At 36.8% G+C, this 122,569-nt stretch overlaps 5 protein-coding genes across 13 annotated transcripts; 3 read left to right on the top strand and 2 right to left on the bottom strand.

Annotated features, from left to right (window-relative positions):
* Positions 1-47,280: 47,280 nt before the first annotated feature.
* Positions 47,281-90,895, top strand: LOC120782583 (serine-rich adhesin for platelets). Its single transcript, XM_040114931.1, has 4 exons — positions 47,281-47,584; positions 83,561-86,035; positions 86,099-90,510; positions 90,583-90,895. Exons 1-4 carry the CDS (start codon positions 47,281-47,283, stop codon positions 90,871-90,873), a joined length of 7,482 nt encoding a protein of 2,493 aa, XP_039970865.1. The 3' UTR covers positions 90,874-90,895.
* A 2,068-nt stretch (positions 90,896-92,963) lies between these two features.
* On the top strand, positions 92,964-99,083 carry LOC120771643 (protein TRC8 homolog). 5 transcript variants are annotated; one of them, XM_040099766.1, is made up of 8 exons: positions 92,964-93,467; positions 93,548-94,018; positions 95,295-95,865; positions 95,929-96,472; positions 96,540-96,714; positions 97,117-97,313; positions 97,383-97,571; positions 97,819-99,083. In XM_040099766.1, exons 2-8 carry the CDS (start codon positions 93,589-93,591, stop codon positions 97,999-98,001), a joined length of 2,289 nt encoding a protein of 762 aa, XP_039955700.1. In that variant the 5' UTR covers positions 92,964-93,467; positions 93,548-93,588; the 3' UTR covers positions 98,002-99,083. The 5 variants fall into 5 exon arrangements, with proteins under 5 accessions (XP_039955700.1, XP_039955707.1, XP_039955693.1 ...); XM_040099773.1 differs by having other exon boundaries at positions 92,964-93,435; XM_040099759.1 differs by having other exon boundaries at positions 92,964-94,018.
* A 1,309-nt stretch (positions 99,084-100,392) lies between these two features.
* LOC120766514 (F-box/LRR-repeat protein 7) lies at positions 100,393-110,485 on the bottom strand. 2 transcript variants are annotated; one of them, XM_040092077.1, is made up of 8 exons: positions 110,344-110,485; positions 105,402-105,513; positions 104,096-104,420; positions 103,419-104,037; positions 101,250-101,417; positions 101,081-101,188; positions 100,920-101,015; positions 100,393-100,825 (listed from the first exon to the last, which is right to left on the bottom strand). In XM_040092077.1, exons 2-8 carry the CDS (start codon positions 105,486-105,488, stop codon positions 100,690-100,692), a joined length of 1,539 nt encoding a protein of 512 aa, XP_039948011.1. In that variant the 5' UTR covers positions 105,489-105,513; positions 110,344-110,485; the 3' UTR covers positions 100,393-100,689. The 2 variants fall into 2 exon arrangements, with proteins under 2 accessions (XP_039948011.1, XP_039948010.1); XM_040092076.1 differs by lacking the exons at positions 105,402-105,513; positions 110,344-110,485 and adding an exon at positions 104,743-105,024.
* Positions 110,486-114,755: 4,270 nt separating this feature from the next.
* LOC120766717 lies at positions 114,756-119,104 on the top strand. Of its 3 annotated transcripts, none has more exons than XM_040092363.1 (3): positions 114,756-114,890; positions 115,558-116,000; positions 118,353-119,104. In XM_040092363.1, exons 2-3 carry the CDS (start codon positions 115,675-115,677, stop codon positions 118,780-118,782), a joined length of 756 nt encoding a protein of 251 aa, XP_039948297.1. In that variant the 5' UTR covers positions 114,756-114,890; positions 115,558-115,674; the 3' UTR covers positions 118,783-119,104. The 3 variants fall into 3 exon arrangements, with proteins under 3 accessions (XP_039948297.1, XP_039948298.1, XP_039948296.1); XM_040092364.1 differs by having other exon boundaries at positions 115,574-116,000; XM_040092362.1 differs by lacking the exon at positions 114,756-114,890 and having other exon boundaries at positions 115,278-116,000.
* An 846-nt stretch (positions 119,105-119,950) lies between these two features.
* Positions 119,951-121,362, bottom strand: LOC120766428 (histone RNA hairpin-binding protein). Of its 2 annotated transcripts, XM_040091931.1 has the most exons (3): positions 121,275-121,362; positions 121,091-121,211; positions 119,951-121,023 (listed from the first exon to the last, which is right to left on the bottom strand). In XM_040091931.1, exons 2-3 carry the CDS (start codon positions 121,205-121,207, stop codon positions 120,379-120,381), a joined length of 762 nt encoding a protein of 253 aa, XP_039947865.1. In that variant the 5' UTR covers positions 121,208-121,211; positions 121,275-121,362; the 3' UTR covers positions 119,951-120,378. The 2 variants fall into 2 exon arrangements, with proteins under 2 accessions (XP_039947865.1, XP_039947864.1); XM_040091930.1 differs by having other exon boundaries at positions 121,091-121,361.
* Between the last annotated feature and the right edge of the window lie 1,207 nt (positions 121,363-122,569).

Genomic DNA, 122,569 nt, shown 5'->3' on the forward strand with positions numbered 1-122,569 from the left:
TTTATTGATAGATTCGAAACCCTGCTTATCTATAAAGATATATTTCTATATTTTCTCTTTTGCGCTCTTTAAATAATTATATTAATTTATTTTATCTTAACAGTATGCTAATGTAATAAATACAAAAAATCGTTGCCTACATTTAGGATAAAGTTTAAAAATATTACAAGTAAGTCGATCAGGTACCAGTACAATGAAAATGGTCTCCTTTTGTATGTAAATATCTTCTGTTAACTTTCTTTTTCATTTAAATGAGACTAATTTGAATCGGTTCGGAACAGGGGTAAATAAAACTGTTTATTGACTACCTTAAGCGGGGAGAAATCAATGCAACAATGAGCCTGAGGATATGCTAGACATATTTTTCTGGGTGTCGAAACAAGTTTTTAACAGATATGAGTATGTACATATTATATTGAATTTCTTAAAACACTGTGCTTCCGTGAACACAGCATTATGAAATATATGGCATTTTACACCTACAAGTGCATACTTTTGATATCTATTGGTTTATTAGATACAAGCTCATTAAAAAATCGTGAAAACTATTTACTTTTCGGTATTTGGTCGGCCGGTCGAGGAATTGTGAAAAGTTAGCTACTTCTTAATATATACTCTTTTACTCAAGCCATTAGTGACAAGCTCACTACGAGCAGCAACTCTTTTTGAAATAGGTATATGTCTCTAAGACTAATCATCTTTCAGAGAACTATTTGAAGAACTCGTACATGTACTCAGTGATTGAAAATAAATACAGGTACTCAACAAAAAATCAATGCACAACATGAACGATCCTATTTATAAATAAAAAACTATTAACTAGTTTCCTAATCTTCACGAAATCTCTTTATAAAATCGCTGTGAAGAATCATTGTTTTCATGAACTCACTTTGTTTTAAGCTTCATACGGCTCTGACCAACGTTTTTTTGTCCTTACAGCAACAGCTACCTGTAGCCTCTGTAGAAATATAAACTGCAACTATAACACAAAACACCACTTGAACCTGAAACTACGTGTTTTTAAAGCGGATATCCTTACTATTTCCGTAAAGTTTTATAAGATAATATTGCACCCGCGGTTCCGGCGAAACAATGGCTTAACCACTTGCTACATAAATAATTTTATTGTTGTATTATATTTTTAAGTTCTGCTGTCAGCTAAAACAAAATATTGTTTTCCGAACATAGCGAAGGAGATAAAAAAAATCGCTAAAGACTACCGTTGATGAGGTAGTAAACAACAGCAAAAACAACAACAAGAACAACACAATTTCAAAATAATAATCACCGCAGTAAAACAACTCAAATACAAACTGTCGCGGTAGAGACAATAACAACAATTGTTGCAACTCCCAAGTAGTACAATAGAAAATTCACTTCCACCAACGCTTAACAACTTGCAACAAAACATTTGTGATACCAAGCGATAGCAATTGTTGGTACGAGGGGGGAGCGCAAACTACAAAAGCTACAGCAAAACAGTTGAATGCATATTTTATTGGCCTCTTCAGTTGCCTGGCGGGCGCGCGTCACTTTTTCTCTCTTACTGACACCATCTCTTTCTCTCTCTCTTTCAGTCTCTTTAGTCTTTCGGTCTTACTTTGAATACACAAATCCAGCAACAAATTAGAAGAACTCATTGTTGCAAACTAAGAAATTCAACAAGGCTGCTTAAGGCCCCTAAGCGGGAGAACTGAGACTGAGAAGCAGTTGTGGCGCAAAGATCTGCCGAGTCTGACAGACAAGCAGATAAATGAACAGTTGAACGAGATAGACAGTTAGCCTGTTTGGTTGGGGGTGTGAGGTGTGTGTTGTTGCAAAAGACAAATAAGCGCATAGTTTGAAGTTAGACAAAGGAGTTTACAAAAAACCTATGGACAAAAGGTGACAGCGTTCACAAGGTGAGACAAATGAGTAGACAAAACGTTGAAGACAGCCGTTAGCTGGCGGCAAAGGAGTTGCAGAGCAAGCAAAACAAAAATATAGCAATAAAAACTGACGAAAACAAGACAAAAATAATTCCTTCTGAACCACAATGGTGAGTGTGGGTGGTTGGATAAATTTAAACAGGTAACTGTACTTCCGGAGTGGCAACTTTCTCGAAGTAATTTGTGTTGAAATTTGCAGCATTCACGCAAGTGCCACACAATTTGAATGGATAATCTGTGGATGTTGAAACTATATGTGTGTATGTATAATGGATGTATTTACCCTCATGCTTATATTTATTCGGATACAGTTAAAGATGCAATGGGCTATTATATGTATACTCAGGGAGAGTACTCAAAGTTCAGATATTTTTCCAGTTTTTACACCCTGATGCTGTGCTCAAGGAGGGTATAACCATACTCTTTATGGACGATAAAATGATCTTTTGACCTCTCTTTTTCTGGGATGGAATTTATCTAGGTTTTGAGCCAAAATGTAGGCAATTTATTTGGGGGCTTGAAGAAATAAATTAAGTATTGCCTGCATTTAGGCAGAATTTAGTTTAGTTTAGTTTTTTTAATGAAATATCAGTTTTACAGATCAAACAATAATGTTTTGAAACAAGTTTATTACAACATTATACTATATTCTCAAATCCACATGCATGAGTGACTCGTTTCTAACCAAATTGTGCTCCTCCTTACTCACTCATTGCTCTCTTTGCTAAGCCAAAAAAAGTTTTGAATTTGCGGCGAAATTTTGCAAACCGAAAAAACCACATTGCCAAAACTGGCAGTGCATTTTAATGTTGCAACTGCCAATGAGTAAAAAACGATCATATAAAGAGTAATGGAAAACGAATAGCAATTGCACTCAAACCACTAACGGTATTGCATGAAATTGGCATAAATTGTGTCTGTTGCAACCACAGTCATGAATGATCGAACCCATACCTCCGCGCTGGTGCAAGGGTTAAGGGACTCAAATCATTTGCTAACTGGCTGGTTGAAAACACTTCGACCACAATTCCTGTACTTCACTTATTGGTGGTGGTGCTGGCCATGGTGGCACCAAAGACACAAAAAGTATTGTTTTTGAGTTGTTAGAAAAGTTGTTGAGCCATTTGTGCCTGTGAAGGTGTTCGGTGACCAACACTTATTTTCAAACACATTTTCGATTTGGCAACGCTGACATTTCACTGTTCACAAACTGGTGTATACTTGATGTTTGTGGTTGCTACTGAGAGAGGACAGAGAGTGCAACTGAAAGCAGCTCGAGGTATTAGAGAAGTGGGAAAATGTATTTATTTATTCGAGAGCGATTAATTAATTTTGGAACTATTATTTTAGTTCCGCAAAGATACTATTTTTCGACTTAGTTTAGGTAAAAATTATGGAATATGCCAATCTTTATTGCTAAAATTAGTTTTTTTATAAATATGTCTTACCATATTTTCTTTTTTGTGCTCTTTCATTTTCGCTGTGTTAATTTAATGCATCTTAAAAGTATGCCATGGCTTTGGGATTATAGCAAAGTAAGTAAAGTCATTGCCTACATTAAGGATGAACTTAAAAAAAATTACAAGTAAGATGGTAAGGTACTAATAGAATCTAAGCGGCTTCAATGGAAGAAAACATATTGGCTTGGAGCTCATATACCCGGAAAAATTGGTATTTTGAGTCTTCTTAACTAATCTTTTGAACATGTTATAGTTAGGTCAACACCTAATTGCATCTAACTCTCGTTCGCACTTTATAAGACTCCTTCTTTTCTACTGGTATGAAATGTACCCGGCTTTCAACCGTTGCAAAAATTATATAGAAAATCTTTTATAGAAAACTTAAGTTGAAAGCGTCTTTGTATTAATTAAGCATACGTTTAGTAAAGAATTCACTTTCCTAACAAACTATAATAGAACTCTCTACCCGCTCGTACTTACTTCGTGCCTTAGAAAATAGAAAGAAATAAGATTTATATGAATTAGAATTAGAAGCAAGATAAGTGGAGCGGAGCTCAACCAATCTAATAAATAGAAATATCAACATGTCATGCAAATTGCCAATGAAAGACCGACAGAAGCAAGCAAAGTTAAACAAGAAATGCTAAAAAAAAAGATTGAAGATAAAAGGCGTCTAGTAGGAAAAAAAAGTTGCGCAAACGAAAGAAAAAAATTATAGATCTTAAATTTAACGCGTACAAAATACGGCTTGTCCAAGACTGAAGCCGCACGCCCAAGCGACATCGCTTCGTTCTGCGGGATCTTGAAAAGTTCCAAGAAGATCCGACGTTTTCAAGTCACAATATGTTCAGCGATTAGGTCCATTTCTGGCTCAGTCGGTACGTACACAAGGGAAATTGCCGCATTTCTAACAAAAACCAACCTAAGAGATTAAAGAGCTGTCATTTTATCGTGAAGAAACAACGGTTTGGCGTGGTTTGTGGGTCGGTTGAATTATCTATTCATATCTCTTCAAAAATTATGCCGGTGAGAACGTAACCGTAAATGGCGACCGTTATTGCGCTATGATAAGCGACTATTTGATGCCTGAAATTGAAGCTCGTGAACTCGGCGACACTTGGTTTCAACAAGACGGCGCCACTTCCCATAAATTGCATCAATTAATGGATTTATTGAGAGAATACTTTGATGAGCAGATAATTTTACGTTTTGGGCCGGTCGATTGGCCGCCAAGATCGTGTGATATCACACCGTTAGACTTTTTCCTCTGGAGATATCTAAAGTCCCAAAGTCTATGGGGACAACCGCGCTTCGATTCAGGTTTTGGAGCAAAACATCACGCTCGTAGTTCGCTAGTTGTCAGTCGAAATGCTCGATCGGGTATCGACAATTGGACTCAACGGATGAACCATCTGAGACGTGGCCATGGCCAACAATTGAAAGGAATAATCTTAATTAAATAAGTGCCAAAGAATATTATTTCGAATGATAATAAACATTCCCCATTAAATTTGAAGTTTCTGTGTTTTTTCTTTGAAAAAGTGGATTACATCGAAATGAATTGCTTTCTATTTCCAAAAAAGTTTTCGTATTAGTCATTCAGATAGACCCAAGCGTAAAAAGGCCTTTAAAGCAGCTATACTTCAAAACACATAGTTTTTGTTTGGCAAAGCGACAGAAAGGTATACCAACTCGCAACAAAACTTCTCCTGTAAAAACCTTTATGAAAGTGAAAAAATTATTACAGACCGAGCTAAGCATGAACCCAAAATTCACATGAATTCAAACGCGAGGATTTCCATGCAGGCAACACGAAATATATATTAGAGAGCGTTGCATAAGTTTGTGCAACCAACTCAAAGCTGTGTTGCTCATAGCTTATTGTCATCGCTTCAGCTACTCTTGTGGTTGTTTTTACTATTTGTTGTCATTGCTTCTAGCCCTGCTGCTGCTACGTCTTTCTTCTGCCCCAGTAGCATATGTACGTCACCGCTGTTCTGCTGCTGATGTGCAACATTTGTGGCAACTTTGTTAAATGAGCTCGAGTGCGGTGCATGCAACTTATTAAGATGTCGACAAGGCAGCAATTGTGGTTACGAGCAGCAACAAGCAACATGTAACTGTGTACGCATAACGATGTACCTCGGGTGAAACGAGCGAACTCTAATGAAGACGAAAAGGATCGGGGAAGTAAGCCAACACAAATAGCAAAGGGGGTGCACAGTTACAAAATATGTGTGCTTATGTAGTGGTGCGTATGAAAAAAACGCCATGTTTATGGCTTCCGCACACACAGGCATACACATACACGCATAGTTCTACGCACATAATGTGATCATTGCACTGCTGTCGGCGGAAAAATGTTGCAAATAACAACAATAACGGAACATGTGCTTAAGTAGCAGCAAGCGGCTGACATTAAGAAGAGCATGCAGCTTAAGAAATTGAATTGTCAGTTGCTTCGTCGGTGGCTCGTTCAGTTGACATAGGAAGACTCGATATTTAATAAAACTGACAATCCAAAGTGCCCTGGCAATGCAAGCTGAGGTGTGTCGCCGCGCAGTGTGAGTATGTTGGTGGGGTTGTTGAGACAGCAGCGTAGTAAGCGAGTGGAAATATGGCATTTTCTCATATATTAGATTTCTTCAAGTATTTTTCCTTATTTCATTTCTGAGCTGGCAATTTGTCTGTTTTAGTTTTCCCTCTCTCCCTCTCTCTTTCAAGCAAATACTTATACTATGTTTACATTAACTGATGCAGTCACCTGTTCGTACACAGTTATAAAATTCCTGAAGAAATTAAATCCGGAAGGAGTACAATTTATTTTAAATGGGAATCTTGTTGCGTTTTCTCTTTGTTTTCATTTTTTAAAGCAGCTGTATGAGTGTATAGTCTCTGATTTAAATGGAGGCAAAACCGGGTTTGTTTCTGATAGCATTTGTCTTCTCCTTTTTAAAGCTTTTTCGATTAACTATCTCGTAGATACTTTTCAATAACTTTTCTCATGTAAATATCTTAAGTGGAGTATGAAACGCTATGATGTGAGAAAAGTAGAAAAGAATAATATTCCTCTGAGATTTATTATTAATTTAATTGTAAAAAAAAACTGTAAACCGAGCGCTTATTTATTCAGTAATACTTCTTTATGACGTCATAAGTTTTTATCTTTCTATCTTTGTTGAGAACAGAAATCTATCAACTTTCTACTCTCACTATTTTTAATATTCGTGAGGTTCCATATCGAATAACTAATATTATTGATAACCTGAATGAAAATGAATGTTTGTATTAAAAATAAAATACTCTACTCCATAAAAGAAAATAAGAAACTTAATAATTGGAATGTGCTTGCACACCTTTGAGGTTACATTTCGATTGACCAATTTCAACAGCTTTCAAGATCACTATACAAATATATTAAATATAGAAAATTGTCTAGTTGCAATCAGGTTAAATAATCAGCTTGTTTGTATTCCTGGTCACAGAAAAGTTGCCAGAAACTGCAATGCCAATTACATCGCTACTTCGTTCTCTTCTTTTGCTCTAATATTTAATATATGATATAGTGGAGAGGTTTACTGTCAAGAGCCCTCTATCAATTCCAGCCTCAGACTTCTTGACTATTACAGTGTTTTGCAGGTCGAGGTTGCAGCCATTAAGGTAGCAGTGTGTTTATTGCTCCGGCGTGTAGCCTTCTTCAGAGAAGTGACCACCCATTCAGATAGCAGAGCGGCGATACTTGATGCTTTGAACTCATTAACAGTGCTGCCCTGAAGGCTGGTCAAGAAGTGCCTAACATCACTATCAATAACACCGAGTGGCTTTGTGATAATACTGGTATGGCTGCCAGTCCACAGCGAAGTCGCAAGAAATTGTAAAGCTGACAATTAGTAAGAAAAGGCACCCTACAACCGCTATCGGTAGAATTGGAGCGGTTCAATGCTCCCATATACTCTTGTGTTTTACTACTAGATAGCTGGGCTTCGCCGAATCATGGCAAGCTTTGAACCATCATCGGTACATGCGCTGTCACAAAAGCCTTTTGGCCCAAGCTCGATGGCACGAGATCTAGTGATCCCTTTGCCTTCAGTATGGCTAGCCTTTCTATAGTTGGGGGACTTTTAGCAGATCTTTGCCCTATTGACGCCAGCTGTAGAAGATGTATGGAAGAAGACGTAGTGGAAACAACTCAACACTTCCTTCTTGACTGTCCGGCGTTTGGGAGGTCAAGACTTAAATACTTGGGAGCACAGACATTCCACTGAAGTGGCGGCAATGGAAATTAAAAGCCTGTTCGAATTTGTGTTGGCTACTAATCGTTTTGCTATATTATAAGTTGGAACACAAGAGTTCTTCTTTTCTACAGCTTCAAAAAGGACTACATACAGCAGTCCACGTGAGATCTGTGATCAGCCATCTAACCTAACTTAACATAATAAGATACTGCCCAATAGGCTTACATACGGCGGGGCTCTATGTCTTGTCGGAGTCATCTGACAAACGCTGTATAGAGGAACATGAGGAAGGATCATCTCAGCATTTCCTTCTCTACTACCTAGCTTTTTTCAAACTAAACTACATTTTTGCAGACAACCCTGCTACAAACCTAAGGAAGTATATCATGACACTCTATCATTCTTTGAAAGTTTTATGATCTATAATCAGGTGTTTTGACAATCGAAAAGGTTCAGCGATTAGCTGTCTAAGTGGGTTCCTACGTTACTTTTAGTACGAGAATGAACCTTGCGACGTGATCTAACTTTGCTTAGCCTTACTTAAGGTTTGATCGAAATATATATATCCATAACTGTTCTAATTCTTGGAAAAGAGTGGTTTTCTTTTTTAACCCTTAATTGACCAAGCCCAGAAAAAATATAATAGTATTTCAATATTCTCATTCAAATTTAAAAATCAAAATTATAAATTTCAAAGTTACCGCATTGTGCATAAGGACATGGTACATAGAAGAACTGTCGGGTTTGAGGAGCTTAAAAATTTGTATTTATAAATGCCATGAAATTCGGCGAAATAGTTTTTTTTTTATTGCATCATAAAAATATACCGCAATGTTGGCGTTTCGAATGCGATTTGGACTGAATCTCTTTTATGCTGCACAACTCACATCTTCCTCGGCTTTCAACATACTATATATTGGCCAATGTACTCCCAAGTTAACTAACCGAACCTCAGTTGCAACCGACGCATCCTTACCAAAACGTTTTTTACTTGACTGTGTTGGCGTCTGACCCAAGCTTAGTTATTATTTTGCGTCATTTGGCCAATATTATTTTGCGTCATTTGGCCTTGAGCAACGAAACGTCTAAATCGTCATGTGTAGTGTACGAATGATACTTGTGCATTTGAAAATTTGTTGTCTTTACAAAATTTTCCCAAAGCTTCTTTTTTATCAATATTATATTACCCCAACTCATTTAAATGCTCATGAATTATGTATGGGTATTATACAAACACGCTTCTTGGTATTTCAGAAGAAGGGGAAGAAAGCAGGTGTCATACACCGTAAGTCAACAAATCAAATAACTGTAATGATGCAGGAATGATAACAATAAAGCACACCAAATTGTTTTCTATATAAAAAAGTGACAAAACTAGTAGAAGAGACCGAGAGAAGAACTGAATTAAGGACACCACAAATTATTTATTTTGGGCACACAAGCAATCAATCGAAACTGAGAAACCTTAGCGATTGCATAACTATTAGCACAGTTATGTAACAAACACTTCCTAAAAGGCAAGACAAATTATTTTCTCAACGCACTATGAACAGTGTAGAAAGCAAAGTGATTTACACACATGAGCGCGACAGACAAGTGGCAAACCATACAAATGTGCTGTGATTAGATGGAATGAGATTGCGGTGGCATCAATAATATTGACAAGAGCGAAGTGTGAAAGTTATTGATGACTTCACTTAATATTTCACTACTGCCTTGCTATGGACGTTGCGGGCTGCCCAACCTGTACGCGCTGTGTTGAATTGTCGTTCGTGTTTGCTCGTTTATTTCCTGTACAACACTTGCTCGATTTGTGGCGCCGTTATGACTGTTAACGCTTAAAGGATATTCCATTCAAAAAGGCTTTGAGCAAGTGCGAACACATGTAGCGTTACATTTTCTTCATAAATACATATTATATACACCTTTCCCTTATGTCTGTTGGTTTTTGCTTTTCCTGCCAATCAAATTATCACTTAGGTGACAAAACCAGCAGCGATTTATCTATTAGTGAAGCCGGAAAAGTGGTCAGTTGAGATGAATGCTTTGTAGTGTAATAAGTGGATTGATTGTTGTAGTTGTCAGCTTTGATTGCTGATACCGTAACTGATAGTTACCTTATTTTACGGTAGTATGTGGGGATATTAGTAAGCATCTGCCTTTGATACGTACTATATACATATAAATATAAAGAAGCCCTATACCAAAATGAAAGAAATTTTTGATAAGTTCTATGATAAATAACCGATATGTTATCGATATTTTATCGATTCTTATATATTATCGATAATAATCGTTTTTTTTTAATACTGGAACATGCCGAAACAAATTTAAAAATTTCATTTTCGTATCTAAAATCAAATTTGGTGGTCACCATTTTAAAATTAAACATAAAAGATTAGATGACCTTAATGAAATGAGAAAAAAATGTTCACTCTCAAATTCAGCGGGGGTTGTCATATTTGACACAATTATTAAAAAACCGAAAATCATTCAAAATAACGTTATATATAACATTATATAATTATTTTAAATTCATTTAATACAAAAAATATTCATAATGTGTTGTTCCATTTCATTATTTACCTACTCTTATAAAAAGCGCATTCCAGGTCCGTGACGTCCGTGTCCACATGACGTATGAGTCACATTTTCACTTTAACCAATTGCGCATAAAATTGATTTAAACAATGAAATTTATTGACGAGGCAAATGAACCGGCGAAAAAAATATTGAAATCACTTTACAGCATTTCAATAAATCAAGTGAAAATAACTGCATAGATAGGTTTCAAGTTACAGCAACAACAACCTGAATATGAAAGGGGCATTTAATGATTTCGCAAATTCAAGCAAATATAAATGCAAAATATTTACGTTAATTGACTGTAATTAAATCGAATTTGTATGACATTTAACGGACATGAATTGAGTGGTCAAATGGTTGGCGAAATGCGCAGCGGAGCAACCGACCTGTGGTGGTTGACTGTATCAAGCAAATTATTTACTGCATAATAATAGAAATCATGGCGGGTCATTTGATTTGTGTTTTGGGAAGACAGAAAAAATATTTTTAAAGTAATAAATGAAAGCAGTTAATACTTAATTGAATAGTGGTAACATAACTGCATGCATTTTTTTATCTAAAAAAATATATTTAAATTTTTCCCTTAATTGGGTATCAGAAGTGGCACATTATTATTAATACTATTATTATAATTATTTATAATAAAAATACCGTACATTATAAAAAAACTATAACTTAAACTTAAACTTAAACTTAAAATTTAACTTAAACTTAAACTTAAACTTAAACTTAAACTTTAACTTAAACTTTAACTAAAACTTAACCTTAAACTTAAACTTAAACTTAAACCAAAACGTAAACTTAAACTTAAACTTAAACTTAAACTTAAACCTAAACCTAAACTAAAACTAAAACTTAAACTTAAACTTAAACTTAAACACAAAATTAAAATTAAGATTGAAATTAAAAAGTAAATTATAACTGAAATTAAAATGAAAAAAACACACAAAATTTTTTTAAATTGACTCAATTAGCACATAATTATTAATCTATTAAGCTTAAAAGGTATTTTGTATGTAATAAATAGATATACACATAAACATATACTACATATGTATAAATATACGTTTCTAAACAGATTCTTATACCTATGAAAAATTAGTAGTAATTTACTAGTTATGTATATAACTAAACTGTACCAATTTCTTTAGCAAAAACGCATACAAGCTAATTTCGAAATTTTTCTGCACCCAACTTTAGTTTTATTTCATTAGCGAAAACTTTGGCATTAGCTGGTCTCTATTATTCACCGAGTTTTTTTTTCCCTCAAACTACAACGTTTAAGAACTCCTGCTACCATTGCCCGTCTCAACGTTGGCAACGCCACCGACGTTTACAAGACTAATTTCAGTCAATTAATAAAGTTTTTACTTAAAAGGCACCAAAGGCGCATTGGGCAACAGTTTCGCTACACAAGCGACCAAACCAAACCAAATTTGCTGGCAATTCGGTTGCATGCAACACACCATACGCACGTACAATACGTGCTTGCCACCGCGAACAACACAACCCAAGACGCAACAAAACTCATAAAAGCAAAATGAAACAACAGCTAAACAACATTCTATTACGGCCGTTTTCTGCAAATTGCGTCTTAAAAGGTTTCTACGGCAACCTTTGCCAGCAAATAGTCCGTCTAAGCAACTGGCAGCATCAAGCATACAAAACAAAAACAAATCGAAAACAGTACGCACGAAAGCGACAGCAACCATTAAAGTAGCAAGCGACATTTGTCAGCATTTTTTTTGGCCTTTTTGCTGATTTGTTTTTGTTTTTGGCTTTCCTACTCTTCCACTGCTTTGTTTAAGCACTCGCTGAGGCCTCATAATTGGCAACAGCGACGAAATTTTGCCATGTAAGACACTTCTTGGTGGCAGCAAATGCTGCAGCAGGGAAAAATTAAAGGCTTAGTCTAAAAGCACAAAAGTTTTCAACTCAAAAGTTTGTTTCAGATTTGACGCATAAGACTCTATTTCTATGTGTCTTCCCTATTTCACTTACACATACTGGCCATAAATTATTTTATACCATGCGAGTTAAAATATAACAGTACTTTGTTAAGAAGCTCCAAAAAAAAGTAATAAAAATTGTCATGACACAGACTGCAGAATTTTTTGAGATATTAATACTTATGCGATTAAAACTACGCAGCTCTGAAAGTCACTTGTGAGTGTTGTCATAATTTTATTTAAGCATGATACTTACGTATTTGATTTAGTAACAATGCAGCGATGGTATTAATAGCGTTAAATATAGAATACAACATGTGAAAGTGTGTAGAGATAGGAAATTAAGTAAATATTTGAAGTAGGTCATCATTAAAAAATTTTGAACACCCTAAATGTTATATAAGTATTTCTAGATAAATTATGGAAATATGCAGGAAATATGCAACAGCAAAAAAATATTTTTTTTTTCAAATTTTCCCACTAAATATCTTGATGAACACTGATATTAAATACATTTTTCGATACCAACTATTTATTCATTTTTCGATAATTTTTAATCGACTTCATATATCGATATTTTTCGATTAATAGACACATATCGGTATTTTTTATATACACATGTAAATAATACGAAAATTACACTTTTACGCTTTAGTAATTACCAAGATCTTTTATAATGTATGTATATTAGGGTAGGTCAAACAAACTCAATATTTTTTTTTCGCTTAGTACTCTGAAAAATGAGTTCTTAGACTCCTCTAACAAAGTCTCTCCAAGTATGAGCTATTAACTTTAACGGTATAGTCCTCGCCTTGCAATTTTTTAGTTTTTTCTTATTACCAGATAGAAAAATTATAATCTCGCATAATTCGATATCAAAAGTACTGGTGTTCACAGCACGACAAGTTTCAACCTTTGCCTCCTGTGAGAGCGATTTAATTAGTTCATACTTTCAGCTTCTGAATCTAAGAAGATTGCCACGCCTCTATATATAGATAGCTCCCATAGCCGAACAAAACCACTCGATTCGGTATTGAAAAATTGCACTGCATATAAATTAAAAGGCCTTTAATTTAATATTAATCGCCAATATATGGTATTGTAGTCAAAACCTGCAATAATGAGTCTTATACGAAATGTTTTTAATGACAAGGAAAAACCGTATTTTCAGATGGAATCCATTTCAGGCTTAATGGTTTCGCCAACAAACAAAATTGTCACTATTGGGGTAAGTCAAATATTCATGCGGTTCATGAAATATACATAATTGCATCCCCAAAAATTGACAATTTGGTGCGAATTGTGGTATGACAGCATTATCAAGCCTTATTTCTTTCGAAATGAGACTTTCCTGTCTACCATTACCATGAACAGCGAGCGTTATAAAACGATGCTGACCGACTCTTTTTCGCGGAATTTCTTTAAATCGAAGTGGTCGACCTCTGTTGCAAAATGTTTCACATAACCATAGCAAATGGGGCGGATAATGAACGAGGGCAAGACGAAATATCTCCTGTCATCAATGGAACGGTCTCGTTGAAAGTCATAGCTTCGAAGTCGTAGGTAATTTCGCTTATCTTGAATTACACAGCATTAATACCAACAACAATGTCAGCCTTGGAATCCCAAGACAGAATAACTCTTACAAACAGGTGCTGCTTTGGACTGAGTAGACAATTGAGAAGCAAAGTCCTCTCTTGACGAACAAAACCCAATTTCTATAAGTCATATTCAACGCAGTACCCGCCGTGGTAATCAGAAGCAGAGACCTGCACTCCGTTGGAAAGACCTGGTAGAGAAGTACCTGGCTACACTTGGAATATCCGATTGGCAGCAAATGGTGAAAAAGAAGGACGGCTGGCGCACTGTTGTAAGCTAAGCTATAACCACGTAAGCGCTTTCTACGCCAATAAAGAAGAAGAAAAAAATGCTTCACATAATTCTAACTTCAATGCTTTAAAGCGCACGCGCCACATCTTATAGCTACATAGCGGGGACATATCATTTCTGTAAATACTTCTTTAAGGCAACACTGATACTGCCGTCACTCAACCGACAAACGTCGTATGTCAGCGCACAACACAGCGGATACGAATATAAATAAAAGTAGAAGAAGCAGCGCCGGCGATTCGGGAAGAAATAAAGCCTACGCAAAACTTGCCACGTTTTCGTTATCAAAAAGTAAGACAATGCGATTCCAAGAGTGTCTCCAGCGCCAGAATTACTGCAAAGCAGGAAGCAACAAAAACAACAACGAAAATAGAAAGAGACCAATAGCAACAGAAGCGCAGTGCACTTTAAGCGCCGGCTACGAACAGGCGACTGTCTCCGGTGCCTAGGCTCTACGCAGATCTATCGTGACACAAAGCAAATGAATTTACGCTAAAGTTGCTTATATTTACGCTGCAAATTTATTGTGCCGCACACAGGCACACACACACACACAGCGGTGACAGACTGGAAGAGCCAACGGAAGACGACTGCTTTGGGACGAGGATGGGAACCGAAGTTAAGCTCGCTGTTAGAGCGTTTAAGTAGCAAAATAGCGAATGCGTGCGCTTGTTGGAGCAGCAGCGACGGCAGCGTTGCGTAAGGTTGGGATTTAGCTGCCACTTGTCTTTGCATTAACTTCGTGCGGAGGATCTAACGGTTGCTTTGTTTCTTCTAGTTTCTTGTTTTATTGCAAATCTGCTGCCGCTGCGAATCTTAGGCCGGTTTATGTTTAGCATTTATTGTTGCAGTTGTTGTTTTTTTGTTTTTGTTTTTCGGCTGTTCACTTTATTACGACGGCCAGCGGCTGCTGCCAAGGCAGTTTAGTCTTAACTAAAAGCAGTTAATCTTTGTTTGGCTTATCTCCTGCCGAGCGCGCTTCAAATGAAGGCACACGCATACATACATACATTCATTATAATATGTATACAAAAATTGTGCTTACTTAGAATTGTTTGTTGGTGTTTTTGTGCCAAATGTGACGCATATATCTTGTTGTGCTACAAATGTCATTGCAAGGAAATAAATTCCGAAATTGTTGAACATTTCCGTGCGTTTGTCAAAGAATAAAACTTAATTTTCAAAAATTTTGCGTAACAAGTAGAAATACACACCGCTTACGGTTATAGCCGAGTTTACAACAGAGCGCTAGCCGCCCTTCCTTTTCACTGTTTGGTGCCAATCGGAGATTCCAAGTGTAGCCAGGTCCTTTTCCACTTGGTCTTTCTAACGGAGTGGTGGTATACCTCTGTTTCCTCGGCGGCTACTGCGTCGAATACTCTTAGAACTGGAGTGTTTTCATCCAATTGGACGACATGACTTATCCAACATAGCCGCTGTCTCTTAATTCGTTGAACTATGTCAATATCCTCGTATATCTGGTACAGCTCATCGTACTCTCGAATGCGATACTCGCCGTAGCAAACGCGCAAAAGACCATAAATCTTCTGAAAAACCTTTCTCTCGAAAACTCGTAACGCCGATTCATCAGATGTTGTCATCGTCCATGCCTCTGCACCATATAGCAGGACGGGTATAATGACTGACTCATAAAACTCAGTATTTGTTCGTCGAGAAAGAATTTTACTTCTCAATTGCTTTTACAGTCCGAAGAGGGCAAAATTTGTTCCACGCTGTATTTCAAAGCTAACGTCGTTGTTGGTGTTAATGCTGGTTCCAAGATAGACGAAATTATTAACGATTCCAAGTGTCAACAGTGACGTGGGTGCCAAGTCGCGATTGCGACGACTGTTTGTTTGATGACATGAGATATTTCGTTTTACTCTCGTTCGTTACTAGACACGTTTGCTTCGTTTTTTGGTTCAATCTGAGAAAAGCAGAACTAACGGCGTGATTGGACGATTGTAGTTTCCCAATTCTGCTCAAATTGCTCAACCTCAGCTTACAAAGCCGTATTAGCTTCGCGAGATCCCAAATTCAGAAAAGCCGCCTAAAGGCAGCTCTTTTCGTGTTGTCAAAAGCGGCTTTGAAAACGTCGAAGAGCTTGTGTGTGTCAATCTTCTTTCACGAATTGTTGATTTTCCAGGCTTGAAGCCACACTGATAAGGTGCGACCAATTTATTGCCGGCGATGTCAAAGAGGCTTGTCCCACGGTAGTTGGCGCAAATTGTGGAGTCTCCTTTTTGTGGATTGGGCAGAGCACACTTAAATTCTAATCGTTGGGCATGCTGTCGTCCGACCATATTTTACAATGAAGCTGCTGCATGCTTCTCATCAGTTCTTCACCGCCATGTTTGAATAGCTCGACTGGCAATCCATCGGCCCCCGCCGCTAAGATGTTCTTCAGACAGCTAATTGCTATTTGAACTTCTTAAAGTTCGGGAAATTGAACTTCTTCTTAATCGCCATCGGTTGGGGAATTGGGTTCACCATGTTCTGGTGTTATGCTTTCACTATCATTTAGTGGGCGGGAGAAGTGTTTCCTCCATAATTGGTATGATCCGGGCATCAGCAAGGGCGGATCCAGAGTAGAATTTTGATGGGGGGAACTATATAATTTTGTATTGAAACTCAAAGTCCTTTTCTTCGCGAAATACCACTTATGACGGAAATAATGTATAACTTTTAACTGCGGTGATCTCTCAACATCATCCACTAGAAGATATTTTTCGCACAATGACCTACGGTCAAAAATATACTGCAATTGACACAATAGTGGCGTTAAAAAATTTGGTCGTTTTTGGCAAAATTCGGTTTTTGATCAAATAACAAACTGGTAGGTCATTGTATGTAGAATTACATACAGAATAGGCAGAAAAAAATTTCGTGACTTACGGAACATTTGTCAAGTTAACACTGCGAAAATTTAAAAATGCTATTTCGAGGAAAGCGCTTTGAAAAATGAACTCATGGCTTCATCATACTTGTGTGAACTCAAACTATTTTATACTATGTTCGGACCGACAACGAAAACATGTTTTCGTCGGAAATACTGGTTTTCGCACGAAAACTTGTGTTTTCGTTCATTTAAACCTGTCAAACGAAAACATAGTTTTCGCTGAAAACTACTTGAAAACTTACATTCCAGTTATTTTAATCGGTGCCTGCTCTAGTTTAATCGATGTTTTTGGAAGACATATTTTGCCGGCCCGAAATTGTCACTTGCTATTTCTTTACATTCCACATACAAAAATAGCTGTAGCTTGATATTCTCATATTAGGGGGATTCTCTTGCTCTTGTAAAACCTTGCCCTGTGCTGAAATTGCAGAATTTTCCTGCAACGGCACTACAACAAACACACGCAGAAAATTATTTGCAATGGCTGTAAATATGTCAGACCAAAACCCACGTTTATTTTCGTGCCGTAATATATCACTAGATTCTGTAATGGGTGCTCTCTTGTCCTTGCATATTTCAGTATAGGATTTTCGCAATTTTTGTCATGGTGCAATCTTGCAAGAGCAAGAGAATGCCGCTTTGATAGTTGTCAGTGAAAACTCATCGAAAACACACATTGTCGGTCCGAACGACTTAGATTCCACAACATACAAATGTGTTTTCAAAATGTTTTCAATGTCGGTCCGAACATAGTATTAGATTGAATTGAATTTAATTTGAAATTGAAATATGTTATTTTTGAAGATATAATCAATCGAAACGTGAGAAAACAAAAAAGTCGTTTTTTGTTTAATTCCACATTAGTCGTGCCTGTTAAAAATGTATTTGTTGAACCTGACTGAACCAACGATTCGCCATTATACAAGATTGGATGAGAAAAAGCATTTCTTTCACTACTTCAATGAATAAAATAGAGAAAAAAATATGTTTAATGTATTCATGAGCTTAAAGTGTACCTTGTGCCTAAAATAATAATTTTTTTTAACCTTTAACTGTCATAATCAGCAATGCAGATATGACTATAAAAAATTTAAAATATTTTAATTTTAAATATCTTACAATTTTGGAATCCTCTTTTCAACACTTGCCTTTAAACAGTTTATTATTGTTGTTATTGGTTTGCTATTTTAAATCAATATTGTGTTCAAAGGAACACTTTTTGTGGGTAGTTTGGATTTTTTTACCCAATCAAAACTTTGAAACCTTTTTAAATGCACAATACAAGCTGAGCAAAGTCTGTTAAATTTTAAAGTCCATAAAGCCCATATATTTATGTCTTCGATTTTTTCAATGCGGGAAAAAATATTTTCCGTCAAATATTCACAGCCTAGCATATAAAAGTTAAACAAATTGGGTTACGAAGATGTTCGATTGTATTGAATATCTTCTTACAATCGGAAAGAGGCGATTTCAGCAATCATTTTAAAAATTAAAAAAAATCTGAAACTTTGACTTGCCATTTTTTGTTTGAAGAGTAAGGTTTTTTCTCCTCAAAACTCGTATTAACGCAATATAAAAAGAAAAAATAAATATTTCAAGTTAAAAAAGATACAGTGTGTTTGAGAGTTAAAAAAGTATGTTGACACCAAATTTTGTTACAGAAAAAAATTGTTTTCAAGATAAAAATAAGAAACCCAAAAACAGGGTTATGTGAATTTTTCATATAAATTTTGAAGTTTCGTAAAAAAATTCGGTATGCAAAAGTTATGCATATATATTTTCTTTATCTAAAATATTACCATATAGTAACTTTTTTCTTTAGTACACGTAACTTCGATAGAAATCGATATAAACGATTCCTGACCTTTAAATTCAACCACGCTCCTACTCTTCCTTTCGGCGACCTCAGATCACCCATGAATTATTTTTACTAATTGAATTATTATATTTATTAATATCTATTGTATGATCTTTCGTTTCTAATGGGTTAAAACATATTATGATTTTTTTTCCTTTTTTTATCATCTTCAAATGCATGTTCACTAGTCTACTACATATAAAATACTTCCAATACAAAAAATTAAAAAATGTTGCGCATACGCCATAGCCAACTTGCTAGCTTTCTTTGATATTTTGTACTTATATGAACATTTCATGGTACCGTTATCTTCAACGTGACATTTTTTACAAATTAAGAAAGTATGTGACACATACACATTTACAAATACATACATACACTTGTAATTATATGTAATTGTATGCAATTCAGCTAATTAATTGGCTTGCGCTTGCACATCAGTTGCTCATTAACTTAATTATGAACTCATAAAAATGTTGGCTGTAAATTGAAATTTAATTTAAAATTTTTGCAAACAACAACAACAGTAAAAAGTGAAGTAGGGGCATGATGTTGCAGTGCGAAATTAATTTGTTGGTTGTCAATGCCAACCAAAAAATGCCAGACAAACAATTGGCCAAGAGAAAAGCATTAATGAGCATTGTGATGAAGGAACAGTTGACACGCATACACAAACACTAACCTACAAATACACGCACGGAGCAATTACATATTATTTGACAGGCGTACAAATTATAGAAACTATGTGTATGTGTGTATGAGCGCAGTAAACTGAAAATAATTACAAAAGATGTAAGGTTATGAAAGTAAATTTTTTAAATTAATATTATGAACATATTTTGCAGCAATCAGAGGTGCACAGAGCACTAATACTTACAAAATAAAAAAAAAATAACATAAAATTACAAAATTATTGCTCGAAACAAAGCTTAACGTTTTAAGGAAAATATATTTCATAACAATAACAACGAAAACACTTACTGAATTTCCATTTTAAGCTGAAACCTAATATTAATTAAAATATTTTCAACCTACACGCTGTCTGTACACAAAATGAACTACTTTACTTTATTGTTTTTGTTGCTTTAAACTACGCACGCACCAATATTAATTAGGCCTGTTGCATATCGAGCGCTGATTATTGCCTGAGGGCAGCGCAAAAGCCCAAAGGCGCTGAAATTCGCTGGCATTCTTCGAATAAATACATTCCTGGTCATGTGTGTGTGCGTGTTTTGGGTTATGTGTGTGAGCTTTAAAACATTTCTTTGAATTTCACAGGCGATAGTTTCATTTTCATTTAATTACAAGTACACTTTCTGCATTTAATTAAAATATCATATATTGCGGTTAATTATTCAAATGGCTTGATTACTTCGGCTAATTCGTGGAATTTTATTGAGACGGTTAATTTAAATATTTTGAGCGCAACAAAAAGCATATCTAGGGAATGATGTTTAGCAAAAAGCAAGAATTTATTTGAAATTCCATGTGTTCATAAGTGCAAAATGAGAATTTTGTGTGATCAGTGTTAAACAATTGTTTAAGCTAATGTATCCACTTTCAAGTAAGAAAACACTCGTTTTTTATGATTTTTTATTTTTCGGAAATGCATTTTATTAATAAATTGACACAAAAAATACGATTTTACAGGAATTATTTTAATTTTTTATTCCTTTGATTACGCAGCCGATCTGCAGGAGAACTTATGAAAAACGGCGATAAAGACGTGTTTTCTGCTTAAAATTATCTCAAATTCAAAACCCAAAAAAAAATGTTACTATAGTTGATTACAAGTTAGAAATTTATAGCTCAGAATATTATTTATGTTTTCTTCAATCTATGCGTGAAAAATACATCTAAGAAGGGTATGTCAGAATTTCAAGTCGATTGAAGAAATTTTCGAAAAAAACGCGTTCAAAATTTTGCCGATTACATTGAACTAACATTTTTTTCAATTATTATATATTCAAAAAACCTCAATTTTTGAAATTCAAAAGTGGATACAGTAACCTCTTACGCAGAGGTTGAGTCAATCATATTATGACACATCTTAGTGAATATGTTCATACTTCAAAGATTTGTTTCAATCTAAAAGCCTTGACAACAGAGCCATCAACACAGCATAAAAAAAGTGTCGAAAGAGGTTGTTCTGCTGATAAACGAAGGTAAGGCAAAGAAACTGAAGTTCATACACAAAAATGCCTCGCATCATGAAAACTACATAACTGTCCGTGGCAATCAACTTGAAAAATTAAGAATCTCTCCCGAAACCAGCATAAATATCACCAGCAATCGAAACCTAGAAATCAAGCCCAGAATAACTCTTGCCAGCAGGCACTACTTAGGGATCGGTAGGAAATTGAGAGAGAAGTAGATCGCCTTGTCGACGCACCATAAGTGGTTTCTCATTCCCTTTTTATTATACGACGAAGAACATAGACTACATAACAAACCGAGGTGGGACAACATTTGGAGTATTCAAGATCCGTACACCGTTAGGCCTTTGAAACAATTCGCGTGAAAGATGAGTATCGAAGAAAATGGAGCCAATAACTGTATGAGGTCTATAGCAACATGAATATACATATAGTTTGTTAACAGCCAACGAAGGTCTCAAGGTCATACCAAAACAAGGAAAACGTTAACTTCGGCAGCACCGAAGCTAATAGACCCTTCACATTGCTTTCAGTAACTATGTGTTTACATAAGTAAATCTATGAAATATATATGCTATGGTTAACCGATCTGAACAATTTCTTCGGAGGTTACATTATTTCTATGAACAATAACTCATACCAAATTTCGTGAAGATATATTGTTAAATGAGGAAGCCTTCCATGCAAGCATTTGATTCCGGTCATTCAGCTTGTATGGTAGCTATATGTTATAGTTAACCGATCTGAATAATTTCTTCGGAAAATACTTTGTTGCCTTAGAAAATAACCTGTGCCAACTTTTGTGAAGATACATTGTCAAATGTGAAAGTTTTGATTCCGATCGTTCAGTTTGTACGGCAACTATATATTATAGTGGTCCGATATCGGCAGTTCCGACATATGAGAAGCTTCTTGAAGAATATTTTTTATTCAATGTGAAGTACAATCGATACAATAATGTTCTGAATATAAAATCATTCCAATGGCCTCCCCGACTTCTTTTGCAGGAACGAATTCAATGAAACCATTTTTCGAATACTGTTTCCAATGACTTTACCAACTTCTTGGAGGCCATTCAATGTCACAATTTCTTGAAATAATCAAATCTCTAAACTTTTCGCTCAATAAATCGGTTTTTGCACGTGCTGTGTGGTCCCGTCTTGTTGAAAACAAATGTTGTCAATATCAACTTCTTCCAATTGTGGTCATAAAAAGTTGGTTGTCGTCGATCCATTCCGCTCTCCATTGTTATTGTGTCAACCTTCATTTCGAAAGAAGTACCGACTGATGTTTCAATTAGGATAAAAACTACACCAAACTGTCAATTTCGGTGAATGTAATGATTGCTCATGAATAATTGGTAGATTTTCTTCGCAGCAGAATTGACAGTTTTGTTTATTTACCGCACCAATCAGATGCAAGTGAGCCTCATCGGGGAAGATGATTTCAAGTTGTTTCAAGTCAAAATCAGCAAATTCATGATATTTACAGTGGTTCAATGGCTTCAATTGTTAAACGAGGGCAATTTTATACGGTTGCAGGCCAAAATTCTTTCTCAAAAACCAGGTTTTGGCTTGAGACAGTCCCAATTTTTGAGTAAGCTTTGAAACCGACAAATTACGATCTTCTGTAACACATGCTTCAACGGCAGCAATATTTTGTAAACGAATGTAAAAAGTTTTAAAAATTATATTTTGTCATTTAAGGACAAACTTTTATCTGCAATATTTTTTGGACAAACAAGCAAGAAATCATTATGGAGCTTTTTGGTATATTCCCAAATTCTCTGCAATAATAATCTGTTCATTTTAACTAAACAATGTTTTGCTGAAATACATTAGAAACCAAATAAAACAAGAAAATTTCCTGTATCTTTTTTATGGGGGTAGTAAGGTATTTTTTTTTTTTTGCATTTTTATTTTTTTTTAAAAATTTTCAAAGTGCCATTTGTTAATATTAAAACTAAGGGTTCGAACTTAACCAGAATTTTTCTTCAAAATTTCGGACGAAGAGTTCACGGACTAATAGCACAGCCAGTGAAAAACGTAGAATCGTGGCTCGTGTCAGCTGCCACGACCTATCTTATGGGCGCGCAATGTAACTGAACAGTGAAAAACGCTACTACCTTCTTTCTTTGACGTGGGATGGCTTGAGAATTCACGACATTTGGATTTTTGCCGTGGAAACGTGTCAGCTGATTGCTCTCTCACAACGCAGGGTTGCCAATATCGATACACTGTAGTAATTATCAACTTTTATAATTCAGTCTGTTCAATATGTTTCAATATGTTTGCAATTTTCATAAAATAACTCAAAATCAGAGTTGAATGCTATTATTAATAAATATGTAAACAATTTTTAATAGTTTGTTTTCAGTTTTGATATTTTATATTGTAAAAAATTGTAATTAAAAACAAAGATGTGCTCAAAACTATATATGCGTATTGGGCAATGGCCACATTGTTCAAATATAAACAAACAAAGATGGCTGATTTCTGCGTTTTTACCACGTTTTTCACTGTGCACACATTTTGCCGATGAGGAAGGAAAAGGAAGGAAGGCAGTAGCGTTTTTCACTGGCTGTGCTATAGTGCTTATACACACTAGAGCGGGTTTATTTTTTCCTATAAAATCTTGTACATATACGGGAAATGTTCTATGGATCATTCTGAACAACTTTGCTAAGAGACTATGGTCTAAAACCAGTTTCGAGCCAGCGATTTTTAAGAAGAAGTTTAAAAAGTCTGTATAATCGCTTGTATGGGAGATCTGACTGATTCCAACAATTGATCAATAGAATATCAAAATGCACCTGCGTACTAAATTTCATACGGATATCTCAAAAACTGACAAACCAATTTTTATGACGCCTTGAAAGTCGTTAGCTATAAACCGATATTAGACCCATAGTACAGAATGATATGTAGAACATTGCGGGCATACGCGTTTTTTCCTTTTGTTTTTTGACTCCCTAATAATCAACTCACTCTAATACACACACTCGGGCATGACGGTATAAATATATACATATTTATTCACCACTTCTTTCCCTCCTAACTGGAGCACATAAATTTATGTGATAACCGAAATAAGTGCGCCGTCATGCGACACATTCATCAAATGAATACGAAAGAATATGCTTATTGTTGTTGTTATTGTTATAAACTACTTAATACAAACCTGAGGACGCAACAGCCAAGACGCTTATGAAGAATGGCAAACAGCAATTTACTACCCAAACACATCAAGTTTAGCCACTACACACACACAAAAATACACAAGCAACATACAATTACAAATACACTAACATACTATATGTGAATGTGTATGTATGTGTGTATATTTATGAAGCGCACGCCCCTTCGATAAGGCACTGTGCGCCGTTGAAGCACGATAACAATGTGTTGTGGCTGATAATAATATTTATATTATTATCGTCATCAGCAGCGAAAACAAAACCAACAAAAACAACGACAGCAGCGCAGTGTAGGCGGCATAATGATGACAACAACAATGCCAGTGGCAGCATTTTTGTTGCTGCGCATAAACAACGGTGGAATTGGCGAAAGCGTTGAAATGATCAGTGGCATCATCGGGCTCATTAGCATCAACGCATCAGCAGCTGTTTGGCATCAGAGCAACAACAACAACAACTATAACAACATGTAGCGGCGGAAGCATGCAGCAGTGGCAGGAGCCATATAAAAGAGCAACAGTAAACACGGCGAAGCAATAATAGCGTAATATTGCGCTTACAACAATAACAATGCTAAAAACAACAGCAACAACTACAACTTATGTACAACATTAATAATAATAACCGTAATAACGGTAACAGTGATAATATGGCTTGAAACAAGCAGCTAACAATTGTGCGCGCGGCAGCGACACACACACGCACACTGAAACAAGCGATACACATACACACACATACAATTGAATATTCTAGATACATGCGCCTCGCTGTCCTTGCGCATTTACATTTTCTTATCATTTGTGCTCTGCACCTTTTGAAACGGTATCGCCCAACTGGAAGTTGTCACATTATTTATGAGGTGTTGTTGTTGTTGTTGTGCTTCTATTTTTCCTGTGCTGACATGCACCAAGCCATACATTTGCATGCCTATGCCACCGAAAAAACCAATAGTAATTTGCATTCATATACAATTTGCACACTTTCCAGCTCGAATTTGCATACAAATATATACATATATGTATGTGTGCGTTTGTAGCTATTTATTTGCTCGCGTGTTTACACCTGCCTTTGAGTGAGTTTTTTTGCTTGGCGCGCAGCTCATTTGTAAACACAAAGTTGTTAGTATTTATTTGTCATCGCGCACACACACGCACGCATGTATGTGTGGCTGTGCGCCTACGGCATCAAGTGACACAAGCCATTATGCAAAACTTTCACAACAACAAAATTTATTTCATTCATATCGCCCAGCATCGTTTATCATTTCATAAATTTATTTATTTGTTATGAATTTTCCACCCAAAGTGGAGGCATGGAAATGCCGTTATAAGGGCCTTTGCAAAGTGCTACAGCTTCGTGCATGCAAATATGGCAATCTAAGCATATACACACACGCTCACCTGTACTTTTCTTGGTTGTTCAGTCAAGTTCACGCCAAGTTCAATTTGGTTTATTTAAAAATTTGCAACAACAACAAAAATGGTGCCATATAATGTAATGTTGATTAAAATTTTGTTTTTTATGTTTTCGTATTGATAATTTTTGACATTAAATTAAAAAACAAAAGTTGGTTAAATAAAGTTTAAAAGCAAAAATTAAAACTAAAATTTACAAAAAACCTATAAATTAAAATTAATGAAAATTAAAACTAAAATTAAATATAGCAAACAAAATAATATATTTTATTAAATTTAAATTAAAATTAGCAACCAAATAAAAATTAAAATAAAAATGAAAATCAAATATGGCAAGTAAGTAAATTAAAAGTAAATTTAAATTAAAACTAAAATTAAAAAAAGACATTAAAATTAATTTAAATTTTAAATTAAAAAAATTTAATTTAAATTTAATTATCAATAAAAATTTAATTTAACCTTAGAATCAAATAATTAAAATTAAATACTAAAATCGAGTGTAGCAAATTAAAGAAAAATTAGATTTCAATTTAAATTAAAATTAACATCAAAATCACATTTAAAAATAAAATAAAGTTTAAATTAACTTCCTAGAACTAAAATTGAAACGAAATTTAAAAGTAAAATTAAAATTAACATGAGAAGTAAAACTAAGATTAAAATTGAAAGTAAAATTAAGGTTAAACTTAAAATTAAAACTGAAATGAAAATTAACCTTAAAATTAAAATTCAAAATTGAAATTCAAATTAAATTTAAAATTAAAATTAAAACTAAAATTAAAATTAAAAACTAAACTAAAATTAAAATTTACATTAAATTATAATTTAGATCAATTAAGATTATAATTAAGATTAATTAAGAAAGACAAATTTAAACAAGAACAAGCAAGGAAGGGCTAAGTTCGGGTGTCACCGAACATTTTATACTCTCGCATGGTAAAGTGATAATCGAGATTTCATAATACGTCATTTACATATTTTTCAAATACCGTATTTTTGTAAAGTTTTATTCCGCTATCATCATTGGTTCCTAATGTTTATACTCGTATTATACAGAGAAGGCATCAGATGGAATTCAAAATAGCGCTATGTTGGAAGAAGGCGTGGTTGTGAACCGATTTCACCTATATTTCGTACCTGTCATCAGGGTGTTAAGAAAATATTATATACCGAATTCATTCATTCATTCATTGAAATCGGTAGAGTAGTTCCTGAGATATGGTTTTTGGTCCATAAGTGCGCGAGATCACGCCCATTTTCAATTTTTAAAAAAAGCCTGGGTGCAGCTTCCTTCTGCCTTTTTTTCCATAAAATTTAGAGTTTCTGACGTTTTTTGTTAGTCGGTTAACGCACTTTTAGTGATTTTCAACATAACCTTTGTATGGGAGGTGGGCGTGGTTATTATCCGATTTCTTCCATTTTTGAACTGTATATGGAAATACCTGAAGAAAACGACTCTGTAGACTTTGGTTGACATAGCTATAGTAGTTTCCGAGATATGTACAAAAAACTTAGTAGGGGGCGGGCCCACGCCCACTTTTCCAAAACAATAGCGTCCAAATATGCCCCTTCCTAAGGCGATCCTTTGTGCCAAATTTCACTTTAATATCTTTTTTTATGGCTTAGTTATGACACTTTATAGGTTTTCGGTTTCCGCCATTTTGTGGGCGTGGCCGTGGGCCGATTTTGCCCATCTTCGAACTTAACCTTCTTATGGAGCCCAGGAATACGTGTACCAAGTTTCATCATGATATCTCAATTTTTACTCAAGTTACAGCTTTCACGGACGGACGGACAGACGGACGGACAGACGGACGGACGGACAGACAGACATCCGGATTTCGACTCTACTCGTCACCCTGATCACTTTGGTATATATAACCCTATATCTGACTCTTTTAGTTTTAGGACTTACAAACAACCGTTATGTGAACAAAACTATAATACTCTCGTTAGCAACATTGTTGCGAGAGTATAAAAAGACAAATTTGGAATAACTGATTGTCAGGGGAAATGGTTAACCGACGTCTCTCACTTCTTGATATCAGATTAACTTGTAACATGAACAGCATACCCAGTTAGTTACCTTAAAGTATATCTATGTTTCGTATACGAAGTACTTATCATATTCAAAATCCATATATTCGTTATAAGTTGAATAGAGACAGGTATGAACAAATTATTTATTAAATATTTGACCGCAACTCCAATTACTATTTGTAATATTTCCTTCAAACTTTATTAAATTATTTCACAAATTATTCGAAATAAACGACATAAAGTCAAAACAATGGCTTGTAAAGGATCCAGACCCTCAAATTCGCAATATAGATTATTATTGAATTCTAATTTGTAATTCTGAACCTCACCGCAAAGGGATTGAACTTTTTAATTAAGCCATGGTCTGGTGTATGCGAAGAGAAAAAAGTCGAGGAACAAATCCGGAGAATACCGTGGATCTGAAAGCAGTTCGGAGCTCAGATTTCCTTTTTCGGCTTGGAAGTATCAAATCTGTATACCAGTTTAATTTTACGGTCATCAAAAAACAATTTGATGTTTGAGTTTTTGATATTTTTGCCCCCAATAAACGCTCTTGATATTCACTGAGCACAGTGCCGATGATATTTATGAGGCATATGGTCTTTTTCAAAAAGAAGTTTTTTAGTTTGCAGAAGTAGGTGGAAGGCGGCTAACTAACTTAAAAGATTGGAATTTTTAACCTAATGAGCTCAATTTTACTCACCTTATTTTTAACGGAACTTAGCAGAGAGTTATATTACAAAAAAGCAATAATATAAAATAATTTTCTTTTTGTCTTATTTCAGAAAACCCATCACTTTCAATATAGAACTCGTTTTAGGAACTGAATTGTAGCCAACCCAACTATTAAGTTTATTGGCACTTATAAAGGTGAGTTTTGCAAGTAATCTAAACATGAATCATAATATTTGCGCAAAGGTGGCAACCTTATATAGATATAATTGTACCTTAAAACGGTAAATTACTCTTTTATGAAAAGTTAGTAATTTTACTTTTGAAACGAAGTATATAAAAATAAACTAAATAATTTTATATGAATTTAAACATTTTCCCAATTTTAACATCTGGCAACCCTGTCTTTAACTCCCAGTCACTTCAAAAACGCATTTCATATAAACCGAAAGTACTGTCTCTCAGTTTTAAATTAATCAAACACTTGCTTTGTCTTCTATTGCATACTTTAAGGCTTTCAAGCGCGCACTTAATAGGCACTTCAAGCATTAAAACGCCATCGTTGTGGCTATTTAAAACGCAAAAGTTAATTTAATTTCGCTTAGCGTTAATGTGAGTCCAACACAACAACAACAACACGAAAACACGCCAAAGCTGGCAAGCGCCCGAAACATTTAGAAATTTTATTATCCACTGTGGTTGTTGCTTTAACGTCAAACGCGCTGAATGACTTGACACTAACCATTTTGGCGGCAATATTTGCTGGATTGCAGTCATTTTCGCTGTCATTACAGTTAACACAAGCACCGAAGCAACTTGTATACATACACAATTGTTTGTCTGTGTGTGTGTGTTTTGCATAAATAAATATATATGCATGTTGGGTTTAAGTAGCGTGCTAACCCCACCACCAACCAGCTAATCGCCGAAATGTCAGTCATCATAATCGGCATGCAAATTCAGTTGATGTTTACCCGCGTAATTGATGTGAATTTACGATTCATTTAGCCAAGCGCCACCACACGCTTCGACACTCTCCACACACCGCCGACTATTTGCCGCGAGCGTGCACGCCCCGTTGTCTCCTACTCAGCCAAGTTGGCTGGCTATCAGTTTGCTTGCACTGCCTTGCATGTTAGCTTTGCCGAAGCTCATGAATAAGCCTCCGTCACTAAGCCGCCACCACCGACACGCCACGCCGCGACGCGCCGTCTCCAGCCGCCACTTAACGGACCAACTCAGCCACTCACTCAAAGTGAAACTTCTCCATCCAAAAGTCATTTATTCATTTATTTACTAATTCAGCTTCGCAATTGGTTGTTCGGTTTGTTTTCCTTTTTATGTTTCCTTTTGAAACCTCTTTTTAGTCCTTTGGTCATTTGGAGCGCGATTTTGGGACCCACTCACACCAGGCCTGGAAGTCAATAAGGCAGCGTCGAAGGCGGGTGGTGTGGTTTCGTTGCTGAGTTAAAATTAAAGTGTGACCAGCAAACAAATATGAATGCTTATTATTGGGCATTTTGGAAGTGGTCTTGGTTTTGAACCAAAAATATATTAATAGGAATCGGAGAGGTTATGTTTCTTATTTACACAGATAATTCAGAACTAGATTTCGTGTAATATTTGTGCTGCATTTCCTCTTGGAGGCTGTTTTGGTATTTTCACTCGGAGTGTTTTTTACGTGACGGGTCACAAAACCAAGGCACAACCCTGGAGAGGTATGTTCCGCCTTATCACTTTAGCTCGCCTTCAACCTAATGTTTTTTGGCTACCCAGTGGATGTTTGGTCTAAGGCCGGAAGTCGTGAGCTGCTTCAAACATATGTAAAAGAATCGTTTCTGACCACTCCCAAGTGAATGCCAATCAGAGAACTTTCCGCATTTACATGAACTTCTAAGCATGACTCCATCCTCTTCAGACTGGATTAAGAAGCGAAGCATATGGATCTGGTAGTGAACAAGGACAAGACGAAATATCTCCTGTCATCAAACAAACCGTCGTGGCACTCGTGACTAGGCTCCCATGTCACTATTGACAAACTTCGAAGTCGTAATAATTTTGTCTATCTTGGAACCAGTATCAACACCAACAACAACGTAAGACTAAAAATCCAACGCAGAATAATTGTTGCTAACAGGTGCTACTTCGGACTGAGAAGGCAATTGGCAAGTAAAGTCCTCTCTCGACGAACAAAAACCAAACTCTATAAGTCACTCACTATTCCCGTCCTCATACATATGTCGCGCCAGTAAAGAAGAAGAATATATAACCAATGCGTCTTAAAGAGCACTGGGTATAATTAGCCCAACGATAACACTTGAAAAAGCCAACACTAAAGCAATGACGAGGTCGAAATGCTCATGCCGACTGCGCCTAAAAATTAACTTCATTATTTTGTTGTTGAGATTTAAGAGCGGAAAAACGCGAGTAGCTCATAAATGAAGATAAACGGCAAAGTGAACGTGGAGAGGAGATCGGAGAGTAGGTTGGCAAAGGATGATGATATTATTGAAGGCTGTGAGGGCATTACAGAGCCTAAACCACTACAAACTTGGGCGCCTGATGACACTGCTTGACCCTTGCGAACATTTTAATTTTACACTTTTGCCCCAACGCGAACCGCATGGACCCGCACCGCCACCGCGCGCAAATAAACACAACGACTAAGCGGCTTTTATATCCCTTTGCTTTGAAGGGCTCACCCGAAGTGACCGTTAAAATGCGCGCTTTGAGCAACAATAACAAAGTAACACAATTTTGGTGTGTGGTTAAAACAAAACAAGTGTAAAACGAATGCTGGTCTGGGCCTTGTAGCGGGTTAAAGAAAATCCGCCGGAGTGAGTGAGCGAATAAAGGGAGTATAAGTGAAATAACGGATATTTGGGGGAGTGTCGACGAATTTGTGTGCTGAAAATTGCACTTTAATCGCTTGCAAAGCATTTCAGTAAAAAAAACACGACACTCGTTTAATGAGCACGCTGGCCGTCGGGGTTCGGCTCGTAAGCCGTGCAAAGGCAATATATCCTCAGCATATTGTAAAAACTTTACAATGCCGACACGTACTGGCTGAGGGGGTTTCAAGGAATTTATTTTCACTCCCACTTCTCTTTTATGAGCGCAAGTCTATTTTCTAGTGTCTTTTTTGAGAGCTTTTTTAGCGCGCTGTCCGTGCTGCCCAGCTTGTCGTTACCTTTTCATTATAACCGTTTGCTCTTCGTATTTTTATTTGTTGTTTTTAATTGTTGCGCTTGTTGTTGTTAATGTTATTGTGTTTTACTGAAAGTCATTGACTTGTGGAGTGATTGAGTGTGTGGCCCCCTGCAGGAGGAGTGTGTGTTGTTGTGTGTTGGCGCAAATGACTTGCAATTTTTTTTTATTTTTGCCTTTCTTACGCCTCGTTTCTTGCTTATTCATCCCTTCCACGTACTGCAGTTTTTAACTGGCCTTTTGTGCTGAAAAAAGGTTTTTAAAGCGGAATTTATCATTCGCCCGTCCTCGACGAGCTCTTGCTTTGCGCTAAAGGCATGAAAAAGTTTGAGCGTGGCAAAAAATTTCAAAACACAACAACAATTACACGCGCTTGAATAGCTAAGAGACCAGCCGGTAAAAACAAACCCCAAACCCACCATGTTTTCGAGTGTACTTTTAATTTTTTTTTTTTTGCCCTTTTCCGTTTTCTTCGCTTTTGTACTATTTTTATTTTCCTTTTATACTCTTCTACTTTTTTCTCCCATGTGTACCGAAAAAATGATTCGTAAGATTTTAAATGCTTTTTAAATGCCCAACACGCCTACGAAATTTTGTTTAGCTTTACTCTTTGAGAGATTATGTGCTTAGTAAGAAAAAAGAATAAGAAAAAACGAAAAACAAAAAACAAAAAAAATGTTTCTTCTCAATAAATCAAGAAAACGTGTAGGTCTAGGAAACTCGTTGGTTTGTAAGTAGGCAGAAGCAGTTAGGATTTCAAATTGTTTAAAATGGTAGGAAAAAGGAAATATAAAATGCGGTTATAGTTACATGGAGTACAGTTACAAGGAATTTGAGGAAAGTGTCGGAGCAATGAAAAAACAGAAAAAGCTTCACTTCGACTTCAATAATTTTTTCGAAGATTGTATTGCTGCCTAGAACAATAATTAATGCAAGATTTTTTCATAAAAGAATTCGATTTTGATAGTACAGTTTGTACGGCAGCTATATCCAATAGTGGTCCGACATCAGCGGTTCCGACAATTGAGGAATTCTTGAAGGTAAAAATTACGTGACCGATATTTCTGTTCAATATCTCAAAAAATTAAGGGGCTATTCGGTTGCATACAGACAGACGCACTCAGCACATAATTCTGATAAAGGGTAATTCATTTCAAGGTTGACTACTTTTTCAAAGAAAAACACACAGAAACTTCAATTTTGATGGGGAATGTTTATTATCATTTGCAAGAACATTCTTTGAGTTTTATTTTTCCAAATTTAGGCTGCGGCTACGTCGCAGTTGGTCCCTCCATTGAGTCCGATTTTCGATGACTTGTTCGAGCATTTTGACTGGTAACTGGTGAATGACACGCTTGATGTTTGCCCCAGGACTGAATCGATGCGAGATTGTCCGCATAGACTTTAGACTTTACATATTCCCCAAGGAAAAAGTCTAACGGTGTGATATCACATGATCTTGGTGACCAATTGACCGGCCCGAAGTGTGAAATTATCTACTCATCGAAGTGTTCTCTCAATAAATTCGTTGACTGATGCAAAGGTTGGGAAGTGGCGACGTCTTGTTGAAACCAAATGTCGCCGAGATCACGAGCTTCAATTTTAGGCACCAAATGACAGTCGCCATTGACGCTTACGTTCTCACCGGCATCATTTTTGAAGAAATATGGACCGATGATTCTACCAGCTCATAAAACATACCAAACCTTCTTGAATCTTTTTAGGTTTCTCTTCGTCCCAATGCGACAAGATCGCTGAACAAAATTCGGCTCGAAAACGTCAGATTGCCTTGGAACTTTCAGCCCGGATCAGCTCTATTATCAATCCTAACATCAGAAAAGGTTGAAAATTGTTCTATGTAATTCTCATATTGAAACTAAGATCTAAATAGGTTTTGAGTAACATGTTGGTTAATAACCCTGTCACTATCGGGTTAATAACCGGTATCGTAAAAGATATTGGAACTTTTGGTGTTCCCTTCAATATCAATAACTTCAACACAAAAGGAACCTTAAAATGTCATGAAAGGAAAAATAGCAATATTTTGTGCTGCATATAACTTTTTTCTGCTTCCGGAAATCGTTCTGACTCAACTGCAACCAATATTCAGGCTATAGTTCAGTGAATGCTAAGCTGAGATACATACTTCTCTGTATATTTACTATGACCATTAATTGAATTACTAACAGCAGAAGATCATATGAATTCTAAGTTTAAAATACCAAGAGAGGAAGCAACACTTAGTGTTTCTGTTAAGCGTCTACTTATAGGAAAAAGGGAACAGCTTGAGGAAGATTGTATAGTATTAGGAGTCAAGGGATTCTGCGCACGCTACAAATCCACAAGATCGGTATGATATCCGTTATAGATTAAATGGGAAAATCCAATCTAAAAATACACTTCCTTCAGAATTCTTTATGGATCTCAAATATATATATATCTAAGTATCAGGCTCAAAAAATGTGCACTAACCACAGCAGAGCCGTAATTGAAGCTTCGAAGGTCTGCCGAATCTATAGCATTCGACCCCTTCTAAGGACAACTACTCTACTCCCAATCAACCAACAGAATTTAAATAACTATTTCTGTTGGCTTCACTCATGTGCTGGAAGAGAAATAATAAAACACAAAAAATACCCTTAACCGCCAATTCTGAAAGTACCACCAACTTAAGCATTAAATATTTATATTAATAACCCTTGCGATTACCACATTCTCACATTTTTTGCACTTTTTATGGCGTTCCATGAGAAATATTCATGGCGTTAAAATTCACATTAAAGTGTTGTTATCTCGCGCGGTGTAAAAGTTAAGTAAATGTGTTAAATGGCTATATAAAAAACCGGTTGCCGTTGTATGAGCAGCATTTCATAGTGTTGGTTGGTGCTGCCATTGGCGCAGGGTTTTGTGTGCACTTAACGGTATCGCCGAGTAATGCGCTCGCAGTACTGCAACGCCCGGTCAGAGGCAAGCTAAAGCGTCGTGGCATAGTTGGTAGCAAAGAAACAACCACGTCTGCATATACATATATGTACATACATCCTTATATACCATAATAATATATAGGAGGAAATGTATGTGTGTATGTATATGACTTACTGCTTATTGCAGCGCGCACCTGTTCACTTAATTTCATTATGCGTTTTGGGTAAAATTTCGAACGCGTGATGTGCATTTTCCCGGGTGTGGTTGTAGTTGTAGTTGTTGCACAAACACAATATTCTTGCCAAGCGTGGGAAAATGAATGTATGGGTAAAATATAAGTAACTATTAGCATGCAAATCGCTCTTGATATAAGTATGTATTTGCATCTGACTATGAAATTTACGGTAAAAAGTACTCGAATTATTTCTTATATAGCAAAGCATGGAGCACAGGCAAATAAGATTTAGATTTTATTTTTTGTATAAGTTTTGTTATTTTAAACAGCCAGTATAATATGAGAACCTTTGTCACATTAACTCCATAAAATACGAGGTAAAAAAATTCCATGAGCTTAAAGCTAACTCCAAAAAGCTTTAAGCTTTATCCAAGTTTTGCTAGAAATATAATCCTTGTTGCTTCACTCTGTCCTTTTCAATTTTCCAATTTCAGCTAAGTAGGCAGGTAGGTAGGTCAATAGATTGATTACTCGTGAGACTACAAATAATTTCATTTGGACGGCTATAGACTCTTGTCCGTTGGGATGCCCAGAGAACTCTTAGATATGGATCAAAACGATCGTCGCATATCGACAAAACGCCTAGAACCCACCACAAATTTATTGAGGCAAATTTCTCCGTGTACATACGTAAAAAGTATAGCAATGGATATGCTTGAAGCTGCATAGTGAAGGAGGACGTTTATTGATGCTTCCACCTCATCTCATTGCAACTTTGACAAATTTCGTCCTCCTGCCTTACCGGATGAAATCTAATGCGACAGTATCCAGTTAGGACGCCCCTTTATTGCTCGCCGCAAGTAAGATTTGCTAAGAGATAGCAGCTGCACTGATATTAATAATTCTTTAATGATTCACTCTGTGCCATAAGGTTTTCGCAACCCTACAAGTTGTGATCGCTGGCCAATGTTTGCCAAGCTCAGGCGAAGCCCAGTGATTCAGCACCCGAAAGCACGAAGACAGAAGAGCCCCTGCTCGTTCCAGTTCTGATGGAATTTGGGTATGAGTGCCTTTTTGGCCAGCTCATTGGACTCACAATTTCCGACCCAGACAAATTTAATATGAAAGTAGCAGTAACGCTAGTTGCGTCATTCACATGCTACTACCCTGATCTCTGGCATTTCTGCTTGACCGATGCAAGCGAAAATCGTCTGATCCGTTCCCATGTCAGTCGGGTCTAGGTAACCGGAACGGACCCGCGTTTCTATCCGGCCAAGGTCTGTCAACCCGTCACCTCCAAATTTCTGCAGGAATTTTTTCTGACGCTGCAACAACAACATCGACAAAATCGTCTGATTTCCAATAAGAAACCGCGAATCCATATCAAGCTCAACTAGTATATAATACTCGTATAGGTTTTGAAAATCCAGATTTCCGTCTGCAATATCAAGTCTGGTCCATTCTTATGAGTTCATGAATAATTATACAAATCTATTTTTTATAATTTCTACGTAAAATATAAAAAACACTTGTCATGTTTGGTGTTTAATAAGTTCGGAATATATAATTATAAATTATTTATAATTAATGATAATTATCAATGTGATGAGCTAAGTCAATTTCGCCATGACCGTTTGTCCGTATGTTTGTAAATAGGCGAAGAAAGCCGTCAGTTTTTGAGATCTCAAATTTTCATATTTCGCTTTCAAATTTCGCACACGTCTTTTACGCCCCAAGAAAATTCTCATTTGACAGAACCGCCAATATCGAACAACTATATCATATAGCTGTCATACAAACTGAACGATCAGAATCAACTGCTTGTATGGAAAAATTTTTAATTTGACGTGATATCTTCACGAAATTCGGTATGAGTATTATCTATGGCAATGGAGCAATCTCCGAAGGAATTGTCTACATGGGATCACTGTAGCTCATAGCTTATAACATATGCTGCTGTAATGGGTATTATAGCTTCCGACCAGAAAAGGGGTCTTCAAGGTAAAAGATAAAAGACACTTGCCATTTTGATAAATATAAAATTCTGGGTTCTATTCCGATGATTGTTGACTCGTTTGCATGTCAAACTCATAAACCCATGTCTCATCGGCAATTATAATGCTCGCCATGAATGTGAGATAAGAATTCGCACCATTAAGCATGTCCACAGAGACCCCTTTAACGTACTATTTTTGAAAAAATTCTGCTTTATCAGGACTAGTCGAGCATGATCACGTTTCACACCCAAAATCAATCGAACGGACTCGCGAGGGATGTCGAGCTTTCTTGCCACCTCTCTAACACTTGGCTGATGATTTTCTATGATCCTTCACTTTTTTAATATTTTCATCAGTTGAAGAGCTCCAACCAGTATTAGTCAGTGGCAAAGGTCTAAATGAAATCCAAGAGAAGCTCCTCCAGCTTTGGACAGAACCTTAAAGTCGCAACTGTTAATATCATAAACATTAAATTCGTCAAACTTAAGTGAAACATTGATTACTATTATATTATTATTATACCCCGCGATTGTTTGACCACAGTGCACAGTACAGAAAAGTGTTGTCAAACTGAAGCTCCAGCATTACCAATTATCAAATGAATTTTTCATCAGCTCAAACTTTAATTAAAGCATTTTATGCAAATTAACATTGCCATCTGTTAGCATGATTAATATTTCATAGTATATTTTAAAATGTTCTTCCTGGCATAATCATCAATTTTTGTTGTTATTGGCTGTGGATAAGTGACATTTTAGTAGCCGCCAACAACTTGTGTCTTTCAACCTTTTATCACCAACAAGCCTGACTTGAAAATTGCAATAATTTTTTGGCCACACACATATGTAAGTGTGTGTGTGTGTGCAGGTGTATGTGTTTGTGTCTGCGCAAGGTATTACAGCCTGCTGCATGGCGGCGCTGTATCTCTGCAGTTTTAAAAATTTCAACGCTGATTGAAAGTTACACGTACTTAATTGACGTCATGTAATGAAAATCAATTTGTAGTGGTTTACATGGACTTACACACACACCTATGTGCATCCTATAGCTTACACTCATATATACATATGTACCATCACATAAAAGGAATGAATGAATGTCCGTCGTTGGCCGCCATGCACTTTATTAACTATAATGCATTTATGGCTGCTTGTGTATGTGTGCGTACGCATAAAGCTTAAGGCCACAAAATGCTCTGACAGCCAACCAGAACGGGTATTACACATTGGATTACGCAGCCTTATATACATATTTATAAATATACATATGTATGTATATGTACAAGTCTGAAAGAGGCGAATTTGTCGCGTGAAATTGAAAATGGTTTTTGGCAAAAGCGCGTTAACCTGTAGATTGAACATTATAACGGTAATCGTTTTTGCGCATAAAACGGATTAAGCGAGAGCGAAGATTGGAAAGGGCAATGGAAATGAAATTTTATGTTATTATGCGAAAATATAAATTATTTTAACAGTAAATATATATAATTTATAAATATTTCATTTATATAATTTGTAAAACAATGATTTTGTAATAACCCCCTAGAAATTGCCAGCACTGAAAAAGGAAGTGACTTGGCACAATTAAAGCTTCTGATTCTTCAAACTTTGTTATTTTTATTGTAGTCATTTTAGAAACAAAAAGTATACAAACAATAAGTACACATTAGCCGAGACAAATATAAATTTGGTTCTATCTCTATTACATCCGTCCAAATATCTCCGGGGTTCTTTCAAAGTCCTTTCTAAATTATTAACACATAAGGTTTTCTAACAATGACTACCGGATCTCAAGATGGGTGATGGTGTTCAGAATAGTACGTTCAATAGGCCGATTACGTTGACCATAAGTTGAGAGAACCGCGCGAAAAACATTCTTTACAGAAGCTGAATTTTCCTATTAAAGTTAAACAAATTGTAAACCGAAACTCTCACAAGATAAAATAGTCCAAATTCATCCATTACTTTGGAAAGTCTAAAACGATCTCACCAATGCGGACAAAACTTATAACGGAAAGGTAGAGTACTGAACTAAACCAACCCAATACTTTCACCGACAATTTTTAATGTTGTTATTCCAAATATGTGGTTTTTGTTATACTAGCCGAGTCAAATGGAGTGACGACAATGTGAGCCAAAGAGAACCAGCCGTTCTTCGCCGCCGTATTTGAATAGCTCCGCAGGCAATTCATCGAACTTTTCATGGTCGAGCAATGGAATATCCGCTCCATCCAATCGGGTTCACCATCTCCTGGTGTTATGCTTTCAATGCTATTCAGCATGCTACAGAAGTGTTCCCTGCATAATTTTAATATGCTTTGAGCATTAGTCACTAGACAACCTCCGGGAATTCTACAAGAGTGTTCTCCGGTCTTGAAACCTTCTGATAATCACCGCATCTTTTCATAAAATTTTCAAGCTTTCTCACTGTCGGCCAGCTTATCAAGCTCTTCGTACTCACGCATTTCGGCCTTTACCTTTTTTTGTCTGCCAATGCGTCTGTCTACCCTCTTCAACTCTAGGTATCTATCCCATCCCGCACGTATTGTGGTTGATTGCAACGTTATGAGGTAGGCGGTCTGCATTCTCTCCGCTGCGACACGACACCCCTCATAGTACCAGCTGTTCTCTTGCATTTTCTGAAAACCAATGGTTGCGGTTGCAGCTGTTCGTAAGGAGCTTGAAATGCCCTCCCATAGTCCCGTTATACCGAGTTGCTGATGAGTGCTCTCAGAGAGCAGGAGTGCAGGTCGATCAGAAAATGGGTCGACGGTCTGTTGTGATTGAAGCTTCTCGACGTCAAACCTTCTTTGTGTTTATCGACGTGCGTTTCTCACAAGTCGGTAGGTAGATAATTGCTCGTCAAATATAAATACACAACTCTTACGGTAACTTGGTAATGGAAAGTAAGGCTTTCATAACTTTTATTTATTAAATTAGAAATCATTTGAATAACTTTTTCTTATTAACTGTTAGAGAAAACAATCCATGTAGAACGCCAAAACAGATAGAGACAAAATTGGAGTGTGCTGACAAGAAATGTCAAGCTTTCTGAGCCTTTCTCTTCTTTGAGAAACCAATGCAATATTGAGTCAAGCGCTCTCCAAAGAAAGAACAGGCCGAAACCAGCGAAATATTTATTTATATAATTCATTGATAATACCACAAATTCTTACAATTTGAGATACATAGATTTAAAATAGTTTTGCTTTTTGAACGAACAAAAAATTTAATACGACTATATAAATAAATAATACAAATTTATGTATATAAAAATAAATAAAATATAAAACTGTCAAGCGTATATACATATATGCAAAAGAGAATACAAGAAAAATTCATTTTAACACTTTTTTTATAATCAAAATTAATTATCACCAAATAGATACAGGTGCAAATGAGCCGCCAAACAAATCGCATTAATATGTAAGTATGTTAATCAGATGTGAATTATATGCTTAAGCGCCGTCATAAAGAGCTCATAAATAAGCAAAAACTATAATACCGGTTTAATGCTGCTAACCAACTACCAAAAAATAAGCGAGACGTGTGCCGCTTAGCATTTAAACAGCTGGAATGGATTGGAACGAATGAATAGTGAATGAGCGTGTGAATGGCGCCACGAAGCGCCAACACTTGAGTGTGTTTGTGTGTTCGTGCAAATATAAATTTATGTGAGTACAAGTGTGTGCTTTAGCTTTTTTGTTTCTTTTTTCTTTGAAAGCAGAAGACCGGCTTATTTCTGGTTTTCTGTGCTTTATTACTTTCCAAGTCACGTGCCGCTTATTAGCTGATGTCCAAGCAAGTTCAAAAGCATATCAGGTGTAATATGTGTGCATATAGTATGTATGTTTGCGAATGATGAATGAAAAGCAACGGTATAAAATATGATTTAAGTGCCACTTAGTAGGTGTTTACTACATTTATATAAAAGGATACTTGCACCCATATCTGAGAAACTCTTGCCAGTTGAAAATGAAAAGTGACAATTTCTCTTAAAAACAAGGCAAAATTTTCGAAAAATTTACCATTAAGATTTCTTAAAGCTTTTCAGCTTGATGTCTATCATTAATTTAAACAAGTTTTTTGATTGTCAGACCGATGTCAACCCCTTCGAATGAATAAAAATTCAAATATCAAGATAAACAATTTGTACAGTTTAATATATGTATATCAAGGAGAATAGGATTTGAACGAAACTATATACTAGTACATGTGTGTGAATTGTCTTTCCCCAATTCCGACCTTTTTAGGCGGATAGCGTTACGCAATAGACGCATATCGTTCAAATAATATTCCTTGTTGACTGTTTGACCGGTGGGAAGGAATTCATAATGCACAACACCACGATAATCGAAGAAAACAGTCAACATGACCTTTATTTTTGAGCGACTTTGGCGCGATTTTTTTTGGTCTCGGCTCTCTTTTGGCACGATATTCGCTCGATTGATCGGTTGTTTCGGGGTCGTAAGCATATATCCAAGTCTCATCGCCAGTTATAATGCATTTCATGACACCCTGGTAGTCGGAAAGCATCGTTTCACACACTTCAACGCGACGCCTCTTTTCCAAAAAATTTAATGTTTTCGGTACCAGTCAAGATTTGACGCGCTTGAGGCCCAAAACATCCTTCAAAATGGTATTGGCTGAGCCTTTCGATATACCAACTTCATCAGAAAGGTCTCTAATTGTTAATCGACGGTTTTTCAACACCAAATCTTTGATTTGTTGAACGTGAGCTTCGTCGGTTGAGATTGATGGTCGCCCTGAACGCTCTTCGTCTTCGACACGTTCACGGCCGGCTTGGAACTCACTATACCACTTGTAAATATTTTTTTTAGGCATGGCCTCATCACCAAAGGCTTTCTGCACCACCCTCAACGTATCCGCAGCAGAAAATTGCTTCCGTAAACAAAATTTAATGCAAATTCTTTCCTCAACAAATTTCGACATCGCAAAAAACGAAAAACTCACTTTTAGCAGCACACAAAACAGCACGTATCTGAAAACTAATGAATATTTTGACATGAAATTTGACATAAATGTGACTGACAGTACTACCTACCTAAAAAAAATAATTCTCCAAATCCTTCGACGCGCGCAGTTTAAATTTAAATGACACCTTATGTTTTGGGCACAGTAGTATTTAAATTCCAGAGAATGAAAGGACTGTGATGGACTGAAAACAGGAAATTTACCGGTCTTTTGTTGCTAGTTGGTTTAAAGTATAAGGGCGTTTTGTAGATTTGTATACCAGCGTAGATGAGATAAGATAAATAGATGAGGATTGCACCGCGATATAAGGTCTACTTAGCCCCAGCACATTGATAAGTTCCAATGCAGTAATAAGTATTAATGAAGTAATCTGATCTCTATTTGGAAACATGGGTCCAAGAGCCTTAACCCTGCGCCTACAGACTGCAATGCAGTCAAATAGCACGTGTTCTGGAGTTACGGGCTCCCTATTCCAGAACCGGCAATTTGCACAAAAAGCTAAGCCCACGTTATATAAGTACTTCTTCAGCTTACAGTGGCCTTGGGAAGTTGATTGCATAATGAAAAGTGCTAAGGTTGTAGCTTACCATAGCGCAAGCCTGAGAGTTGTTATCTCTCCTTGCCTACTTCTTCTTCCTTGCGGAGCAGCACATTTATGGTTTGAGGATCCACCGCGATGAATGGCCGTACCATGTTAGTGGATGCTGCGGGACGAAGTCACTTCATTCCCAGCTATACCTTTGTGGCCGGGCACTTGTGTAAGGTTCATTTGATTACGTTCCAATAGACTGTTCAGCCGTTCTCTACACTCCTACACCAGTAGTGATTTGATCTCGAAGATAGAGACTGCTTTAAGTGCCACTTGACTGTCGCTAAATATGGTTATGCGTTCGATGCGATAGTTACGCTCTTCGCAGTCACTTATGGCAAAGTCTTCTGTTTAAATATGCTCCGGAAACTTGGAGAGTTTGGTGCGTGGTTCTGCGACTCCTGCATGGATTCCCTCTGACGTTTTCGAGAGTGGAAACATTACATTCAGCCTTACTGCTAAGGGTTACCTTGAACTTCTTAGTGAAGTTTGCTCTTTAAGTAATCCTGTGTCTTAGGAAAAGAGCCAATGGTATTTCATCACTTAAGGCCATCATACGCTAGAATGAGATTACCTAATATCTGTCAAACTGTTTTGATGCCATTTGAAGCAGTGTGTTTTTGACAACCTGACCAATTAGTTAATGCTTTACTGAAGTCTACGACGCTTTGAGGCGCAACCTATCATCCTATACGTGATAATCGGGCGCACCATCATTCTGTACAACCACCGGGCAATCCTTGGCTTGCAGCCCCAAGCCTAATCGATTGCACACCAATTGTGTTTTAGTAGCTGAATAATACCAGCAAAATACTTTGGGTCATTCACTAAGCAATTTAATTTAATGACTAAAGCTGTTTATACAATTTTTTCGTAGCTAACTTCACGCTTAACCACTTTACAGTTATATATAGGAATAGTAAAGGTTGTTTGTACAAAATTTTCGGAATAAAACCATATTTTTCAAACTTGGAACCTTCGGACTATTACTTGTTCCATTCCGTGAAAACTTTTTTTGACAGAACAATTTTATGAGTGTGGAAACAAACTTTTGCCCGATTTTGGATCAAATATCAGAATATAGAATTTTATAAAATGTTTTCCAAAAAAGGAATCCCGTTTGGATTGGACGAAAAAAGAAGACATTTCTCAGTGAACGACCCAATATAGTGATTAACGAATTTCACCTGGCTGGCCCGGCGCTTTTCATACTGAGTGGGAGATACGGATAGTCCTGTAAAAGCGTTTCCACAATTTTATGAGCGTGTAGATGTTTCTCGTTGCAGTTCAACTACTCTAACCTTTTCCTCTACACTGCTAACAATTACGTCTCACATCCTTTCCACGCAATCACGCACACATTGATTTGTTTATTTCTTTGCCTTCCTTCCACCAACGTTCCGTACTTTTTCGTCTCCTTTCTATTTGCTATTTTATTTTATTTTAATACTCTCGCAACAAAGTTGCTAAGAAGAGTATTATAGTTTTGTTCACATAACGGTTGTTTGTAAGTCCTAAAACTAAAAGAGTCAGATATAGGGTTATGTATACCAAAGTGATCAGGGCGACGAGTAGAGTCGAAATCCGGATGTCTGTCTGTCCGTCCGTCCGTGCAAGCTGTAACTTGAGTAAAAATTGAGATATCATGATAAAACTTGGTACACGTATTCCTTGGCTCCATAAGAAGGTTAAGTTCGAAGATGGGCAAAATCGGCCCACTGCCACGCCCACAAAATGGCGGAAACCGAAAACCTATAAAGTGTCATATCTAAGCCATAAATAAAGATATTAAAGTGAAATTTGACACAAAGGATTGCATTAGAGAGGGGCATATTTGGACGTAATTTTTTTGGAAAAGTGGGAGTGGCCCCGTCCCCTACTAAGTTTTTTCTACATATTTCGGAAACTACGATAGCTATGTCGACCAAACTCTATAGAGTCATTTCCTTCAGGTATTTCCATATACAGTTGAAAAATGGAAGAAATCGGATAATAACCACGCCCACCTCCCATACAAAGGTTATGTTGAAAATCACTAAAAGTGCATTAACCGACTGACAAAGAACGTCGAAAACACTAAATTTTACGGCAGAAATGACAGAAGGAAGCTGCACACAGGCTTCTTTTAAATATTTAAAATGGATGTGGCGTCGCCCACTTATGGACCAAAAACCATATCTCAGGAACTACTCCACCGATTTCAATGAAATTCGGTATATAATATTTTCTTAACACTCTGATGACATGTACGAAATATGAGTGAAATCGGTTCGCAACCACGCCTTCTTCCAATATAACGCTATTTTGAATTCCATCTGATGCCTTCTTCGTATAATATATACATTAGGAACCAATGATGTTAGCGGAATGAAACTTTACACAAATACGCTATTTGAAAAATATGTAAATGACGGATAATGAAATCTCGATTATCACTTTATGATGCGAGAGTATAAAATGTTCGGTGACACCCGAACTTAGCCCTTCCTTACTTGTTTTCTCTTCTTAAGTGATAGAAATCTTTTCTGCAGATTTTCTCAAATTCAACTCTATTTGTGTTGTCTTACTCCTAGTGTAATTTGACTTTTTAGTTTTTAATTCCGTGTGACTTAATGACTTCTTGTTATAAGTTTTCATTTCTCTTGTAATTTCATAAGTTAATAGAATTTCTCAGTTCCTGCTACTGCGTTACGCTCTGTGCGGATCGCATTTTAGTGCTTTTGATGTGTTTAAACGTCTTGCACAGTGGGTTTGGAAACGTATATAGTGTTAATAACAAAAAATAATTAAATATAATTTAGAGATTTCCAAGTTGATCAGCTACCTTTGTTATTTCGAAAAAGATAATATTCAAAAAAATTACTTTGCCGAACATATTATGGGATCATGGGAGTTTGAAGAAACTTTATCTTTTGCTATACGACCTTGTAGTCCGCATAGACTTTATACTTTACATATCCCCACAGGAAAAAGTCAAGCGAAGTGATTATCACACAAGCTTGGTTGCAAATCGACCGGGCCAAAACGTAAAATTATCTGGTTACCGAAGAGTTCTCTTAATAAATCCATTGATTCATACGATGTGAGGAATGTGGCTCCGTCTTGTTGATACCAAATGTCACCGAGATCACGAGCTTTATTTTCAGGAATCAAATAGGCGGTTATCATGACGCAATAACGGTCGACATTGACGGTTACGTTCCTACCCACATTATTTTCGAATAAATATGGACCAATGATTCCACCGACCCTGGAAATGGCAGCTCCTGAATATTTTCAGGTTGCTCTGCGCCCCAAATGTGACAACTCTGCTTATTTACATGCACCTCGTCACTGAACAACACTTGGCTCGAAAACGTCGAATCTTCTTGGAACTTTTCAAGAGCACACAGAACGTAGCGATGTCGCTCGGGAAAGTCGAGCGGTTTCAGTTCTTGCAGTCAATTCACTTTGTATGCTCTCGAATTAAGATATCGATGTAAAATGCGCCAATTCGTTCCCTTTATCAGTCCGAGTTGGTGCGAACGCCGCCGAATTATCACTCCCCGGTCTTCGTGTACGCTCTCAGCTACGGCTGCTTTATTTTCTTCAGTGGATGCTGTACGTGGCATATTTCGTGCTCTCAAAGAGAGGACAACCATCGAAAGCCGTAACTCTTAAGAGACGCTCACTTTCTTGTCCCAGAACTAGCTTCCTCACCAAAGTGCCAATTAAACGAACCACTCATTCACCTAAGCGACACCACAGTGCGACCGGCGTCTGGAATTGCAACGCATAGCGAAACATTCGCAAGAACTCTGTAATTAAAATGTTGACGCATGGAAAGTAAAGTGAAATCAGAGACATTGGCACTGGCAGTCGTGGTACAGTGTAGGCGAGTTGAGTTGAGTGAATGGCGACAGTCCATAAAGCACAGCGGGCAACTGGCGTAAAATGCTGTCACTGCGCCGCTTGCCATTGCAGTTGAAATGCGGCAACTTTTCCCATTTGCAACTCAAGAAATCCAAAGGACATGAAGAAACGGCAGCGATAAGAAATGAGCCCGAGGCGCAGAGCGAGAGGCAGGGAGATAGATAGTTAGAGAAGTAATGAGAGTGAGCGAGCGAGTAACGGTAGTGTCATAACTGGCGACATTGTTACAACAATAAAATAGTAACGCTGGTTGGCGGAGCAGCGGTTAAATGGTGCTTAGCGCAATTCAATGCCGGATCAACGGCAGTGGACTCAGCGCTAAAGCTGCTTGCGGAAAACCGACCACTGAACGCCACGCTATGCCAGGCCGCGTCACACAGCGTGTTAAGCAGTTTAAGTTTAGCATTAGCATTTAAGTTATTGAAAGCGTTGTTAAAAATTCGCACAATACAGCGGCACCAACGGAATGGGATAGTGAAACAAAGCCGTGCAAAGGAGGCGGCGCGGATGTCAATGAGGAAGCCGGGTAGTTGGATAGCTGGAATTTAGTGCTGCTGAGTGGCTTTGCAAAGCGCTTGCTAAACCAATTATTTCATAATTCATTTATGCGGGTCAGCGAGAGAGAGGGCGAGAGAGAAAGTGAGAAAAGCGGCATGCATTAGTCGACGAGGCGGAGGACAAAGTGCGACGCTGTCAGAGCGCTGATTGAGAATGCTGCGAAAACAAATGCCGGCAATGAAGTGACGCTAAATTGCTGTGTGTGTGTGTATGAGTACGCGCGTGTGTGTGTGTCCGACATTCAATTTTGCGCACTTCAATTTCGTCTCGTGCCAGTTTTTTTCACTACTCCGCTTCGTGCACTTTGTGTTTGCCCATCTGCTGTCGCATTGCCTGCCGTTGTGCAAAGTGGCAACTTTTTAATTAGTAAAATTGATGGAAAATTTATTGTGCGCAAAATTGTTACGCAATATAGTCTTTGCGTGCTCTTTTTGTTGTAGTTGTAGCACACGCGTCGCGCGCCGTATACGAAATTCTCGCAAAAATATGCGCTTATTGGAATTTTTGGCAAGATTCACTTACTTACAACAACAACAACAACAAGCACTTGCTTCATATCATAACGGCTCTTTTTTAATTACTTTTTTGTTTCTACTTTTTGCAGGCAGCTAACATTTGTATTGCATTTTGCGCACCATTATGGCGTCAACAACACAAATGGCGCCATTTCCGCATCCGCTGCACAGCGTCAGCAGCAACAGCAACAACAAAAACTGCAGCAAAGCCGACAAGCGGCAGCAACAGACAAAAATCTCACCACAAGCGCACCTGAGGCGTCGTCTCCACTGCAGTAACAACAACAAAAGCAACAACAACAACGAGGATAACAACAAAACCACCAGCAACACCATTAGAGCCACACTGTCATTGTTTTGTCAGTTTCTCACGGTATACTGCATACTTCTAACGGCAAGCGGAAGCGTGCGAATGGCACAAGCACAAGGTAAGTTCGTGCACAAACGATAACGGTATGACAGGGTTGCGCTATGAAATCACTGCAAAGCGAAGCGCTGCAATGCCAACGAGCGCAGGAAATCCTTGCTTTGCCACGGGCAAAACACTAACACACGCACACACTTATGCATATGTATGCACTTCTACACAGCACAATGTTTATATGTATGTACTAGGGTGGATCAAAAAAAATATTTTATTTTTTTTCCTTAGTTGCCGTTAATAAAAACCGTCGAAAATGACGAAAAAAAATTATAGTAAAATTTTTAATAGTTGAATTTTCAATTCGAGTGCATTATACAGAGTCCAGCACTCGAAGTGTAACCAATTAAAAAAGCCATACATTCGGTTTGGAAAATTATTATTTTTTTATTTTAAAGTACAAAATGTGTAAAAATAATCATAAATTCAGGACCAATTTACTTTTACTCGATATGACCACCTTTTGCCTTAACTATGGCCTTGAGACGGTCAAAAAACAAATCGCAAGCTGTCCGAATGTAACTTGGCGTTATTTTGGGCCACGAGACTGGTGTATTTTTTACTTCGGACCTTGCTCTCCAAAATGGCCCAGAGAGAATAATCCATTGGATTCGCATCCATGGTTTGCGACCGAAATGTTTGTTTGCCTAAGCTGTGGTGACAGCGGCCCAAACCATTATTTGTGGAGGGTGCTGCCTCCTGGTGACCAACCGATGACTTAGATTTTCGTATGAACTGTGAGTCAAGTAAACCATATCGTTTTGAGAGTTTACGAATTGTTCAATTGGAAAAATTTTTTCGTCAGAAAACACAACGTTCAGATTTTGACAGCTTTCGGCCAAGCGAAGCAACTGCTTCGCTCTCTCATGTCTTACTTATTGCTGCTTTGGTGTGAGATTATGGGCCTTTTGGAACTTGTAAGGCTTGACCTTAAGCTCATTTTTCAGTATGCGTCGGATGCAGTTCTTTAGCCATTTGATTGGCACTTCGTCGTGGATTTCGCTCATCTCACGTGACGTTGCTGCCACCTCCACGGCGTTTTGCGATGCTACCAGTATCATTAAAACGAGTGATGGTGCGATAAACAAAAACTTTATTCACATTAAGGTGGTTGAGCTCACGCTGGCTGTGATTTTAAAGCTGAAATAAAGCAATCACACTATTACGTTTGAATTCCATGGCTGTTCACTTTTTTTTTGCGTTCACTTTTGGCAAACACTTGTGAACAATACTCGGAACTGTCATTCAACAAAATTATAAACAGCTGATTCCAGTGCAACAGCTGCGCTAACGGCCTGAAGTTGGTCACAGTTCGAGTGCCGCATCCTGTACATCCAAATGAAATAAGACACATTTGTACTTTATTTATGTGGAAAATCAAAAATCACAATTATAGTATTATTGTCTTTGTCATCACACTCTTTTATTTTATCATTTCTCATTTCATTTTTCACAGTTTCTAAGAAAAAATTTTAATTTATTTTTTACCCACCCTAATATGTAGGTTTGTATACTTGTATGTTTTTGTATGCATATAAGTATGTAAGTATATATATATGTGTGTGTGCAGTGCGAAGGCGCTTTTTGTCTCACATTTTAATTATACTGTTTGTTATATTAATGCAGTGTAGCAAAGGAAATGGAAGCATAAAAAGGAGAGCGAGTAGTGTGTAAATGAGCTGCATTGCAGCGAATTGCATTTCAGCATCCGTTAAGAAGAAACACAAGGATTTTGCCAAAAAATTAAAAATGAATTGTGAGTTTTAAACTATTTTGGGTCATTAAGAGCTAAGATGGTCTAGGTATATATTACTAGGATATGTGAAAATACTTATTTGAAGACGAGTAGATAAGTTATAATTTCAGGCGGAAACAGTTACTTATATGCTATGCGCAGGTTAGAGATATATGGTTAGAGGGTACTATTGAGAAAATATCTGTATTTTCTTAATTCGGGAAAACATCACACCAATTAACCTAAAAACTTGAATAATTAGAACAAACTATGAGGTTAGGTTGGGGTGACCTTCCAAAAGACTGTACCGTGAGAGAATAAGAGATCAACCATTAAAGAGAGTAAGACAGTATTATCGTTACGACTAAAGTGCTGAAATAGGGGGATTGATTGATTTTTATAAGCTTCCCTAGATGCCACTTTTTCACCAGCAAAGACATTATCCGTATACTATAAAGTGGACCCACTAGAATCTCCAAACCAAGCTCTGGCGGGTCACAAGCTATAGGTGTATGGCCTGAATGTGACAGAATTCTTCCTCTATTGCTCAAAGCTGACCGCTTCGGGCGAATGTTTTCTTCAGAGGGTCCAATTATTGACAGTAAGGGTTCGAAGTAAGAGTTAGGTCGTAGATGGAACATTGACCTGATGGTCAATCTTGGTTTAAAGCATCTTTGCGCTAGCTCACCGAGATACGACAATATCCATTCGGTCCCCATTATTAGTAACTATCCATTTTCGAAATGGTTTGATTTTGTTGCGATTTTTCAGTGAATTGCAAATGGAAATTCGGTCAATGTGGTGTTTTTGCGTTAACTCTAATGGTACCCATATATTGCGCTTCTTTATGCTTGCAACCTTATTTAATTGGTTGGTGTAATCTTTAACACTTAAACTGCCATAGCAGTGGTCAGATGCAAGTATTTTCATTATTATATCGATACTTCAGCGCAGTCCGATCGCTCTAATACAACACGAGATACGGATTATTAAGGCCTCCTATTGAAAAAATAATGGACCTATTTTTACTAGACCGTGTATAAGACAACTTGATTATTCATTAACTTAGTACACCGAGTAGTAGGTGGTGGTCGGATATTGGAGCTGAGTACATTAATAGTCAAGATTTCATGTAGTATTAAGAGTATGCAGATTGGCTTGACGATTGCAATAATTTGGTTCAGATGTTGTCGTCGACCATGCCGAGTGACTTGTAGAGTTTAGTCTTTGTTCGTCGAGAACAAAACCTAGTCAGTCCGAAGTAGCACCTGTTGACAAGAGTTATTCTGTGTGAGATTTCGATGCTGACGTTGTTGTTGGTGCTTATGCTAATTCCATGATAGACGAAATTATCTATGACTTCGAAGTTATGACTGTCAACAGTAACGTGGGAACCAAGCTACCAGAGCGACGACTGTTTGTTTCAGGAGATATTTCGTCTTGCTTGTTCACTACCAGACCCATTTTCTTCGCTTCTTTATCAAATCTGGAGTAAGCAGATCTAAAAGCGCGGTTGTTATGGCCCAGGACGATGGAGCCATGTGTACTAGTTCACACAAAAGAGGAAAGTTCTCTAAGCGCCATTCACTTGAGAGTGGCCAGAAACGATTCCTTTAGATATGGCTCAAGCAGCTAGATTAAAAACGTGAAGCTTCACTAAATAAAAAATTTAATACTTTATTACCATTATTATTGTCACTCGAAGTTGGAACCTCAAAAAAATGCACGTGGTTGGCCCAAGTGATTTTGGCTCTTGATGTTATCTGAAATCAAATATTCTTGATTATTCTTAATCATAGACATGTCATTCTGGTCGGAACTACTGAAGTTAAATTTCAAGATTAAATAACAAGTTTGGACCCGGGCCGACCAGAAAAACAATGTTCTGAGAAAAACGCGTTCAAACTTCAACAACTCCGAAAGAGAGGACTCCGAGGCACTCTAGGAAACTCGTTATAACTCCCGAAATATTTCGAATTTCTGTCTGAAATTTTCACAGTATATTCTCAAGACATTGTACTTTCAAATTAAGAAAAAAAAATATGTCATGGTCTACAACTTTTACCATTGCATTTAGTAGATAATGTTTACAATTTCATCATGAAAAGATATACGAAAGAACAACGTTTAGAAATTATTCAATTTTATTATCAAAATAATCGTTCTTAAATTTTTTGAGAAACGATTTGTGCTTGCATCCGTATAAAATTGTTCTCTCTCAAGAATTGAAGCCATTGAATCACCGTTAACGTTACCGGTTTGCTGACTTTGCCTTGGAACAATTTGAAAACAATAACAGTTCACAAATAATTCAGGAACAACCATTACATTCAGCTAAATTGAGAGCTCGGTGTCGTTCTTTGTCTGGTAGAATCATCGATCCGTACTTCTTTCGAAATGAAGGTACCACCGTTACTGTCAATGGAGTGCGGTATAGATCGATGAAAAACAACTTTTTATGGCCGCAATTGTAAGAAGAAGGCAAAATCTGGTTTCAGCAGTACGGTGCTACGTGCTACACAGTGGACACCCGATTATTTTAAGAAATTGTTGCACTAAATGGTCTCCAAGAGGTTGTGGTTTAACACCATTAGATTACTTATTATGGGGTTATGAAGTCAGTGATCTGTAGCAATAAACCACAGTCTCTTCAAGTCTTATAAGTCCATATTGAAAGTCCTATTCATGTCATACGACTAGATTTAGTGGAAACAGTACACAAAAATTGGGTTCATCGAATTCGTTCCTGCAAAGCAGGTCATTTGAATGATATTATATTCAGAACTTAATTGAATCGACTGTGTTTCACATTATTTAAAAAACATTTGAATTTCCTTAACAATGAGTGTTCTTTTTTTTTAATCATATCACTCTTATTGGAAAATCCTGTATATACCCATTCTAGCAGATATAAAATATACTCGATATCATACGTATATGAAAAATGGTTGAAAGTTGAACGATTAAGAGAAGGAGACATTTATGTGAAAGGCAATGGTTTAATAATAAATGTAGCCACCAAAACCCAAAATTTATTTTATATTTATACATTTTTTAATATTCTTTGCACAAACAAAGTAGCTGTGCTAAAATATTATTTTCATTTAATTTGAAAACTTTTCAATAGCTTTTAAATACCAAGCAACAGTTTAGTAACCTAAAAGAGAAAACACATAACAGTGTTGCCCTATCGCTGCACTTCTCTATTTGCATTAATATTTCGTTAATACGCTCAAGTAAATAAAATATGAATATTTAAAATTTTATCCGCGTAAATATTTAATGCAATAAGCTTGCAGATTTAACGGTATTATCTTGTGGAGTATGCAAATATATGCACAGAGCCGTTATCTCTCAAAATATTTGCTTATCACATTTATTAAGCAAAAACAAATGACATTAGATTATGCTACATTGCCATGTGCTTTTGTAAATATTTATGTGTGTGTGTGTTTGTGAATTGATTTAAAATTCATGTATGCCATAATATGCGGGATTAAACTATTATGAGCAAAGTGTAAATAAACGCAACATAAAATGATTTTAGGTTTTTCGCAATGCTGCAACAACAAAAAGTATATTTTTCTAAATGAAAAGTATTATTGGATTGATCATAATGCGTCGGTAAATATGAAATTTGGCAATAAAAAATATAGCTGTACATTTTGACACATGTGACATTGGAGAGAAAAAATTTAATAACTCGAGTTTTGCCTTTTTAATACTTTAAATTCGTTTTAGGTAACACAAAAAAATAATTTCGATGGGAAACCTTTTTAGTATTTTTACCAATTTTTTCAAATATTTTTTCAATTTTTTTCAATACATATGTATGTTTTAGTTTTTTTCAAATATTTTTATAAGATGCTTAAATTTATTTCAATATTTATAGAAGCGCATATTTAAATTTTACATCCAAAAAAGCGATAGCTACCTTATCTCGCAGTCCATCAAAGCCATATTTGTAGCTGGTTGCGTAAAAGCCAAATTAACTTTATTTTCTCGCGCTAAGAAAAAATCCCAATCGGCAGCATATTCAAATTTCACGCTACGCTGCCGTTTAGCCCAACAGCCACCAACAACATCAAACGCGCAGGAAAACAGTGTATTTTTTTTTTTGCTGCAATTCATATATTTCAAATAATATTCTTTTTTTATGGGTGCAATTCGATTCACTTTATTTCTCATTGACACACTCTGCGCTTTATTTCTCTTTTAATTTGAAATTCTTTTGCAAAGTTGGCATAATTTTACGCGCCAACGAAAATGTCTAAAAAAGTGACAGTTGAAACAAAAACTCAAAAAAGAAATCACAGTGTAATTTGGAAAACGACAAATGAGATAAAATACAAATAGAAAGAGTAGTGGAAAGCAACTTAAATCGAATAGATAAATTGAAATGTCGAAATAAATTTAAATTTAGCTTTTTCTATGAAATTGCCGAATGTCGAGAAATGGCAAAAGCTAAAAAGATATTGACCTAGTAAGTTTTAAAAATTTTGTTTTAAAATAAAATTAAACTCTTTTAACGCAGTTGACAATGAAATAAATTATTATATGTGACCTGGTTGGTCTACGGAAAGTGGGCTTAGGTGTCAAAAAATCAATTTTCACTTTTTAGTTGACTCGGATGGAAGATGAGATGCTTTTTCACGTGATAGAATCCAAAAAGTCATAACTTGTTTGAAAGTTCGGAAACACTTACAGAAATGTGATAACAGAACATCCGGAAAGAGAGACGAATGAAAACAAGACAACAGCAGCTGCGCGGTATTAGAGTAAACGTCACTTCTTCAGTGTTACTTTTTTAAATGTTTTTAAGTTTAGCAACTTACACGATGAACTATAATAATATTCCGACCAAAAACAACACTTACTGGACGTCTTTGAAGCCTCTGGAAAGGCAAACAATTAATGAGATAACGAGAAACTGACGAAACGAGTTGTTTATTTTTAACAGCTGTTTCCCAGAAAACTAGTTTTCGCACGTTAGCTCCCTTTTCGTAGACCAGGTCACATATATAGGTTGGCTCAGGTAAAGCTAGGTTAGAGGAACATCTTTATGCTCAGAGAATAGATTTGGGGCACATGTACATATATGATTGCAGTTGATACGGTAACTATTTTTGAGGATATAAATTCTTTCTAACTTATAAAAAATATCATCTAAGGAACGTAAAATGACAGTGTTTAACACTTTTTTAAAGCTTTCCTAAATATTACGAGTATTTATAGATTAAAGCCTTTGTAAATATACATAGAATAAATTCTGCTCATAAGCCTTTTTCATTTCGTGAGAGACTTTATTTTAAGGGGTTAAATCCACGTGTAAATTAAAATACAAGAAAAAAAAACAGATATGGAAGGGCGATATAAAGTCACCCTGAAGTTCGAAAATCCTTACATAAGACATTTTTGATATACAGACTTAACATTATTAGTAAATAATTCTCTTTTAATACATATGATATATGTATCTCTCAGATTGACCGATTTTTTCAATAAAATGTACTCAAGCGGAAATTTGAATCGCATATTTGTTATCTGGAGGCTAGAATATTTTTGGCCCGAATTGTGCAATTTTTGAACACAAGAGGACCCATTTGAAGCGCCTTATTCGGGAAAAATTGTATGCCGATACATTCATTGAAGCTTGATTTGCGTTTTAGACAGTGAACGAATCAGATGGATTTTAAAATTGGATTGTATGAGAAGTAGGCACGGTTGCAGTCCGGTTTCGTTTGTTTGCACGATGTTTGTATGTCCCTATATCGAATTATAAAGGGTGATCGATTTCGATATTTCTACTTTTTTAAAGAAAAAACACAGAAACTTTAAATTTCCGAAAGAACATTCTTTGGCATTTACTTTTTGGAGATTGTATCTTTCAAATGTTGGCTACGTCTCAGATTTTTGAAGATTGTATCTTTCAAATGTTGGCTACGTCTCAGTTAGTTCATCCGTTGAGTTCAATTTTTGATGACTCGCTCGAGCATTTCAAATGGTAACTGGTGAATGACACGCGTGATGTGTTTCTCCAAGGCCTGAATCGAGAATAACTTCGAATTTTTAACCACTTCAAAGGGTACATTTTTTCACAAAAAAAATTTCTTTTGAAGCACCCATTTTCTCCAAGATAAAAATTTTGGCCACCTTAAATTTAAAAACTAATAGAAAAATTAAAATATTCTACAATTGAATTTTTTTAAATTTTTCGAAAAAAAATTCCAACATCATTCGAATTATCTTACAATCGTACATTAAGTTAATAAATGAATTGATATTTGAATACTTATCTGAAATATAGAAAAAATATCTGAAAAAATTATATAAAAATATATTTTTGATAATCGCTCACAACTTAAATGTAAATATACATATGTACATATCTACATACATGTGACTAAACATATTTAGGTGAGGTAACCCAGCAGTAAAACAGCAGATTAGTTAACAAAAATTCTAGTTTTTTATATAATATTCCTGTCTAAATTGGAACTAGTGTGAAAATTTCAAGATCTATGTCAACTTTTTCCAATACCAATTTGGGGGTTAAGGAAAAATTCTAAATTTTTTCATTAAGAACAGTGAAGTTTTAAACAAATTTCAAATTTTCTCTAAGAATATAAATTGAACTAGACAGTTATGTTAGTCACTAGTTTTGAACTGTTACATTTCCGACTGAAAACTGACTATTGGTATCTCCTAGGGCATTAACACTAAAAGTATTAGCTTTTTATATGCAACATAGGCCACCGCTTAACTAATATATTCTGCATTTCATACTAGTTATAAAGTAGTTCGTATTATAACTAGTTTATTTCACTACAGGAGTGTTATGCCATCCACGTACACACATACATTTCCCTTTGCTACCTGTGATATCGTAAATTCTATATCATAATCGTTTAAGTGTTGCGCGTATTTCATGCCATCTGATATCTACATCTATATACGTATATATATTACTTATTTCCTTATTTTCATTTAGTGATTTTAAGCGGAAATTTATTTTATTTACTAATGCATTTTGAGTGGCGCCAACGAGTCGAGCATTGACGGCGCCAATTGTTGTTCTTTTTTGCGTCGGCGCCATGTAAAACGTTTGGATTTTAACTTTAATTTTATTTCGGAATTACTTCCTTTTGTCAAGTGATTTTTAAATGTTTACAATATTTCATTTTAATAAACATAGCGATTTTATTTAGATGATTGCATTCGGAATTGTTACTAAAAGCGATGCATCTATTTTAGTAATCATATTTCATGGAAGCACACGTTCAGCTTGCTACTGTGTATGTGTGTGTAAGTGTAGAAGCTGTATTGCTCCGGCTTTCATTATTTGCCATATTTATAGAAAATTGAAAAATATGCGCGAACATTTTTCAAAATTGAATTGGAAAATATGTGAAGCAGTAGATTAAGTTATTTCACCAAAACGTTTGACAAAAGCGTAATTTGTTTAAAAATATGAAAAAATCTGTTCTTAGTAATTTAATAAACTAGGAAAACTTTGGTTGCACCGAAGCTGTAATACCCTTCGAAATACAAAATATTGCCTCCAGGACATCTGCACAATTTCAGATCGATTTCTCAAAAACTGAGAGACTAGTTCAGATGTGTAGATATAGTTGGACAGACGGATGTGCTTAAATCGATTCAGCTCATCATGCTGGCCATTTATATAATATATACATTTAATGGAGTTTTCTACCTTTCCTTCTGGCTATTACAAACTTCGTGGCAAGCACAGGCTTTATGGACAATCTCGATTAAGGACTTGAAGCATCCAAGTCGAAAGCCCGAACGAGTCATCAAAAATTGAACTCAACGGATGGACCATCTGAGATGTAGCCGTGGCTAGCATTTGAAAAAAAAATCTTCAAAAAATAAATGCAAAAAAATGTTCTTTTGAATAATAATACATATTGCCCATTAAGTTTGAAGTAGAAGAGCTCGAAATGGATCACCTCTTTTCGATAAAATTGATCTAAAATAAAAAAAACAACGGAATTCCATTTCTTGTTCGTGCGTTTTAATTGAAATCAACTGACAGACGGACAATTACAAACAATCAGAAATTAATTTAATAATTCCAAAAATGTGTAGCTTCAGCTAATTTCTTTTTCAAGGCATATACAGTACGCCAAAACATATTTTGCATTGCCTTGAGTGACAATTAATGAAGGTTTTATGGCATAGAAGAAATCACTTCAAATTGCGGCAAGAGAATATATACATAACTTTTCAACCGAACAATTGAAATTTTATCTTCCGGTAATTTCATTAGCGCTTGCCACAGCTGTTCCACCGTCCACAAGCATTCCACTACTGACAACTAACGGAACACAGTGGCTGTCGATAGCAGGCGGCGGCACTCAACTCACGTTGCTGACGGCGCTGCTGGTCATTGTCATGTACTTTTAAACAAATTAAAATTGAATTAGCAATTTCGGCTGTAATCCTTTTGATGCCGCCAACCCCAACCGCACATCCAACCACACACCCACCAAGCAGTACCACCATTTAGACAAGGAATCACCCAAGCGATCGTCTACACTGCCGCCGCGAGCATCAACGCTGCGTTACGCTGCTGAAAAAATAACTGTCTCTAACAGGCGGCGCAGCAACACTTAAACGTCACACACACACACACATACATGCATAGCATATGCCGTTCGATGGAACCACTTACGCGATGCCTTTCCATTTTCATCAACCAGTCGCTTGTCTTGGGAATCAAAGGGCATACACCAGCGCCATCGGCAGAGAAAGCTCGCAAAATGATTGAGTGAATGAAGGAGTAGTATGTGGGCGAGTGAGTGTTGCTCTCAGTAAGCGAGTATATATATGATGCCATTCCACGAAAGTATGGTGAGCGTATTGTGGCAACGCTAATGTGCCTTGTGGCGCGGAACATGCCACAGCTTTTGGCCGTCGGCGCTTTTCTGTCTAATGGCGAGTCGTTGCTATCAATTAGTTGCAGTTCTAATGCGCGTTCTCTACACTAAACCCCGCCGCTCGCTGGTGTGCGCCATCGCAGGCTATATATTGCCTCAGCTGTGCCTGGCAAGTCACTCGTCCGGTGGCAAATTAGAAATTACAAACTGTAACAATCGTAAACATTCAAAGTTCATTAAAAAATTAAGTCAATGAAAGCGAAGTTAATTGGTATTGCTCGCGCGTAATGTAAGGCAAACAGTGGATGAGAGATTTTAGATATATGGTGATGTTTTTCATCAGAGGGCTGAGTAATAATTGATTGTTGAATAATTGGAAATATGCTGAATATACCGGAATTTTCTGTACGAATACACTGATTTCGAATTTCCAAAAAAGAAATATATGTATATGTTCTTTTTTAAGCGTAAATACTCACTTCTGAACCATCTTAACTACGGACCAGCTCAATAGAGCATAAAAGTGTTTCACAACTTTAATAAGCAAATTCCAGTACATCCATCCACTTATGTTTACGGAATATATTTTAAAAATAGTGATTATCGATAAATAATGGAACTGTGTTTCAATTGGCTATAAGTTTTGTGAAAATTAAATTGTGTATTAATTGGAATCAAGTCAATGAGTTCTCCTGCCCTTTTCTCTCTTCTACAGTACCTTACTTCACAGTATCTCATCCAACCCTCAAACAAGTATGCTCAAGGGCAAGTGTTCAATTGCATCTGCCACAAAGTAAAAAAAGACAGTTTTCTTTCGATCTAGCGACCTAAGCATGTACAATGCTACCAAAAGTTATATTTCTGGCTGCTTCAACCCTTTTACTTTCGCAATAAATTTCGATTAGTGTCTACCAAACTTTTCAATACCAGTAATTTCCGTGCCCGTTCTCTCCTTCCTTCCTATTATAATTCCGGAGGTCTCTCCTATTGTTGTATGAACCTACCGCGAAAAGCTGTTCTCACATGAAGTTTGTTACAATCTCTCGACTTAATTGCTCGTAGACTATAAAGCTATTTCCCGTACTCAGAAACCATTCAGAGGCACACCTTGTTTGATTTTCTATTTCATCAGGTTTTATTTACTTTTAAAGATATATACTGAAATTTTAAATTTTAAACTCGTTTTTCGCAAAACATTTTACCAAATTTCAAAATTTGAACAGTTTGGAGACAAATAATCCCTATCCAAGTTTACAGGTCTCCGAATAATGACCTCAATTTGACAGTTGACAGTTTTTGATCTGATGAAAAATCACATAAAATTAAACTTTTTTTGCAAACGCCGCCAATTCGTCTTTGATTTCTTTTGGACTGAAGGTCATTCATATTCTCCTGCGTGCTTCTACCCCTTGCCCGCGGTGTGGTAAGCCTGTTATTAGGCTTGCTTCATAATATCAGCATAGCTTTTCCAGAAAAAAAGCTAAAATACTCAGCTTGAACTGATGTTATAGACTTTGGCTGAGATTCTTACTGAGTTTGATGGTGCTCAACTGGTAGTAGCAAAAGCCAGTTGGGTCTGACCGGAAACTTAAATCTGATACCACGGGAAGCAGTTAGCCCTTGGAGTTCGCTCCAATCTATTCATTGGGTACTTAGGGGAGATTTGTGGTGGTTGTGGTTTAAGCCTAAAGGCAGGTAGTATTGGAAATTTAGTTCAGTCTTTACAGAAGAAAGGTTCAATGAAATCTCTTCACTGATGGCCTTCATAAATACTAACTGCACCTAAATTCTTCATTACGATGACAATGTATACGTAGAACTCTAAAAAATCGAAAGCCATGAGAACTCTATCTCAATGAACGTAGTTCTAAGGCAGAGTTTAAGAGGCACTTAAAAATTCTGTGCAAAAAATTATTTTACTGAAGTGAAACCACAAAATATTCTAGGACACTACTAACCAAGGTAAGTGTCTACATTGTTATTTACAGGAAGATTTATGAGTTTGTGAAATTCCTTAGTGTCTCCCATTATCCGAAGCTCGTTCTTCGCAACAAATGCGAGACAAGAATGCTTAATGAAATCGAAAGCGACATGCAAAGAAAACGAAAATTGAAAAATTAAAAGAACTCGACACAGCCGCCAAACCGCGATCAATTGGTCAAGATCAAAGTGAAGATCTTGGCCAAAGCTATTTGTAAATTTTTCCACATTATTTGCCACCGAGCTAAAGTACACATATACATACATATGTACATATCAATTTACACACTTCTGCTGGCATGCCTTTGCAACACATTTGCTACGCACTATTATCCCCGCCTCCGCTGCATCGCACTGCTATTTATAGCCACAAAGTCATATCAACAACGCATGCGCATTCACATCGGCGACAGCCGCCAAGTGGTAAGTTTCGATTTGGCAGCTGCTCACACGCGGGCCGACAACCACTACAGCTGGGCACCACAGCCTGGCTTAGCTGGATGATCAGGGAGCCGGCAAGCTGAACGGCTGAAAGGCAGCGTAAGTGAAACCCATGCAAAGTCTTAATTTAATCGCCGCGTGTCTGCGCCCTAAGCAGCAGCATACAATATTAATAATGAGGCAAGTCTAAGGCAGCCAAGCACACAAACAGAGGCACGCAAACCCAGCATAAGCCCGCATTCTGAGCCTCGCAAAGTGGCAGTGCCGTCAAAGGAGCTGCTTAAATGCTACTCCACTGCCAGACAAGCGTGTAAATACCTAGTAATTGTAATAACAACAACAACAGCAACAACAAAGTCAGCAGCATCCAACTGCCACTTAAGTTAATGATCGGCTCAAGCAGCAAAGACTTGCTGTCTGCGGTTCGGTGTTTCATTAAATCAACGCATATTGCTTGCCACATGTTGCATGTTGCATGTAATTGCATGCAGTAAGCTTAGCTGCTGGTCAATTCAGCATTCAGTGGTGGCTTAGTACAAGTATATACATGCTTACGTCGCTAATTTGTACCGACAGTAAGCGTACAACAACAACAGAAACAATTGCACAGTAGTGTTATTTGCAATCAGTAAATTCGATTTGCAGCAAAGCACTGATTGCACTTTCGGTTTTCTCTAATTGTGTAGCAAACAGGCTGAAGCTTGTAGTTGTTTTTGTTATTATTTGTATATTAAAACAACTAAAGACTTAAGATGGAAACCTTAGGAATGATTTTTATTGTTATCAATAAAGAAAATAGCGGCACGAGCAAATAAGTTAGTTATAATTCAAGTCCCTCTTCCTCTTAATAACAAATTTTAATTTAAATATTGAGCTAAAAAGAAAAAATTAAAAAAAAAAATTGTAAAATTTGTAATTAAAATATTTTAACACATCGATCAATCAATCAATATTTTTATTGTTTCAGATTCCTAAAATGAAAATTTAATCGATAATAGTGTTTTATTATCGATAATAACCTAATCGATAACAGTCGATTTTATTGTCGACAAAAACCAAATTTTTTCGATTAAGTTCCTAAAACAAAAATTTAATCGATAATAATGGTTTTATTATCGATAATAACCTAATCGATAACAGTCGATTTTATTGTCGATAAAAACCAAATTTTTTCTAATAAGTTCCTAAAATAAAAATTCAATCGATAATAGTATTTTTATTATCGATTACAACCTAATCGATAACAGTACTTTTACTGTCGATAAAAACCAAATTTTTTCAAATACAAATTTAATCGAAAATAATAATTTTATCAATTAATTTCTATAAATTATACTGAAGTTAATTATGTTAATATTTAATAGATTTCATTAGAAATTGTCGATGTCATAGATAACAAGAATTTCTCAGAATCGTTTGATTTTTTTTTTATTTAATCGATTTAATTATTTTCTTTTGTGATAGAGATTTTTTGTTTTGAAGCACTTAAATATTCGATTATAATATATCGATTATTATCGAATAATTGAAAAATTTTGGTTAAAAAAATCGATAAATTACTTAATATGAGTTTATTGAAATTTACTCTATTGAAGATTTTAACCTTTCTGTAAAATAATATTTTTATCCAACTATCGATAAAATAATTAAAATATATAATATCACTATAATAAGCTTTAGAATTGCAGAAAAAATTTCATATATGTAGTCACTCATAAATATCGTAAATAAAATTTTATATCATATTTTTTTGAATCGAAAAGTTGGTTAGGGATTTCATTTAGTTTCACAAGATTATAAGTTATATCGAACTGATAACATAAACTCTTTTTTGTATGTCAAGAAAGTTTCGGAAATTTATAAATAAAACGAAAATTGTTCGATCATCATCCAAATTTATTTTATTCCCTTCAAAGTAACATATATTTCAAGCGAAGAATATTTGTCTACGCTTCTTACAATCGTCAAAATATTTTTCATAGGCCTTCCAGATGGCCTTCAGCTGTCGCGTCGAATTTGTTTTGATGTCTTCAATTGAGTCGAAGCGTCTTCACCGAATTGGATACTTCAGTGTGGAGAAAGGTAAAAGTCACAGGAGGCCATATCAGGTGAATACGGTGCTTACTCAATGTTATTTGTTGAGTGTTTGGCCAAAATTTAACACAAATACGTTAAAAAAATTTTGTAAAATTCGACATACACTACTGAGGTCGACTGACATAAACCGCTGCTGTAAACGCACTGGTTGACAGATCGCGCTAATTTTTGGCATCATAATTAAGGACAGTTGTGCCAACCTAGGAAAAAAAATTTACCTGCCTCCCATATTAGCGGGAGATTAGAGGGAAATGAAAAACACCCGGTACTTTATTGACAATTTATGATTTTAAGATGCGTTATGACAAATTGTGAGTACCCTATATATATTTGCCTTTTTCAAAAAGTAATTGAATCACTACAATCAATATTTCAGGTAGATGTTCTAAACGCACAATATCGTTAAGATACATTAATTTGATACATAGTCCATTGAAACATTTATTTTCGAATTTCAGTAAATCTAACCCATCTATTTTTAATAATAAATTCAATAGAAAATTAATTTATTAACTAGATATTTCCCAAATTTAATCGCTTTTTTATTTGACAACTAGATGAAGGAAGTGGTGAAATTAGACAATGAAATTAGTGTTTTCTGGTTAAATAGTCGCTTTTAAAAGTAATAAACTCGACAGATGATTGCATTTTAAACATAAATGTCTGAATTTATTTTATAGGTTCCATAACTTAAAGATTTTGTTCGAATATTCAATTTGAACGGCTTAAAGCCCAAACTGTTCAAAAAGTTGTTTTTAAAAGTAGCTATAAGCTACTTAAAATTAGAAAGGTTATCTAAGAAACGTATCAAGAATGCCAAAAAAAAGCAAATTTTTTTCTGTGAAAACTTTTAAATTCATTGATCCAAAAATTTGTACACATATTATCTTTTAACTTTACTTTAAGACTTAGTATTAATAAAACTATTTATTTGGAAAGAAACTACAGCTGATGCTGATCTCCGGGAAAAGACGTTTTGCGGTGACCACTATATCTATGAACTGGATCCTCTGAAATTAAAAAACCAAACAGATTGCGTTAAAGTAATAAGTTAAATCAAGTATCTAGGGATCTATGAATAAGCGAAAGAAAATTTGATGACAAAATTACGACTTTTATAAAAAAAACGATTTTTGACCATTAAGATACCATATTCACCGGATCGATAGGAAATTTTTTCTGCGTATTCTTAAATATATGTACATATGTACACATTAAAAAAATTAAATAAAATAAATCGATTTTTTTTTTGAAAATTCTTACAGTATGTAATTTATAATTTTGGCAACTGTTTTGTTTGGACGCGCATTGGTTCGTCTTCGATTTTTGCTTTTTCAATATCAATAAAATTTTGTATGAAAAACAAAATTAAGTCCGCGGACCCGCAGTCGAAAAACTTGAAGGTCATTACGAAGTACGGAAGTACGGGGTACGGAAAAAATTAAACAAAATAAACAGAAGAAAATCAAAGCGATGGAATGATTTATCTACCAAAAACAGCAGCAGCCAATTTGAAAAATTTAATTTGAGAAAAAGGCGTTTAAAGATAAACTGGAATTTGAGTTTTCAATAATTCACAACGGCGATGTGCCCCAGTATGCTAGTGAAATGAAAAGTTGCGCTATAAATCAGCATCTGTATACAACAACACCAACGTGGCAGCCCCAACTGCTAACGTGTTTGCTACTGTATAGCGTTCAACAGCAACACCTTTGACGCTGTGTCATGTTACTAAACAAGAACAGATTATTTACATATGTAAATATGTGTGTGTGTGTGTGTATATGCATATTGATTAATTTCATGAGTTGCATTACACGCGTTCTGCTTTACGGTGTGCCAGTGCGGATAGTGCCACTTCCACATGAAAGTCTTGCAACTGTTGCACATTCGTGCTGATGCTTGCTGCTGCTGTCGCTCTCGGCTGTCTGCTTTGCTTGCTAACTGACTGACTTTGGTTGGCTTGACAGACGCTGCGCTCTGCTGTGCTGTGCTGAGTTGTTGCATTATGCATGCGAGCTGTTAAATGGGCGCCTTTGATTTGCCTCGTTTTGTTGCTACTGCTGCTTGCGCGCAACGTCATGTCGTGCCACACACACGTTGCAAGCCACAGGGGCACCATTTAATCGCATTTTATTTCAATTTTCATTTATTTGATGGCTTCACGTTGTTGTTGTTGTTGGTGGTGGTGATGTATGGCTGCTCGCGTGCTTTATCACTCTATGCATGTGTAAGTGTATCGGCTTATTTGTAACTATTTGGCGTGTTTTTTTTCGATTTAGTTGCACATGACTGGGGAGCTAATTGGGCGGCAGCGCGTCAGCCCAAGAGCGTAGCGGTATGCTTTTACTTTACCATTGCGTTTTGATGCAGCAAGATTTCTCTGGGTTTGAAATATACTTGCGTTCCTAGCAGAAAGGAAAAATAAGATTTAGTGTAATTCTTATAATCTTGACTAATCGCGGAAGCTCCATTAAACTTCAATTATCTGAACACAAAACGTTACCTAAATTTAGGCTAAAGTTGTAAACTGTTTATAGCCAAATCCATTAGATCTTACAGAGCCGGAGCGCATATCTTATTTAATTTAAATTACTTACTTGCATAGCAAAACTTCTTTCGAAGCGAATTTTCTATCATTCGACTTCAGCAAGAGCAAGAGCAAGTAGCAATCCAATTGCCAAGTCCGGACTATAAGATGGAAGCTTAAGAATCTCATAACCAAGCTTCTGACGAATCACGATAGGACAATTCTCCTATTATCCAATTGCCGCTTCTGGGTGATTGCTTTCTTAATACAGCCCAATTGTTGTCGATATAACTGCAAATTAAGAGTTTGGCCGGAAAGGAATAACTCATAGTTCCAATCCAATCCCACAAAATACATAGCAAAACTTTTTTGAACGTCGATTCCTGCTTGACCAGGGTGATGTAAGGCTCAATAGGTATTTAAACCAGCAAAATTGCCACATTTGGAAGGAGAGCAACCTGAAGAGATGCAAAAGCAGCCATTTCATCCGGAAAAAACAACATCGGTCCATATTTAAAAAAAATGATGCCAGTAAGAACATAACCATCCATGGCTATTACGTCATGATAACCGACTATTTAATACCTGAAATTGAAGTGCAAGATCTCGGCGACATTTAGTTCCAACAAGATGACGCCACTTCCCAGACATCGCATCAATCAATGAATTTATTGAGAAAACACTTCGGTAAGCAGAGAATTTCACGTTTGCGCCGATTGGTTGGCCACCAAGATTGTATGATATCACACCGTTTGACTTTTTTTTGTGGGAATATGTAAAGTTTAAAGTCTATGCTTCGATTCATGCCTTGGACTAAAATATCACGCGTGCCATTTGCAAGTTACCAGCCGAAATGTTCCAACGAGTCATCGAAAATTTGACTCAACGGATGGTCCATCTAAGACGCATCCTCGGCCAAGCTTTTAAAGAGATAAATCAAAAAATAGAGTCAAAAAAATTTCTTTCGAATGATAATAAACATACCCATTCAATTTGAAATTTCTGTGTCTTTCCTTTAAAAACGTAGATGACCTCGAAATGGATTACTCTTTACCACCGAGCGTGTGTACTTGACGTTGTCGTAAATAACCCACTTCTAATCACCAGTAATCCGACACTTGAAAAATAGATAAAGTTTTTGCTACACAACGGAATTTCGCACTCTGATTTGCGATCCATGAGGACTTTTTGCGTTCACTCCAGTTCTTTTTTGTATTAAGCCTGATTTTAATGCTTTCAAAGGATTTTTTTTTTGCAATGCTAATGCTTAGTGTTTACATGATGCTCGTATTCGACGGTTCATCGATATTTTCGACAATTGATCATCAACAGTTTGCCATTTTCAGCCATCAGTCTTTGGTTTTCGCCTTCATCGAAGAAAATGTAAATTGTGGATTCTGGTGTCCATTACTGACGCCTGCTCAAACAATACAGAGTCAAGCAATCAGAAAACTGTCAAAAAAGTTTTTTATTATAAAACCTTAACTTTCCAACGTCAGCTAGTTTAACACAACGGGAGATATGGAACACTAAAGCCATCTATTGAAAAAATAATGTATTGCTTTTTACCTGATTTATAAAATAATATATTTGTAGTTGAGTTGCTGTTACAGATTTTACCAATTCTTATATCGACTCTGGACTTTTTTCAAATGTGCTTACATAATATTGAAGAGCACTTTAGAAAGCAAGTGGCTCTCTATAGCTTATAATACTTACAAGCCTAGAGCCTATTTTGTGCGGGTAACTTTAAATAATCCGAGTTATCCGAGCGGGAAGCAATCGGTTATGGTGTGGATAACTCCAGAATATAATGATGTTAATCGGATTTTATACTCATTTGGCAGTCTAAAGTTACTCAATCGATTCTGATATACCCTTTCCATTCTCTTGTTTGCTCTAAATCTATAGTGAAATCTTTGAAGGGGTTATATACGGCTAGAAGGCTGAAAAAAGTGAATTCCCAAGATTTTTTTCTGAGAAAACTTTTCAATATATTGCTCCAAAAATTTGTACGCATATTACGGCATCTTTTAACTATAATTTAAGATTTACTATTAGTAAAAATATTTATTTGGAAAGGAACTGCAGCTGATCACCGGGAGCTCCTCTCAAAAAAGTCGTTTTGCGGTGACCACTATACCTCTGAACTGCATCCTCTGAAATTAAAAAGCGAAACAGATTTCGTTAATGTAATAATAAATCTGGTAATTAATCGAAGGAGTAAGCAATATAAAATTGCTTGACTCTTTCTAAAAAAAACCGACTTTTGACCAATATTTCGGGCATAAATTGTTTATAAAAAAATATTTATTATATTTATTTATTTTATATAAAATTTATTAATCGAGAATCGAAATTATTTTAATTAGCTCGAGTTAAAATTTGAGACTAATCGGTTTAACCGTTTAGTGGTAATGTTGGTCACCGAATTTGAAAACACCATTTTGAGAAAATCGCGAATAAAGTTTGGAATGCAGCTCCAAGCATTCTGAAACGCCTTTACAAATTTACGTGTACTTAACTTCGAAAATATTCACCGGCACGATATGAAATTTTCTGTGTGTATTCTCAAATATTTGTGCATTAAGAAAGTAAAATATAAAAAATCGATTTTTTGAAAATTCTAACCGTATATAACCCCTGAATGCAGAGTTAGATTCTCACCTTACCAAAATCCAGTTACTACCATTTTTATTACAAAACTTTCAGCAGCTCATATGTATGTGTCGCCATTTAAGAGTTAATTTTACAACTTTACGCTTTCAACACTATTTGCAATTTAATTATCGATAACAACAACTTTCGAGTGCTCTCCAATAAAGCCGGAGCTTTCAAACAACACCTTAATATGATTTCCGTTTAACTGCGACATTTCGTGTTTGACCTACAAATGCATGCACGCAAACCTGTATATGTGTGTGAGTGTGTCTATAAATGAGTCGACTCAAATATTTGAGTAAATGCCAGTAAGTGGCTGCTTCATTGTTATTAGCATGACAGGAAATGAAATGAAATTTCGCTGCACGACACGAACGACGGCAATTGCTCAATTTAAACTTATGTAGTACAGTGTACAGTGCACAGTGCCTTTGAAATGTATGCAAACACATGCGCTTTTGTGCAGGCAAATAATATATATACACATATACCGTTATGTATATGCAAAGTAATGAGTGAGTAGGCATAAGAGGAATGTATTGTATTACCTTTAAATTATTGCTTTGACACTGGCACAGGCAAGAGCCGTGGAGCTACATAAAACACTAACTACCGTTATATACCACCATATACAGTTATTTAATGCAGATATGTACACGCTATAAGCAAGTAAATGCTGTTCATTGTGAAGACTTTGCCTACTTCAAGGCGCTTTCGCGTAAAATTATATTGGCAAGTGCTTCTACGCTTACATATGTATGTGTAAATGTGCGAGTGTGTGCGAATATAATAGTGAGGCACAATTAAATTAATTATTCAACATAATTACATTGTAAGCAAAATGATTTCATTCAGTCAGCGCTCGAATACTTCGCATACTTGCTGAGCAGTTTGTATAGCTGTGCATTTGTGCTTGTGTGTGTGTGCGTGGAAATTATTCAAATAAGCGCACACAAACGCTGCTACGCTCATATTCATCCTTTGCAACTTTAAGTGCGCAAATATTCATAGCGTGATTGTCATAAAATGTAACTATGCTTTCACTTATTCGCTCTAAAACACACACACAGGCACAAAACATACACAAACCACTCACACATACACACAATCAACAGTGCATTGACGCTCAAACACGCGCATATTCACTTTCGCACAATCACTTGCAACAGAGTGCAAAGTTTTGCACTTAAACAATAAAGTGTAGCATGATTTTTGGCGCATACACCAAACGCAATACAAACGCACACATAGTCACATGTGAATTTGACAAAGGCAAGCAAGCCATTGTTTATAAACGTTGTTAGCTGTACATATATGCGTGTGTGGCAAGTCACTGCGCCAGCTCTAAGCTACGTTACGTTAAGGTAAACTTAATGAATTTTAATTGAGACATCGTGATGGTGCCACTTCGAAATTCCAAATTAATGGCGTAGCGAACTTCTTCATAGCCTCACATAAACTTAAGTAAACTTACAAGTTTCATTAACGAAAGTGCCAAAGTTACAAAGTGTTTGTTGTTGGATTTTTGAATTCGCACTCATTCTATAAATGATTTTGCATTGTCGCCTTTTGTTCCGGTGCGGACATTGTGTGCATTTTTATGTTGTTTACATGGCGCATTGAGAATGGAGTGGAAAATTCGAAATTGGCTTGTCATGACAGTTCCCATAAAGTCTAAGTGGCTGCCTTCAATTTTTATGTGGTGAGCAACGCAGTGTCTGGTGAATGAGTAGCTGCGGAGCGAGTTTATGCCGAGAATGCTATGCGGCTTGCTGCAGATATGACAGTAATGCAAGCGGCGAAGACTTGGTTCGAGTGCATTGACACTTTTTTATGCACAACGTTGACACGAGCGAAGAGTAATTTAGCTAACTGGCAGGGTTTAGGGATAAAAAGTTGAAACAATTGCATGGAATCGATAGATAAAACAATTACAGCAAGTAAATAAAATTATATACTTGGCTTGTGGCAGTGAAGTATCAGAACTATGACGACCAAAAACATTACTGAGAAGAATTTTTGAAAAATAGACTTTTTTTACCCAAGAAAGGGTATTAAAATAAGCAAAAACATAAACTTCGGTTGCACGAAGCTATAATATTTTGAAAAAGATAGAGTGAAGCAACAAGAATTATATTTCTAGCAAAGCTTAGATAAAGCTTTTCTGTGTCTATGCCAATAATGAAGAAGAAGAAGAGAGTATTTTATGAAGGCCATGTGACAAAGTTATATACTATAGTGCACCGTTTTGAGCTATATATAAAAAAATTATATCGCTTCCTTCGACAGTAATCTGCGCCAATTTTTTTGAAGCTAACGGGTTTTACAATAGAGATGACATGATTTCTAAGGATCGTGTCTGCCATTTTTTATATGTCCTGATTTGAAATTTGTTTCATTATATTCAGTAATGTTCACAATTTCATCATGGGAAAATATATGCAAGAACAACGTTTACAAATTATGCTATTTTATTCTCAAAATTATCGTTCTCCAATTCCTCTTTTTCGTGCCATTTTATGTTCGTAAGATGCGTCCACCGGTACTCGCTTCAGTTAATTGTTGCTGAAGACAGCAATTTGTCGATTCCAAAACGTTCTCAAGAATTGTGACTTTCTCAAACCACAACTTTTCGAATTTTGAGTAAGGATTTGTGCTTGCATCCGTATAAAATTTTTTTTCACTCAAGAACTGAAGCCATTGGATCAAGGTAAACATGGTGAGTTTGATGACATTGCTGCTTTTGCCTTAGAGCAACTATTATCTTGATTGGTCTTTAGCAATAAACCAGAGTACTTCTTCTTCTTGGAAAAAATGCTCAAAAATTGGGTTCAAAGAATTCGTTCCAGCATAAGAAGTTGGGGAGGCCATTTGACTGATCTTAATTGTAACGATTGTACTTCATGTTAAATAAAAAACAATTGAATTTTTTTAACAAGTAATGTGTTTTTTTTTGTTCTAAAGCAATCACACACTTTTATTGGAAAACACTGTACATTGTTGAATAAAAATTCTGCCATATAAGGACTTGAAGTTGATCGTTCAGTTTGTATGGCAGCTATACAAGGTCTGTCGCAAAAGAAAGAAAACTTTTTATATATAACTGTTTCTGGTGGCGCCACCTATTGGTGGGTATATGAAATAAAAAGGTTGATCTCTTGACGACATTTCGTAAAAATTTTAAGACAATGGAAAACTGCAATCGATGTTATCGATCGAAAAGTGACAGCAGCTTTTGGTCATCGGTCGTAAAATGCATTTTGAACAAAGAGCAAATATTAAATTTTGTCTTAAACTTGGGAAAACGTTTACTGAAACATTTCAAATGATGAAAAAAGTTTATGGTGATCAGTGCCTATCCCGTAGTAATGTGCATGAGTGGTTTAAGCGATTTAAGTCGTGAGGACCTCTGTGACGATCAGAAGTCGGTCGTCTTCAGAAGTCAAAAATAAAGACAATACTGATTTGTTTTTACGATTCCGAGGGTATTGTACACCGAGAGTTCGTCCCACCTAGCCAAACGATTAATGCTGTGTTTTACCTTGGTGTTATGAAGCGTCTTTTGTCACGCATTCGTCGTACTCGACTACAATACCGTGAGGCAGGGTACTGGCGCCTGTTGCACGATAATGCGCCGTGTCATCGGTCGACGCTTGTCACTGATTTTTTGACAAAAAACTCCATATTAACCATTAATCACTCACCCTACTCACCTGATCTGGCACCAAGTGATTTTTACCTGTTTGGAAAACTTCATTTGCCCATGAAAGGACACTGGTTTCAGGACATTTCAGCTATCCAAAAGGCGACAACCGATATTCTCAAGAGCATTCCGAAAAATGATATTAAACACTCATTTGAAATGCTAATTGACCGGGCTAAACGCTGTATCGAAGCACATGGAAACTACTTTGAATAAAAAAATATAACGTTTGAAAAATATTAATTTTTTGTTGTTTTTTTAACAGTGCTGTTTCTTTTGCGACAGACCTTGTATACCACCATAACAGGTGTGATATCGGCAGTTGCAACAAATGGGCAGCTTCTTAGCGACCAAAAGACGCCTGCAGACCGATATCTGAAAAGCTGCAGACGGACGGATAGACTTTATAGTTTGTAGAAAATAATTTTTAAAGAAATTAAAAATTTTTAATTATTTTATTAGTGCTATATTAATTTAAAAATTTAAAGAAATTAAAGCGCCAAAAATATGAAACACTAATCTGCAAAATCAAAAAGCATCACAAATAGTCTTGAAAAATTAAAATTGATATTATTTCATAATAAAAATACTATTTTTTAAACGAAACTTTGACCATTTACATACCGTAACCTGTTGCAACTGTTCATCATTTGTGTTCGATGCATTGCTATAACTCGACAAAAATGTGTCAAAGACGGCTAAAGGATTTTATTTGAATATTTCTCATGGTAGTTTGATATTGTCCTTTTAGAGACGACTGTTTTGAAGAAGACTTTAAGTTTTCTTAAAATTTATTTGTAAGTATAATCACACACCTCGCCTCTTTTACTATCAAAGTGATGATATTATTGGCAATATCTGGTTTTACACTAGTCTCTGTGTTCAAAACAATCCCTTCTTGATAAAAGCAAAATCTCGCAAAAATGGTCTAGAATTAATTTGTTTTGTACATTTGAAAATTATGGAGAATTCTGGGTCACTCTGTTTTATTTTTAAACAACGTTTTTGATCTAGCTATTATATAAGATATACACATTCTTTCTAGCTTACTCAAAGGAAGATTGATTCATATAATATTAGCCGTTGGATGAGCTCTAAACTTAAGAGGAAATTATAAAATTATTAACAAAAATATTAGACACACTCAATGCACCCTACAGTGGGTATAAAAATTCAGAACTAGCACACCACCAACTATGGCCGCATGGCTACAGCGAAGAAATATCAAACATCTACATGAATTGGCAAAAATTCGCATGAAAATGTGATTTTACATTTTATTTCTATTGTTACTGGCTTTGCGATTGCTTCAAAACTGGAGTTGTAGCGCCGCCACTAGCTGGTTAGACACAATACATATGCAGCTCTCTACAGAGAGAATTCGAGAAATGCGGCGCGTTTTCGTAATGCTACGTGATTGCTGTTGTTGTTGCTTTACAGGCTTTCTGCACTTGAATGCTTCGCATTTCTTACTTGCTCAGTAACTGGCTACTTTTTGTGGTGCTCCTTGTTGACAATTGTCATGGCAATTTTGGTTATCTGCTTGACATTACAGATTCTTGTTGGCGAGATGCGATTTTTTCACTATCTTTTTTGTCTATTTGTCACTTGAAGCGTATTTTTGTGGCACACAATGATTTTTGATGCTATTTTGACTTGCATTTGTCCACAAATACTCAACTTGTCCGGACTATGTAGATCATCTATAATTTGGTTTTGCTGTTGTTTGTGTTCTTACACACTTACTTTTTATTTGGCTCTGCTATTTGGTTTGAAAGATTTTTTTCGAGTATGAGCTTTTCTGTCATTTCTTTGTTATTTGAATACTTCATTGTTAGTGTTGTTTTTGTATTTTCCGTCTGACTTTTGTAATAACTCAAACATTTATTGCATTTTTCCCATTAAATTTTGTGAGAAGATCTTTGATATCACCCTTAAATGTACATTCAAAAAAATTTGTCCGCGCCGAAATGTAGGCTATGTTTTTTGAATTCTATTTATTACGTCGTCGTACTATATATTCTGATCTTTGACGAGTGACTAACTATGTCAAATAAAACTTTCAATTTAATGAAAAAATAATGGGTAAATTTTTTGTGGAATTTGACGTATACGAATTCCGCTATCTTCGACATTTCACAAACTGTTGGAGAAGCTCACCACGCACTAGTTTTCGGCCCTGCATTCTTATCTTTCCATGCCACTATTTACCGCAGAATTTTTAAATTGACTGGCTATACTTATGCCAACGCAATCTCTTAAGTTTGCACCCCATCAATTATTAAAATTTATTTTTGCAATCAAAATCTTTTGCGCTTTACTTCCCCTCCGCAAACTAAAAACTGGATGTAATTGGGAGCAAATTTTTAATCTTCCTGCTCTATGGCACTTCGCACGCTGCGGATAAAACTCCAATCAATATACCATCGTAATGCAAGCAAATTTTTGAACACTTTTGCGCGCGCACATAAATAATTTCAAACTCCTTGATACTCTTATATTGCCCCCCGCCCGCCGCACCTTACAACGCAGCAACTTAATTTACTTCACGCACTAAAAAATTCAGCAATGACGCGACGCATTACAGCGTAAGAAACATTTTTGAGTGCACATTTTTTGTGGGTTTTATTAGCGAGTGGTTGAAAAAAGCACTTACGAGGACAGCTTGATAAATCGGTACTGGTTGTATGGAAGCTAATTGTGGAGGTAAACAGAAAGATATTTTTAAGCTAAGCTTAACCTGTTTCATATTTTAAGCTAACGTAATCTAAACCGAAACTTTGAAACTGATAGGAGTTAGATTGAGCTGAAAGTATTTTTAATTTTTCTCAAGTTTTTACGACATCGAATTCATACTATTCTCAAGATTTTATGCCACCAACATACATATTATTTCAGAACTGCTCATAATAGACACATTTTCATAGAATTCTTTAATCAGTTTAAATTCTTTATGGTCCAGTCACTTTCTAGGTTAGAGGGTACACAAGTCTTTTGTCTGGAGCAAAGAGAACAATTTATCAATCTATTGAAAAAGTATCGTCTTCTTTTGCATGCTGCCTTAGCATCGTCATATTAAACAAAAAGAAATCTGACATTTTTTTCTTTATAACCGATTTATCGTTCCATGTAAAAGATTGTGATCAGCTCATGTAAAGTGAAGGTCCAATCTTGCCATTTCAATGACACCGGTACTTCCTCTCTTATCTCTTCTACTGGCTAACACATTTGGGAAAATTATCTTCTTTTAATACTTTTCGAGAGCCAATTCATCAACCTTACATTATACATACATATGAAAACTTAATCTCAGAAAAATCCAATCAGTTCTTAGTAGGAATGGAGAAAAGGTATACAATTTTAATTATTCATCACACGACATAACTTTGAAATATCCTCTATTTGGTCCAGGAACGAGAGAGGGAGAAAGAAAGATGATGAGAGAGAAACAAGAATAGAGAACATACTCGATTTGTTACGAGGGCGAGAAACGGAGAAAGACATAGAAGAGAGAGAGAGAGAAAAAGAGAGCAGAAAAGTTCACGATATACCTTGTATGCCTTATCACACGAAAGAGTCATCGTAATCTTTTCCCTATCTCTTTTTTTTCTCTCTCTCCCTTCGACGCTCAAATGATATGCGAGCACCCACTACCTCATTTAGCTGCAGTAGTTTCCAGTGTTAAATACTGAGATCACTATTTCGCGTTCTCACAAATGAAAAAATTGTCATCCGAGTAAGCCACTACTCACACAATTGCATAAATTAAACCTCAAAAAAATAGCTATTTCCCAAATTTTATTCGTAAACCGTAAACTTCTATGCACTCGACTTTCACGATGCCTCACCTTTCTAACAACCACCTTAGAATTATGCTAACGAACAAAAATGCGAGAAAAGTTGCATGAAAATGCGAAATATACGAGTTCAATAATAAAGTTGCAATCGCCATTGTGGCAATGCAGTTGCCAAACTCAGATTGAAGGAGTCCAGAACACACACACACACATACACAAATACACGCGTGAACCTGCAGCAAACCGCCGAGTGACGCTCACGCGTTGTACAAACACAAGCGCAGGCGAATGCGTGGATGTGTATGTGTGTGTGTGAATGCCGAAAGGAAAACTCATCTCGAAATTTCAACACGATTCACAATTTTATACGATTTTAAATTTTACACTTTATTGCACTTCAGCGCACAATTGTCCATTACAAGGTCCCGCCCACCAGGCAGCGCCACCGACTCGCAATCGAACGGGCGTATAGTTGGCAGAACGCTCGGTTGCATGGGATAGCGAAGTATCGAGGCAAGCCACCGCAACGTATGGCAACAAACACCACACTTCAACGCACAGCAGACATTTCGCGCCGACATTCATTCGGCGTGGCTTTCGTGCGCTTTTCGCGCGTCAATCGGAATCGCCAGTAACATTGTGAATCGATATATACATACCTACATTTTTAAGCATATTTACTGCTACTGAAGCGTGTGAGTATTTGCGCGCTGTTGGAACAAGATGCAAGTCATTTCAAGCGTCATGTTGGAGAGCTGCAACTAAATGCAACTTGTTACAGCTTCTTCTCTAATTTTAATTAATTTAGTAGAGCCTGAAATGCTTTCTAAATTCGAGCTGAATATTTGACATAAAGATAAAGATAAAGATAAAGATAAACAATAAATAAATATAAATATAAAGATAAAGATAAAGATAAAGATAAAGATAAAGATAAAGATAAAGATAAAGATAAAGATAAAGATAAAGATAAAGATAAAGATAAAGATAAAGATAAAGATAAAGATAAAGATAAAGATAAAGATAAAGATAAAGATAAAGATAAAGATAAAGATAAAGATAAAGATAAAGATAAAGATAAAGATAAAGATAAAGATAAAGATAAAGATAAAAGATAAAGATAAAGATAAAGATAAAGATAATGATAAAGATAAAGATAAAGATAAAGATAAAGATAAAGATAAAGATAAAGATAAAGATAAAGATAAAGATAAAGATAAAGATAAAGATAAAGATAAAGATAAAGATAAAGATAAAGATAAAGATAAAGATAAAGATAAAGATAAAGATAAAGATAAAGATAAAGATAAAGATAAAGATAAAGATAAAGATAAAGATAAAGATAAAGATAAAGATAAAGATAAAGATAAAGATAAAGATAAAGATAAAGATAAAGATAAAGATAAAGATAAAGATAAAGATAAAGATAAAGATAAAGATAAAGATAAAGATAAAGATAAAGATAAAGATAAAGATAAAGATAAAGATAAAGATAGAGAAAGAGACAGAAATAGAGTTAGAGTTAGAGATAGAGATAGAGATAGAGATAGAGATAGAGATAGAGATAGAGATAGAGATAGAGATAGAGATAGAGATAGAGATAGAGATAGAGATAGAGATAGAGATTGAGTTCCGGCCGAACCACTTTCGATGCCGAATCGGCTAAATATCTATGCCTCCAAAAATAAAATGAATTTTGAAAAATTCTCTTATAGACATATTCTTGAATAGTTAAACTTTGAAAAATAAATCGGTTTTTTTTATTTCTAGACTGAGGGGATTTCTAGAAGGGGGTATCCTTTAAGCAAATTTGATTACATTTATTAGTTTTATATATTAAAATGATGCCTTGCATTATAACGCCTTAAAATTAATTCATCTCATCATTGTTACTTATTTAATCCTTGAGGGTGCACTAACTTCCTCATTCTAACACAATAGCAATTTGTGCCAAATCCATGAAAGATTTACATCGAAATTACTTACAAATAGCTACTTAAATCCATGACCCATGTAAGCAACACTTAGCAACCCTTTTTATTACACACACTGAGTTGCTCCACTTTATCGCCACACATCACCACCACCTACGCACAAACAGGATTTGCATCACCCTTCGAGTGCCTCAATTAGCCATTGGAAAGATCGTAAATATATGCATAACTGAAGGCAAGAAACCACAAGAAAATCCATTCGCACAAATTACTTGACGATGAACTCTGGTTCTCCGGTTCTGGCTATGCAAAGTAGTCCACAACAACAACAGCAATGCGCATTTCTTGCTACCGAATATCAAGTGGCATATCAAAACATTGTAAACTATTGCAACACAACTACAATTTTATGAGCGAGTGGAAATTTACTTATTTTATAACTTTTTATTACCGCACAACAACACTCATGAACTGACCTCAGTGCCATTTTTGATATGCGCATAAATATTTTAAGTACGCACTCAATGTATTCAAGTTTAATTAAAATTCACACACACAAACTTACGCACATGTAGCATGTGTAGAAGTGCATAAATTCATTTTCATAGAAACTCTGCGGAATATGAAATCTTTTATGAAAGTTGATGAGTTACATTTCCTAAATTAAAATTTTTAAAATTCTAACATTGATTGTGTGCAAAAATGTGTTCCAACTAGAGTGGCAAAAGCAATTAGGAAAACATTTTAATGGATGGTAAATAGAAGTTCATTAAATTATAAATTATAGATGGGCAAATGCATAAGAAAAGTACCGCAGCCTGATGGCAATATAAAAATAATTTAGGAATAACTAAAATTTTGGGATTACTTATGCAAACATTTGGGTCTAAAATCATCAAAAAAAAAAAAGAATGAATCAAGAAGAAATGTTAACTTCATCTGCACGTAAGCTATTATACCCTTCATAGGTGCATTTCCTATAGCATATTATTTTGATATTGTTTGATCAGTTTGTATAGCAGCTATAAGCTATAGTGGTCCGATCTGAGGAATACGTTCGCAGAGTTTAGTTGGCTTGGAAAAAATGTTAAGCTAATTTCGTTTTTGTAAAAACGTTTTCCATAAAAAAATTTGAATTTTATGGGTCAGTTTGTATCATAACTATATGCTTTGGTGATCCGATCTGAACAATTTTTTAGAGGTTGCTACATGACTTTAGCCAATAACTCATGCTGAGTTTTTCCAAGATTTTTCGTCAGATGGAAAAGCTTACACACAATCATTTGTTATGTTTTGCTCCAAGGCCTGAATCGAAGTGAGATTGTCCGAATAGACTTTAAAATTTACATATGCCCACAGGAAAATATCTAAAGGTGTGATATTACACGATCTTGGTGGCCAATCGAAAGGCCCATAATGTGAAATAATCTGCTCACCGAAGTGCTTTCTCAATAAATCTATTGATTGATGCGATGCATGGAAAGTAGCGCTGTCTTATTGAAACCAAATGTCGCCGAGATCCCGAACTTCAATTTTAGGCATTAAATAGTCGATTATCATGGCGCGATAACCGTCGCCATTGACAGCTATGTTCTCATTGCCATCATTTTTAAAGAAATGTGGACCGACGATTCCACGGTCGACAAACCACACCAAACCGTTGTTTTTTCTGGATGAAATGGCAGCCATTGAATCTCTTCAGATTGCTTTTCATCCCAATTTTGCAATTTTGCTTCTTTCTTCTTGGAACTTTTCAAGAGCCCATAGAGCGAAGCAATGGGAAGGTCGGGCGGCTTCAGTTATTGCACAAGCTGTACATATTTTGCACGCTTTCAATATAAGATCTCGACGTAAAATACACCAAGACATTCCATACGTCAGTCCAAGATGATGTGAACGGCGCCGAATCGACTCTACACGGTCTTTCATGGATTATTTAAAACAGGTATTATAAGTTACAAAAATGTTGATTTTCTACTTATTTTTACCGCCTAAAAACCGCTAACCACAGACGAAGTAATGATTTCCGTAACATTATTAAATCTCTCGCATACTCCGGAATATATTTGCACATATTTATGAGCTTAGTACTACAAGTTGGCATATAATTGACATATGAGCAATTTCGCATAGCTCATTGAGTATTAGTGTTTGGCTATTAGGCTAAAATATTTTTCGGAAATGAGCAGAAAAAACACTCAAATTTATGGCATAAAAATATAGTTCACATACATACTCATATACACAAAGTTTGTAAAAACAGCAGTTATGCAAATATGAATTAAATCGGCATACGCAACAATATTACAACAATAACACTAAAGGCAGCCGCAACCACAACGGCGACAAGTAAATTATTTGCAATTTCCGCACGCTATGCACTTCAATGAATATAATCACATTTTATTGCCATAAAGTTTCTAATTTTGCTGATAAATTGCGCGCGTATCGGTCGAGAAGAAAAATATCCACAAAAAATGTTATGGAAAATAACAACAAAATGCTAGTAAAATTACTCATAACGGCATTAGCCACGATGAAGTTAGCCATGGACTCATGGGCCTAGTCAACCGTGCGGTATAAGCGCGAATACCAATACAATTGTATATGAATTTATTTGCTGCATACACACACACACACGCAGTAACGGTTTACGTGGCCACATGCCATTATTCAGCATTTATGTAAAGCAAGTCAAAATAAATTTAGCAATTCACGAGCAGCAAATGGCAAAACGAAAATGAAAATGGAAATAAATTGGTGCTTCGCGGAAAAACATGAAGGCCTTACACATACATAACGACTATACATACAAACACACAGCGTTTAGTGAGCACACTTACGCAGTCGCCGCGCAATTGAGTGACTCTTAATGCAATGTGATTAAAATATGTTGCAAATTTAATATATTTCTAAGCGAAATAAATGCATAAGGGTATGCAACAACAAAAAATGCACAAAATACGTATATATTTTTTGACAAATCAAAAAGTACTTCACTATAAATGTTCAATACATGAAAATGGACGCGAACGAAAAACGTATAAACCCTTAAAAAAAAACCCTCAAAAATACATACATAATTCAGAATTAAAAAAAAAAATAAATTTTTTTGTAATTCCACCAAATATTGCCGCAGCCGTCTAGCCTTGCCGCCGAACGGTATCGGTATTTTCTGGTGGAAAAAATACGCGGAAATCATAATTGAGTAGTTGATTTGCAATAGCTGACATTTTTACAGCTTCCTTCCACCCAAAAAAGCCCTAGAGGTTAAAAATAAATCAACAAAATTTGTGTTTTTTTCCTTTTAAATGAATGCTCGACGTTGTGAATCTGTGACAACTGCATTGGCGATTGCAATACAATCAATTCAAGTGTGTGAATAAGCCCAGTAGTAGATTTTTCCGCGCTCAAAAGTACTAGTTACAAAAAATTAGTTCGGTAACTAGTTACAAAAAGTCAGTTCGGTAACTAGTTTCAAAAAGATGTCAAATTTGTAAAAAAAAATTTGAAAAAACTACAAAAACCACGAAGAACTAAAAGCGTATTTTAGAACTGAGCATATGGTATACAACTCATTTATATTTAGAGCTGCCACCTATCAAAAACTTAAAACCAAACGTCTGACATTTTTCAAAAACCTTTCAGAAAATCATATCAAAAAAATTCTATTAAAGAAAGGGTGATCCATTTCGAGGCCTAGTTTTTAAAGAAAAAACACAGAAACTTCAAATTTAATGGGGAATGTATATCATCATTCGAAAAAACATTTTTTGGCATTTATTATCACTTTCAAATGTTGGTCGCAGCTACGTCTCGGATGGCCCATCCGTAGAGTCCAATTTCCAATGACTATTCGAGCATTTCGACTGGTAACTGGCGAATGACACACGTTATGTTTTGCTCTAAAACCTGAATCGAAACGGGATTGTCCGCACAGACTTTAGACTTAACATATCTCTGCAGAAAAAAAGTCTAACTATGCGATATCACAGGTCTTGGTGGTCAATCAACCGGCCAAAGGTAAAATTATTTGCTCACCAAAGTGTTCTCTCAATAAACCCATTGATTGATGCGATATGTGTAAAAGTGACGCCGTCTTGTTGAAACCAAATGTAGCCGAGAGCACGAACTTCAATACAAAATACATACATGCACTTTCATAAATAAAGCAAATTAATATGCAATTTTTTCTATTCTACTATTGACCTTGGCATAGAAGAATTCTTCATTAACTTTGACATAGAAGAATTCTTCATTAACTATCACATCGAAGAATTCTTCGTCCCTATGGTAAGCGAAAGGGGTGATCTGTTACTTTCCCTAAGACATTGCCGTGTTAATTTTCATCGATCGGAGTAAGCGATACAATCATGCTGCATCGTTTACCTCGCTCGCTTACCAAGGTCTACCATATCCCGCTGGAATTTTTCTATTTCTTAAAATCCACTCCCGCCACAAATTCCTTTGGTTGCCAACTACTCACGAGACAGTCTCACATACTGCTTGTCATACACGTAACGGTTTCTACGTACGCATGTAGGTCAATTGCGTCAGAGATTTATTAAATTTTCCGTCACGGAAGGTAAAATCTGATATAAATTTATTGCTGTTTTTCAGAGCCAAACGATTGATAGCCGAGGGCGAATGTAAATGAATGAGATTGAAATGTTTTACTATAGGATTTTTTTCGCTCTTGCTATGTGAAAAACTTACGATTAGGCATAAAATGATATTTATGGTTCGCCATTTTATTGGTAAGGCCAGATTTTCAATAAAGTAATTGTGAATAGAAATAATTGTAGGGAGTTGTGTCAGCGCTATTAATACAGAAGGCTTATGAGGATTATAATACGATTTGTCGGTAAAAAACATATTTTTACTAGTTTACTCTTTTCAGAGAAATAATAAAAAAAAAAAACAAGTAATAATGGTAACTTCGCTTGCACCGTAGCTATACTTAACTTGACAAATAAACAATTTTTACATACAAAAAACATTTTTTTTTCGATCTGAAATATATAATTGGAGAATATAGCATTGCCTTAGGCTTCTTCGTACATAACGAAAAATCGAGTTTTCCAGATTTTTTTTCTGTGAAAACTTTTAATTTTTTTGATCCAAAAATGTGTTACACTTATTATGGTATCCTTAACTGTATTTTAAGACTTAGTATTAGTAAAAATATTTATTTGGAAAGGAACAACAGCTGATCTCCGGGAACTCCTCTCAAAAAAGACGGTTTGCAATGACCACTATATCTCTGAACTGAATCATCTGAAATTAAAAGACCAAACAGATTTCGTTAAAGTAATTTTAAATCTAGTAATTAATCGAAGGAATAAGAAACCAAATTTTTTTGTCAATATGGCGGTTTCTCCAAAAAAATTGATTTTTGACAAAACTTTTGGCCTTAAATAGCTTATAAAAAAATATTTATTGTTTAAAAAACTCTTCGTTTAGTTACTAAAAAATATATTTAAGAAGCTCCTGTTAAAATTTGAGACCAATCGGCTTAGGTTCGAAAATATTCACCGGAACGATATAAAATTTTCTGTTATATATATGTATGTATGTATGTATGTATGTATATTAAAAAATAAAATTAACAAAATTCGATATTTTGAAAATTCTCACTGTAATTTGTATGACAACTCGATGCTATAGTGGTTCGATGTCAGCAGTTCCGAAAAGTGAGTAAATTATTGGAGAGAAAGGAATGTGTGTAAAATTTCGAATCGACTTCTGGGTGTTACAAATTTCCTGACAAACTTGATATACCCTGGTCAGAGGATAAAAATATTAGAAATCGTCTAAAGATTAAAAAAATTCCCTAAGGAACATGAAAAGTCTTTACTCAGTCGCTATGAAGAAGCTAAATGCGTGTGGAATGTGAAGGATTCCACTTTAGAGTTGAAAGCCCGATAAATACTGTCATGAACGCTACAACAACTTCGCTGCAAACGAACTTAGAAGGATAAAATTGACGTAAGGTTTCGAATAGCCATTTTAACAGTCATATTTCTTAAACACCGCAAGGTGCAGCTTGCTGTACCGCTAATATCTCTTCATTCGAATGGAGTAAAAATTGCAACGAATTTTCATTTCCCCCAACACTTACAGCTCGTCTTACACACATACATAAAATCATCTATCCTTTAATAGCTTCACACTAACACATTGTGAACCCTTCTTTCAATTGCAGATGAACCGCTTAGCGCCACTAACGCCGTGACCGCACCAGGCCATCACGCGCAATACTCCTACGCTGACGCCCTGCCGAGTGCATTCCATTGCCCAGCCGAAGGTTTATACGCCGACGATTACGACTGTCGTATCTACTACCGCTGCGAAGCGAAAACAAATGACTATATCAAAGCTTATGCATTCGCCTGCAAATCTGGTACCGTATTCTCGCGTAACCTGCGCCTCTGCATGCCACCCCAACTGTCCGGCCGCGAGGAATGCAGCGATTACATGAACGAAATTGATACGGACAATGGCGATAATGGTGTTGATGGCCAACAACTGCCGCTACTGACATATGGCAGTGCCAATAACGGTAATGGCACATACGCGACCGCAAGCGATACGGGTGCGAATACCGACACCGATGCTGCTTCATTCGCTGCCGCTACCGCTGCGTCTGCCGCTGAAACTGCAACGCGTGGTCAATTGCAAAATTATGGGCTGTCAGGTTTGGGTGGCGTTTCCGTAATTTCCTTTTCCACATCGGCGGCGCGTTCGGCGGGTGGCAATGCCATCGACGAACAGGGACCACCTTGCGAAGATGACGGATTTATGAGCGATCCAGACGACTGCACAATCTTCTATCGGTGCATTTCGAATGGTCGGACTTTCAATAAAATCGGTTTTCGTTGCTCGGACGGCACTGCGTGGGATGCCGCATTGGAATCGTGTAACCACATACACAACGTGCGTGCCAGTGGTGGATGTAAAGGGAAGGCTGATAATTTAGTATTGTCCGACTATGACGCGGCTACAACTCAATCAACGCAAACCAACTATCAGAATACAACAACTTCGAGCAGCAGTAGCCAGCAGAGTTCGACTAGCTCATCCTCAAATACGTCCTCATCGTCATCATCTTCGTCCTCGTCGAACACTGCGAGTTCAAGTACGTCGAATACCAGCGGTGCAGGTGGCAATCAGCAGCAAACAAGCACTCAATCAAGCAGCACTGAGAGTAATTCATCCAACCAGCAATCGCAATCAAGCACGCAGAGCTCAAGTTCAAGTAGTCAACAATCATCAACTTCGAGCACAAGTTCAACATCTACATCAAGTTCAAATCAGGGCGCCAGTAGCAATCAATCAAGTGCCAACAATCAATCGAATTCAAGCAATCAGTCTGGCAGTAATAGTTCTAATAATCAATCTAGCTCAAACAATCAATCTAGTTCAAGCAATCAATCAGGTTCCAATAGCCAATCAGGATCAAACAATCAATCTAGTAACACGGGGCAATCAAGTTCAAGCAACCAGTCTAATACAAATAATCAGTCTAGTTCTGGCAGCCAGTCAGCCACAAATAATCAATCGAATACCAGCAATCAAACAGCCACGAACAATCAGTCTTCTGGTAGTAGTTCTAGCAATCAATCTAGCTCAGGTAATCAATCAGGTTCATCTAGCCAATCTGGGTCTAATAATCAATCTGCAAGTAACAATCAATCAAGTTCAAATAATCAATCTAGTTCAAACAATCAATCTGGTAGCAACAATCAATCAAGCTCGAGTAACCAATCTAATTCAAACAATCAAACAAGCTCGAGTAATCAATCTAGTTCTAACAACCAATCCAGTGGCAATAAACCCAATACAGCCACCGAATGTAAGAATGACGAAACTTACATTCCTGATAAAGAGGATTGTACAAAATTCTACCGCTGTCGGGATAATGGCAATGGTGGTTTAGAACAAGTGCCGTTTACATGTGGACCCGGCACTGTTTGGAATCAAGATGAGAAAGTTTGTGACATACCTACTAGCGAGCAGAAAGAAAAATGTCAAGCGATGCTAAACTTGGGTGGCCCTACAAACACCACCAGCAGCAGTAATCAACAGTCGGAAAATACACAATCAGGTAGTGGTCAACAGATCTCCAACAACCAGAGCACAGCGAGCAATCAAACAACCTCTTCAAGCAATCAATCCTCTTCAAGCGGCAGTCAAACGAGTAGCTCAAGCCAATCCACCTCAAGTGGCAATCAGTCGAGTTCCTCCAACCAATCCAATAACAATCAGTCGAATCAACAGCAGTCCAATAATCAACAACAGCAGCAAACAAATCAAACGACAACAACCCAAAAGCCCTCCAATCCGGAAGGGGATTGCAAAGACACTGAGACGTACTTAGCTGATAAATCGGACTGTCGTCGCTTCTATCGTTGTGTCGATAACGGCAATGGAGGCTTTGATAAGGTTGCTTTCGATTGTGCGCCCGGTACAGTCTGGGATCCAGATGTCCTAGGTTGCAATCATCCGACGGATGTGCAAAAAGAGCAATGTCGCGTTATGGCTGCTGGTGGTAGTAGTTCAAATGCAACATCAGGTCAACAATCTTCGAATAACAATCAATCTTCGAGTTCAAGCCAGCAGTCATCTGGAAGCAATCAATCTAGTTCAAATCAGCAGTCATCTGGTAGTAGTCAGGCTGGTTCCTCAAGCTCGACAGAGGGATCTTCAAACAATGAGCAATCAAGCACTTCAAGTAGTACAGGTTCAAGTCAACAATCGTCTGGCAGTAATCAGTCCGGCTCCTCAAGCTCGACACAGGGATCTTCAAACAATGAGCAATCAAGCACTTCAAGTAGTACAAGTTCAAGTCAACAATCATCTGGCAGTAATCAGTCCGGCTCCTCAAGCTCAACAGGTTCAAGTGAACAATCATCTGGTAGTAATCAATCCGGCTCTTCAAGCTCAACACAGGGATCTTCAAACAATGAGCAATCAAGCACTTCAAGTAGTACAGGTTCAAGTCAGCAATCATCTGGTAGCAATCAGTCCGGCTCCTCAAGCTCGACTCAAGGAACTTCAAGCAATGAGCAATCAAGCACTTCAAGTAGTACAAGTTCAAGTCAGCAATCATCATCAAGCAGCACACAGTCAAGCAGCAATCAGGAGAATTCAACAAATCAAAGTACTACAACCTCACAAAGCTCTAGCAGCAGTCAAGGCTCCTCTACAACCCAAGGCTCTTCAACAACACAAGGTTCTTCAACCAGTCAACAGGGCACCACAACACAAGGCTCGAACAGCCAAGGTTCGACAACAACACAAGGTACAACTTCCACAACTACAACTCAATCAAAGCCATCAGGTAATTGCGATAGTAAAACAAAATTTGTGGGTGACGAAAAGGATTGCGCCAAATTTTATCGGTGTGTCGATAATGGTAAGGGCGGTTATGATAAAGTACCGTTTACCTGTGGACCCGGAACTGTTTGGGACAGCGCAATCGTCGCCTGTAATCATCCGTGGGCGGTGAAAGATAAAAGCTGCGGCACAGGAAGCCCCAGCCAGCAGTCACCAACCACGCAAACGACTCAAGCACCGCAAGTTTCAAGCACTACGGTTCCTCAGCAATCTACAAAGCCACCCACACAAGTACAAAAGCCTACAACTTCACGGCCTACGCAAACTACTAATCGTCCCGGTGATATCACACAGTCTCCCGTAAGTGCACCACCCACTGTAAGCACTCAGAGGCCAATAGTGACGCCGGGTATATGCCGAACGGAAGGCTTTATTGGAGATCCCAAAGACTGCACCGTTTTCTATCGTTGTGTAAGCAACGGTCAAGGTGGCTTTACACAATATCCGTTCAAGTGTGGAGATGGCACAGTTTGGGACAACGAATTACAAACATGCAATCACGACTTGAATATGTGTAATTCAAATCCTGGCACCGGTAAACCTACAACTACTCAAGGTCAAGCTACGACAACTTTATCACCTTCGACCACGCCAATCACATCGCGACCCACCACCACTCAAGTGCAGACTTCGACGCAAACTCCAGCTTTTGAATCAACCACACAGACTATATCGACGACAACCACAAACGATGGACAACAAACAACTACGGTTATAACTGAGAAACCAACCACAACTTCAACTCAACCCCCATCGACATGGACTACAACAGAGGCTATTTCGACCACATCGCCACCTACAAACCCTACGACCGGTGCTTCAACGCAACCTTCGACAACTGAAGGCGACTCGACAACATTGCAGCCCACATCAACCACGCCCATACCGAATTTACCTCCAGGACAAACATGTCAAGGTGAAGGTTATATGGCTGATCCAATGAATTGCAGAAAGTTCTATCGTTGTGTTCGCGATGGAGATTCTTACACAAAATATGAATTCACCTGTGCCAAGGGTACAGGCTGGAGCGAGGATAAGCAAACTTGTGATTACGCCACAAATATTAAGCGATGTGATGGACAAACCGAGGAACCGGAGACCTCAACCGTCACAACGGAAACCACCATCGAAAGTTCTACCACAACGGTAACAGCCGAAAAACCGACCACAGAACAGAGCTCGACAACTACGACCGTAACGGAAAAACCAACCACAATTCCAACGGAAACCACCACAGTCCCGTCGTCAACGGCCTGGACAACAAGTGGAATACCATCGACATGGAGCACAGAGGCTGAGGATGACTCTACAACAACATCACAACCAACATCGACCACACCTATACCGAATTTACCACCAGGACAAACTTGCCAAGGCGAAGGCTATATGGCTGATCCATTAAACTGCAGAAAGTTCTATCGTTGTGTTCGCGAAGGGGATTCATACACGAAATATGAGTTCACCTGTGCCAAGGGTACAGGTTGGAGCGAGGATAAGCAAACTTGTGACTACGCGGCTAATATTGAACGGTGTGAAGGTCAAACCGAGGAACCGGGGACCTCGACCGTCACTACGGAAACCACCATCGAAAGTTCCACCACTACGGTAACAGCCGAAAAACCAACCACAGAAGAGAGCACGACAACTACGATCGTAACAGAAAAACCGACCACAGAAGAAAGCTCGACAACTACGTCCGTAACAGAAAAACCGACCACAGCTCCAACGCAAACCACCACGGTCCAAACATCAACAGCATGGACTACAACGGAGATACCTTCGACTACGACTTCCACATCCACATGGAGCACAGAAGCTGGAGATGACTCTACGACAACATCACTACCAGTATCGACTACGCCGGTACCGAATTTACCACCAGGACAAACTTGCCACGGTGAAGGCTATATGGCAGATCCAATGAATTGCAGAAAGTTCTATCGTTGTGTTCGTGAAGGGGACTCATACACGAAATATGAATTCACTTGTGCCAAGGGCACAGGTTGGAGCGAGGATAAGCAAACTTGTGACTACGCGACAAATATTGAACGGTGTGAAGGACAAACCGAGGAGCCTGAAAACTCAACCGTTACTACAGAAGCCCCAGTCGAAGGTTCTACTACTACAGTTACACAAGGAAAACCAACCACAGAAGAGAGTTCGACAACTACGACCTTAACGGAAAAACCAACCACAGAAGAGAGCTCGACAACTACGACCGTAACGGAAAAACCGACCACTGTTCCAGCGCAAACCACCACGGTCCAAACGTCAACAACATGGACTACAACGGAGATACCTTCGACTACGACTACCACATCGACATGGAGCACAGAAGTTGGGGATGACTCTACAACAACATCACAACCGATATCGACTACACCTATACCGAATTTACCACCAGGACAAACTTGCGAAGGCGAAGGTTATATGGCAGATCCAATGAATTGCAAGAAGTTCTATCGTTGTGTTCGCGAAGGGGATGGATACACAAGATATGAATTCACTTGTGCCAAGGGTACAGGTTGGAGCGAGGATAAGCAAACTTGTGACTACGCGGCTAATATTGAACGGTGTGAAGGACAAACTGAAGAACCTGAAACGTCTACCCTTCCTACAGAAACCACATTGGATACTTCAACAACGACTAAACCCACTGAATGGACAACAACTACACAATCGATACAAACAACAACAATACCCGACTCTACTACACAGCAACCAACAACAATAGAAACATCAACACTTCCAGAAAGTTCCAGTGCCACTGAAAGCTCGAGCACCAATTTACCGGAAACGACCACAACAGTACAACCACAAACGACTACGACCATTCCAACGGATACAACACAGTACCCAGTCACTTCAAAGCCGGGCTATAAGCCCACCACAGATAAACCGGTTACCGATTCTACCACAACTCCGACGACTACCGAAGAATATCCGAGCACAACAGCCGAACCAGTTAATCATGTCTGCACCAATGAAGGATTCTACCCCGATCCACAGGATTGCAATCGTTATTATCGTTGTGTTGACGCAAGTAAGAACGGTAAATATCAAATTTACAGCTTCCGATGTCCGGACGGTACCGTTTGGGACACATCGCTAGAGACATGCAACTTCCCCGACAGTGTGTCGGGTAATTGCTCAAGTGCTTCAGGCACAACAACAGAGGGTGCTACAACGGAGTGGACGACCACTAGTCCTACCGAAAAACCCACTGAGAAGCCAGATAAACCAACCACGGAGCAAACAACTACCGATGAACCAACAACAGTACCTACAACTCCAACCACAGAACAATCTACAACAACAACACAAGAGCCATCAACAGAACCGACTTCTACAACGGTGATCACAACCACTAATGAACCAAGCACAACGACTGAAATATATTCCACCACGGAACAGTCCACCATCCCACCAACAACAACAACTGAGTCAGTAACAACAATAAAACCGGGCCCTGCTACAAATGACAGCTCTCCCTGTCCCCAAACTGGCGAAGGTCAAAATACTTTTGTCTGTCCAACCGGCTTCCGCCGGCATCCGAAGAGTTGTGACTTATTCTATCAATGTACTGAGAAAGCCGAAAGCTACGATTTGGCAATAACCGTTTTCGAGTGTCCCAAAGGCACAGTGTATCATGAACAGCGTAACCTTTGCGATAAGCCCACTAAAAGTGATAACTGTCTGAAGAAATCGATAACGCGATCGGGTCTCTACGACGACCAGATAAGACTCATGAATATGGTGAGTATTGAATTGTAATATAATGTTGTTTATCAATTTTTATTCAAATAATTTTATTTCAATTTGGAACAGATAAAAATTCGCTCAGTCGGCGAATCACTGTGCCCCAACGAAGGCCACTTTGCACTAAACAAGGACGAATGCAGTCAACTCTTCATCAAATGTGCTCACTCGTCGACGACGGGTCGGCTGGAAGGCCAAGTCTACCGCTGCTCGCAAGGTTTCGCCTATTGGGCCGTTAGTCGACGCTGCGAACGTGCACAGAAACTGCTCAATTGCACACCAGCTAAATATGAGACCGGCGGCGATTTGCCCGTAGAATGGGCGAACATAGGCAATCGACGCAGAAATCTGAAAATTTAAGCTTGACACTGAATATGAAAAAACTTCCGTGGGAAATTAACTCCATAACTAATATTAAGTAATAATCCATATTTATTTAAGTTAATTTGTAATGCTATGCTTAGAATGCATAATCGATATTCAAATTGTTTGCTGCGCATGCGCTCGGTACATTTTGCACGCGTGGCATGCGCGGCAAATGATGCAAGTATATTTGTAATTAGTGCTTAAGCGGGTACTTATGTAATAATTACTTCACACATTAGTTACTGCTTTAGCTTAATATTATTTTACACATATTTACTTATAGATATGTGTATATATGTGCTTAGCATTGGGGCAAAATCATTTTGTAAGCGGTGTTGGTATTTATTGAACGAAAGATATATGATTTATCATACTTGTATCGGTTAAACATATTCCCAGTTATAGACTCTTAAGTGAAAATTCTATTCAAATAATAATTAATTATTTAATAAGTTATTATTATTATTTCGATGTACTTCGGTAAGCGTTATGAATGCTCTGCCAAAATGCCATACAAAGTTTTGAAATAAATGAATAATTTTAAATATGCTTTTTGATTTAACATAATTATTTTGAAAATATGTCTAGTTTCATGAAATGTGGGCGGTGCCACGCTCATCGTTCAATTTTGACCTCGTCTTCCATAAAGTACGCTTTTATCACCTCGGGTGTGAAATCTAATGTTTTCAGCACATTTACTTATTGATTTATTGCGCTTTTAGTGCTTTTAACAATACCGTTATATGGGGAGAGGGCGGGATTATAATACGACTTCATTCATTTTCACATTCTCATTAGAGGCTCTTATAAGATTTGTCTCGAACAAATTTTCATCTTGAGTGGCTTAGGAAATATGCACTCTAAGCTTTTTAGAGGGCGGTGCCACGCCCATTTTCCCAAAAGTCTTAGTCGTAAGAGACAGTCGGATTTCAACTCGTCTCATCATCTTCATCATTTGTATATATAACCCTTTAACTTGATTATTATGGGTGATATAAACCACCGTTAGATGAACAAAAATATTATACTCTGCCGCAGCATGTTGCAAGAGTATCACATCTCACACTCGTTACGAATTGCCCCCAAATACTCCACTACTAATATCTTGTTGTAAACTCGGCTGTAACCTGTAGACGCCAATAAATAAGAAGAATATCACATTACATTACTTATTTATACAATGTTCTGTTTACATGAATTGAATTGAAAAACTAACACGCCGCCTTTAACAACGAAAGCAACTGATTGGAAAATAAATATTTCGTTGGGAATAGCACTGTGTGTATATGAACTCTATGCACGAAACTCTACTCGCTGCGAGCACTGAAGCTTGAATTCAAACAGTCGGAGTGTCTTCCGGTGGCCCAAGACCGGAAATATAAGTTTAATATCCTGTTTCAAAAGCAAACTACAGGCAGCAGTCTTTCCTAAACTTATTCGCATATGGGCATTTAAGATTTAAGAAAATTAGTGGAGTATATAATAATTAAAAATTAAACTTACACACAAATTTTACACTTACGGATTAATAGAAAACTTCTTGATATAATTTCGCATTATTTTCCAACGCCCACGTATTAAAGCGGTATTTTTCAATAGCTTATAAAACTGAAACAAAAAAATTGAAAACACACTTATAACACTTGTACAATTATTTGCACGCGAATTCACTTTAACAAACAAAAATAAAATTTCAACGCAAAACTTTGGAGCGCGCGTGCATTTGCCTCATTTTTCTGGCTTTCAGCGTGAATTGTCACAATAGTTGGGTTTTGCGCCACCTAGTGGTGGAGTTTACATGGCAGCTGTAATTTCCGTTATTTATGCAACAATCAGATATATTTACTGCAATAAACAAATTAAAAAACTCATTTTTATCACACATATTTTGTTCACTTCACAACATAGTGTCAAAACAGCTAGTTTTCGAAAGGTTTGCAGTTATTTCTAAAAAGTGTTGTTGCTTGATAAGGCATCCCTTCAAAATTGACATTTTGTTTTGTAGCAAAACAAACATATATCTGTCAATTCAATTTACACATATATGCCGAAGTGAGATAGCTGCTCTGATTTGAGTAGCAACAACAAGAAAACGAAAACAATATTGCTTCCAAAGTCAATTCACGACACGAACAGAAAGAAGAAGCGTTAATAATTCACGACATCGAAAAAGGAAAGCAAAGTTCGGAATAAAAACATTTGTAAGATTTTTATGCCTTTTCCATCAAAGTGTAAAGAAAAATTTGTAAACAAAAGACGTACTTGCCAGCACCTGAAGTGGTGCAGGACTTCAAGGTGGTGAGAGGAAACAGGCAGTACAGAAAAAGTGTAAAAATTTATTTGTTCGCAATCTGTGCTTGAATAAATTAATAACACAGGCTAAGGTGGGGACACAAACACATCCAAGGCGGCGATAAGGCCACGACTGTCGTATGTAAAATTAAAATTGCAACAAAATTTATAGATTATCGCAAAGCTCATACAAGTCGGATTGAATGTGCAATATAGATCAAATATCAGTGGTGCCTAAGCCCAACTCAGTGTACACGACTCAAGGTTGGTTATCAAGTAATATACGACAATTTCAGGTGAAGAAACTGCACGTCATTGGTCACTGACCCACTAACTGTTCTATTATTTGTCTTGTTCATTTATTACTTATTACAAGACAAGGTGATTACAAACTAAGAACAGCATAATACAGTAAAAATGTCTGTACGCACCAAAGTACTCGGATTAGTGGATGTAATGATGCGTGTGCCACCAATATTAGTCATAGATGAGGTACTCAAAATTAGTATGGGACTACCAACGCGTTTTTACCCCTCACCATCTGATCCGAGTTTACTGACCGCCGAATTTACAGCAAATCAAACACCGAGTAACACCAAAATGACGGTTGAAGCATCAACGGTTTTTACGGAGCTCAACAATGCCAGCCTTATAAATAGCACTAGTGGCGATAATGCAGGAGGCAACAGCCCGCTAGAGCGTGCCATAATTAATGCATCCGCAACAGCCGCCACAAGTGGTGTACTTAGCAGTTCGTTTGGCAACATGATGAATGAATTGTCGCAGGACACATTTCTATCGGATGTGTTGTCGATAACATCGGTGAAATTTATTGTCTGCTTATTTGGTATGTAAACCGTTTCTTATTATGTTTTTGCATCATCTTTTATAAATCAAAATGTTATCATTATGGAAGCTTCATAAATCAATTAAAACTATATTTAGCGAAAAAAGAACTGACACAGTTCTGTCCCTAAGCTATCAAGTACTTGTATGTTACCCGAAAATCATAACAAAAGTTCTCGTCAAGTTGGTATTTAGTTTGGTGTTTGCGCTCACCGCGCTCTAATCGCGTACAATCATAATGAGTCAACAAATTTCTGGTTGTTTGTTTTTGTTTCAATTACTTTTTTTTTGATAAATGTTAGTTAGTGTCTGGCTTTAGGCAATCAAGAAAAACGCAAAAATTGATGATGAAAATTCGTTAAAAACCTTGAAAGGGTAAAAGTAGAGCAATGAATTGCCAGCAAAAAATCCGGTAATACCGTAACTACATACAAATATTTTTAAGTAGTTAAGCACTAAGTTTAATGAACGACCTCTAAATAGCACAGTTAAGCACGAACTTTTAATGTTTCAATTTTATTGCATAAATACATGTGTATATGTAACGACAATATACAAACTAATGTGATGCTGTTTCTTTTTTTCTAATTGGCACCTGAACGCAGACCTGTCTTAAATATTCTTTAAATGAATTGAAATGCAACAAAATTTCCATTTATGTTGTAAATTCATATTTAATTTTTTTTTTCTTTTAGTTTTTTGAAAATATAGGCTTGGTATTAACAGTAAAAAATCCAGTCTGTTCCACATACAATAAACTCCACCAAAAAATAGTAAACTATTAGTTTACACTTTTTATACCTTGAGCAGGGTATATCAGGAAGGAAACGTCGGAGACTTGTGTGTGTGTGTGTGTGTGTGTGTACAAATGACCAGCGTGACGAGCTGAGTTGATTTCGCAATGTCCGTCTGTCAGTATATATAAAGGAAATCGATCTAAAGTTTTTTTATTTCTAAGATTATTTTCATTTGTCGAAACAGCAGATTGATCGGACCACAATAGCATATAGCTGATAAACAAACGGAACAATCAAAATCAAGTTTCTAGGGAAACCTCTTTATTTGTGGAAGGAATTCTAGCTTTAGTACAACCGAAGTGAACTTTTTATTTCTTTTTTTGTTTAATATAGGCGTGGTGTTTTATGTAATATATCAACACACTTCTATATTAAACTCTATGTAAAAATTTACATATGTACATTAGGAAGACCTTTGCTACTTTATTTAGTAAAGATATAACTCATTACAGTATCATTAATTTTTGCGATATTCCACAGTTTTTCTAAGTGCTGCTTGTATATTTATGCTGTGGACACGGCATTTGGTGATGGTCTACATGTTTGTGATATCATTGGGTTTGACATTTATATCATATTGGTCAAATGTATCTGCGCTGGCATTAATGGAGAAATCGCCGTGCTTGTTAGAAGATCTGCTTTCATTAAATATGGCACGACTGCTTGATACAGGCGGCATAGCTTTATCGGTGTTGCCACACCTAGTGGCGCAATGGTTTATGGGTATGCTCTTCGCTTATGTGCATTTAGGACCGCGGTATCCAACGATACAAAAAATTATGCCAGTTGTGTTTGCCGGGCCAATATTTTTAGCCATGTTACCATTACCACCGCGCATTATCAAAGACTTACCAGTGCTAGCCGGTGCGGTACCGTTAATATTAACGAAAATGACAATGCTTAACAGTGCTGTAGATGCTGCCAAGACTGTTTATAATGGCTATCAATATGCAATGAATTTTGTGTCAAATTTCGGTTTATCAGCATTGATCGAGAATGAGTGGCAACGTTTGAATGTGCCGTGTGTGCTGCGTGTCTTTTGGAGTATAAGGTAAAATCAGCAAATTCCATAAAATATACATAGTATATACAAGCTTTATTTATCTCCCTACAGAATTGGCCAGGAATTAATTTCCATAGTGAGGCTCTCAGATGGCACTGCGCCAATAGGCTTCTTTCCCACCATGCAGAAACTACTGGTCGATGGCTGTGAAACGCTCACCGCCGTATTGGGCATGACTTCAATAATATCGGTGATATGTCACTATATTGGACGCGGATTTCAATGGTATCTCTTGACATTCGACAATGATGAGGAAAAATCATTGGGCACTGTTTCGGCGGTGCTCTTCTATATACTCGCTTTACAAACGGGCCTAACCTCCTTGTCGCCCGATAAGCGTTTTGTCCGTTTGTGTCGAAATTTGTGCTTATTGATTACAGCTTTATTACATTTCCTACACAATATTGTATCGCCCATACTGATGTCATTGAGTGCGGCACGCAATCCTTCACGCAAACGTCATGTACGCGCACTTAGCGTTTGCGCTTTTTTGGTTGTCACGCCGATTTGTTTGCTTGCCGTGCTCTGGTCACGTCACTCGCCTTCAACTTGGTTGCTAGCGGTAACGGCGTTCTCGGTCGAAGTTGTTGTAAAGGTATGTGTACCTTTTTGCTTTTTGTTGTCTTATTACAAATTCTCTATGTGAAATTGTCACTTGACAGGTGCTCGTTTCGTTGGCCACATACACGCTATTCCTGCTCGATGCACGACGACAAACATTCTGGGAGAAGCTTGATGATTATTTATATTATGTGCGCGCTTTTGGTAATTCTGTTGAGTTTTGCTTTGGTATATTGCTTTTCTTTAACGGTGCCTGGATATTGGTCTTCGAGTCGGGTAAGTTTTTTCCGCTGTGCTATGTCAATTATGTTGTTATTATTATTTGTCACTTAAAATCAAATATTATGGTGGTGAAGTTCGTAGCTGCAGTTGGCCAAATAGGAAAGGGTTTTAAGAATTTATTATGTATGTATGTTTCTAAAACCGTTTCCATGCTCATTTCATGCCATCATTTTAATTTATACATTACATATAAAAACTATGTTAACCTCACATCAAGAACTCTGTTGCAGCTGCATCAAATGGTCATTCATAATTTTGATTTTTATAGTTCATTCGTTGAGTTCATTTATTGTGTGACGTGCGCCTGTCTAAAGGTTATTGTGTGAACCTGTTTTATGTTTTCATATTTTTTGGGTTTCTAATTCATTTATTATAATAAAACATGTAACTTGATAGCCGAAAATGTTATAGGCGGTACCATACGTGCAGTCATGATGTGCATACATGCCTACTTCAACATTTGGTGTGAAGCTCGCGCCGGTTGGTCTGTGTTCATGAAGCGACGCTCCGCGGTACACAAGATCTCAGCACTGCCCGAGGCGACATCAGCGCAATTGCGTGCCTTCGATGATGTTTGCGCCATCTGTTATCAGGTAATTTTCACAAATTTTCCGGCTTGCTATCGTTTTAAGCTAAAATTCGGCATTTTTAAAAATTTTCAGGAAATGTATTCTGCCAAAATTACACGTTGCCGCCATTATTTCCACGGTGTATGTCTACGAAAATGGTTGTATGTGCAAGATCGCTGTCCACTATGTCACGAGATTATGATGTACACAGATAAAAATGATGAAAGTGATGAACCGGCGCCCATTGAAGGTCCCACGCCGGCGCCTATTCATCAGTACAATGTAAGTTCATTATATCCTGAGCAAGTTAGATTAAGTTTGCCACGAAGTTTGTTAACTAATCTAACAAAGAAGGAAGAGTCAGACGCTATAAAATATGTACATACATATATAAATAGTCGAATGGAAAACTGTTGTATTTATGAAGGGTATTAAAGCTTCGTTGCAACCAATGTTTACATTTTTTCTTGCTTTATTTTGATTTTTAAAACAAAAAATATAAATATTAAACCCAAAAATCCGTTTGCAGGATGAAACCGACGAGGGTCACATGTCCGGTTCGTCGAGCTCAACACCCAGATTGACAAGCAATAATGCAACCAACACAAACGCTGCGGCCACGACATCCTCAGCAGCCGCTGTAGCGGCCGCCGCTGCCAGCAATAGTACACAGACATTTCGATGGTCACCCGACATTGGTATACAGGAATAAACATTTGGGGTATAGTTAAAACAAAAAACATTAAATTAAACGAAATTTAGAAAAAATACAAACAAACTGTTGAATGGGGTTGCATGTAAATGGGGATTTGGGTGCGCGTGTCTCCGGCACAAAAAAACATTAAGAACCAAAACAAAAGACATGAAAACGTTGGAAATGTAGATAACTAGTGTGTACTTATGAAAAACGCATATGCAATACATTTAATTCATATGTAAAGCAAATAATTTTAATATTAGCTGTGTAAAAGCTAATTTTAGTCCTTGCGGTCCAAGCAACAACCCGAAAAAGGCAAGCTATTAGAGAAATATAAAAATTGTATAAAAAGAAAAGACAAATCCTTGGCAAGCAAGCAATGAAACTTCTGGCACACACTCACTCACAAAAACAGCACCAAAAGCGTTAGTGTTGCAGCAATAACCACGAAATAAGCGCACGATTGGCGTTTAGATTAGACGAAAGCGGATACTTGCCGCCGTTGATAACACATTGCTTTGTTGTAATTGCCGTACACACCTCAGTAAAGCTTACACCCCTCGAAAAACACACACAAAAACACGGAAAAAGCACGGAAGCAACGCATTAAATGTATTGACGCCGTGCTCTTTGGTAAATTGTAATATTTGTAAATATAACTGCTTATATTATTGTATGTATACTCTAAGTTAAAAAAAAGATTGGCGTGTATATGAGATAATGTCACACGCAACACCGAGCCGTAAAGAAAATTGTGAATACTTACACACACACACGCCAACGTTGTGCATAAAATACACAAAGCGTTAACGAAAAACATTAAATAAAATAGAAAAAATAAATAAATAAACACCTAAGAATTTAGTCGAGATTAAATTAAATAAACACTATAATTTTGTATATTGTTTAAAAAGTAATTATATTCATTTAATTAAAATGAAATTTTCATATGACATTTCAGGCTGAAGATGGCTGTGGGTAATTCTTTTGCAATTAGTGTACGTATGCGCTTGTTAAATATTCATACATGTAATGCCTAACATTTTGTGAGTTGAAAAATTTTAAAGAAATTATAAATCTATTTTTATGACAAGCGATTTTTAGCTGTTTAATTAAAAATTTAAATTATTTTAATATAAATTTTTTCTTATTTCTAACGATTGGCTGCAGCGAAAAAGAAATGTGTGAAAGAGAGAGTAGCGTCTGAAGTCGGATATGTGATTTACAACAAGTTTTTATGAAACATTTTGACTAAATTAAGAAATTACATAGGTTTCCTCGGGTAAAAAACAGCATTTTTTCCAAAAATTATTTCTCATATTAAAAATTAAATATTTTGTTAAACATTTTTATTGTTACAAACATACACTATTACAAAGAAATTTTGAAATTTTGGAAAAAATTATTTTAAACTCGGCCATTGCGACGCCATTTCCGGTGACCCATTGAAAAAAAGATGCGTCCGCGTTAGCAGGATAACGCCTTACAGCAACATCTAAGGTGGAAAACACCTGTTTTTATTAAAACCTTAACTTAGAACTGGGACGAAGGAAAAAAAACTAAAAATTAGATTTTGGTAGACATTTTTCCAAAAAAAATGAGTATTACAGTGAACATTTTTTTCAAATACCTTTGCTCAAGTTTTTTAGAATTGTGTCTCAAAACCTGTGTAAAATTTCACAGAGATCGGTTGAGTAGTTCTCGAGAAATCTTGCCAACCGACCTCAAAAACACATTTTCGAGAAAAACGCGTTTAAAGACGCCCAGCTAGCCGCGTGCGCACAAGTTCTCACGGATGTATCTTCGAAAATATTACTCGGATCAATTTGAAAATTTAGGGCAATATTTGTTTTTAAGCTTACATATTTTTGTCGGGTAATGTTCGAAAGAATAAGATTTTGTATAATAATATCAAATTTTTAAACCCTTGGGAGTGTAAATTTTTCAGAAAATTTGTCAAAAATCATAGGTTTGACTAGTACTTCGATCAGTAGTAGTATTCATCATAGTAATCATTTGTTTTTGGTTTTTGGATTTGAGATAATTTTAACCAGAAAAATCTTCCTCAGCGCCAGATACCACTTTTCTAAGATGTTATATCGGCTGAAAACATTCCTCAAGTAATTTCGAGGCATGGTGCCGAATTGACAGTCCTTGGCCGAATAAAAATCCGGGTTCATTCCAGTTACTTAGACCCGACTGTCGAGGGAACGGTTCTGAGGTGTTCTTGAAGATCGGTAATGGGATCAAGGGTACCAATTTTTATCAAATTGAATTAATAGAATAATCAAAAACTATGCCTCGTTAAAACAAGAATCTGAAAAAATCGCTGTTTTCTCCGACTTGCAAGCGGATATAATCCCCCTTCAAAGTTACACAAGGTAAAGAATAATATTTCAAGGCTGGAAGTGAAAAACATATTTATTTATAAGATATTAAATTTTGCATTATATTCATTTTTTTTATTATTGGCGCGTTACGCACAGGCATTATGACCATCTCATTTATAATTTCGACCACGCTTTGCTGTTGTTGTATTTACAAAAATTCCAAAACAGAAAATATCAAAGGTCTTGAGCTGCTTACATACAAATATCAATGCACAAAACCAAATATCTAATTTGCTACGGACAACTTAAGCGATTAACGTACGCAAAACATGACTAGAGAGAGCTAAAAGAAAACATCAACAACATTACTTCCTCAATTGAAAATCAATTCATTGTAATTGCGTAGCAAATGGTAAGGTGAGACGCGGCAGCAAGTGGTCGTGCGTACAACGGTCACACGATCGGCGCGTTCGAAATTCGCCTTCACCGTCTCGTAGTAGCGTCCGTCACTAAACACAAAGCAAAGAAACGGTAATTAACAAAACCGATTTTAACATAAATTAATTTCTGCGTTGTCATGAAAAGCAGCCGTCAACAGCTCACCTCAACACCATGCAGCGCAGCTTAAGGCACTTGACGCGCAATAAATCGATGGCCTTTTGACTCTTGTCCGAGAAACGTAAATTATCGGGGTCCCATCTACGCAAATTGCACGAAGTTAAATATTTTTCATATTTTTGTTTTTGATTACTAATGCAATTTACCTCAGTTCCAAGCGCTCCAAGTTGCCGCAGCTTGATGCGATAGTGTCCATCAGCTGATCGACGTGTATGTTGACACCAAGCTTCTCCGCTGTGCCCATCACAATAATTCTTATCAACGAAATTGTGAGAATATTAATATTATTATTAGAGTCTTTAAATTATCACTTACTTTGCATTGCTTAGCACTGGTAGTATGGCCATCCACAGTTGATCAGTAATATGTGGCATGCCAGAGAGGCTGCAGGCCACCAATTGTGCGCCGTGGCGTGTTAGGAACTTCTGCAACGCCTCATCGGAAATGTTGTCCGAAGAATCCAAGTCCAAAGAAATAAGTGATCTACAAAGAAAAGTTTAGATACATATATACTCAGTATTTAAGGTAGCTTTTTGACAAATAAAGTATATATCACGGAAGAAGGATATATGTATTATTATCCCTTATAACGGGTGATCTAAGTAGAGGTACTTGTTGAGTCGTGTCAATCTGTAATGTTGTTGTCCAGTATTTTTCGACATTTCATCATGGAAAGACTTACGCCTGAACACGGTTCAAAAACTGTTCAACTTTATTACGAAAATTCAAGTTCTGTAAATGTGTTTCGCGCTCTCTTATGGTCAATAAAAACGGCCCACTAAGCGTACTATTCTAAACACCATCACCCATCTTGAGGCCCAGCATTCATTCCCAAGTTAATATTCGACCGAATAGACCACGTCCAGCACGCAGTGAAAAAAATATAGCAGCCGTAGCTGAGAGCGTACACGAAGACTGTGGAGTGTCGATTCGGCGGCGCTCGCAGCAACTCGGACTGACATATGAAACACTTGGCGCATTTTACGTCGGGATTTTAAATTGAAAGCGTACAAAATATAGCTTGCGCAAGAACTGAAGCCACTCAAACTTCCCAAGCGACATCATTTCGCTCTAAGGGCTCTTGACTATGACTATGACTATTTGATACCTGAATATGAAGTTCGTGATCTCGGCGACTTTTGGTTTCAACAAGACAGCACCTCCTCCCACACATCGCATCAATGAATGGATTTATTGAGAGAACACTTCGGTGATCAGATGTTTTCATGTTTTCGGTCACCAAGGTCGTGTAATATCACACCGTTAGACATTTTCTTGTGGGGATATGTAAAGTATAAAGTCTATGCGGACAATCTCATTTCTATTCAAGCCCTGAAGCAAAACATCACGCGTGTCATTCGCCAGTTACCAGTCGAAATGCTCGAAGTCATAGAAAATTGGACTCAACGGATGGACCACCTGAGACGTAGCCGCGGCCAACATTTGAAAATGACAGCCTTCATAAATGCCAAAGAATGTTTTTTTTTAATGATAATAAACATTCCGCATTAAATTTGAAATTTCTGTGTTTTATTTAAGTAGGGAACCTCGTAATGAATCACCCTTTATAAGAATGATAGTTCTGTTTTCTAAAAACCGCCCGAAACGTCCACTTGATTTCAACGGGTCCTATAAAAACTGGTACTACGAATAGTGCCATGCCATATAGAAAAAAATACCTGAGTGCAAAGAGCTTGAAGTGATGTACTGCTGGAAATTGTGACGACTCCCAAAATACTTATCCGAACTTTTAAACAAGGACAGCATTGAAGCTCCAGCGAAAAGAAAGGAAAGAAGAATATCATGAGAAATTTGGGTAACACCAGACCGGCTAAATTAACCTGGAAAATGTTCTTGTAGAAGAGCTTGAAGTGATGTACGACCGGAAAATTGTGGCATCTTCCAAAATATTTTAGTTGAAACCAAATACTTTTCCGAAGTTTTAAATAGAAAAAGAAAAGGAAAGAAAAATATGATAAAAAAGTTTGAGTAATAACCGACCGGCTAAATTGGACTGAAGAGTCTACGGACTCCGATCTACCACCTATTTCTTGACTTTGAAGGCGATATCGACAACACAAAAATGACCATAAATGGGAAAAGGACGTTTGGGACAAGGTAGAATATTATATCAATTATACTGTCAAGGTGAACGCGTCTTAACTCAAAGGGCTTCTTTGGAAGACATAATTTTAATCGTAGTCTCGTTTATTTTGGATCCAATGTCAACACCCAAAAAATAAAAGTCGAGTTTTGAATTCCCGTTCTAAAGTGTAACACAGAACGTTGATAATACCAGCATCCGATGAGACAGAAAGTAGCACATTATAGCGAATTAAAAATTATTGACGAAGCTAGCTGCTATTCGAATGGACATTGAGCCTTCAGCTCCGATAGAAAAGAAAGGAATATCGGCAACAAGTGAATGCTTTTTAAACAGAAAAATTGTTATTTTAAATAATGAGCCTTCAAATTGTTACTCACCGCGTCAAACCCGACTCCATCCATTGCTTTAGTACGCTATCGTTGAAACCGTTAATTTGACCCGCCGACAAAAACTTCAAGTTCGGTATTCTAGTCAAAAGATCAATCAAACATTCGGCGCTTAAATCAGTAGCGGTAATATCCAGCTCCTGCAAAGCGCATTTGTCCCACTCGACCTGCATCACATACTCCGACTTCAGACTGGTGCCGTTCATGAGCAAGCAATTCAAGCGCTTCGAACGCTGTATCAATGTCTTTAAAGTGCTGCCAGTCACCTTATTACAAAAATTCACAGCCAAACACTCCAACTGAATACAGTTCGAGCTGAAGGCATCGATATGCGAGTCATCAATAAAATTGATGCCATACAAATTGATCACACGTAAATTCGGTGTCGCCGACTTTAGTTTATGCACATTGATGACCTCGTAAATCTCCTCTTCTTCCTCCTCGCACTTCTCATAGGTGCCAATAAGGTGCAATACCTCCAGACCGTTAATGAAATTATAGATCTTACGCATGAAACCCTCCATAAAGATCACCTCCGACAAGCAAATGCACATGTAACGCAATTTGGTGGGGAAAGCTTGCATCTCGCTGAAGTCGTGCAACTGCATGGCTGTTAAAGAGAACGTGATAAGACATTTGCTATGCACAATAAATATGTTAGCACTCACCTGTGGAGAAATCCAACAACATGTGTGTGAGATTGGGACACTTGGCTGAGAGCTCATGCAGTACCGTGTGTGTGATCAGCTCAATGGGTAGCTCAATGTAACGCAGCGTTGGACCAAAACGCACCGAAATCAACGCAAGCAGTGACTCCAGTGAACCCACGTGCAAACCAGAGACCTCCGGACGGAGAGAGACATTCTTCCACAGACGTGTATCGTAGGCAATTTGACGCCAACGTCGGCAGATGCGCGCCAGACGACAAATCTCGCGATGCGACAGATAAGAGAAGATGTGTAGGATCACTTTGTCGGGCAATTTTTCGATCGTCTAGAAGGCAAGAGTTGGTACAAATAATCAATATAGGGATGTCGTGTAATTTCAAGGTTGCCACATTCTTATGAGGGGTACTTTATGAAAGAACTAATATATATTTATATGCTGCATACAACGCAAATTAATATTAAGGCGAATGCACCCCCGTCAAAGCACAAAAATAGCATAGATGCCTGCGTACATACACACATACATGCATATATGTACATATATATCATATATTGGACTAATATATGCTTTTTCTAGGTAATATTTATTATTTTTGTTTAATAGAATTTTGGCAACTATTTTCTAGCAATCTTTGGAGTTATCGTACCGTATCAGCGAAGGGTGAGCGCACAGTGCCATCGGAAAGGTACACCTGTGACGCCTCCACAGCCAGTTGACCCCAAATATCAGTTGACAAATCCATTGTGATTTTTCACGCACTTCTTCTTTAACTTTTGAATATAATCTGAACAATTAATTACTTTTTTAATTACAATTTCTATTTAATGAAAAACTCAGCACGAAAATATTTTTGATTGCCTTCGATTGGCTTATGTAAAAAGATTGCCTCCGTTAATGCCCAATCTCAACACAAATCACATCGAACGCAATGTTTCCTACGAACTGCTGGCACTAGCGCTCGCTCCATGATGCTCACAGTAATAGCGAAGAGCGTCGAGACGGTTTTATTTTTAGACAAATTGAGAGATTGTTTTGAATTTTCACAACAACAAACTTGTGCCGCTTTTACTCGAAGCTATTTACACAGCTAAGTAGGTGTGTTTGTGGTTTTTGTGATCTTCTAGCGATCAACAACAACAGCTTTGTGTTGTTTTCACTAGCAAGTCGGTCATACACCCCCACTGAATGAGCGCAAACTATTAAAGAGTTTTTCTCTATACGTTCAAAACTCTCATTTCTCCCTCACGTGGAATCCCACCTGTGCGAGCAATTGTGCTCATCAAGTCTTGGTATGTTTGTACTCACCAAACGCTCCTTTGATGCGACATTAATGTCATCACGTCCAATCGCCGATGAGGAGGTCTGCACTGCCAAAACATTCCAATTGTCCATTACGAGAAGATGGCGCGCCTTTTAGCTAGAACATAAAGCAATTATTTATTAGTTATTTTAACATTTAACAACAGAGGGTTGTGGTAGAGGGAGCACATGGCGTATGCGTAATGTTAACGCTAAAATGGAGAAAGTGGCGAATCGAATAGGCACTTCCATCATTGTTTCAAATATTACTTGCCAATCGAATACAGCTGGTTCTTGAGAAGTATGACGAATGATGTGAACATTTTGTGAGCCTTACAATATAATCGTATTTAATACTTGGGGTTCGGTAATGTTTCTGTATTTGGTAATAGACTTATTTGGGTAAGAAAATCGAATGTGATTCCAACAGGGTTCTTACAGCATTTGGACAATTTTGTGCGTTACGCCCATTACTATAGCAGAATGAATCAGTTCTCATAAAGATATTAGGGATTTGGAAACCCTAGTGTTGCAATCTGGCAACTGGCAACTCGATAGTAAAGTTTGTCATTTTTAATGTTGTACATACTCAGAACGTTTTGACATACGTCTGCTACTTGATTTGTTTACAGTAACTCGAAATATTCATCACGGCCAAAAAATTGATTTAGATCGCGAACACTTTCGAACGATTATTTTTCACAGCTTTCGAAGTGGATTATCTCAGCAACAGTTCATCTACTTACTTAACTTAGTTCTATATTTGATGGTGAAGCTTCGTCAAAAACTAGTTTTTATCGAAGGTATGGTGAATACAATTGAAATTGCATAGCACTCCAAGAGGGATTTATAAAGGTTGTCCAAAATCTGTTGTTGTTCCGAAACCTATTTCTGCTGTGCGCTTACGAATATTGCCAGATTTTCATGTGAGCTATTATGTTATAGAGACAACTATCGGCATTGATGGGACCAGCTTGCCATACATTCAATATTGCATGGACATTTGAGTAAAAAAACATTTGCACATGGTGAAGCCCACGTAATTTGTCGATCACCCAACAAAAAGCCTCGCGTCGTTTGGTCGAGAGATGCTCGACGATAGCGAAATACGATAGAAATGCTTCAAAACAAGTCTTTGACATCGTAACAGGTGATGAACCGTGAATTTACGCGTATGAGCCTGAAAGTAAACAGCAGTCTACTGTATGGGTAGTATGGGTATTTCAAAATGAGCCACAATAATGCGAGCTCTTAAAATCGACTGCAACAATTTCAATTTAAGTTCTGACGTTGGACCGAATGACTAATTTTTATTTCCGTACGTAAAAGATAAATTAATAGGTCAACATTTTTCGACACCTCAAGAAGAGGTTGATGTGTCCAGAACGCATGCTTTGGAGATACTTCAGTCAGAGTGGCAAAAGTACTTCGCGGAAGACTGAAGTTAAATGTAACTTCCTTCCTTCAAAATAAAAATGGTTTACATGCTTACTATCTACAGTAGACCCTTCACTGCCGTTAAATTTCTTTCCGGCTTTTCTTTCCTGACATCTGAGAACGTAACAGTTTCTGAAGATGATAATCGCAGATTACGATGAATGAGGAAGCATCGAGAGTTGGTCAATTGAGGAATAGCAGTAGGCGTAGGTGCTCTTCACATGATCAAATATTCAAGTACGATAAGTTCAAATCATACCATTGATAAATTTGTACTGTAAAGTGAACACTGTAGAAAACCGTTAGACATATAAAATACATAGGAGGTCTATCAAAAAAATTTTAGTTGAATTTTTTCCCGAAGAATTTAGGTAGCAATTAATAAAATAACTTTACTTCGAGCAACTCAACCAGCTTAGAAGCAATATAGACAATAATATAAATGTTAACTATCATTACTCAGTGAGTGGGGTCTATTCTAGTTTCGGTTTAGTGTTCACCGATAGTGTTCAATAAAAGCGGTCGTGCTTCGATAGGCAAGAGTAAGCCCACGACGCATTTCTATCATGAAAAGTGTTTTAAAAACTCAGTTGCCATTTAAAGTCGGCTATAGCCTCTATAGGCCACCAGTTGTCAGATAACTTCCAGTTGCACATCACAAGTGGGTGGAGAAGTTCTGTCAAACATTAAGCAGTCTTGCTAGCATCACGCTTGTCTTTCTGAAATACATATAGTGAATTCGGCGACATTTACGACCAGTGAAATTATAACGACAAAGAAGTTCCATTAAATTTAGTGTGCGGAATCAAATTTCTGGCACCGAAACGTTCAGAATGTTGGAAAATGCCTTCGGTGGAAATGGTTTGTTGCGAGAAAGTTTTTTTGATTGGTACAAATTATTCAAAGAGGTCCTGGATGGTCACCAACTGATGATCAAAACGTTAATAAAATAAAGGAATTGGTGCTTGAGAACTGAATATTAACAGTTAGAGATTTTACTGGCATTGTGAAAATTTTAAAAATTAATTGGGTCTAAGAAAAATGAAAGCACGATTGGTTATAAAACCACTCAAGTTTTTCGAAAAACAGCGTCACGTTAACTTCAGTGAAACAATGCTTTCCGACTAGGTGTGAGTCTTGGATCTATGCTTACGACCCACAAACAGGCAATCAATCAACCGAATATCATGGCAAAGGTGAGCCGAGCCAACAAAACCACGTCAAAGCAGGTCAAAAATCCTGGTTATGTTGACAGTTTTCTTCGAATATCGAGTTGCGGTGCACTCCAAATTCCTTCCGATCGCCCAAACTCTCAACAAGAAATACTATTTGAGTGTTATGCGTTGTTTGCTCGAAGATATTCGTAAGAAAAGGCCAAAATTATGGGCCGACAACTCTTGGTTTTTGCACCACGACAATGCACCGTCGCATACCGCATTAATTCTTCATGACTTTTCGCCAAATTTTCAACCAATATCGTGCCGCAACCACCGTATTCGCCAGATTTAACTGACTTCTGGCTATTCAGCAAACTCAAGCGACCCCTCCGAGGAAATCATTTTGAGTTTATAGAAGACATATGTAAAACGTGAAGCGCTAGGCGCATTGAAGGCTATTCCGTAAATTGACTTTAACAACTGTTTCGAGGATTGGAAAAAACCTTAGCACAAGTGTATTGGGGCCAAGGAAATAACTTTGAGAGGGACAACAACATAGATTTTTAAAATTATGAACAAAGGCTTGGTAGTTTTTGCTCACAGTTAGCTCATCAGGAAGGACACATTTGAAGAAAGTAGAACCCTCAGCTACGTTGTCAAGCAGCTCTTTCGTAACCTCTACTCGACGTCGTTTTTACAAAAGTCTCAGGTATTTCACCATAGCATTGGCACACTTTATACCCATAACATTAATCAAATCCCCAAGTGATATTGAGATCCTCTATTATCTCTATGAGGCCAAGGTAATGATTTTCAAACACTGTTTCTTTAACTTTTTCGATGTTTATCGTCATCAACTGAGGGATGACTCGCGAAGTGCAAATTTTTGGAAGTCCTCACAACCTTCACTGAATGTTTCATGCCACTAAAACAAGTTTGTTCGTGATAAAGTGGACTCCCCAAAATACTTCTGCAAACATTTTTAACGATTCCAAAGCAAATATAATATTTCAAACAAACTTGTTATTAAAATTTATTTCTATTGTATAAATTGCCAAACAAACTTCACATAAACAAAAAAAAGTTGTAGTTAAAGTTGGCATAATCCGGTCAGTTTTGAGCAGTTGGCATTCCTGTCGATGTTAAAAACCTTTAAGAGACATTGACACGGCGGTTCACTTTGATCTAGTGGGTCGAGTGGTTAATTATTACTTCATAGATCATCGTTGCGAAGCTCGGCCGCGAAAAAAGTCCTTCAATTATGGAACGGATTTTAAAAACTGTGATATATTCCTCAAGACTTTCATAACAATTTTGACCTTTCGAGTTTTTCATTATTTCATTTATCCATCCTTTAACAGCTTTGAGCAACAAACATTCTACAAAACAGCTGAAATATTTAAATATATTTCTACTCACACATTCATACTGAAAAATACTTGTTTAAACTATTAGGTGCACATATTCCTGCAGATTGGCCTATTTTGACTAAAATGTCTGTGCTTAGTATGAAAAACGTGCGGAATATTGTGACTTGAGAAAATCTATTAAGAAATGCCGGAAATGAGACAGCATTCTTATTGGCACAAACACAAAGAAATTCGCGTTCAAAAGCAGCGTTAAAAGCAATAAATTAGACAACATAATAAATTAGAAAATTTAGAAAATTATTGCTTCTTCAAAGAAATTTATGGCATTTCACTTTTATTACTTTTAGATGGTTTATTCTACTGTTATTTTTTAATTATGTCACTTGTTTTTTTTTTGTGTAATATATTTTATTTTATTTTTTAATTGCATTGCAATATTTATACTCGCCCTTAAGGGCATAATTTCAACCAAAAATTTTTATATTATAATAGCATTTATTTTTACCCTTTAATGAGTTCATCTTTTATATGCAAATATTGACATATGTACATGTGTGTACATGTATGTTGTATTGTGCACGAGCCATTTGCTGGCAGTCACATATGTTTCGAGCCACTAAAGTGGTCTATTTTCATGCACGAATATTCCGGGGCAATAAAAAGGTAAATGGGTGTGTTAAAAATATGAATGGTACGCATTGATTTATTTCAAAATTTTTTTCGTGGGGAGAATTTTCAATTTATTTATTTTTTTCAAACAATTTGAAAGGCGCCACAAGTAAAACCACAGAAATTTGCTATGGTCATGCCACAAAAATTTTGGTGGCACTTGAAATGGCGGATACACGCATGAGTATTTTTTATTACTTTAGTTAATTGAATATTTTATTTTTTATTTATTTAAATATTTTGTCTTAATTTTTTATTTAAATATTTTAGTTTTTTAACTTTTTCGAACGCAACTCCTTATAAAAATTTAATTACCGTTTAGTTTCACGCACGAGCGTTAACACGAAATATAATTAATTTCAATTTTTTTCAATTAAAATGAATTACATATATCAAATTATAATTCATTCACTTTCCAACTTCAATGCTCCAAGCATTATGATGTTGGCTGCACTAAAAATCCCGAACAACTGAATGCTGAACTTGTCGGTGCAAATTCACAAAAGTATATTTTTTTACAAGTGCATATATATGTACATACATACATACATATCTACATAGCTTTAGTTAAACATATGTACGTTCGTACAAGCGTATGTATGCACATTTTTGTTTTTAGCCATATTCCTCATATTCAGTTTAGCCCGATTTGCACCGTTTTGTGCCCTAACAAAAAGGAATTGGCAACTAACATCCGCCAAACAACTCGTCAACACTTAAGCATGTCGTACATACATACATAAATATATATACATACATATATACATATATGTATATATACACATATATTGTACGAATATTTTCGTCATTTGCCCAAATAGCAACGATCACCCCGATCATGTCAAACATAGATAGCCATGTACCATACATCAACGCCACTTGGTCGCCGCTGTGTCTAACAATCACTTCAGTTTGTTCTTTTTCTATGCAAATATACAGTGCGTCCGCAAATTGATCGCTTCCGTGTAGGCTTAGGCATAACCTCAGGGATCGCAACGGCAGCTGGTTTTGATATTATGTAAAGGCGGTAACTATAGCTGTTAGAAAGCCTAGTCATCATAGAGATATGGCACTGCCTTATAGAGCCAGCTAATCACTTAGTAGTTACCTGGTATACAGACTAGTACGAATATGCTAATACCAAAATAGAAAGTTAATTGTCGCTCATTACCAAAACCCTTTACCACAGTGTGCAAAACTTCATACTGTAAAATATCAAGATTTTTATTGCCAACATTAGCAGTCCTGAAAATATTCTGCTGCGACCGAAGACACTTAAGGCTTTATTAAAATCATTAACATCGCTATACAATGACACAAAATACCTGAAATACAAAGTTGTCCTTGAAAGATATCCTCCTTAAGAATCTTGAGCAAGGCTGTGCCATTTCAAGGACAGAGATTGTGGTATTTTCAGCATAAAGTGACCAGTTACATTATGAACCCAAAATAGGAAAATCGCCACACTATCTTTGACTAAAAGACGATTTAACTTAGGATCCACTATCAAGGAAGACAAGCCAAAATATTATAGAACAAAATCAGGACAAGGCGAATGCATTTATTGGTGAACGAGAACAAGAGGAAAAATCCTCAAGCACATTCACGCTTTTGCTAAAGATTAACGGTGATAACTTTGGCATTAATGATAATGTCTTGTAACTTAAAAGCCTGCAAAAGCACTGAAGCAGCCTCTTTACCAAGAAGGCGGCACGCGATGTCATAGCTTTTCACTTAATAAGTATTTCATCATGCCAATAAAGAATTTTCAAGTTTTAGATGAAATTCGTCCTTAGATTTTAGTTTAACAATGTGGTACCCAAGAAAAAAGATCATTGAGTATTTAGTTTGCGGAGTGCTGCTGATTTAACAGTCCTTCTTCTTCTTTCTTTGTTTTATATAGCCGAGTTTACAACAGCGCGTCTGCCGCACTTTCTTTTCTCTGTTTGGTGCAAATTGGAGATTCCCAGTGTAGCCAGGTCCTTCCCCAACGGAGTGGAGGTCTTCCCTTTCCTCTGCTTCCTAGCTAGTACTGCGTCGAATACTTTCAGAGCTGGAGTGATCTTTAACACCAGATTGGGCAAAGAAGGTACATTTGGCACAACGATCGGTAAATTCAGCATCCACGGTGAAATATCCTTAAATGGGTTGATGCAGATTGACTTCGCCTTGGCCCGAAATATGATTATCTGTAGTAACAGATTCCAGCATAGGAAAATCAAGCTACTTGGCTGTCTCCGGAAACCAATTCGATAATGTTGTGATAGATGGACGGCATGTCTCCAAAGTCTTTGACGTGCGTATGCTCCGAGGTCCTAGCATTGAGTCGGACCATTATCTTGTTGTAGCGCAGATTTAGACATTTTATGATGAAGTGATCATTTGATGACATACTGTACCTCTGTAGTGCAGGTCTATGTCTAAGGAGTGAGGAAAACGTTCTAAGTGTAAACATTTGTACTGAAATATTTCCGAGCGCTGCAATAAATAAATAAATGGAGCAAATTGGGATAAATATACAAAAAATTGATTGCCTTGGCATCTGTTTATTGGCGTTGCATTCAAATTCAACTTGTTTATTGCTTCAAATGTATATATCATATGTTTACGTATGTATGTAGGAATGTGTTATATTGACTGCAAATTTTTTGGAATTAAAATATCGCTTTTGGCAGAAGAACAAAGAAACAAATTGAAGAACTGTTAGCCATAAAATTGATTGAATTTTGACGCTAATGTCTTCAATAAATTGTAATTTCACAAATACTTACAGATACACTGATATAAATTTTAGTTATTTTAGTAACAACAACTTTGTATTTCTGAAGATTTAGTTTTCATATTTTTAACCAAAACAAGTTGAAACGATGTATCATCTGATCACATTTGACCCGGATTGCTCCATTTTAGTCAAATCGAATCTATAAAAAATGGCCTAGGTTGGCACAGCCTTTTTGTGTACATCTGTCAATTATTTTGTGTTTGACAGCTGTTTATTAACGACTCGAAAAGTTTGAATAATGGTTTTGGCATGAAACAAAAGATGAACAATGGGATTTTTCTTGAAATTTTTTGTCTCAAATGGAATCTTATTCTTCTTCTTCTTCTTGTGATAGACACCGCTTACGCGGTTATAACCGAGTCTACAAAAGCGCGCCAGTCGTTGTTCCTTTTTGCTGTTTGGCGCCAATTGCAGATTCCAAGCGAGACCAGATCCTTCTCCATCTGGTCTTTCCAACGGAGTGGAGGTCTTCCTCTTTCTCTGCTTCGAATACTTTCAGAGCTGGAGCGTTTTCATCCATTCGGACGAGTTGACCTAGCCAGCGTAGCCGCTGTCTCTTAATTCGCTGAACTATAGTATGTCAATGTCGTCGTATATCTCGTATAGCACGTCGGTCCATCGAATGCGATATTCGCAGTCGCCAACGCGTAAAGGACCATAAATCTTCAGCAGAACCTTTCTCTCGAAAATTCATAACGTCGACTCATCAGATGTTGTCACGGTCCATGCCTCTGCACCATATAACAGGAAGGGAATAATGAGTGACTTGTAGAGTTTGGTTTTTGTTTGTCGAGAAAGGTAAAGTCCTCTCACGACGAACAAAAACCAAACTCTATAAGTCACTCATAATTCCCGTCCTGCTAAATGGTGCAGAGGCTTGGACGATGTCAACAACTGATGAGTCGACGTTGCGAGTTTTCGATAATCGCGCCAATTAAGAAGAAGAAGAAGAGAGGACTTTACTTCTTAATTGCCTAGTCAGTCCGAAGTAGCACCTGTTGGCAAGAGCTATTCTGCGTTGGATTTCGAGGCTGACATTGTTGTTTGTGTTAATGCTGGTTCCAAGATAAACGAAATTATCTATGACTGTCAACAGTGAATTATTTTCTCCAGGAATAGATTGAAGAAGTCGCACGATAGGGAGTCGCCTTGTCTGAAACCTCATTTTCTATCGAACGGCGCGTAGAGGTAGGCGAGTGAGTAGGTTCTAGAATTGTATATGAAAACCGCAAGCATTACGAATTTATATTTTAAAGATTTGTTAAATTAGCGAATAAAATACCAGTTCGCCTCACGCCTAAAGAAGAACTTACAAATATATATCAGAAATTTGATTTATTGAAATAGTCGTACATAGGTACAGTGTTTTATTATGCCAAAGGCCTGGTAAACCAAGCTAACCGGAAAAGAAACAACTTGAAGATAACGCAGAAAACCGAAAGACCATAATCCAAATTAACTCGCTACTGCAACACTATTCACTGGTCAGTCCATTACTCCAGTGTACAAAGCATCTTAATCATTAAATTATCATAAATTCAATTAACCCTACGCCCAGTGCAGATCCGACTGCGCGTACAAGTAAGCACCGGAATCGTCCGCTATTGCGATGAATGAATGAATCACACTCATTGATGAGTGACCGGCGTTGTCTGGGATGCTTCTAAGCTGTGTGTTACATCAATTAAAAAGACCAAAGACGCTGCTGTTTGCCATTTGTTTACTAATAAACCGCCAACTACCATGACAATTGCAACATATGTAGCCAAAGTAGTGACGTTCTAAATTGAGTAGCAGACACAAGATCTAATGCGCCTCTAGGGTACTCTTGCGCGCTCTTTTTTGAAACCACCGCCTCAAGTGCGCTGAGAGCGGCTGCTCTTTAGCTAAAATGTTGACAAACAAGCCACAACAGTGAGGAGCCCAGTCAGTCTGAGTGCGCCAGAGTTGTTGAAGGTTTATTACGCTGACGCGGTATACTAACGAACAAATTAGTTTATTTTATTTTATTTTATTTTGTGCGAGTTTGAAAATAGTCTAGTGCAAAATATTCTACTTGTTTTTAAGGGAATACTCGAAGGTGAACGCACTTTTTAAATGCAGTTTTTTATATTTTTTTTGGTAGTTTAAGAGCGCAGTGGCTAAGAATAATGCATTCATCTCATATCTAGTGATACTCAGGTGTTTTGGTAGAACCATTCACACAGATGCACCACTACAGTCAAACGCACGCTAGATAGTGACTCAATGAGTATGGCACCTTCAATTGTTGCCACCTGGGCAATGATTTCGAAGAAGTGTTTCATTATTTGATTTAAAAATGTAATTAAAATATTTTATTTTTGCAAAAACTTGCGAGAAATAGTGTTAAAAATTATTTGATTTCGAAAAATTAAGTTGTGATAATTTATTTTAAACATTTTTATTAATCTTTCTTGATTCACTTGCATTTTCAATTCTCTCTCATAAATTTTGAGGTGCATTTAACTTTATCTAGAATAAAAATGGCACCGCTCCTATCTCACCTGCCGTACTGCTCACCTACACATACATGCACGCACACATAGATACAGTTGCGAGTTAGTCCACTGCGCTCTCTTGCTCACCTACACAGGTGCGCAAGCTTAAGGCGCACCAATTGGTCTTATCAACCCATAGACTACCAAACAAAAATAAGTTAGAGTGAGCAGCGTTACTTGGCTTCTTCTCTCCCAATTTGGCTGCCAAAAACATTATACATTTTTTAGTTTCTTTGCATTTTAGCGAAATACAGTTGTTATTAAACAAATTAAATACAAAAAGTGATTTTATACAAGAAAACTTTTGCCTTATACTCGGGAAATCGCACATTCGTGAAAGTAAAGATGTCGTACAGCGCTGAAAGGGCGCTTGCCTATTTGTACCCGCTCATTATAGCCACCTCCGTCATTTGCTGCATCACCTCGGGCGTTGCATGGGCACATTGGCGCTATGTGTTGAATGCTTGTCCGGAATCGAATTGTGGCTGCATCCTGCATGGACGCTCCACGTACACCAGCTTCGAGGGTGGCCACATAGCATATTGCCATTACGCCACATACGGACTGATCTTTCCACTGTTATTCGCCATTGTGTTGGGCATTTATCATGCGTATAGGATTTGTATGGGCACGACTAAACGGAAAACGGGCACCACCACCATTCGGCATAGGTGAGTTGAGTTTGGTATAGAAACTGTATTTACTAAGTTCATTATTTAAAAATTCCCAATCCTACCTAGATGTTTTACGGTGTTTGTAGGGTAGATGTAAGACGTTTCTCAGCAATTTCATAGCTTGAAAGCGTTCATTAATTTAAAAGTGTTTGTTCTTGAGATTCTTGGCAAATATGTGCTCGGCTGATGAGTGGTTAAAAATCAGTGTTGGTAGTGGCTAAAAAGAATTGGTCCTATTGGACAAGAATTCGCTTCAGGATATCTTGCGACCAGTCAAAAGATTGAGTAAGGTCGATAAGAGTAATATGTATAAGTAGGGTTCGACTACTAGAAACATCGGCGATAAATTGTTTTTAGGTATGCACATTTTATACGTTTACCTAGGAGGGGGCGAAGGGGGCCGTCGTCCCGGGCGCAACGTCTTGGGGGCGGAAAAATGGTATTTAAAAACTCCAATTCGGGCAAAATTTCCTGCAAATTGTGTCAAAAGTGTACAAGATATAGGGAGAAAATGGGTTTTTTCTATGGCTTTTAATAAGATGTCCAGAATTGTGGAACTTCAGAATTAGCGTGGCTTCTAGTTCCTAAATTTTACATACTTAATATCGAAGGTATTTTGTAAAAATTCACTTTTGTTCGAACCACCTCATGAAACTTGTAGGTAGGTAGATAAAGGGGGCGGCAGAACATCCTTGGCCCCGGGCGCCCGAAGTTGTAGCTACGCCACTGTTTGGAGGCGATGACATCTCTGACCGAGGTCTATAGCTTTTAAACTTCAAATTATATATCTCAAACAAATAAAGAATTGTAATATTTGTTCTCAGCCGGAAGCTCTCTGGTGTTTAACATTACGGTAAATAAGAGAAATGATATCAAAAAACAAAATCTTAAGTTTTCAGCAAAAATCTATTTATTAAAATTTATATTCTTCTTTATCTTTAAATCATTTTTACTCGATGAATCACCCTTATTATTTCTATAAGCCCATACATATGTATGTATGTCTGAATAAAAAAGATACGGTCATGACATTTATTTATAGATTAGAATATTAGCTAAATATTATCAGTAGAAGAAACATTATAACTGTTAATTATAATGTACTCGTATTCAGCTATGATCTAATTCAACTTAACCTCAAAAAGGCAAACTCACAACACTGTTTTGTAAACTACAATGTATTATGTTTCCTTACCTCAATTTAATCGGTAACTCAAAGCCAAGAAAGCATTCTAATATTCGAGGTTCAGTGGGTCACACACAGCTTATGAGTAACCCTATAATTTGACGTGCCAAAATAGATAACTTCCCTTGTCAATTAACTAGCTAAGCTAATAATTTGTGGTCGCTGGTTATTAATTTAAACTCTGTCAAAGGTTAATAACCATGACTCGTGTATATTTGTGTGTACAAATGTATAGCGGATTGCAAGTGTAGGTGGAGGTCTGCATTAAATTCAATTTAAAACTGTCACACAGTTAAAAATTTCACTGACGCCTTAAGTGTTGCGAACCATAACAAACAGACACACATTTTATATATAATGTACATACATATGTATGTATGTATGTATGTATGTAGTAAGTTCAAGTCGAGCTAGTCGAAGACATGTAAATAAAGATAATTTTAATTGTTGAGACCAAACTAGGGTGGGGAAGGGCGTTATGGTTTATTTTAGGAAATATTTTATGTTATAATTTTAAGCTTGAATTTACTATTAAATAGGTAGACAAAGGCTCGTTTGGCTACAAAATAAATGGGAGGACTCCATCCTTGAGGTGTAACTTCGTAGGACCACAATGCATTGGTATGCAGATGGCTCGAAAGCGGTAGATAAAATTGGGACCGGTATAGGGGGACCACGTACTCACATACTCAGTGATAGTCAAGTGGGATTTCAGGCAAACTATTCCTTTGAAAACAAATCAACCATGATACTGGAGTATATAAAAGTGCTTAACAGCGTTTCCAATGGAAATAATATGCTACTAGAGTGAAGTTTGCCAGTTTTGAAGCAGCTCATAGTAAGCTCACTTACCGATGTTCAACCACAACCGTTGTCGTAAATGGCACAATTTTCATCCCCAGCAACCATCCATCAAGCAAAAAAATTGTTTGAGAAGTTTTTTATAACGAAATCTCATCTTTCCCGATCGCACTTATACAACCCGACATACAGATCACTAAAGTCATCTGTTAAAAAAAAATAATAGATTTCTTTTAACTACCTTATATAATAACCAATAGTTGCCTTAATTAATATTCCCTAGATTCTACAATTATTCATGAAATTGTTATACGAGTAATCTCTTTTCATATTATATTTAAAAACTTTCTCCATCTACACAGAACCGGTGATATGATTGTCGTCACAGCGGAGTCGGAATTGACACACAACGGTATTTCCCCTTATTACTGGACACCCGCTGCCGGTATCTCTAGCGTTATGGCCGTTTACACTTTAATTTATGCTGCGATCTACAGTGATGGCTTCCGCGTCACTTGCAAGCAGTACAGCGAATCTTTGCTCAAAGAACTACAGGGCGCTGGCAATATTGTGCCGGTCATCAAAGGACGCCTTTCATGTGACGCGATTTTCGATTTCATGGACTATTTGGTGGAGAGCATTTCGTATGAGCGCCGCAAATATGGGCGCATCAACACCGGAGCTTGCCTCTACATGACACTCATATGCAGTTGGTTAACGGTAATCTTTTGGATTATTATAACGGTGGTGAATGTGGTACAGGCACGCCGCTCACAGTCGGCACGAGTTTAATAAAATATCGGAATAAAGCAGCTTGTATTCTGCTGAATTAAGACAAAGTTTGCCATTTAAACATAAAAACGAAAACGTCCATAAATTAAATTAATATGACAACTGCATTATCTTCATAAACATAAGCGAACATTATTAGAGATTCTAATACAAGTAAAATAAAATAATATTTTTAATAAATAAGTATACACCTAAAGCGACAACGACAAATAGTATTAAGCACAAATTTTTAAAACAATCCACATTTTATCATAAATATTTATAATAAATAATATGAGCACAAAATATGTATTATGTAAATTTTACAAAAAATAAACAGATATGCGTTCATTGAAGAAGAAACCTCTCTATTTATACTCAATACTCTTTCACCAGCCTCTTATATTGCCAAATTTATTGTTGTTGTTGTTGTATCGGCAGAATTCAGTCGAGTTAACAGTCCTTGACCGGATAAAAAATCCGGGTCCGTTCCGGTTAAGTAGACCCGACTGGCGTGGGAACTGCCAACTTTCTCTATTAACGATAGCAAAAACAACAATCTACGACGATCAGGACAACAAATCATATTCAATATGTCTGATCAAATTTTACTCGGACTCACAAAAAAAAAAAAAAACATTCACGTATTTTAATACAAACTCCTTCAAAATGGGCTCTTGAAATGGCTGGGATGGCCTTCAGTATCTTAAGCTAATCTGGTTTTTACGATTTCGGCTCATTTTTGGAGCGCCATTCGCCAGATTGTTGGACAGTTTTACCACATATTCATAAACGCACTTCCCGTTACCAGTAATTATGCTGTTGATGAATATAGCGTCCTCAACTACATTGCCAAGCATCTCTTTCTCGATGTCGTATTTGCAAAAAGAGTCGATCCATAAAAGAGAGGCAATGACCTCATGATCTTCACCTCATGTCACTCTTATGTTCGTAATCAAATATACTTCCCAAAACACTTCTTCCTTTTTAACGGTTCCGTAGCCGTGATTCCATTGGTAAACAAAATTTTGAGTTTGCTTTTTTCTTTTCAAAATAAAGTTCATAAACAAATAGCTGCCAAACGGCTAATTGTGACATAAGAGATCAAACTTCAACGAAACACGAAAATCCGGGTCAAATTTGTTTATAATTTGTGACCGCTTTAAAATATTAAGCCGTAAAATACTAATTTGCTTTAGTAATGTTTTATTCGGTATATATTTAAGCATATGTTTTATATGAATTAATTATAGTTTTTATTTTATTAAGGTATAAAGGTTTCAGCTAAAGCCAATGGCCCACCTGAAAGGTTCTTGCCTTATACGCTATAATAGTTAACGATATGTGCGAAAAAGTATGTATATTGTGCATAAAATTAATTGATTTCCACTTTTCAAATATTATTCTAAACTTTTCCACATAACTTTCATTTTAGTACACATTCATTACCTTCGGCATATTACTTAGAACTTAACAATATAGTACTCGCTATATAGTATACTAATTACAAACAGAAATTGAGCATTTACAACAAGCAAAGTTGATTAAAAATAAACATGTAAACACGTAGAAGACTATTTGTTTTATAGTAAACGCAATTTTGCGCAATGAGAGCAACTAATCCGAATCATCATCGTCGTCGTCAGCACCACCAGCAGTACCAGCTGCAGGTTCTGGATCATAGTAATGTAATTGTTTGCGCCATACTTTTATCAGTCCATCGAAAGTGCGGCGACTGTATTTTCCATATTTATTCGGCGTACGGGGATGACCGCGTGTACGCTGGCGTATTGGCACCATCTCAATGTAACGTTCGTAAGCTACAGTGTTTTTGCCATATTCAATTTGTTTCTGACGACGCGCTAATATAACAGGATCATCCTCTACTTGCTTTTCCTTATTGGATGAGGTGTTAGAGCCATAACTATTATAACGTAAACGTTTCTGAAGGTCATGTTGATTATCGACTTGATTAGTTGTGCGCTTAAAATTGGCTGCATCACCTCCGGCACTATTATCACTATTCGAGTCGTTCGGACTGTCCGAGCGACTGCCGTTGCTCGGTGTTTGTGAGTAGCGCCTTTTGAAAGGCGTTTTTATTTTATCCTCCTTCACTAATCGTTCAAATTTTTCTTCATTTACACCATCAATGAATTCCAAAGATATTTCGCGTTCTTGCGATACCGAATGTTTGGATTTATTGACATCTTCGTTGTCATTTTTGCTAGACATCTCTCCGCTGCTGTTGAACGACTGTTGTTGCTGTTTTTGTGTAAATATATTATATTTATAATAAATAAATAAATTTCTTAATGTTTTCAAACCTTACCCCATGATTGTCCTGCTCCTGCATCTCTTCTGCCCAACAACCTCGAAAAGAGGAAGAAGACGAATTAAGACTGCATTCTCCCACACTTTTCCTTAAAGGTGATTTATCCACTGACATTTTGCTGCAAAGCATTAAAACTGATTTTATCAAAAATAAATATAATTTATTGTACTCCGTCCCACACCAAGAAATGTGCGCAAATATTCGTAGAAGATGCTCAATTTGTATTACTTTCCGCGCGTTTTTCTTGTTTTGTTTTCGATATCTTCTTCATTTTCACATATAAGGTCACAATAATGCTTGATAAAATCATATGTAGTCACAATAAATCGTGTTATGCTCCCGTCTTTGAAGCACATATGTGTAAATATATCCAGCTGATTATCATAACCAACATATAATTAGTTATCATGTTACCTCTTTCTATTGGTTTTGCCACCGGTAATGGATTCCCGTTTCCGGCCAATCGAATACAACTTACAACTGCGAGCTCAACAAAATAAGAAATTGTCAAAAGCAGGCACTTAATAATTTAGCTCAACGCATAAAGTATGAAAACTGTTAAAACGCATATACAAGATGCGTTCCAAAGTAAACAGGACTATTTAAATCTAGTGCCCCCTGGTGGCGTCATTTATGTATATGTCGATTGGTGCGTTAGAATCTGCTATCTTTATCGATTGTCTAGTGTGTGAATTTCAAGACATTTCATCGATTGGAAGTGGAGTTATTGCGTTTAAATTGTCAGTACGTTTGTGTTATCGGTGCGAAAATTAGCTTCGAATAAAGAGTTTGTTTTAAAATTGGTAAAACTTTTACCAAAACGTTTCAATTGATAAAACAAATTTATGGCGATGATTGCCTATCCTGTAGCAGAGTGCACGTGTAGTTTCAACGTTTTCAAAGTGGTCGTGAGGACATAAATGACGATCAACATGTGGGCCCATCAAAATCCGTGATCACCGAAAATTCCATCGAAACTGTGCGTGAATTCATCAAAAATCAGCCGCAATCATCATTGAAATACATGGACATCTCCAAAACATCCAAATGCTTTTCGCATTTTGAGCGAACATTTGCGCTTACGAAAGGTGTGTGCACGGTTTGTTCCGCACAAATTGACTGACGACCAAAAATTGCTCAGAATCCAACATTCGAAGGTCATCATTAAAGAGGTCAAAAAGGAGAAAAACTTCCTTTACAATATTGTTACTGACGGGTGAAACGTGGTGTTTCCAATTTGATCACGAAACGAAACGCCAGAGTGCTGAATGGAAGGCACCGGACGAGCCGAAAACCAAAAAATCGCGAATGGAGAAGCCAAAAGTGAAGACAAAGTTGATTTGTTTTTATGATTTCAAGGGTATTGTCCGTCTCATCGATCCGACGGTTGTGACCGGTTATTTGACCAAAAATCACATTTTAACCATTACCCACTCCTCGTATTCACCTGATATGGCACCGTGCGACTTCTTCCTT

Source organism: Bactrocera tryoni, chromosome 1 (genome assembly GCF_016617805.1).
Source record: "Bactrocera tryoni isolate S06 chromosome 1, CSIRO_BtryS06_freeze2, whole genome shotgun sequence".
Taxonomy (NCBI): Eukaryota; Metazoa; Arthropoda; class Insecta; order Diptera; family Tephritidae; genus Bactrocera; species Bactrocera tryoni.

Excerpts from the sequence above, each read along its gene's own strand:
- LOC120766514 (XM_040092076.1), bottom strand. The coding sequence starts at position 104,838 with ATGGATTTGTCAACTGATATTTGGGGTCAACTGGCTGTGGAGGCGTCA. Across the intron at positions 101,418-103,418 it reads ATGGAGTCGGGTTTGACGCG|ATCACTTATTTCTTTGGACT; the intron begins GTGAGTAACAAT and ends TTTTCTTTGTAG. Across the intron at positions 101,016-101,080 it reads TTGGAGCGCTTGGAACTGAG|ATGGGACCCCGATAATTTAC; the intron begins GTAAATTGCATT and ends CAATTTGCGTAG.
- LOC120771643 (XM_040099759.1), top strand. The coding sequence starts at position 93,589 with ATGTCTGTACGCACCAAAGTACTCGGATTAGTGGATGTAATGATGCGT. Across the intron at positions 94,019-95,294 it reads ATTTATTGTCTGCTTATTTG|TTTTTCTAAGTGCTGCTTGT; the intron begins GTATGTAAACCG and ends GATATTCCACAG. Across the intron at positions 97,314-97,382 it reads TTTGCGCCATCTGTTATCAG|GAAATGTATTCTGCCAAAAT; the intron begins GTAATTTTCACA and ends AAAAATTTTCAG.
- LOC120766717 (XM_040092363.1), top strand. The coding sequence starts at position 115,675 with ATGTCGTACAGCGCTGAAAGGGCGCTTGCCTATTTGTACCCGCTCATT. Across the intron at positions 116,001-118,352 it reads ACCACCACCATTCGGCATAG|AACCGGTGATATGATTGTCG; the intron begins GTGAGTTGAGTT and ends CCATCTACACAG.
- LOC120782583 (XM_040114931.1), top strand. The coding sequence starts at position 47,281 with ATGGCGTCAACAACACAAATGGCGCCATTTCCGCATCCGCTGCACAGC. Across the intron at positions 86,036-86,098 it reads ATCTGGTAGTAGTCAGGCTG|GTTCAAGTCAACAATCGTCT; the intron begins GTTCCTCAAGCT and ends CAAGTAGTACAG. Across the intron at positions 90,511-90,582 it reads AGATAAGACTCATGAATATG|ATAAAAATTCGCTCAGTCGG; the intron begins GTGAGTATTGAA and ends AATTTGGAACAG.
- LOC120766428 (XM_040091930.1), bottom strand. The coding sequence starts at position 121,222 with ATGCTTTGCAGCAAAATGTCAGTGGATAAATCACCTTTAAGGAAAAGT. Across the intron at positions 121,024-121,090 it reads AGGAGCAGGACAATCATGGG|CAACAACAGTCGTTCAACAG; the intron begins GTAAGGTTTGAA and ends ACACAAAAACAG.